Genomic DNA, 144,179 nt, shown 5'->3' with positions numbered 1-144,179 from the left:
AATTTGTTTTTGGTCAGACGCTTGAAATATGATCTGCATCCAACACAGGCTGAATAAAATAACACGTATTGTTCTAAGACATCAAATACGTCAATAAATACTCAACTCGTGAATTTCCCCAGATGTTAGGCGGATGCTAACAAGTGGCTGAAGAAGACGACGTCAAACTTAAATATTTGATGGATGGATAGAAAAGTGACTATAAGTGAAACAAATAAACACCTCAGTTTAAACATGTCCTGAAAGGTTGTAGAATGAAAGTGTATGACTTCTTTCGTAGGTTCTTTTAAAGCATGGCAGTAATGATATGTCTAATAGTCCTTGAGTTAGTACATAACGGAAGGCTGGTGCTGGGAGAAGTCGCTTTACATAAAGAAGTATGAATGAGCTAAAACCTGTTAGCTTTCGGTGTGTAAGCTGTGTCGGTGAGATGCGTGACGTCAGGTCTGCGGCTAACACAAGCTGAAGCGATTCTCTTTTGCTGTGATATTGTTGTAATTTATGTTCATAAAGACCCTTGAATGATTTGAACCTTGCTTCTCTAATGAAAATGACCCTTGCGTGTGCATGTATTCTCTGTGAGGAGAGACGTGAAGTGTGTCTGCGGCTGGCGTCTGACAATCAGAGGCGTAACGAGCGTCTGTGTGCAGGTACGCCATGAGGCTCAAGAACTTCGCCAGCCACTCAGCCACCGTCGCTGAGAAGAAGCTCGCCGTGTTGTGGTGAGATTCTCTTGTTATGCTTCTGGTTGATTGATTTCTTTATTTTCATGCCATGCACACAAATGGTCTAACTCTTATGGCTTTACAAAATGTATACAGTGTTAGCGGTCAAACAATTCATCACAAATGTAAAGGTATTGTTATTGTTCCTGACCGTCTCGATGCTTCCAAACATTCAAAATACTGATTCCTTTATTTAGCTTTAGTGTAAAAGGAATGAAATGTAAATGTGTAATACCTCGTACAGGAGCACATCATTTCTCTTACACTTATTTGTGTTAAGTTCAAAACCACAAATGTATTAATATGAATATGGACTGGTGCTATATCCAAATCGCAGTAAGCTTAATATTTGGTAAAGGCCAAATATGTACAAATATAAATACAAACAACGTTTTATAGTGCTTCAGGCCTCCAAGCAGTAATACACAGACTTTAATTGTTTGTCACACTATTATCATTTTAATATATATTTATATCAGTGATAATGTTAATATCGTATCTAAAACAATTCAAATATTGCAATCAGATCATATATATCTATGATCAAATAAACATAAGCAGCATTTAATACAGATCAGTAGTAGAAAGTAAATGAATAGACCAACTTATTAATTATACAAATGAAATAAGAATGTTATTGTGTTTGAGCTCAAACCTGTGTCTTATGAGGGATCTTAAAGCCTGCGTGCTCCTCCTGCGTGGATCCTAGAGACATTGATCTCTTTGTATATTCTCCACATCTATTACTGTCTATTTACACATCTATTAAGTGCTTCTTAATCCGTGCAGACTTGCGAGGGCGCGTTTGAAGTCCGGCTGCGTTGTGTGTGGACGACGTGAAGATAAAACAGAAGGGCTTTAAAGAGAGTTTGTACAGTGGCTTCATCTGCCTTCTCTAATGGTTTTGTTTCCATAGTAACCGCTGTCTGTCTCTGCTGTATCTGAGGATGTTCCATCTGAAGAAAGACCACGCTGTCAAGTACTCACGGTCGCTCATGGAGTACTTCAAGGTAAAACCCACACACACACACACACACACACACACACACACACACACACACACACACACACACACACACACACACACTCATTCTCTCCCTGTGTGGATAAAAAAGCCAATTACAATCCCTCAAATGCATTTCATATTCATTTCCATGGTGCCTGTGCATTAATTTTGCATGGCGTTATTAGAATCCGCTCTTTCTCTTTGATATTAATGTATTAATTAGCTCCATCAATCACCGCGGCGGATTGTTAGGGTTTAATGTGCTTGTTTTGATTAATTATGTTTAGTGGAATTAATTACTGAGGATGTCATTATCGCAGCGCCGCATTTGCATTGATGGGATTGGATTCCCAGGAAGGCCCTGACTGGGGGGTTTAGTGTGTGTGTGTGTGTGTGTGTGTGTGTGTGTGTGTGTGTGTGTGTGTGTGTGTGTGTGTGTGTGTGTGTGTGTGTGTGTGTGTGTGTGTGTGTGTGTGTGTGTGTGTGTGTGTGTGTGTGTGTGTGTGTGTGTGTGTGTGTGTGTGTGTGTGTGTGTGTGTGTGTGTGTGTGTGTGTGTGTGTGTGTGTGTGTTACAGTGGTGTATTACTTTTATCCACATGACACGTTCGTGTGGATTTGAAGTTCTCGTCACTGATTATGATTAGCATCACGTTTCGTGTTCAGACGTGACACACACTGAACGGGGGAATTGATGCCTCTGTGGGATTCTGCCCGTGTTATTTTAACGTTAATATTTTAGACTTTGAGTTGTTAGCTTTGGTCTGCAGTGATCTGTTTTATGACTGATTGAATACAGGATTAAAGGGTACTAATGGGAAAGATTGGCAATCGATTGTAATGACTATTGTTCAACTGATGTTCGGAAAATAAATGCTATTTAAAGAATGTTATAGTTGAATTGCGTCTCTCCTTTTCAACGTCAAATAAAGACACTTTCTTGCCCTAAACAAACATATTGAACAAAGTGAATTCAGTTGAGCTTTTGTTCTATAGTCACAGCTTTTCCTCAATGAATAATATTTACTGAAATCCTACATTTTTACTTGATTATGATTATTATTGTATTGTAGATGCAGTTTGTCTGAAACATTCTAGTAGTCATAACAACGTATAGCCGCTATTGAATGGGCTGAAACCATTCCAAATGGGGGGTAACATGTATCTATTGAGCTTCACAGGTGCTGTTTCTCTGAGACGGTCTAGTTGTTTTACCATTTCCAGTTGTTTAGCTCTTCAGGCTCTCGTTTGTCTTTTAGTTTGTCTTGTCCCTGTCCTGTGTACTCAGGCAGACGGTGTGATCTATACAAACATGCTTTTAAAAACGTGTCTTTCTGTGACCCAGAATTCAGCCAAGACTTCTCACCAAGCACCCTCTCCCTGGAGGACTAATGGCAAGTAAGTATACACACACACACACACACACACACACACACACACACACACACACACACACACACACTCACAGAGACACAGACACACACAGTCCCCCCCCCCCTCCCCACTTTCATTCACACAGATAATTGAGAATTTATAATTCACCAGAGCTCTGATGCTAAATATCATGGCGCCTCCTGACAGCCACTCGCTCAAACCAACCTCTGAGGAAGCAAACAGAGGGATTGATTTGTTGGAGTTGTAAGGAAGAGGAGGCTGGAGGGGCCGCTGAGCGCCGGGCGAGGAGGAGGGGGATAGATGGAGGAGGAGGAGAGGGGTGGAGGAGCAGTGGATGTGAAGCTAATGAGTTTAGACAGCTCTGACGCTGCACAACAGCAGGACTGAGCTCTGTGTGTGTGTGTGTGTGTGTGTGTGTGTGTGTGTGTGTGTGTGTGTGTGTGTGTGTGTGTGTGTGTGTGTGTGTGTGTGTGTGTGTGTGTGTGTGTGTGTGTGTGTGTGTGTGTGTGTGTGTGTGTGTGTGTGTGTGTGTGTGTGTGTGTGTGTGTGTGTGTGTGTGTGTGTGTGTGTCGTTGGGTCAGCGAGGGTCAAGGCCACCTCACAGACCCTCCATCAGGCCACAGGAGCCACACAGGCAGCTGAGGGAGCCTCTGCGCCGGCATGATGTCCTCAAGGAGGAGATAGAACACATCCTCTCACATGCAACACTTTCTATAGCCTTATTGGATACAACTATTACCAAATTCTTGTATTTGATATAGTTCCTCGCAAGGTCAAGACAAAAGACACTTTAAAAATGTGGCAGCTTTCCAACATACTTCATGTGCAGCAAATAGGGTTGTACAATTACTGCTTACCTATATGTGCATACAAAGAGATTAGTGACCACACGTACATCTAACCGCAGGGGGTGATTGGCAAAGGTTATTTTTACACTTAATAAAAAACAAAATGAACAGGCTAGGACCTTTTTATTCTATCGTTCAATGTGTGTTAGTTGAATGTTAAGATAATTGAACTCAGTGTGACCAGGCGCTGAGTATCTGTTCTACACTTTGGACTTTTAAAGCTAAAGACAACCAGAACTTTGTTTACAACATGTCTGTATTTTGTTTAACAGTAAGCTAACTAATGACGAGAAGTATTCTTATAATGGAAATTATTTGATTATAAACATAACAATCTCTATTTTAATGTGGGGGCTCAGGCAACATTTAACTTTGATAAATGTTGAGCTTTTGGAGAAATGTTGAACCCTGTCACTTTTTACCCAGTCATCACATCACGATAGAGATGCAGAAGAACAACAGAGATGGTTCCTTCCACAGATATTCCTCAAGTTGTTTTTTTGTTTGATATGAAAGACTCAAAGGGTAATATAGCTCAGGCAGTAGAGCCTGAGTACCCCCCTCTCACCACTGTCATTCCAGAGAGAGAGACGGACGGACAGACGCAAGTGTTAAGGGGTGATTTAGATCCGTTAAAGGTTCCATGTCATGGCCATTTCTCCCGGTCATGATTCCATGGCTGAGGTCGACTAGAATAGATTTACATTGTTCAATGTTCCAAACTCACATTGGTTTCTCAAACAGCATCAGCATAGTACGTGAATTCACTCCCTGTTCTAAACGGCTTGTTGGAGCTCCTGCCCCCCCCCGTGTGAGCCCACTGTGCTCTGATTGGTCAGCTCGCCCACTCTGTTCTGATGAGTCCACCACTGTTACGGCCCCTACACACGGCGGCGTGCGTTCCCGCTTGGCGGTGGGCGTGTCTTGAGCTTGGGGAGTCAACGCGAGCAGCCCGACCAACAACCAATCACATGAATGTCCCGCCCCGGACAAACAAAGCAAAGCATTCACGTTACATCCATGCTGGCTAAACATACTGTCTATGCTTGCTAGCTGTCCATTCAAACGAAGTGCACTGGATATAAACTCCCCAAACAGGCGAAACCCTACCAGTTTCTCCCACTGTCTCTGCCACCTCCCCCCATGCCTGGCTCCTCCGGTTTGTGTCCCTGTATGTTCCCTACCGCCACAATAATGTGCTCCTCCATTTGTTGACATATGGGAAATAACTGCGGTCTGGCTCTCCCAACATACACCCGGTTTGATTGGCTAGTCCGCTAGTGCTTGTACTGTCAGATTTACATACGAGGGATTTGATTGGATGACGCCTCCGTCGAGGCGGCAAAAGTAGAACATTGCTCTACTTTTGCAGCGAGCACCGTGAGAGAAGCTACGCTTTGCTCCCACAATGCAGTTCGGCGAATCGTGACGTCACCCCATTCAAAGTGAATGGGCAGAACCGTTGAAGCGGCAACGCACGCCGCCGTGTGTAGGGGCCGTTACAGCGGGACATCAATGTGTTACAATGGCGTTAGCAACCAGAACATGATGACAGGTAGATAAGACAAATAGATAAGCATGCTGCGTGGGGTCTGGGTGCCGTGTTGGCGGGACGTTGCGGGGCTCGCTGCTGCGGACAGTGTGAGCTGTATTACTGGTGTCGTTTCCTGGTTGCTGCGTGGGGTCTGCGAGACAGCGAGACATCGCAGAACTCAGCCTGAGCACACACACACACTCACAGCCAGGCTGTTCGCCACACAGTTCGCCACACACTCACAGCCTGAGAAAAGACAAGGCTGAGTGAGTGTGTCTCCGCGATCCCAACGTGTCTATTACCAACGTTCAGGGAGCTCTATGCAAGTCAATGGGACTAAAGGTCCCCCCCACTGCGTTTGATAGTGACGCCAAGGCATCCTGGCGTGAGGAGCTCCACGGAGTGGAAAAAGACAAATGTCCAACGAGGCGTTCTGGGGCAGCAGAGACAGGTCTTTTCTGTGTTAGAGTTAGGGTGCACTTTGAGGGTTAGTGACTGCAGACCGCTCACATGCAGAACAAGCTACACAACACACAAGGGGACGGGTGATAACCAGCATGACATGGGACCCTTGAGCTCATTGTCTTTGTTCAGTCTCAGCGCTCTCATAAACATTGTTTCAAGTCGCAGCCGTAGAACAGCTTATAAAGCCCACTGTACACGTACTGCCCAGCATGCAACAGTGGAGAAATGTAGTCACTCATATTTAACTAACAATGGCTACAAACATGAGTCTAAAGGAAGGCTAATGTTTCTCTCTGCCGGCTAGATGTTTAGGTGATAATGTGTCAGGGCAGAGAACCACTCTTTCCACTACTCCCCCACGGAAACCAATAAATGCAGCTTTAACACCACATTCTTATTAAAAGTGCTACTTCCTGCCATAAATATGGTTCTTCTTATCCCTTTGGCATCTTTCACTTTCCATATTCCTCTTCCCTGAGGAGGATTATTGTTACATCACCTTTTACTTTCTTACCCTTATCTACTCAAAAAAAAAAAAGGCTTGTTTTGTGCCTTAGACTGCAGTCATATCTTTAAAAATAGAATACTAATAAAGACCGTATTCACATCCCTGACGCCAGTGAGTCTGATATGTAACAACTGAGTGCACACTTTGCTCTCTGTATGTTATCAGGTATCTCAAAAGGCCCTCCAGCTCACAGGCGCTCCCTGTTCAATTCTCCTGGTGTAACTGGGATTAATGCCTCTCTGTATGTTCCAGGGTGAATGGGACTCCCTCTCCCCTCTCTCTCAGCCCCTCCCCAGCCAGCAGCGTAGGTGGAGGGTCTGGAGGGGCCCCGGGCTCCTCAGGAAGTGTGGCTATTCCCCAACGGATCCACCACATGGCTGCCAGTCACGTTAACATCACCAACAACATCCTGCGGAGCTACGAACACTGGGAGACAGCAGACCGGCTGGCCTCTGACAGCCAAGGTAGGACAAATGCTTCTTTTACAGTCACTGTACTTAACTGAGGTCTATTCTGCAGTGAAACTCACCCTACAGCCGGCATTAAAGCTTTTATACACTGGATATTTGACAGGGGATTCATATCACAGTAAATATGAAAAGGGGCATTTGGCTCTTTAAAAGTGTGTGTACAATCCGTCATGATAGACAGAACTGTTACTAATGAACACTGTCAAATAAATCATTCTGAAGGCAGGAAGATTGCTTATTTATGGAAGCGTTTTCCTTATATTTATAAGTAGTAGTCTTTGCTTTTGCACCTTTAAAGGGTCCTTGAATCCTTCCCTCCTCTTCAGAAGATGCTTGACCTTGATCCCTCTGGTGTGAGAAGTTATCCTGAATTATTTCCCTTGACCTGTTTACCCAAAGAAAATAAACACAGTTTCCAGATGAATGTGTAAGAGTGCAGGGTGAGCAGGTGGGCACGCTCTCAATAGCGGGGGGGTTTGGTTGAGCTGGGCTGTCGACACTGAGTGGGCTAAAGACTGTTCCAGTGCCAAAGAACCAGCTCTCCTCTCTACCTGCACCCACACACTCACCACTTATATTCAACGGGACCAGCTTGCATCATCGGCTCGAGGCGGCCTATTATTCCAAATCCCCAAACTTTAAATCTATAGTTTAATTCGGTCCTTCAGGAAAACCTAAATTAATAATGATTAACCAAGTGTTTGAACGTTTGTTGTAAGTTTAATGCATTGTTTGAGGTTTGTTTTATTGGTGGCCGAGGCAGCACGATAGATTGAAATGTTGTCAGCATGATAGTTAGCTTCACGTTGTAGAGGAGGATGATTGTGTGCTGTTGATTGGTCCAGTGATTGCAAAATGCTATTCTGCTTGACATGTTGTTAGCTAATGGACGCCCTGTTGTTCAGGGTGTTCATGTGGCACATCATTCCAAAACGCTAAAGTCTTCTTGGACTAAAAGCCAATTTATCCCAAGCCCATAACTACGAAAAGGGGTGAAAAGGAAAATAAGGAAATGACCCGTCATACTCTGCTTCTGATTGGCTGGTACTCAATTATTTTCATGGTTGAGTTTAGTCATGAGGAGATGACGGTAATAGTTTAAAATAGGCCAATCAGAGACAGAGTCAGGCTGGTCATGTGTTCATCATAGTAGGACAAACAGCAGCAGGGAACGTCTGATGACATCATTCTGCATTATAATGTGTTATTAATTCTGTTTTGGCATGTACTGTCGGACAAGTGGGCTGTAAAGTCCAACAGGTCATTTGTTGGACTATCGAGGATGATAGGCCGTCGGGACAATGGCAAAAAATCCATCAGCTAATTGTATCTAAGCGAACAACAACCCGATGATAACATCAACCAAACAACAACGAATCTCGGCTACCACTTTAGGCTAAGCTAAATGCATGCTATGCTAATAGCATATCAAGCTAACCATCATGCTGGCTGAGTCATTAAGTAAACCAAAACACTGTGTTAAGATAACTAGCATTTTAACAATATAAATGAGTTTAATGTTGCCTGAGCCACCACATCAAGCTAGAGATTACTAAATGTATTTAGGTTTTTCATTATAAAAATACTTTTACTTCTCATTTGTTGGCATTGTGTTGAACAAAATACAGACGTGTCATTAGCTTTGAATAAATGACTGACCTAACTTTAAGCTCAAATACCCTGACGACGAAAGAAACACCCAACTGTAGAGTTTCATTTCAGCCTCTCTCTCTCTCTCTCTCTCTCTCTCTCTCTCTCTCTCTTTCTCTCTCTCTCTCTCTCTCTCTCTCTCTCTCTCTCTCTCTCTCTCTCTCTCTCTCTCTCTCTCTCTCTCTCTCTCTCCTGTAGAGTTCTTCCAGGAGCTGGACTCTGCGATGGAGCCGCTGAGTCAGCAGAGCAGCATGACGGAGCTGGTCCGATACATCCGGCAGGGGCTCCACTGGCTCCGTTCAGAGGCCCACCTGCTGTAAGAACTGGACCCCAGCCAACATGTAAAAAAGAAAAGAAAAAAGAGCGAAACGGGCCTCTGGGCTAGAACTGGGATAACAAGTGAGATGAGAGTCATGACGATGCTTCAGTTCCCACGGGGATCCCTCAAATGACCCGGTACCACCCACAGTAATGTACCAGCATACACTGGGTGGATTAATTGGGCTGAAATTCACCTGCAATTAGAGACTGAACAGTAATTAAGTTTGGGAATTTGGACTGTGAATCACAGTGCACAAATTAGCACATTAAACATTTGGCTGATTCTGCTTTTTAGAGCAACTGCGTATCAGTGCAGGAAGCCTAACGCACTAAAGGGACAATACAGGCCCCTGACTAGAAATAAAAAGCACAGAGGCAAGGTAAAAAAATAAATGTTTTATAAAAGATGAGAATCTGGAGTCTGGAGAAGAGGAAGGAGCTGAACAGAGGCTCACCTGCTCCATCAGCGGCCCAGAAACGCCTCAGTTGTTGATACTAGAATTAAAAGCCTCGGGCTGATATCGATCCAAGTGGAGTACCGGTCCAATCCATCAGATAAGGAATGCACTGGAGAAGGAAAAGAGGCTCAGCTACATCTACTGGAGTTGAATTGATGGAGGCTGAAGTAGTTCTGTTTCAGTCAGAAGTTAGAATCTTCCGCTGAGAAATAAACTAAAAACACAGTATCTGGTCACAAAGATACATTTTTGAAGTTATACTACTTGAGATTTTCATCCAATCAAACTACATTTTTAGTGGTGTTTATGGCTGGAAACAATGAATGTATTTACTTTAATAAGATGCCTTTTATTATAAAGTATATCTTGCGGGGTTTTTTTGCGAATTCAAATGGCGTAAACATGCGTTGGGGAATCACAGGAAACTATTTGCGAAAGACCAAAGAAGGGCCACTTTTGACTGGCATTTCAAAGAGAAAGCATATTTGCATAATTACAGATATTTAGCTACAGTAATACATAAGCTAAATACAGAAACACTCTTGCTTTTTTTATTCTCATGTATTTCTGACAGAGCAAGTAAATATCCCTTAAGAAACGGCACTTAACTCAGTAAACACTAATTAGCTTAATGCTCATAATTTCTCGTATGGTTTAACATTGTGTTAAAAGTTGGAAACATAAGCACTTTTGCAAGTTACGACATCAGTTGTAAACGATGGATTGTTTCTGTGAACCGCCGTCAACAAAAATGTAGCGATCGCAAGGAAATTCCTTTCGTAAAGGATTATCAGTGTATGCTAAACTAAAGGAGATTATTAGGGAAGCTCCTTTCCTATCATCTAGACCAGCGGTTTTCAAAGTGTGAGGCGCGCCTCCCTGGGGGGGGCGCCAGAGAGCTTCAGGGGAGGCTCAGCGTGAGAAAAAAATTACGAGAAAAAGACGAGTAAAGTGTCACTTGCACACTATGGCTGTCTGTGGAGACCTCGCCAAAAAGGCTGTAAAAGTGCTCATTCCCTTCACCTCCACCCAGGGTCTGACTGGCCATCATGTTCTGGAGAATCACAGAACGCCCGGTCGTCAGCGGGCCGTTGACGGCCGGCTCGGCTCGCTGACGGCCGGCACCACCCTTTATTTTTTATGTTTTTAAACATAAAAGTTGCGCTGACAGGCGACAGAGGTCCGTTCAGCGGGTTTGTTTCAATAAGAGCTCTAAGATCTCAGATGAACCAAACAATCATGAATCTGACATTAAGCTACATATAGCTACACTGAGGATTGTTCAACAGCAGAATAGAATATACTCGTCCCACTATTGATGTTTTACTTCCATCAAATAAAAGCATCTGTCGGGTTCTTCTCTCACTGGTTATGGAAATGTGTAAAACCCAATCAGTTCTACTTCCCAGAGTGGCCCACCCACTAAGGTGTCAAACACTTACGGGGGGATTGAACTACAAGATTTCTAACCAAGACGCCGCCCACCTGTCACACTTTTCTGCTCTGATGACAAAACATGTTTTAATGGGACCTTGTAGTCCATTCCCAACTTATGTCGTGTTGTGTTGTTAGTGTGTAAATGTGTACAGCTGATTGTCTATTTAAACCATTATTATGACTGGTACTGATGTATGTGTAACATAATGTACAGACTCCTGAGAACAGTGTTCTTTTTATTTTTAGTGTCCTGTGGATGATTACATGTGAATGAATGAAGAAGGGAAACAAGAAGATAGAGTATCTATATATATGTGTGTGTGAGGGAGAATGTGTGTCTGTATGTGTCCATGCACAGGCTATGGCTGCATTTACAAAGCACCCAACATAACCAGATGTGTAACCCTTTGTTGCACATAAAAACAAAAAGAGAGCCTCGTTTGTTTGTGTTAGCAAGATACAAATCTGGATTATCATGGTTTCTGTAAATGCAGCACATGGAGCATGAGTTTTTAAGTTTTGGATCATTTGACCATCGCTGAATGTGTATGGAAGACAATGCAGATGTGAAAAGTAATTTTTCACTTTGTCAAAAAAAAGAAACTCAAGTGCCTCTATTTGTGTCCTGGTGGGAATTGCTCTATTTATTTAAGAACAAAGAATTAATCTAAATGATTTTCCATACCATATTGGTATAAATATGAGATTGTTTTTCGTAAAATAAAATGTTTCCACAAGCTTTTTACTGGCGTTTATGACGACACCAGGGTTTGGCTTTAAGAAAAATGTGTGATTTAACGTGTTACATTTGCATTCGTTGCTGGAGGTTTTTTTCTCAAAGATTTGAGCAAGTATATGGGTTTGTCTGAAATGCCTGAAAAATGTAAACCATCGCATGCAATAAACGATAGCTTCAGACCAAGAACTACTTGTGTCCATTTGGAAAAAGGAAAAAAAAAACAGTCAATGTATTTCTTGTGGCATAGTCACTTACAGTGTGAATGTTCTACATCACATGGAAACACAGAGCCGCTTTAAGATGCACAACGCTAAAGCTAACGGTATGCTGGAGGGAATAACAATCAAGAACATCGAGTCCCTTAACAGGAAAAGTTTGATATTTTTAGGAACTACGCTTCTTTCAAAAAGGTAGGGAGAAGATAGATACCACTCACATGTCTGCTTGCTAAATATGAAACCTAAAGCTAGCAGCTAACTAGCTTAGCATAAAGACTGGAACAAAGGGGACACGGCTAGCTTGGTTTTGTCCAATGATAACAAAATCTACTTATAATAGTAGCACTTCTAAGCTCGCTTATAACACCTCATATCTAGTTTGTTCTAGAACTGGATGATATATACAGATTTGGAATAATTAGAACGTTTATTTTTGTACGATTTGTCTACATTTTTAAAAGATCAAGTTATTGCAATGTGCCAAAAATACGGTTTTTATATGCATTGAATGTGTGAGTAATTCTGCATATAGAAACATTTGCTTTTTCTTTGTTCTTACTGAACACATAAATCGTCCCAAAACGTACAAATTATTTTAATTTTGGGGCATCTTTGTGGTTAGCTAGGCTAACTACCTGCTGATCCACATGTAGCTTCATATTTAGCAAACAGACATTCGAGTGGTTACTCTACTCTTAGCGCTAAAAGTGATGAAGCGTATTTCCCAAAACTCCCGAACCTTTTCCTTTAAAATTGACTCATGGTTCTTCATCTGAAAGCCTGAAACTCCGTTCCCTGTTGTTTAACTAAATGCCTTTTATAAAATGATTTGAGGTCATGAAGCCAAATCAGCAGTGTCCCAATAAGCCAATGAACTTCTACAACAGCCAACCAATAAATCCCACAAAGAGCCTGACCTCAGTCACTGATCCACAGTGTTGCTCAGTCCAATTCAATGATGTTCGATGTTGTTTTATTTTATGGTGAAACAGTGATGTTGCTATATGGTTCTTGTTCATCTCACACAATGGTCCTTATTTGAATAAAACGCAGCGGTACAATATACTTATACAATAATATGCTGTAAAATGTCAAAAACATTGCATTGATGACATCATGGGTTTCATCCCACTATGCTACATGTCAAATGATAATTGTGGACTTTATGCAATGTCAGTATGTCGCTATAATCTGAGACACTCAGCATGGCCTTTTATTCTGCTGACATCTTATTTAATATCTCATTAGCTCCTGTTACATTACCACAGTTGTCAAGTTGTTTATCAGAAGCAGCAGTGACAGAATCAACTTAGCTGTTGGTGTGATTACAATAGAGCGCTGAACAGAATGATTTATTTTTTGACAACAGATGGGTACAAGCTGATAAAACATTGATAATCGCTCCAGTAGTGATGAGTGTCTCTAATATGTGTTTGCATTTCAGAAAATCACAGATACACTCTGATTGCTTAGAAACTGCTCCATACAGTAACTGAACTCGCAGTATTTATAAGGAACACAGGAGGATAAGGATTGTTTTTCTTCTCAAACTCCTGTAATCTACCAGAGAGCTGCTTTTTTATTGTTTTATTTTTCCATTTGATACGTTATAGTCATGACGTATCAAATGTCATGACTATAACATTTGATATAAAAGGCCAAAAGGCTATCTTTTGGCCTTTTATATGGTTCTTTTTATAATGAAGTTGTTCTATGTTATGATCAGAAGTTGTGATGCAGTTCCATTGTTTTTAAATATTTAATGTCTCTAAAATATGGATTAAAATACTCAAGTATTTAAAATATAAATCTCTGTATTTATCCAAAAACAAATCATATGTTGGGGTCACAGGAGGAAGACAATAATACGACAATAGGCTAACATGCTAATCATGTTTAGGCCCTTTTGAGTTTAAGTTTGAGTTTAAGTTAAATCAACGTCAATGTCATGGAGAATTCTTAAATTAGAAAAAAAGTATTCTTATACACATTATTTCAGATAGTTGAGAAATAAAATCAATACCACTATCATGTCTATGTGTTATGTGCAGACCCAAAACCAGGAAGCGATTAGCTTAGCATAAAGACTGGAAACAGGGAAACCGCTATGTCGAAAGTTAAATAAATATGTGTAGCACCTCTAAAGCGAACTAATGTTTGTTTAATTAATTTACTAAATAAGACTACATTTGAGAAGTCAGACACTAACTCTCAGTAAATTACAGAACAGGCTAGCTGTGTCCTCTGCTTCCACTCTTTAGGCTAAGCTAAGCTAATCAGCTGCTAGCTCCAGCTCAGCTAGGTATCACCCATTGGTGTATAAATAAAACTACACGTAAGTAATTTTGCGTTTTGCATAGAATTTTTATGTCGCTGTAATATTAGACAGCGACATAAAAATCTATCAAACATCTAACCAAGTAGTTTTGAGTAGCTGTTGAATTCCCAACTTTACCACGTTTAAAACTGCAACTATGCGGCTGTATGAGGCAATTTGACATTAGATGACATGTAAAGCCTAAACTGCGTCGACATGGTGGGAAATGTCGTGGTGTTCTATTACCACGCCTTACAAAGGGGTTACGTAGCTTCATATTAAGCGTCCAGTCATGACCGTGGTATCAAACTTCTCTAATTATCAGAATATCCAAGTTGCAGCCATGTTTACTTCTGCTAAGGATTGCTTAGATGGTATTCAGAACGGCCCAGGCCCATGTCAGTGAACTCAACATCTCTTTGGAGTTTTATTCAGACTAATCTTCAAATGTGCAAAATGTAGCTGTTTCTAAACCAAGCACTTCCCCTCCCTCAGAGGTTGGGGCATGTATTTCTCCAAACAAATGGAAGCCTTAATCATAAACCTAAACTAATGTACTTTGCTTATTGAAAGTATACAACAGAATCAAAATTAATGTGGCATTTTTTTTATTTTAAAATGCCACATGGCAAGTGTTGGGCATCCCAATTTTTAAATGTGTGTGTTTAAAGTCAAACTACAACGTTGTTCATGTTTCTACAGAACAGCACCTGAGAACACATCCATCCAACATGAATCACATTGTATTTTAAATGTTTTGCACAACTTCAGCTGTTTTCTTTGGTTTAATCTGTGCTATCTTTTGGCCTTTTATATGGTTCTTTTTATAATGAAGTTGTTCTATGTTATGATCAGAAGTTGTGATGCAGTTCCATTGTTTTTAAATATTTAATGTCTCTAAAATATGGATTAAAATCTGTTTGAACCAGTAGTCCTGCTGCTCTCGTGGTATTATTGATGTCGTGTCAAGTTTTAGTTATTTTTCTTGAATCAGGTTCTCTTTTAAACACATATACAGAACAGGTTTTCTATTTGTGAATGTAGATATTTCCTAAATTCACCAAAAAGCTAGATGTAGAAATGCCTTATTTTCATATTTAAACATTTCAGGGAAAAAAGGATGTTACGCTTTCCAAAGTTTCCTGAGGATATCTTTTAGGTAAAATCTTTAACCGATTCATCTGCAGTTACTTGTAAGATGTATGGAATTATGAACATATCTTTAAAGTATGTTTCTCATTCTCTGAGCCAGAAATCTCCTATTTTGTTGCACTAACCTACAACAAACTCCGCCCTCTACTGGACTCTGGGTAGAGGGCTCCGCCTGTGCTTATATACCCAGGGTTACAATACGTAACCCCCGTTATATTTCACACAGGCTCCACCCACCACCCATCGAGTCCAGTCAGAGGGCTCCGCCTGTGCTTATATCACCAGGGTTACAATACGTAACCCCCGTTATATTTCACACAGGCTCCGCCCTCCACCCATAGAGTCCAGTCAGAGGGCTCCGCCTGTGCTTATATGACCAGGGTTACAATACGTAACCCCCGTTATATTTCACACAGGCTCCGCTCTCCACCCATAGAGTCCAGTCAGAGGGCTCCGCCTGTGCTTATATACCAGGGTTACAATACGTAATCCCCCATTTCATTGATTTATATCATAGCCTGTCCTCCTACAAAAAACGACCATATAGGTCGATTGTTCAGCAGCTAAATACGACCCAGAGACACGTTTTAAAGTGTAGCCCCTCTAGTGGTCGTGTAAGAAACAACATGCTCCTGTCGATTGCAAACGCTCCGGAGGGTCGTTTATTCACAAATAACCCTCTCTGGAAAATCCTAAATTGTGGAATAGTTTGGCCATTAAAATGCTTTTTTATTAGATTTCTAGCGAGAAGTGTATATTGTACTTTTATAATCCACGTCCAGTGGATGTGTAGGATCTACAGTTTGATAGATATACGAAGATGATTTGAGGTCTCGCTGGGAGAACGTGTACTGTATATGGGGCAACTTCCATGTAAAGTTAACGTGGGTGAAAACAGTATTTCCGGTCTCGAAGTTTTCATAATAAAACCGGAAGTATTCCCCACACTGTCAAATGATTACGCAGTGATATCTCCATTACTCATCCACTAAAAAACATCAGTTTATCCTTGTTAATTACACAATATTGATTGGTTTAAATTGTGTACAATGCTTTTGTGTTTTTAACCTTCGATTCGGAGAAACAAATTGTTTTTTCGGAGTTTAGACACTACAGAGTTTCCGAAGACACTACACTACCCAGAATCCCCAGCTATCGTTTGGGACTACAACATCCGCCTTGCTTTACAAACCCCGTGATTAGCCCTCAAGCTCTGTGATTGGATATTGGAGTGGCAGTGCGACAAGGTTACGCTGAGCGTCAAAGCTCTTTGAAATGGAATGGAACCACGCCAGACTATCCAAAACTGGACTTGGACGGGTCCAGCCCGGCCCTCCCCCCCAGAATTACACTTGCTGGCCATTGTGTGTTTCGCAAACATGTTCTATGGCACGTCTCTACTGGGAAATGTAGTTTTAAAAGACGTTTTCGTATTTCCCACAATTAGAAGTTGCCAGTATTAAACTGTATACATCCCTGGAGGTTTAGGGGACACGAAACACATTGGTGTTATCAAATTTAAAACATATAATTAATACATGGGTGAAAATTGCTTGTGTCCATAATGGGCAGCATTAATACCACATGACAGCTGGTCTTATGTCTGTGACCCCTCCTGTTGTTAATTGATAAGCCTGAAACATGCACTTGTCAAGGTTCAGATGCACATTTAGCAAATATGGCAGTAGCCATCGATCATCTTAAGATAAGATACTTTATTGATCCCAAGTTGGGAAATGTTTTTGTTACAGCAGCATGTACTACTTTGTTCTACTCCACTACAATTCAGAGGTTAACCTGGTATTTTTACTCTACTACATTTATTTTTGTTACTTTGCAGATTCTGATTAATGATGTGAAATATAAACAACCCTTAAATCAGACTTTAGTTACACCTGAGTAAAATTCAGCCTTATCAGTTTGTCTGTTTTGCACATCCTCCTGTTAATATCTTTGGACATCCTGCACTAAACTGTTTTATTGTAGAGATCACTACAGTATCTTCTAGATATTTTCCATTCTATATTTCTATCATTGACCCCTATTTTGTATGTAGGCTACTCTTAATATTTAAATGTTTTCATCAATAACTAAATAAATATAACTTATTCAACAACTACATTCAATAACGTGCTTTAACCACTAGGAGGTGCGGTTTAGACCAGTAGTCTAGTTAATAAAACATAATAATATCGTACATAATATGACTATTCACTTTATTGTGAGGTTAAAACAGAACGGTAAAGGAAAATACAGTTTCAGTCTCTCGATGTGAAGCTTATGCATTGTACCATGAACCTGTATAGACCTGTAACAGTCAACTGCATGAGGAGTTGGAAAGGTAGTTCAGAAAATCAGTAATATCTTTAAAAACTACAAAAAAGTCCCTTTCTATCAGCTGTGCACCGTTATGGTGTAAATACAGACTATCTACTAATTGGATCAAATATAAAAGTCAGCCGAATTAGTGTTGATACTGCAAGGAGACGTATTGTGTGAAAAGAAATGGAAGATGTTGTTTAATTGTTGATATATTTATGGTCCATGTCATGTATTCAGTTTTGGCGGCATCTCTTCCAGTTTGTCAAAAGGTCTTCTGATCAGGGCTCTATAAATACATATCTAGGGCAGATATGTAATATTTAATGCAGCCGAACCGTGTATTGCAATGCCGTTATGTGATGACTTTCAAAGAGAAAAGCAAGAACACTCGGAATAAAGTATTATTATTATTTTTTGTAATGTTTTCCGATTTCATATCACATAAACACCATATCCCGACGTGCATTGCGGCGTGATTTTAGCCTATCAAAACCTCTGAAAAAAGAAATGTGTCTCTCAGAATCGAAAGAGAAAAACCTATGGGAAAAACACAAAAGCATTGTACACAATTTAAACCAATTAATGTCGTATAATTAACTAGGATAAACTGATGTTTTTTTAGTGGATGAGTACTGCAGATATCACTGTTAAATCATTTGATCATTGGTTTTATTATGAAAACGGCGAGACCGGAAATACTGTTTTCAACCCGTAACTTTACATGGAAGCTTGCCGCATATACACGTTCTCCTGACGAAACCTCAAATCATCTTCGTAATATCTATCAAACTATAGATCCTACATATCGACTGGACGTGGATTCTAAAAGTACAATATATACTTCTCGCTAGAAATCTAATCCTAAAGCGTTTTAATGGCCAAACTATCCTACAATTTAGGATTTTACAGAGAGGGTTATTTGTGAATAAACAACCCTCTGTAACGTTTGCATTCAACGGGAGCACTCGAGGCCGACAATTTTCAAACGTAATTATAGGTCGTATTAAGCGCTTGAACAAACGACATATTTGGTCGTAATAAGGGCTTAAACAATCGACCATTTGGTCGTATGAGTTGGAGGACTTGTTGTTATATCAAATTGAATTCATAAAAACATGGCGAAAATAGATAATTTTGTAAGGCTGTTGACAGTATTTTCTAAATTATAGAGTAATACAAATAGATCTAGTTTCCAATGTCAACAAAAGGAAAAAAATGTTTAACCTTACGTTTCTGCTTTGGAAATGTAGTCAAATTACGACATATTTATTATGATAATGCCTTATTTACAATCAAAATCAAATTTGTAATGCAAAAACAATGTTTAAATATCGGCTATAAACTGGAAATGTCATTGTGATATAATTTATTAATTAAAAAAACTGATACCCTATTGTCTTGTCCCTGTTTATTTCCATTAAGATGCAATATTATATTAATGTGTATCTTATATATATTCACTCTCATAATAAGGTTTTTCAAGCAACTCATGTTTTCAAATTCACAAGAAGACAACACAAAACATTGCTTTTAGATGTATTTGTTAACGAGAGAAAGCAGAAATAATTATCCAGAGTTAACACGAACACCCTAACAGCACTCTTCCTATAACACAGAATTGTCTTAATGAATGAAATCTCTTCGATTTCGCACTCAACAAGATTCTTTCATAAACAAGCCTCTGAGTGGCCTTGATGTATTACATTCTAAGGGCCAGGCCAGTCCTCTTATTAGCACTAATGGACTCTTATTTCTACATCACAGCAACTATTAGCCCACTTCACCACGCATGATTAATTCATTGAATATAGCCACACATTAAAATTCAAGAGGGAAGAAGGAGAAGAAGGCCGAGTGTCTCTAGAGGAGGGGGGGGGGGGGTTAGTTGGCTGGATGGACTTCAGAGTGTGGCGGAGAAATTAGAGGAATAAAGACAAGGGGGGAGGGGGGGGGGGGGGTTGTGTTAAAGTCCAAATTAAAGTGGGAATTTTCTGGGTGACATAAATCCTGTCTAATGAAGTATTTCACTAAATGAGTGAGGAGGTGGAAAGCCTATTTGCACACCCTGAGACATTAGTGTGTGTGTGTGTGTGTGTGTGTGTGTGTGTGTGTGTGTGTGTGTGTGTGTGTGTGTGTGTGTGTGTGTGTGTGTGTGTGTGTGTGTGTGTGTGTGTGTGTGTGTGTGTGTGTGTGTGTGTGTGTGTGTGTGTGTGTGTGTGTGTGTGTGTTTCCCCTTGGTGTACAGCCAACACAGTGACTGCTTAGATTTATAGCTTTAATTGCTATAGGTAACCATGCAGTCAAATAAGCTCTCAGAGATATGGCTGGCGTCACACACACACACACACACACACACACACACACACACACACACACACACACACACACACACACACACACACACACACACATACAGTAGACCAAAAATAAATGCACACATACATATTGCAGCAATAAGTACCCATTAACCCTGATGGGAAATGTGACCTGCAGTAGAACACAAACTGTAGATGAAGATCCTTCAGCATCACTATTGAAGTTGCTGGAAGTGAGCAGTGATTTCTCGTCTCTACATTCATCTACAGCTCAGATAAAACTCTCTGGATGTATTCTATTTGATGGCATCTCTGTTGAGTTTGTCGATACCTACACATATCTGGGCTTTTGGTTGGACAGTAATCTGAACTTCAAACACCATATTGAAGTTCTAACAAAGAAATTGAAATTCACTCTTGGCTTCCTGTACAGACTTAAATGTTGTTTTTCAACTTCTTCCCGTAAAAGGTTGGACTCTGGCTTATTCCTGTCCCAGCTGGACTACGGTGATACCATCTATAGATTTGCCTGTCCCACTGTTTTGGCCAAACTTCACCCACTCTACCATGCTGTGCTGCGTTATATCAAATGCACTATAGGACTCATCATAATGCACACTGTATAGCCTAACTGGACAGTCCTCACTCACTACGCGTAGGATGCAGCATTGGTTTTTATTAATGTGTAAAGCCATTTTAGGTAAGCTTCCACTGTACATATGTGCCAGATTTGCTCCAGTTTGTGACTCTTACAACCTCAGATCCAGCGCCTGGATACGGGTCCAGGTTCCTGCTGTGCGGACTGAGGCTGGGAAAAGGAGTCTTTTTTATTATGGTCCTTGGTCTTGGAATGACCTTCAATCAAGCCTCAAACTGAGGGCACTTGTCTCAATAGCCTGTTTTAAATTGAAGCTGTCTGAGGTCCTTACCACCAGCTGCTCTTGCAGTAATAAGTAGTGCACCTTTCTTACTGTCCTAATGTGCTCAATGTAGTGACTGCTTTTCGTCTTTTGTTCACTTAGTTGTGTTCTCTGTATTGTATATGTCTGTGTTATGTGTTATGTGTAACGTTGCTGCCTTCTTGGCCAGGTCAGCATTGCAAATGAGATTCTATCTCAATGCTTTTATCTGGTTAAATAAAGGTTAAATAAAAATAAATATTTAAAGGTGTAAAAACATGAGCACTTGAACCTCACTGTTATTGACTCTATGAGGACCGGTGCTGGGATGTGTGAGCAGCAACACCATGACACACTTTTAAACATAGTAAGCAAATGATCCATTACCAAGTTCTATTTTATTATTTATATTATCCTATTTTATTATCTATATACGTTTATATGACATACTATAACAGAGTTATAAAGTATAAAGTAACGTTTTTTCTGTTATTTTCGACATACTATAATTATTTTTTTTTTTATTTGTTTGTGTATATTGTATATGTATATATTGTAATAGTATTAATACAAATATTATACAAAAATTGCAAAAGTTGAATGTTTTGAATTTTCTTTCCCCCAACTATACTTTAACCTTTATACTTTAAGTGTAGTTTACTATACTGTGTTGTTTTCCCTTATATTTTCAACATACTGAACAATTTATTTTCCTAATATTTTCGCCAAATACTTGAAACCTTTTTCTGACATAACATACTGTACAACTATCTATTCTACGACTTTTTATGAAATACTATATTATTATATAGTATGGCGTACTATGTTCTCGCATACTATACCATGACTTGTACTTTTTAACTGTTTAATACAAATATATGTCAAACATTTTTATGACTTTTTTTAAAGGGCTTTTTCTGGCATTCTTCACATTAACATATCTCATAGCATTGACATACTTTACAATTTTGTTACGACCCTGTTGATCTCATTCTCTCACAGTAGCCTGTAATTGTTTTAATTGATAGTAAATTCATTATATTAATTTAATGTAATTTCACACCATTTCTAACTCCACAGGTTGTTCTCACCAGTGACCACCAAAGAGCTGATTACAGCCATTTAGCTTCATGAACAGAAACCCAATCAGAAAATGTATTCCCTTGGTCTCACTGTGCAGAGTGGCAATTCTAATGGCTCATTCTTTGTCACGTTTTAAAAGTCCATCATCCATTAGCTAATCCTTTGAAGGGCAGTGCCAATCCCAGCGGTCACAGATAGAGACAAACAACCTTTCACATTTACAAGCAACTCGCAGGGTAAAGCCCAGAAGAAGCAGCCACGCTTACCCCCGCACAAATGATTTCTTCTAACAGGCCTTCCTCTTCAGCTCCGCCGTTCACAGCTCCGGAGGCGCTAACCAGGGAAGAGCTTGTCACCTCTAATTGAATAACTCCTGATTAAACTGGTTTCACATTGGCAGCCAACATATCACATCTTGTCTGACTTCTAATTGGCTGCTTCATCGATGCTCCAAGTGCTCTGGAGATACACCACAGATGTCTACATTATGAGACAGCAGAGACCGTGGAGCAGAGCAGGCATGTTTAGACTGATCACATATTGGCTTACTGAAGAGGACTAAATGACAAGAAATCAATGAAAGGTGATGTATCAACAGGTTTCTATTGTCCGGTGTCAAAAAAGAGTCAGACAAGTGTAGCTTGAGATAGTACATTGTTTAAAAGTGTCTGGATTATGTGTAGTGGCCAGGAGGTTGAGACTGCACTGGTTGTAAGAAGTCAAATTGTATAGAAGTTCTCACCTGATTTATTTCTGCAGTAAACATTTTCGGATTGAGTTCAAGGACTCGATTGCTCGTGTCAAGTCTACTTTAATACAGTGTGATGTTCAAGGTTATGCTTATTCTGTGTCTGTAGCTTTAAATGCTAATGCGCTGCTGCTGACCACGCCCCAAGTGATTGGTTTAAACAGCCTAATGGTGCTCCAGGAGAAGGTGATTTACTATGGTTGGTTATTGGCTAATGATTGCACAACCCAAAAAACATTGTGACCTCACAAAGTGGCCAAAGTCTGATCAGCTCATTTTCAGACAGGTTTTTATATAAATGGATCAGGATCAGGATCTCAGAATCTCCTAAAAATAAAGATATGAAGGGACACATATTAATGTATAAAAGACATGAAAAAGTAACGTGTGACCTTTAAGACTGTTTATCTTTATCCAAAATGATTAGCCCAATTCATGTTAATCACTGATGCACCTTTATAAGCAGTGCTAGTGTTAAATAGTGAATACGCGTGTTCTATGCCAGTGGCCAGGCCTGTAGACTGTGTATATAAAGGCCTCACTTCAGCTCTTTCCCAAATACAGTTATTTCTGGTCCCAAAAAAACAAAGATGGCAAAAGCGAAAATGCAAACTCAAGGCTTCAAAACGCTCTTCCACAAACCAGTGAGTGACGTCGACTTCTCTTATGCACGCAATGGTGCACAAACACACTCAGTGTGTTTCAGTTATTCGTCTGATTAGACCCATGCTATGCTGGGAATTATGATAGCTTACCAAACGCCATAAATAAGAATGGTAATTTGAACCACAGCATGCAGCAGTTTTCATTGTAAAATGTCTGCTAAACCCACTATAGTATTTCTATTTGCTCAGCAACAAACAGCATAGACACAGTGAAAGACCTGCTGGTGAACATATTGGAGCATAGCTAGATACCAAACTTAATTCCAGCTATGGCATATTATTATTTCCCTACAATGTCTCTTTTTATGATGTACAACTGGCCAGATAAAATACTGTAAGCTGCTTAGAAGCCTCAAAAAAATGAGACAGCCGAGTCTACAGAATTAATTTGGCCGATGGAGAGAATCTCTGGTGAATAACCGCGCCTCTGAGAAATACTCTGAAACCACTTCTTCAAGTCCTTGGGAGACAGAGTATTCTACAGTTTGTTTACTATTCCTGGATTCCCACACACACATGCTTGAGACGAACCCTAGTCATGATGCAGCTGAGCAAAGCGTTTTTTACACTCTTCCTCTCCCTAATGTAATTGTGTATGTCGGAAACGTTAACAGAAAGGCAGCGTGACCTGCCAGAATATGAGCCCATAGCTGTAATGCGATTACTAGTGTATGAAACATAATGATAGGCGATGAGAGTGAGACAAAGACAGAGTGGATTGGAGGGAAGGAGCAGGTAAGAGAGAGTGAGAAAAAGAGAGGGCAGCAGGGGAGGAGCAGAGGGAGAGGAAACAGCAGGTAAACAGTAATGTAATTGCCATTAGATCAATTTGAACGTGGTCAGAGATCACTGCTTGTGACAATAAATATTGATTTGATAAAACCACCGGGGCAGAAATATGGGTCAATATGAATTCAGGCAGAGTAGATAAAAGCTCTGACAGCTGCATCTGCAACTGAGGCTGAAAAAGCTTTAGCTATAGCAACTAGCTAGGGAACATGGTGGAGAATTGAACAGCTGAATACTGAGATATTTCCCTCAGGAGGTGCTGGAGAGCTAAAAGGAGAGTGGGTATTGTACTTAAGAATACTTGTATTTTGCATTAGTGTTTGCGTCATTTATGTATACGTATATAACTGGATACAGCTTCGGGGCAGGTCCCCTATTAAAGAGGTTCAGTTGTGCACAAAGCTAATGAAGTTTTTCTTTCGATATGACTCCCATGCGGCTCCGTCTCGGCTTATTAAAATATATGGAGGGAAACTTATTCTTACTATTGAAGTGCTTTTTCCCCCCCATTTTAGGACTTAAATGGTTTAAAAGCACTATGATTTACCTAAAACATTAGTCTACTAAGTCTATGAGGAAAAGTGTTTATGCTGTCACGTGACAGACAGAGCCACTCAGTCAAATTTGCTTAAAAATCCAGTGCTCTTCCTGGCGGTATTTGCCAAAACGTGGAATAGTAAATGAAACATCTCTCCATAGCACTGAACGCCGGTGGTGTTCTTGTGTTAAATAACTTCATGGGATACTTTCAAAGGCAATAGGCGCGTTCACACCGCAGTACTTTTCCCACTTTAGTTCCGATATAGTTCCGAAATGTTGCGTTCACACCAAGGGTGCAAACTCTGGGGAACAGCCGGGAAGCCAATACGGAAGTGCCACACACTGCAGTTTCCATAGACCCCCATGTTAAAATGCTCAACTTTACAGCAGAAAAAAACATGTTTCTACCCATGGATGCAATAAATATTATTATCGATATAGTTAGATTCCACCTTCATGATTATGAATTGTTTTCTAACACGACCCTTTTATTTATATTAGGTCTTAAAGTTTTTGCATAAATTAGGGCGTGGTCACGTTGATGGACACGTACATGCCTCACTGTCAGCTAACAGCAACTTGTCCACTCTGCTAGGCTACAACCATAGAGGCTACAACGTTAGTTAGTCATAGTACTGTACTTGACCCTTTAGCTTTAGCCGTGTTCGTGGTGATTGTGCCTTTTAGGGAATATTGTTACAAATACCAGACAATTAAAATGTCGTGCTGTGCGCTTGAATGTACAAACAGAACTTCCAAGAAGTCTAAAATGATAATATTATACATGTTAACCCCGTTCGCAGGTATTTGTGTGCTTGGTAGCTTAGCTTGTTACTTATTAGCCAGCTAAGGGCGTAACCCTTTATGCATACATATACATTTTAGTTTATGATTCAGCCTTGGGTAAGACTTTTATAGTCTATGGCTATGACGCCCATAATGCTAAACGGGAGCAAATGTTAATAGGGGACCCAATTATCCCAGTGGTGGCCGCCAGAGCTAACGGAGCCGCAGGGGGCTAGCTCCAGCCGGCGTCCCGGAGCTAGCCCACTGCGGCTCCGTTAGGTCCGGGCGGTGGAGTCCGTCTTTTCTCAACGTGTGAATGACAAGTATTAAGAATAACAAAATATAGCTAATTCTCTTGCAGATTGTCTCATTTGATTATGAATGTAACGTTTATATAGGGGAACTACACTGTTAGCAGTAACTTGGTATGCATGTATTTCATGTTGGCTTAGCTTCTTAGCCTGAGCTAGCTCTGTTTACTTCCAGTTCGGAGGCAGCAGGTCCCGCCTCGGCTCCGCCTCTTTGCCCTTATTTGGAGCAGGCGGGATTAGACTCTGACGTCGCAGTCGAGCCGTTAGTGGCCGACTCCGCCAACTAAGGGCTTCTCGGCAACTCTGCAGAATCCTATGGGTGACGTCACGGACCCTACGTCCATTTATATATACAGTCTATGGTTCACACCAAAAGGAACTAAAATTAGTTCATGAGAACCTTTTTACCCCCTTTCGTCAATATGGTCTAGCTGCGGCCGCGGCCAGTACACGGCGGTACACGACACGCCCACCTGACACGACACTACGGTGGCTGAGAGGCACCACCGTTAAAAGCGAATTGACGAGATTTACATCATACAGCCCATGTAGTATAAACATTGATTTTAATTTCTTACAGTAGGAGAGGTTTTGGGGTTTAGGTTTAGGAGGGAGGAAGGAAGATTAGGATTAGGTAAAAAGGTAGGGAGTGGTTAGGGTTATGATGGGGGGGAAGGGAAGGGTTAGATTGAAGGGAGGGAAGAGAACTGCTACCCGGGAACGTTCATACTGGGTAGTTTATTTAGTTTAAAAAAATGTATCCAACGAGTTAGAGACCACAAAGGAAGTGTAGTACCGCCGTTTGGCCACAAGACTCCGGCGCACTCCTGGGGGCTTGGTTCAACCTCCACTGTCCGCGGCCGCAGCTAGACCCTTCTCAGCCACCGTAGTGTCGTGTCAGGTGGGCGTGTCGTGTACCGCCGTGTACTGGCCGCGGCTGCAGCTAGACCCTTCTCCCTTTCGTGGGAGAAAAAGGTTCCTATGTCTGGCTGGGCGGAATGCAAACCACGCCCCGTAAAACTCCCAAAAAGTTTTGTGAAGCCGCCATTTTATTATCCTCGCATTAGCATTAGCCCAGCGCAGAAACGCAGAGAGACTAATTTATGGCAACACAAAATAAAACATGGGAGCGGTGGAGATGAGGAGGTGCGGCGTTCTGGCGATTTACTCGGAAGGCTTCAGTAGAAGCTGCCGTCAGATTTTCCGAAACGGGATTTGATTGGCTGGCGCGAACATTCTGACGGTGGAGACGAACCGCTATGCTACCCACAATTCAATTCGGCGAAAAAGCGAGGCAACGTGACGTCACCCCATTCAAAGTGAATGGGCAGATTGAAGCTGTCGACGCTGTAGTGTGGACGGGCCGTTAGTTCATAAGAACTAAAGGGTTCTCATGAATTCAATTCTCATGAACCTTTGTGGGAAAAGTACTGCGGAGTGAATGCGCCTAATATGTCTTTGTTGCGTTCACAGCTCGTTTAAAAAAAAGCAACTACATTAAACTTTGGCCAGTCTACAGCTATGTTATTTTTAATACAGTGATCCAATCAACATTACAAAAAAAATCATAACGAAATGCATCCCTTGTGGAAAAACAAATGTGTGTGAAGGAGGAGAGCCAAATGAAATGAAAGAGTATACATTATTACGAGAGGAGAAATTGGCAGGGGAGAGATGTGAAGCGTTTCCCTGGTCTCGATATTTTTGACTTTTCATTTTCAGACTTCACTTCAAGCCGAGTCCCACACATGTTCTGCTTGATTGCCCAGAAATTGAAAACGGTAAAAAAAAATCAAAAGGCATGAGACTGAATTTATACTATATTTCAAAATGCAATTACAAGGCTTTTAACCGTTTGTGTTGCCCAGACAGATTGACTGTGGAACCAAATGCAAATTAGAAAAAAAAATAAAAAATCAGTTTGGTCCAAATTTCTCCAGAGCCAGAGAGCAAAGCGTTCTCTGCTCCATCTCTGAGAGAATTAACAGAGGGAGGTGGAGAGAAAACACTGAATGGACTGGAGGGGTCCCTCAGGAGCTCCCTCCCTTTACACGCCTGCTGTGGGAGAGCACAAATGCATCGCAACAGGTGTGTGTGGAAAGGCTGCTTGGTTTCTGCAGGACAAACACAGGGATACTGTACATACATGTACACACTGGAGGATCATAGGTCAGCAAATAAAGAGGCAAAACTTTGCTGTAAAAAATATTTTTTATTTAACAAACTAATCAAATCAGGCATAAATATATTGACAGTGTGGCCTTGCCGAGCTTTAAATTATTTCTGCAGCATTTACTTTCTATTTTCCCTTCAGAATGCTGGAGCTCAGGCTCGGAGCTGCTCTGATGCAACCAAACCGAGCTCATTTTTCCATTGTTAGTATTTATCTGTATGTACAGGGCAGAACTGTTATAACCATTGTTACAGGCACAGGAGGAACAGCAACACAAAAATAACTATGTACAGTATGTAACAATTGCAATGAAGTCAACAGGGGGAGAAATACAGAACCAGCCAGAGAGATTCCATGTGAAAAAAAAGGTGCCTGACATATGTTAGAAGCACACTGATGACTCCTCTGCATCCCATTACCATGTAGCCGGTGCAGCCTACAATAAAAATTGACAGATCGAATCCCCTCAATTCATTGTTGGACCTGAAATTCAAACTGAAATTGCTTCCTACTGAAATTGCCACAGTGCAAAACTGCTCATGCGTTGGACCGGCAGTAAAACGTAGCTCCAGTCCGTTTCATTTGCATTGAATTATTACGGGTGGCTTTTACTCACTTCATTTTGGCTCCACAAATTGATCTGAACTGACTGTTTACAAGGAGGGAGGCAAATAGCTGCAAGTGCAAATAGAAATTTCATATAGTTTAACACCACGGTACAAGAACCAGCGAGTCCTTTTTAGCTGTTGCACTTCAAAGGGAGGAGATGACACCCAAGGAAGATGAGATCAATAGAGAGGAGAGAAACTGGTGTCGCTGCTAATCAAAAAGGGGATAATTCTTTAGGTTTCCTCAATATTACTTTAGATGAAAAACAGCTTGTAAATTAGATGTAATCATATCATAGCCAATCCGATGTGTCCGTCAATTCATGCTTCGGTTAAGTTGTTAGGGGGAAAAAAAGATTCCCTGGTTTAGACATACGTTTTAGGTATATTAAAGGAATAGTTAAAGATTTTTGGAAATCTAATATTTGATTTACATTAGAAAAATCTAGACTACTCTCATTTCTGTGTGCTTAACATTAGCCAGATGCTATTAGCTTAGCATATACTGTAGACTGGAAGCTAAACCCCAACAGCAAGCAACATTTTACTCAACAAAAACGGTATAGTTGCTTTTAGTCCCATTATTTCTAAAACATGTCATTTTTACATTGCTTGCTACATATAATGCGTCAATAAATTAGCTTAACGGACTAGCCGTTTCACCCTGATTCCAGTCTTTATGCTAAGCTAAATCCCTGCTACAGTAGCTAGCTTTATATTTAGCATACAGACAGAGCTTTTCATCCAAATCTTTAATGAAAAGCAAATATGCTCATCTTCAACAAAAAAAAAAAGTGTATTTGCCGTAGATAATCAGACATCTATCTAATAGCTGCTTGAGTCAAGCACAACTATAATGACACTTCCTTCTCACAATTGACTCATTGAGATAATACAGACGTCAGTGGCAGGTGTGAAGAGGCCCAGGAATAAAGACACAGGAAGTTGTGTTTAGCAGCAGGAAAAGGAAGTGTCTGTGAACATATGGATGTAGAAACACACGAGTTCTTAGCAAGGAACATCAGCCTGAAGAATTCAACCTGAGAGATGAATACTGCTACCAAATAACATGAAACCAAGTCTGCCTTAATTAAAGATGAATATATAACTCATTCTCCCTTTCGAGATGTTTTTCATCCATCCATCTTCCCTTTGTGCTCGTCTCCATTCACCCATTTGTTGTTTTATTCTCGGCATCACGCCTTCCTCTTCCTCCCTGCTGAGAAGTAGAGGAGCTGCAGCTTCATCCTCATCTGCAGACTCACGGTCTAGACACGAGTCAGAACACAAGGAAGTAAATGACTGAACAAATGTGTAAATAGTTCCAGTCAGTTTCAAAAGGAGTAGAAACTTACAGGAGGCAGTCTGGTCATCTTCGTCATCATCACACCGTGGTCACCGTCGCTGTAGATGTTGTTATCCTGACCGGGGTCGCTCGCCAACATGTACAGCTCTCCAGCGTGGACGTCTGAGACATTCACCTGGGTGGAGAGACGGGGGGGGGGGGGGGGGGGGTAAGACAAATATAATCCGTTAGGCTTTGTGTCCACATAGCTTGTTGTGCTGCAACCATTTCATTAACTCTGTTGCTTATGTATTTATATGTTTCTTCATATATCCTTTAAAATGCTCCCATTAACTGGTACTATCTAATTGAAGTAATTGTTGGTGCTTATTAATGTCTTGGTGTCATGTTGAAATCTTGAATGTAATCCCACTCAACCTGTAAAAAAATGTATTAGAAGTTATTAAAAAAGACTATTACGGCTCAGTCACAGAAAAATGATCTGCGTATGGAGATAAAAGTATAACCACTCACCGACAGCAAAAGTAGCGTTGGCCCGGCCAATCTGCTCCAACAAATCTGCCTTTTTAATCTGTGTTCTGATAGTTTCCATCAAAACAGGCTTTTGTCATCAAGTGTTTTTGGAAGAGTTGAACATTTTAAACCTGTAGCGCACAAAGCAGACGCACACACATTGTGGTGTGCTGAGGGTTTAAAATGTTCAACTCTTTTTCACAAGGAGGCTGCATTTGATAGCACCCTGTTCTCATTGGGAAACATTTGAAAACAATTCTGGCTCTGAACTACAGTCCTTCCGGTGGTGGGAAACGTCTCCAGTTTATTGTGCCTGACAAGACGGATAGATCCGTTACCCAAACACAACTCCCCAGCCTGAACCTGAAACGTTGACAGAGGAGGAGCGAGCCATTGGTGAGAGGCGAGCCTCATGCTGGGCAGGACACCCACCTGGAACGTGTTGGGGTTGAAGCCCAGCCACAGAGTGTATCTGTAGTCCCAGTTGCGCAGAGAGTAGCCCATGATCCTTATGTCTTTGAGGTCAGGGAGGTCAGAGTTCTCCTAAAAGAACAACAAGGGAACATAAAAGCATTTAAAAATGCAACAGAACATTTGGCGAGGGCTGGACAGGCTTTTTTGAAGCTTCATTCAAATCGTTGACATTCAAATCTCACATGTCTTTTTTGTTTACACCCAGTATTCCTGCAGAGTAACAGAAGATTAGGCCACACTAATAATATTAGCATTAAACCATTTGTAGATTCAGATTTCTGTGGTGGCTGCAAAGGATTTATTTTCATGTATTGTCTATACAAATGTCCTTTTTTTTTTTTACATACAGGCAAACATTTAATTAAAATACAGCTTATTGTATGCCTTAAATCTAAAAGAGAGTTTTTTTACATTAAGAAAAAAATATTTAGAAATAAAAACCATGTTCCCAAAAGTAATTAAAATAATGAATTGAAATTAAAGATTCATACGAAAAACCAACCTAACCAAAAGAAAGAAATTCACACCTTTGGGAAAAAAATATTCTTTTTCATTCCATATTTGTTGATGTTGAGCCTCTCACAGATAATACTATTAAAGGTCCCATGTCATGGCCATTTCTGCTGATCATAATTCCATTGTTGAGGTCTACTAGAATAGATTTATATTGTTCAATGTTCCAAACTCACATTGGTTTCTCATACAGCATCTCTGTAAAGTATGTGTATTCACTCTGTCCTAAACAGCTTGTTGGAGCTGCTGCCCCCCCCCCCCCCCCTCCCTGTGAGCCCAGTGTGCTCTGATTGGTCGGGACGTTGCGAGGCTCACTGCTCAGTGAGCTGGCTTACTGGTGTGGTTTCCGGGTCGGCGAGACAGCGCGAAATTCATCCTGAGCACACACACAAACACTCAGAGCCGAAGTAAAAACAATAAGTGTGGCTTAATATTGAGTAACAAAAAGGTTTATTATAACGCTGTGAGAATGGGTCTGTGGAGCATCTCCGCGATCCCAACTCGTCTATTACCAACGTTCAGGGAGCTCTATGCAAGTCAATGGGACTCCCTGTTAGATGAACATTTACGCTAAAGGTTCCCACCCCTCCTGGTGTGTGAGGAGCTCCGGATTGGTCCATCATGACGTCATGCGGTTCCCGGAAGAAACAAATGGAAAAAGAAAAATCTCCAACGAGGCATTCTGGGGCAGCATAGACAGGTATTTTCTGTGTTAGAGTTTTATTCGCTACATGGGGACGGGTAATAACCGGAAAAGCATGACATGGGACCTTTAAATATAGAATTTAGTTTGAGGATATTTAAAAAACATTTTTTTAGGACATTTGAAGTTTCATTAAAAAAAACCTCAATAAAAAAGACTTTGGTTACGGCCCTTCTTTCTGCAGTGCTCATTTATAGCTTTTGCCAACTCATCCTGCGCCCCGTGGCTGAGCTGCTGTGCGGCTGCCAGGCGGCTCCGTACAGAGTTGAACCTGCAGCAGGTGCAGCTCTCTCCTCTGGATCCGTTCATCCAGAGAACCTGCTGGCGGCTCCGTACGAGCGACAGCACAATGCAGCGGGTCAGAGAGCCAAGCCACGCTCGTTCAACACAGCTCTCATGACCTTCACTCATTTTAAATGCATCTACAAAATCCTTTCATTAAAAAGGTACCGTGTGACATTAATTGACAGAACGCACCTGCTTTCTGAACGATGGAAAACAATAATGATTAACCTTTATACGGCTCGTGAAGGCTATTTAATTTGCTTTTCTAAACACTCCGGTGTGGTACCTGCGGGGTGTCGGCGGGTCGGGGGTACTGGCTGAACGACACCGCCTCCGCGTTCTCTCTTCTCTCTGGGCGTTGGAAGGTGTGGGCCCGGTTGGCTCCTTCTGTACACAACTCCTCCTGAAGGCAAGAAAAACAGACCCGAGAGGAGAGGGAATGAAAGACAGAGGCCGTTAGATCACTTTCACATCAGGCGTGTTTTACCTCTCTACATTCAATCTGTTTGGTAGTGTTAATACAAGGCCATTGAACCATCTGTAGAAAGGTACCTGAAGGTCTGTTAGTGAAATGTGAACAGGAAATGACTGATTCAAATAGACAACAACAAAGGTTGACAACAGAAAAACGAGCTCTGCCAAGGTTACAAAGAATAAATTACAAAGAGCTTTATTTTGTAAACATTTTTTATGAATATTTAAAAAAGGTGAACTTTCCCCTTAAAATTACTCTCATACAACTTGTCAAATCATCCAATGCTCACTACTTCCCAAACACATGCATTCTCACCAAGTCTTTCCATTCAAAACACTGCACTAAATCATGTCTGGGAAAGGACTTGAGACTTTTCTCCAGGTTGGATTCTTTGTTTAGGGTTGAGGCATCCAAGATATCGTCAAGAGGGAAACTCAGTCCCCTCTGTTATTATACACAGTACAACACTCACACGCACAGGGCCTATACACCTAGCATGCAGGTGTATACAGAAGACAGAAACTCCCCCTAGAGGGAATTTGGGGATTTTAAAACTAAATAAACACATTCCTTCCTTTCCATCGCTCCATACCTGGAAGGAAACATCAGGACAGCCTTTCGGAGCTCTGAGGCCGGCCAGGTAGGAGACGGTCGGGAAAACATCCACCAGCTCCACCATGTTCTTAATCACTTTGTCATCTGGAAGAGAGGTCAGCCAATTAGTGAACGTCTTAAAAAGCACTGAGGGCAAATGAAAGTAAAGATATGGTCAAAGATTCCCCAGGCGCCCTGCTCTTAAGTTTCATCATCATTGCATTTGCACTTGAAGCAGAAACTGACCGGGGGAAATATCAAAGTGGATCCCTGTCGAAACACTTTAGAGAGAGCTCCAAGTGTATCAAAGACTTCATTTAAGTCGGCATATCAATACGTTTTTTAAAGGAACTAAGACCAAAAATATAAAGAAATATCAGTCTTACTGTTAAAGCTGTGCTGTGATTGGTTGAATGCATCAATATAAGGAAAGGTAGACTCTCCACGCCAGTTACGTTGTGAGGTGACCCCAGGAACGTAGAACATAAGGGGGACTCGAGTCGCCACGTCAAAATTTGAATATTTGGCCCATTCACCGTGTTCTCCCAACGACCAACCTGCAACAAAAGACAACAAGAGAGATCATGAAAGGTGTTACAAAGACGGCTAATCTACAACAGAAAATCACATTGTTAGATTCCCAGTCATCTAATATTTGAAAATGATGGCATTTCATTGAGTTTCACTGCGTATAAATCAAGCGGTCATGGAAAAGATTCCCTCCGGCACCCTCCACTGAAGGAGACATTAAAAGAAATTAAGTTTCCAAGTCACAAAGTCTGAAAAAAAGAAGAGGTAAGGCAATAAAGAGCTGGGTTTTTAGAGTACAGCCAAAGGAAGTAAAACACAATGTGCCGTTACAACACTGCCATCTGGTGGTGGCACAGTCAACTGCCACACATCTGCAATATTTACTTAGATTAGATTTAATTTATTGATCCCAAATTGGATTGTTGTTTTTTCGCACCAGCATGTCTTCAAGGCATTGCACGTTAATTTAAAATACAATAAAATAGGAATTAAAAAAAGTAAATATTTATGTAGGAGCCAATATGCTTATTTAGCCTAACTTTTTTATTTCCATTATCATTATTTGTACATCGTTTGTATTTTATGACACAGAGGGTGAGCTGGCTTGTTTATTGTTAGTGTATTTTCTTTGTTAAAATCGTAAAACTTTAACTTCAGGACAGACTTTTATTTTGGAAGGCATCACAGCGAGAGCCAAGATTAGCCTCTTAGCTATTTACATTTTCAGGAGTATAGTCGCTAATATGGATCCCAGTATAAAGATTATCTATAAACCACAGAATATAACTTCCTACTAAATTCATATGTATACAAATTGGAAACTATATACAAAGTTTTTTGAAATACACATTTAAATACAATGAGGTTGTGTTAATAAATACATTATGTACAAACTGTTTAAGGTATTAAAAAAAGGGGAAAACAGAATGAAATCTGGTTAATAAAGGAAACTATAGAATCTATAAGTTCTCTGCTAGCCAACTGTAAAACAATCTTCCTAAAAACTGTGCAATGATAACTGCCATTAGAACTTTTTATTTTACAGAAAAGAACAAAAAAACATGTCAGTATTTGGGCCAGAAATCGAATTGAAAAGGTTCTCACCGTGATCCGAGGTGAACACCACCACTGTGCTGTTGGACAAACGCAGCTCATCGAGGGCGCTGAGCAGCCGCCCGACCTGAGCGTCCATGTACGACACGGCGGCGTAATAGTGCTGCCGGATACGCAGCTGGAACACAGGTCATTTTGGACTTTTAATATCAAGATCATTGAATAACATCCACATTTGGAGAACAATGATTCCACACAGATCTGCTTTACTGACTTGGATACAAACCAGACGACATTATACGGACAGATTATGCATCGATAGGTCATTTACAGAGGGTTCACTAGATTTCATTTCTTTACCCCGGAAAAATGGCTCAAAGAGTTCAAACCTGGAAATCTTTAGGGATGGGTCCATAGGGGAAGCTAATGTTGAGCTGCTGGACATCGTCCCTCCTCCTCACATCTGTCCAGGGGTTGTAGGCAACAGGTGGGAGGAGTTTAGGGACATCGGGGTCAGGGGCCAAAGTGATTTCCTCAATGGGATACAGACTCAGGTACTCCTGTAATACATAAGCAACAGAGACGGCTGGATGTACAGAATGATAGCCCTCTTGTGTAAGAGATATCCATCATTTGGGTTTTTTAATTGCTAAAACTTTTATTGCCGCTTTGCAGTAAATGGAGATATTATTGACATTATTTTAGTTCAGTAGAGTAGTCGGGTATGCTTCTTTGCAACGGGCCATTTGATATGTATTGGAGACAGGTGGAAGAGTGTTTGGGCATCAGTAAGACATTTGTTATTTTAAACATTACTATAAACTAATTATCGTCTGGAAATGGGACTTTATCCTGCGTAACCTTCGCTTGTCTGCGCCTCGGACCTCGCCTAGTTTGATTTTAGATCATTTTTGGATTTGTTTAAGGAAAAATATCCGCTACACGTGGTTTTTGCTTCCATGGAATTTTCCAAGCTAAATAACAATGCAAAAAAAACGAAACTGCGTCCCATGTTTGGAAAATATGGATGTTCCAAGATGTTTTCATCTTCACTGACTTTCATCTTGGTAGCAGCTTTTGCATTAGTTTGCACTCTGACTGAGATTGCTGTGCGTTTCCAGACAATACGGAGTGAATCACGAGGCACATAGATCACGCTGACGGAAAGCTGGCTCGACCTTTTCCTCTTTCCATCTCTCAACTTACACTTTGTGAGAAACCTCTTCGACACGCTGCCATTCGTCTCCGTTCAGTCCGTCTCCGCCCTCATTCAACTTCCACTTCATCACGCTCTGCTCTTCCTTCACGCCAACTTGCATCTCGATCAGTCCTCTTTGAATTCACTTCACATACAGCGCCTGTCTCTAGTGTTCTTTTCCAGAGGTTCCATCTCTCATGCTGCAGCACCTCTTTTCACCCTCTGTCTGAAACCAGGTTGTGATTGGTCAACCGCTTAAAGATGTCCCGCCCCCTTGCCTATCACATAGAATGTGTTGGAGTGCTAACCAATAGAAGCGCAATGTTACATAGTGATTTTACTATGTTACGGAAGTAAAGAGTCTAATGGAGCCGTTTCCATTTGGGGGGGGTGCATTTGGGAGTTTAGCCTTAGCAGAACATTTACATGCACGAAAACCTGTGTACCACTCGAGGAAAGGGAAAACCTTTTATTGTGTGTTCCTTTTAAACCCAGGCTAGCAGTGTGTTTATGGAACTTATATACTGCTCTCGCCTCCATGTACGCACCATCATTCATTCTCAGACTTTGCCATCTTGTCCTCAGACGCCGGGCTTGTGAGAGTCATGGGCCCTTTCTCATTTCATCAAATCCCCCTCCTCGACTCCTCGACCCTCCGGTAGTGACCCGGAAATGAATTTTAGCGCGCCATGTTGAAGGACATCTCATTTCTCTAAATGCACGTCGAGGACCGAGCGTCGAGGAGGCTCTCTGGAGGAGCTCTAACCGAGGATACACTGATGGGTCCTCCACGGCTCCTTCGTGGATGCACTTCCGGGAACAGAGATGTTTCAAAGAGTCGTGACGCACGGCCGGACTCATCTCAGCCAATGACAGCTCTGCATGCATCCCCTGGATATTATTTTAGAAACTGCTTTCATCGTGTCGCGATGTTTCCAGAGAGAACAGCTGTGAGGTCCGTGCAGAAAGCAGAGCAGTGTGTAAAATATACATCACTCAGTAGAACAGGCCGACTCTCTTTATTTGCTTTAATTTAGTAGATATCTACAAACAAAGAGTCCATATTTTTCTAAGACCATTTAGTGCTTCACAATAAAATACACAACGGCTGTAGCCTGATTATGTGTAGGTGCGTGTGTGGTACAGTGTGTAGGTGTGTGTTGTACAGTGTGTGGACAGACAGGTCTCAGTTGGTTTGGTGTCCTCTGCTTACTTGTAATACTTGTAAATAAAACGTTTGGCGCGTAATTTATTTTCCTCATTGTAGCGACCAGAGAGAGGGGGGGGATATATCCAGTCTCTGATAGTGTTACGTTATTATGAGTGCTCTGTTTGATTCTGAAATTGTATATATTTATATACATATATGTGTGTGTGTCCCCGCATCTGTAGCCTGTTATTGTCTCATTATACCGCACTGTGAATGAATCAAAGTAAATATAGAAGTCATCATGAACACATCTGTCCGTCAGACAGAGGGCTGCTGCCTCCTGTCATCATTGATGGACGTCTCTTTAAAATGACCGCTCAGAGGAGAGGAGTTCTCATTTCTCTAACCGCCTGCTGCTTCCCCTCCTCTCTCCTCGGTTCCCCTCCTCGGCTCCTCCGCTCGCATCTCCTGTGGGCGGGACTAAGTATCGAGGATAGGAGTCGAGGAGGGGAGTTAGAGAAATGAGAAAGGGCCATGGTTCTCCAACATATGAGCGTTTGTCCACAACAACCCTGTGAAGCAACCCTGCGTCTCGCAGCAGGAAAATGACCTTCACTCTTCCACTCAACAAGTACCGATTGTGGCTTAGTGGTTAGTGGACTCCACCCCTCAGTCCAGGGAATCTCCGTATTCATAGAGCAGGGTTACAGAGATTCCACCAGAAGAATAGTTGCATGCAGAACTATTCTTGTCGTGTTCAAAGTGCCAACAGAAATCGCCGTATGTTGTCTGTGTACCTGTGTATTTGCAAACTATGTATATGTTAACAGGTTATTGTCTGTGTTCATCTTCTGTTGAACTGCAAAACGGAGTCCAAAACAACTCTCCTTAGGGGAACAATACATTTCATTGTTTTGTCAACAGAAGTGTCTCCTTCCTATTACCTACTAGAATCCAGAACGAGGAACCACCAAACACCCACTGCGAGGGAAGCGAGGCCTCCGTTCCATCATGGGCTGTTATTGCAAATGATCACATGCTGTAGCCGTACATATCTACAGCATGTGATCATCCGACAGGAGAATGATCCTCCATGCACTGCACACCAATGAGCCGTGTAATGAACACGCACACAATGAAGCCACTATGATTCAAATGTGCGTTTCAGATTGGGATGACAAAGCAGCATTTTCCACGCCGATTCAAATCACAACATTTGCGATGAAACTATTATTTAGAGGAGAGAACCTCCATATTAACACACAAACACACAACACACTACAAGAAAGAGAAAACAGCAAACACAACAGGGCCTCTTTAGCCATTATTGATGTTCCATCTCCATCAGTGAACAGAGGGTCTTACAGACGTTAATATTAAGTCCTGTACCTGTGGTATCCTAAAGGGGATGTGTGGTTTGTGAAAGCCCACAGCCAAGAAGAAAGGATTGTCATCGCTGGCCCGACTCTTCAGAAGCCGCACGGCCTCGTCCGTGCTCTCCATGTCGGGCAGGGTTCCCCCGGGCTGCTGCGTCACGTTCACTGCACACAGTAGGTTGGCGTGGAGTTTCCCATCCTCTCCTTTACACATCTGTACGCAAGGTTTACAAGTCAATTACAAAGTGCTGTTTGTGAACAGTTCCTGCCAAGAGGTATTTTCAAGCTTCAGTTTCTGCTGTCTGGTAAACTAATCCCACATTTATAATAATAAACACTTAATTGATAGTGCTTTTTAAAAAAAAAAGAGAAGGCAATCAAATACAATTGACATAACACAATAAATATAAACAATAAAAGAAGAACGGATCTTGAACCTTTGGTGGTTCTAGAAATATTTAATATAACATTTTATTTTCTATTTAATTTATTGTACTATGATTATTTTTGTAATCATGCATAGTATTTTTTTAATTAACCCTTCTTTTTATATATATATATATACTGTACATATACACTGTACATATACATACTGTACACATATATATACTGTACATATATACTGTACATATATACTGTACATATACATACTGTACATATACAGTACATATATACACTGTACATATATACACTGTACATATATACACTGTACATATATACATATACTGTACACATATATACTGTACACATATATACTGTACACATATACACTGTACATATATACATATACTGTACACATATACATATATATACTGTACATATATATATATACTGTACATATACATATATACTGTACATATACATATATACATACTGTACATATATACATATACTGTACATATATACATACTGTACATATATACATACTGTACATATATACATATACTGTACATATATACATACTGTACATATATACATACTGTACATATATACATACTGTACATATATACATACTGTACATATATACATATACTGTACATATATACATACTGTACATATATACATATACTGTACATATATACATATACTGTACATATATATATACTGTACATATATATATACTGTACATATACATACATATATACTGTACATATATATATATACATATATATGTACATATATATACATACATATATACTGTACATATATATATATACATATATATATACTGTACATACATATATATATACTGTACATATATATATTGTACATATATATACTGTACATATATATATATATATACTGTACATATACACATATATATATACTGTACATATACACATACACATATACACATATACATATACATATACACACACACTTAAGGGGTGTAACAGTACGTGTATTCAAATCAACCTGCTTGGTCAAGTTAATTTGTCTTTTCTGTACCCTGTTCCCCAAACAGCCGTTAGTAGCTAGTATTTCCTGGGTTGGGAGATGAAGGTTTCTCAGTTTCTGACCCCCACCCCTTTAGAATAATTTTTCGGTAACAAAGGATGGTGCATATATCACTGATATTATGTTAAGCTCCATTATAATTGTAATGAGTGCTAATTCAGACACATAACTGACTTAATTGCATGTGTGTCAATTTAACTTTTTATCCAGTTTTCCTTTTCACAAACCTTTTTTTTCTCATATGTGAATGAAGCTGGATGGTAGGCAGGGATGGACCAGCTGTAGGGGTAGTCATCCGAGTGGTTAGAAGCAATACCTAAAGAATAAAAAAACAACGCAAACAATTTAACTACTGTATACGGAAGAGGATTAGGGCCACATGAATATTTTTTTTGGGAGGATTTAAAAAAAAAAAAAAAAAAATTTGTTCTGGGAAAAAAGTCAGAATTCTGACTTTAATCTCAGAATTCTGACTTTAATCTCAGAATTCTGACTTTTTTCTCAGAACAAAAAAAAAAAAATTCCTTGGGAGAAAGTCAGAAATACCGGTAACTGCCAGAATTCCGACTTCTGAATTCTGACTTGTGTTCTGGTGTGTTCACAAACTACAACAAACTTGCATATTGACTACATTACATATTCTCCAGTTGCAGAACACAAACCTGACTTGACAGAAATGTAATTTGTTCATGTAATTCAAGACCTTTTAATACTGCTAAGATGTTTAAGGATTCAAACAAGAACAGTTGCATGCTTCATTGTTCTTATATGGAAACAGACAGTTGTAAAATACAATGTACTGTTTGCTCCCTCTTACTTTTTGTGTAAATTGTAAATTGATATGCCACTTACCCAGGTGAATAACTTGTGTAAAAGCATGAATGTGGAGCTAACCCCTTATCTGACCATTGACTGGAATATAAAGTTGCAAAGCAAGTGCCTTGTTCAAAGCATACTTGTTTATTTAGAACATATTTTATACTAGTGTAAAAAGTAATTAAGACATAATCTTAAAATAATGCTTAAAATGTTTTATGATCAAATGTTTACTCAGGTGTCACATTGCCTTGATTCCAAATGTCTTGTTAAAGTTTCAAGTGGTGGACTGGGTGGTTCTTCTAAACAAGTAGATACACATACACTTTCCCTATACACACACACAACTCTCAGATGTGCATATAAACAGACTGAACTAGTCTTCTACCAGTTATCTTAGTTATGAGAAGTTATGATTACAATTGTTTGCTTTTTACTAAGATTGCAAGTATTGCTTTGATACTGAAAGACATTCTGAAGGTAAGTTGTATTATGTCTCAACATCTGTTTTGCAGGCATTGTTGTGTGCAACAAAACCTATCTTTTATTTTTGGATACTTTAATAATTGTTATTGCACTGGCACATTACAGGCAGATATTTGTTCCGTTTCTATATTTCACATCTTGTGGATCAACCAATAATTAAAAAAAAAAAGCAAAGCAAAAGGGCTGTAATTTTCCAGTCATCCTTGTGCGGAATTGCCTACTGCAATGTGTAAATCTCTCACTGAAGCTGGTTCTACAGTTACCGGTATTTCTGACTTTTTTCTCCCAAAGAATTTTTTTTGTTCTGAGAAAAAAGTCAGAATTCTGAGATTAAAGTCAGAATTCTGACTTTTTTCCCAGAACAAAAAAAAATTAAAATCCTCCCAAAAAAAAAAAAAGTCATGTGGCCCTAATCCTCTTCCGTAACTGTACAAGTGAAATGACTTTAAGATGTTTCATTTCAAAAATAAAGTCCAGGTAGCAAACCAAATACCTGAGGGGATGAATATACATGTATTGTGCAACAAGAGCTGTGTATAACCTAATTTAATTGAAAATGGTGACAAATTTAATTTAAGTTGTTTAAAAAATAGAAAAATATTGTTGCCACAAAAGAAAAACTAAAGGTGGCACAACACCATTTGAAATGGAAAACAATCAGCTCTAACGAAGATTGGGACTATGTAATAAATAATACATTTGCTTGGCATGTAAGGGATACAATTATTTATTGGAAAAAGAGAAACTCCCTCTGGAGGGATTTAGCCTTTACAGACCATTGAGCAAAAACCTTTATAAGACACACTACAGGAAAGGGAAAACCCAAAGAGAAGAAGAGATAATTAGACATGTGCTTCTTATGGCAGTTTTGGTGGTCAACAGTCTCAATTCCTATAAAGTTATTATAGTTCTATCCAAATATTGTATATGAATAATCTTACCTGGATGAAATACCTTGCCCACAGACAAGGTTAAGTAACCTTTAGATTTAAAGTACTGTGGCATGGTGGTGTAGTTTCCAGAATGGACTCTCCAGTACGATTTGAAGTCATAGAGCCTGGTGGTGTCCGGTCTACGACTCGTCAATATGGACGTTCGACTGGGTGCACACACTGATTGCTAAAAGAGGAAGATACTGCTTTTAAATAAGATCCCCATGGGGTTATACATGTTGTACATTAAACATACCAACACCAACTGACCTGTGCATATGCATTGAGAAAAACCTGGCTTTTGGATGCCAGTTGATCAATGTTTGGTGATTTTACGAGAGAGTCCCCGTAGCAGCCTAATGATGTCCTCAAATCATCTGCAATTATGAAAAGGACATTTCTCCTCTCTGAAAAGCAAAAAACACCACAATTAATTATTGTTTTTCACTGGTTTAACGTTTTAAAATAACCGTATGGAATCAGGCATTTTTTTAAACGTAATAGAAGGTAGGAGTAAAATCATGTCAAAATGAATACTAGGTGACTTTTAAGCATGTTAAAATTACCCTGGTCAAAACTAAATGTGACGAATTTAAATAGCACAAAAATAAGTTAAAGGTCCCATGTCATGGCCATTTCCACTGATCATAATTCCGTTGTTGTGGTCTACTAGAATAGATTTATACGGTGCAATTTTCCAAACTCAGATTGGTTTCGCATACAGCATCTCTGTAAAGTATGTGTATTCACTCTCTTCCCCCCCCCCCCCCCCTCTGTAAGCACAGTGTGCTCTGATTGGTCGGGACGTTGTGAATCGCGCTAAGCTCCGTGGAGGTGTGATTTCCTTGTTTAGCGATACACAGCCAAACTCACCCTGAGCACACACAAAGTCACAGCCGAAGTAAAAACAATAAGTGTGGCTTGATATTGAGTAAGAAAAGGTTGATAAACGCTGTGAGAATGGGTCTGCAGAGAGAATTTCGCTGCGATCCCAACTGTCTGTTATCAGCCTGCAGCCAGGGAGGAGAAATCAGCAGAGCTGCATGCACTGAGTGTGAGGAAGTCCGTGGATTGGTCAATTTGGACCAATCAGCGGGGGCTTAACGTAACGGCTCCGCGGACGTAACGTAACGGCTCCACGGATTGGTCCATTTCGTTCCGGGGACGACATGACATCATGATGTACCCGGAAGAATCAAATGGACAGTGACGTATCTCCAACGAGGCGTTTTGGGGAGGTATTTCCTGTTTTAGAGTTGTACTCCCTACATGGTGTACTTTGAGGGTTTTGACTCTGCAGACCGTTTACATGCATAAAAACCTTCATAACACACAAGGGGACGGGCAATAACCGGAAAAGCATGACATGTCACCTTTAAAACAGACCAGTGGCGGCGCTAGGGGGTGGCTACTTGGGCTCAAGCCCCGGATGTTTTCTGAAAAGCCCCGGATGTTTCACTTTAAAAAAAAAAAATTCAAATACTTTTTTTTTTTTTTTTTTTTAAACGTCTCGGGAGTAATGTGCAGTACCGGAGTCCACCAGAGAGGCAGCCACTGTGGGACATTAGCCTGCGTACTGCGTAGCCTGCCCTGAAGAAGAAGTGATCCTTCCTAGTGCCTGACGAGTTTTAAGCTAATAGCCTATACAGTTATGGATATTAGAAAGTTATTGTCATCGAAACAGGCGCCACAAGCTGCAGCAGCAGCAGTATCAGCAGCAGACAACAATGTCATCACCAGCAGTGAAGAAATGGATGATGTTTCAGGTTTGTTAATCTAATGGTGATATCTGCACTCTGGCTGACTGAGTAAGAAGTGAAAAAGAGTGATGTAACGTTAATGTTATAGCATAAACATGGATTAACCACACAAAGTATACCCTTATATGTTAGTATGTATACAGAACATGACTACACATTATCCTAAAATGTAAAGTTAACCCTTCATACCTCAGTCTACTTTTAAGACACTAAAATAACGTATTCCATTTTGTTTTCGCGCGTGGAATTATACCGGCTCTCGTTTCAGTACACATGACAACAGAACTGACAGGCAACCCTCTGAATCTGATTGGCTGTGACTGCATCCACTCAGAATGTCCGATTCAGAAACGTGACTCTTACACTCTTTACATCACAAACAAAGATGGTGGATGAGAATAGATCTATAAAACGATAAGCAATGCGCCAGAATCAAGGTGAGACTATCCGCATCCTTTAAAACTCTACGCACATTCGTTTCACCTTAAAGGAATGGTCCACTCATTAGATAATTAATCAAGACTTCAGTATTTAGTGAAACGTTATGTTTAAACCATACCCTGAAGAAATCAGCGATATTCCCCGGTAAATAATGATTTTATAGCTCTTTTTTATCAAGACCTGTATATTCCGTCTGGCCGCCGCCATGTTTGCCATTTTCACTAGTCACGTGATGGTCATGACATCATCCATGCGTTCACTTTGTCAACACACGGAAATATGGTGGAGTATTTCAGTTCGGACTCGTCAGCAGAGGAACAAGTTTTGACCAATGTGAAGAGATTGGATGGGGGAATTCATCCATACATATCAGTATGACAATACGACACCCACTGTCCTTAGACCCTCACATCGTACAAGGAAAAACTTCCGAAGAAAACCCACAGTTTAAAGGGAACATGGGAGAAACCTCAGGGAGAGCAACAGAGGAGGGATCCCTCTCCCAGGACGGACAGACGTGCAATAGATGCCGTGTGTAAATTGAAAAGATAATACATTTGCAACATAGGTAGTCCAAATGTTTGGAAATGCATGTGTGTATAATGGGAAGATGATATAAGATACTATATGTATGCATGTAGTACCACCCTTGCTAGCGATTCCCTCTCTAGTTTAGCATACTCAGCTTCGTTGTCCCTGGCCATAGAATCATGATTTTATGGGGCCGGAAAAACTGGGGGGAAATACACACTAGCCGGTACTACGCTATATGGAAAGGCCACCAAAAACTGTCCTGGCCTGGACGTTAAAACGGGGCTAGCCGCTGCAATGGAAATGCGCTATAACATACCTTATTCTTACTCCGAGCACTACTTCTGCTCCTCCGTCGCTTCACACTTGCAGAGGGCGATTTCTCTACTGGCCGAACTGGTGTCCTGGTCGGTGATTACACCAGAAAGACCGATGGTACTGCATCTCCATTGAGTAATGGTTGTTCTTGTTCCATGTTATGTTTGATCATACTCTCAGAGTAGTCGTCCGGAAATGTGAAATGTTCGCTGCATACATGAGCCTGTAAATCTCTCGGTTCGGGCCGGCCACATTTCGCTAGCCACTGCCTCCGAATGTACTTCTTATGCTTACCTTTTGGCAACAGATGGAACCGAGCATTCCGTGGATTGTTCCTATCCGAATTATGGCAATATTTCGCGATACAGTGAGGCATATTTGAATAGAGAAACTACAGTAAATAACATGGAGATCAACGTGTCTTCGAAAACCAAACGCATGGATTACGTCACGTCCGGGAAATGGCGGCGCCCACAGTGTTGATGTTATTTCGGTATATAATCAGTTTAAAATCACTGATAATGTCATCGGATTAAAAAAAAAAAAAGAGAGACTGGCAGAGACTGGTCTGTTTTATCGGATGATAATTTTTAAAAAATGAGTGTCATGAGCATACCATTCCTTTAATAAGTAATTGACTATTTGAGTGAGTTAAGGCATTAGTTTGCTTCATTAAAGGGTGTTAATGAGTGTTCTCCAGTGCCTTTTGTCCGCTTTTAGGGTTAATGTTGCTCTCAAAGTGCACCAGATTGATGCTTTCAACTTCAATATTTAAAAAAAAAATCTTTCCAGGGGAACATGCCCCCGGACCCCCCGAGAGGAGGCGACGACCCCCCTAAAGGATGTTCGGTCCACCCCCCAGCACTGTACCCCTGCACCCCCCCCAACCCAACAACTCCTGGGCTAAGCCCCGGATCTCCTACAATCCTAAATCCGCCTCTGAAACAGACACTTTCCTTCCAACTAAATTAATGATTAAATTACTTAAATTAAAATAAGCCTACAGTAGCTACAGACACTAAACAAACCGATTAACCACTCAATAACCGTGAACTAGTGAGCTAGAGATTAGACAAATTGACCGTTTCCTAAACACACACAACTTTCATGAATCTGCCTACAAAGAAAATAAATCAGACAACCTGTTTAATGCAATTTGTCTAGCTTTCAAAATGTTCTTGGTACAAATGAAACGTTACCTCGTCTTGCCCAAACAGCAACTGTCAGTGTGTGAAAAACCAGCAGTAAAATCCATGTTCGGAAACCCTTGTACATTTCGGTTCAGTGGAGAGGTTTCAGTGTCTGGTATCCAAACAAATGAGCGTGTCCGTGTTTTCTTTAAATAACTTCCTTATTACCTCGTTAAATGTTTTAATTGGTCCACTCAGCAGTTGCACCGCCCCAAGGCGCTAATCATATTAGTCAAATTATCTGTCAATCATTTCAATACCACACCGGTGTTGTGTTTCTTTTTTCAACCTGACACTGATGTAGCCTAAAGATGGAAGATAACTTGAGGTCTCACTCTGCACCAAATTAACTTTTGCAATTTCAACAACCTTCTATCTATTTATCTATATATCTATCTCCTGTATCTTTTCATCCATTCATCCATCTATCCATGTATCTATCTTATTTAAACATACGAATAAAAGCTTTATTGGCATCACAGATCAGAAAGCTTTATTAAAGTTAAAAGGTGATATTAAGCAATAAAATAAAGATACAATCAAATGTGAACATATCAAAGACAATATAATAACTACAAATAGCTTATTTTCAAGACATTCATTTATATTTAATTTGAATCACAAAGTAAATGTATTTTTATTGAGGCTGATCTCACACCATAGTTTTGGGGCGGTTGTTGAGTGAGTGGTCTTCTTTACATAGACGATCTTTGGCCACAAAGCAGCAACACAGAAACATGGCAGACAGCGCGGCTAAACACGAAACTGATGAATTATATCAGAAAGCCAAGAGGGCGAAATCTGACAACGAGAATGGCGGAGGAGAAGTTGGAAAGGAAATTGAATGTGGAAATATTCTGTCTCAGTTCAAAACGACTAAAGTCTTGAGTGATTCAGCCCGGGAGAAAAACATCTTCATCCACGGAAAGGTGACGTGATGTTTGTTGTTAACTGTCAGACGGCATTACACTAATTGTAGCTATGCTTATGCAGTCTAAAGAAGTATCGGTACCGTCAAAGGAAAATGTTTTTATTGTTGTATTCATTCAAATTGGTTTGAGGAGTTTGTGCAGGAAGTAGGGAACATTGACTTCCGGTTTGATATTTCAAAATACGAGTCTGTGTGAAAGTGCTCTATTGTTAAGATGGACACGGTTTGATATTTCAAAATACGAGTCTGTGTGAAAGTGCTTTATTGTTAAGATGGACTTGAAGAAGAAGTTCTTGAAATGACTGACAACGCTGTACATTTAATTGTTATACCTTTTGGGCTGTATTTAAACACAACACAGGGCTAAAAATATCAATATTTTATTTTTGTGATGTGAGACAATACATCTTTTTAGATTTAGGATATCCTGATAATCATGCTGTATTTTACTGGTTTTGATTGAAGGGTGCATTTTCTGAATTTACCAGACTTTTCAACTTCTTGCCTTTGGTTTTGCCCAGCCTTAAAAATTGAACATGTCCTCACCAGCTTGCTGATCAGGATGCGGTGATAATCTTGGAGAAGACCCCCATCAGAGAAGACACCCTGGCTGAGCTCTTCACCGGTTCAACGTTGAAGCTGGAAATGAAGAACGACATCTACAGCACGTATCGCTTACAAGCTCCCCCTCAACTCAATGGTATTATCTAAAAATAATAAACAGACTTAAGGTATTGTATATTCAGCAGCTACTTTGGCAAGCTAGAGCCATTTTTTTGACATAATGGATGGGTTTGTTTTGCAGAGATAAAGACTACAGTCGTGTGTCCAGCCACAGAGAAGCATATAAAGAAATACCAGCGTCAGGAGAGCTTCCTGGTGGAGGAGACGGGAGCGGACTATCAGTCCATCACGTTGCCTTACATTCAGAAGCAGAGTTTCAGTGTGCAGGTCAGTGTCCTGAAATCTCCCCCTGTAGTGCACTAATAACCTGCTTTAAGTGGCGTAATATCGCACACTTAACTGTAAAATACATTTGAATTCCTTTATTTCCCCAGTGGGTATACAACATCTTGGAGAAGAAGGCCGAGGCTGACAGGATCGTTTTTGAAGATCCAGACCCAACAGTCGGATTTCTACTCCTCCCAGATTTCAAATGGGACCAGAAACAGGTGAGACACCATACATATTGACCACAGTAGAGCCCAGGAAGAGACGGGTAAGACATGGTGGTACCTGGAATATAAATACACTTTATGAAATCCCATGAGCTCCAAACCTGAGGTCATTAAAAGTCAAGTAAAGTTGTGTTAGAAAAGTATTTCATCTGATTACAACAATACTTTAAGAGACTCAGGACCTGTGCAGTTTCCCAACATCTGTCTTCTTCTTCTTCCAGATTGATGATTTATATCTGATCGCCATAACACTTCAGAGAGGCATCCGGAGTCTCAGAGACCTGACGCAGGAGCACCTCCCTCTGCTGCAGAACATCTTCCAGAAGGGCAAGGTGGGCTTACAAAGTCACCTCGGGGGGTCTTATTGGAAAAAAAGAGTAGAAAAAATGCCCTCTTTTTTTCTGCCGCGGTGTACTCGTGTAACCTTGAATATTATAACCATTAACTTCAACTAATGCAACCGTTTGTTGCTATTTTGGTTTTTTCGCTCTCTCCCCCTTTAATATCTGTCTCCCTATAATAAAAAGGCCAAACTTAAAACTAAAAATATTTTACAAAAATAATAATATTATTATTATAATTTAAAGTAACTTTTGTGCTTTCAATCAATTCTTAGTAGGTTGAATAAATGGCCATGTAGACTACTCGCCACATCGTGGCAATAGCTTCAATAAGGCTTAATAAAACTAACTCCTGTTTCAAAATCAAAGGATACTTTTGTTGTATTTTATATTGAACATATTTATACATTTTTATTTAAAACACCTTTAAATATAATTTATAATGTCACTTATTTTTTACTTATCATTGTGTGAACCCTTACCTTTCCTATCCTGTCTATCACTGTTCCTGCCATGACACCAGCATTTCCTCTACGGGGATAAAGATTGATTTGATCTTATCCCTCATTTTATGAACCAGTCCCTCTCAAAATCAGCTTCCATCAATCAGCCAAAGAAACACATGATTTGCCCTCAGACAAGACTTGACCGATCTCAGTTCTGTGTAGAGTCGTAGTTGGAGATATTCTTAGTAATAACAGACAGATTTTTATAATGTCAACCAAACAATAACAACACTTGTCTCCTTGTGGTCTAGGAAGCCATCCTGCAGCGCTACCAGCTTCCAGCCAGTAAACTGCGAGTATACCTGCACTACCAGCCGTCCTACTACCACCTCCACGTCCACTTCACCAAGCTGGGCTACGAGGCTCCGGGCTGCGGTGTGGAGCGGGCCCACCTCCTCGCAGACGTCATCCAAAACCTGCAGTCCGACCCCGAGTACTACAAGACCCGGACCCTGTACTTCCCCCTGAGGGTGGACGACGGACTGCTCAGCAAATACAAGGAGGCAGGGAGGCTGTGATTCTTTAAAGATGACCATCCTTTCCTTACCTGTGTGAATACCCGTGCTTTTATAAATCAATCCAACTTAGTTTATACAGCACTTTTTATACACAAAAGGTAGAACAATATTCTTCGGAAAACCAAATTAAACCCAACAAAAAAGAATACCAGCCCTTCCTCCCAATCCATGGGCACTGTGTGATTATTACAGAAGTCAATCAACACAGGACTGAATGAAACAAGAATACATTCATAGAAAGTTAATTGGAGTTCTTTCCACTGATTTCTAGTTGCAAACATTTTATGAATATTTGTATACACATTTTGTTGAATTTGTAAATGTTTGAGCAAATCTTCAGCAAGGTGTTTTTTTATTTCCCTTTTTCTTCCTGCTTTCATTATGAGAAAGAGTGGATGCGACATTTGTCAAACCATTGGAGACATGATTTTTTCTGCCAAGCTCCGTTCATGTTTTTTAAATGTTAACTGAATTAAAGATTATTTTTTTTGTATTTCCCTTGTTTATAATTTAACTTTGGATTTTGGGAGACAAAACCGAAATGACTAGTTTTCTAAAATAGACAGCCCTTTATTACATCATATCTCATAGGTGTGAAGTTAAATTGTACATGACTTGAGGTGAGGCTTGTTTTGAGGCAATTCAAAGTGTAAAGTTTTATGTCAAGCTTTATTACTGAATCATGTTGAGCTGCAGTAACTCAGCCACAACCCTAGATGGCAGCATTAATCACAAAGGAGCCCAACTTGTTCACTGTGAAATTATTTGACTGTAAATAACTTTGATAGCTAGTAATAAACTAGGCTTTCTGTACCTCTCTATCTTCTTTACAAAAAGAGAGCAAATGTTATTTCAATGCTGTTATTTTTGTAAGTCATGTAAACACAAGGGCCTTTTTTTACTAAGCTATATTTAACCTTAGACAGTTTACATACTTTTGGAGCATAAGTACCATGTTTAGATGGATTGATATCCTCGATGCCAGAGGTTCACAGCTGCATGCTCCTCCAGAAAAGTTGACAGAGTACAGTGTAAGAAACGAATGATGTGAGAGAGTCACAGCTGTTTTCACCATAATGAATAGTCTAAGCACATCTATCTGTAGAGACAACATATTGTTTGGATCTGATAACATGATTCAATTGTTTGTTAAAGGGACATGTCTTGCAGCAGAGATCATTTTCTTATCTGATTTCTTTTACTTGGCCGGTGCTGGCTTTGTGCTTATGGTGCATTTAGGTGTTCCTCGTAAAAATGTAAACTAGGCCTAATTAACAGTACCCAAACTCATAGGCTCAGGAAATACAATTGTAGACCAGTGCTTATTGATAGCTACAGTATATACTGATCTGTCAAACCCAAGGAAACGCCAAATGTTTAAGGTTAAAACATGAAACATGTATTTTATTTATATAAAGGTTATATAAATACTCTTTTAAGTTAGGTTTACAGGTAACCCTGGAATGGTTTGACTTTTCGTGTTTGAAAATATCCCAAATTAAATGCCTCAGAAACAAAACAAACCTCACAGTTCAATCTACCATTTACAATTCCTCATTTCAGTGTCACTGCTAAACCATCAGTTTTTGTAATATCAGATTCCATACAATTTCAAACCAGCATTGTATCTATTACCCTAAAGTTGCAAACCTTATTGTAAATAATATGAATAATAACACAAACTTATGTCCAACTTGAGCTAATTCTAGCTAAAAAAAAAGCCCACAAAAAGGGCTGGATTTGTTGTTCAGCCATTGACCACGTTTAATGTGAATTCTTCAGATCGTGCTCTTCCAAATTGTGATTCACAAGCCTACATTTTCAAGTGTGAAAAATAATGTTTTTTAATCACTATTATTGTGTTGCAATGAGTCATGGTTTCCCTTTCTTTTTTTCATCTTAAATAAAATGAATTATCAGGAATAAACTCTTGAGATGTGGGTCCTGAAAAAAGCAAAACCATATGAAAATAAATAAATATCAAAAACGTTTACAAACAAAAGAAGAACATGCTCCACTCAGAGAAAAGTAATAGGAAACATTGCATTTTTGGAACTAGGGTAAAAATGATGGGTCCAGTTTTTTCATATGCAAGTAGGGATTGGGAGATTCCGTGCCGCCTGTGAACGCAGCTCCGCTGAGCATTGGACGCAGGCAGGACGGAGACAGATAATCCAATCATTAGTCGACTAACAGCTCAGGGTCCATGTCTTGGCTTCAGTCTCTGAGGGATGAGTTCACTCTTGAGACCGTTTGAGATAGAGCAGACACGGTAAGTGTTTACGTTCTCACGGAAACTTCAGCTTTGTTGTGCTCGGAGTAGAGTTATAATGCAGCGGGAATTATGAGGATTGACTGATGATCGATACGTGTGGTCGATAACAGTGTCCCACAAAGCTGTGCCTTTGTTTGTGCATCGGTTTGAGTTGTTAAGAGAGGAAAAGACTGTTTTCTGGATGGACCATGGTTTACTGGCAACACTGGGGCGATGTAGGTGGGCGGTTTCTGGCTGCAATTATAGTTCTTGAAGTCCATAGTAAATTATTACATAGTTTTATTTGGGACATCTCTCTTGGATATCCTAACTGAAATGTGATGTTGCTTTGCTGTAGACTTTATTTCTTTAATTTCCCCAAAAATGTTGGCAAAACAGTATATTTGGCTTCAGGCAATCAGATAAAACGTTGCCAGCAAAATAATGAAGCCTTCAGGCAAACTTTACTTTATTACATCATTGAATCTCAAGATAAAATTTCTTCTACAACTTAATATGATTTATCTCGTGAGAATTTGGGTCATTAAAATGATTTAAAGGTTAAAATCTATCCCAAATGTATGCTTGAGGTCTGTCAATAGGACCCTGGTTATAATCGACATCAGTTGTTAAAGGTAATCATGAAGAGTAACTGTTTGCATATGCATTCACCTTAAAAGTATAAAAGGTCAACTTTATTGCAATTTTTTCACGAATTTATTTGGTCTTTTTAATGTCATACTTTGGTATTTCTCACTATGGTCAACATACTGTACTGCTGTGAGATTACACACACACACACACGCACACACACTCCTCACCCTCTGCGCTCAGTGTTTGGTAGTAGCAGGTCAAGGACGGTCCAGATTAAACTGTTATCTTTCACTTTGTGGGAAACCACTGTAATCCTGAACATAGACAGTGCCTGATTCAGAAATAGAGTCCTGGTGTCGTTCAGTGTGAGAGGATAAAAGGCTCTATTGATCTGGGATCTGCTGATCTGATCCTCAGGAGGATATACCCAACATAGACATCTGATTGTGTCCTTGTGACAATAAAGCAAACACACAAAGCATAGATAAACCCTGACCATCGGTGATATTAGACTTGTCATCTGCAGGAAATGGAGTAAGCATTATCACACTTGGCGTGGATACATGGGTTTAGGGCATCAGGGTAATCTGTGTGTGTGTGTGTGTGTGTGTGTGTGTGTGTGTGTGTGTGTGTGTGTGTGTGTGTGTGTGTGTGTGTGTGTGTGTGTGTGTGTGTGTGTGTGTGTGTGTGTGTGTGTGTGTGTGTGTGTGTGTGTGTGTGTGTGTGTGTGTGTGTGTGTGTGTGTGTGTGTGTGTGTGTGTGTGTGTGTGTGTGTGTGTGTGTGTGTGTGTGTGTGTGTGTGTGTGTGTGTGTGTGTGTGTGTGTGTGTGTGTGTGTGTGTGTGTGTGTGTGTGTGTGTGTGTGTGTGTGTGTGTGTGTGTGTGTGTGTGTGTGTGTGTGTGTGTGTGTGTGTGTGTGTGGTCAAATGTCAAAGCCCTGATTTGAGAGCTGATCAGGTCATCGGTCACGGAACAAACCCTCAGAGGTTTTACATAGACGTTGTTTACGGACGAAATCCTTTCATAATAACTCACTGATACGTAATTAGACATCTTGCTGTTGCTGTGACCTGGTCAGTGTAATACTGACTGTGGTTTAATTCTTGCATTCTGTGCAGCCTGAGGGAATTTTGATTTTATTATTATTTCCTGCATTATTAATGGAAACTACTTTTAATCTACTCACTAAAAGAGCACTTGAAAAGAATAAACATAGACCAAGAACATGCCGTAAGCTAAACATTTCCAAAATGTTTCTTTTCTTGGCCCATGTTTTACATTTCCGTCAAGTTTAAGGAAACTGGATCAGTCATTCTTTTCCCGTAATCCTGATGACAATCAAACCTGCCGAAAGCGATGTGTGCTTGTCAGGGCTAGTAGCCTACTGGTAAGCCTGAGAATAAAAAAGTATTTTGTTTGTTTTGTGTCTGGAGGGCGTCTACGTATCAGGCATGCAGTGTTCAATTTGTGATATTGGGCTATATTAATCAAATCAAATAAATAAACTTTGATCGATTGGTTTAATTATATTATTGTATTGGTTGTACTGGTTCTGGTGTTTTTGGAGTTTGATCCAGACCAGGAACTAAACGGCAGGACATCACTGCCCTATTGCACAATTATATATCTTTTTAAACCGTCCTGTAAAACAATAAAACAACTTAATTTGCTTCGCCAATGTTTATTAAGCATATGACTAGCACACCTGAATAAACAAACGTGCAGTGTTCTGGCTATAACACAAATATTTAAATATCATTATATTTTAAATAATAACTAAATAACTACAATTTCTTTTTCTATTTTCATTTAAAAAACTGTTAGTGGAGTGTGTGTTTTTTTCAAACCGTGTAGTGTTGTCTCAAACTGCATGGCTGCTGTGCCCTCACAACATGCTAGCTAGCCAGCTAGCAACTTTATCACTGGGGTATAGCAAAACCTTACAGACTGCTCAATTAACCTAAGAAAATGGACAGTGGCTTCTGTCGATAGTAGTATAGTGGTACGTTAATTATATAGTGGGAAAAAACACATTTTATTTGTATATTTCTGCGTTCATTTGTAGCAACTGCAAACGCGGCAGTTCCTGTAGCTTACGTTGCGTAGCCAAGATGGCGATAGTTGAGTGTGAGAAGTGTCCAACACAACTTTTTGAACGTTATGAGTGCCCCTTTCGGATACTCGTAGTGCATTTTGCCACACACTGCATTGGGACGCACTAATATTGCACATGTAAGTAAAGACGTATGTGAATTGAGACGGCAATAATAAGTAGCCTTTTACTGTTCATAGACATCACTGGAGCAATGAGGTGCACTGTGTTGACAGTCCATAAAGTCTTCAGTTTCAGGTCATTAGGCCATTGTCATTTAGTTACAAACTGCTCGTGTGCCTCCTGTTGCTTCAACACACACACACAATAGTTGTGTGTGAGCATGTGAAGTTAAAGACGGCCGCTTTGTTTTTATCACCCCATAAACCTCAGCTGGGACCTGAGATTGGAAGGAAGAAGAAGAAAAAAACATTCCAGATTGTAGGAGGAGTGTGTTCTGAGTAAGATCTCATACACACACACACACACCACCCAGTGCGGCAGGCTTAGAGCAGGAGTATGATTACAGGGCTATTTACATTACAACATAGAGCGAGAGAGAGAGGGGGAGAGATTGGCAAAGAGAGAGGGAGAGAGAAAGAAGATGGTTTCCAGATGTGAGGTGGAATTCAGAGAGCTACAGAGCGACTCCCTTCCTCTTCTGTGGGGAGAGAGATCTGGATCAGCATGTGTACGTTGTTATGGAGAGAATAGGAGAGAGAGAAACCACAAAAAGAGGCGAGGGGAGAGGCAGGGGTGAGAGAGCGGGGACTGGAGTCAGCAGAGGGGGAAATAAGTGATGGAGATGTGGAAGGGGATGGAAAGAATAAAGGAGAAGAATGAGGAGAGGGAAGAAAAGCAGGGCCTCTTTGGTCAACCACAAGAAATGTGACGGGGGAGTTCAGCGAGTCGAGGCTGTTTTATTGTCGGTGAGCAAAAGACACGGCCAAAATGAAACCCTTTGCAGAACTTTTTTCCAAAATACCAATCTTTCTAATCTTTTTTCTGGTGTCTATATATCCAGAACTTCCTTTAGAGGCCACGAGGGACAGACATATGTACTGTTTGAAAATGCATAGCCACTCATTCATGAAAATGAGCTTCTGTTGCATAGAATAGTTTCCTACGACATCTAAAACCTGCTCATGTCCTCATCGCTGTATGTTGGCAAATGGTTACTTTGCTCTCTAATAAAGATTCCACTTTAAAGTGTTGTTGGCAAATCAAATTAGTTCAATTTCAAGTTATGTTCTCCTCTTTTTTGTTTTGTTATCTGACGCAACTTATTAGCTGGTCACGGGGTGTTGTTTCCATAAGCCAATCTGTGTGTGCATGTTGACGTTTCACATGAGGAAAGCTGCATAGAAATAGGAATTCCCTCAATTGCACAAAAGCTTTACGTTCACAATGTGCTTAATTGATTATCGAATGACCTCTTCAAAATGATGTTCGAACAAAGCGAACGTTTGACTCATGTTACTAATCAGCTGGTTGCACTTATAGGGCCATCGCGCAAGTTCGTCTTGGCATATGACATAGCCCATTTCTGCAGTAATTGAAGAAGAATTAAAACATGCCCAATTGAAACAAACTCCTGAGGAATCTCTACCTTGCTTGTGTAGATTGGTTAGATGTCCTATTGAACTTGTGATGTTTTTTGTTTTCTTCTTCTCCGTTTTCTAGCCATCACAGCAACGGTAGCACTCGATACCACCGAATTCTTTGAAAAACTTGCATAGAAACGTTTATTTGCTTCCAACCAGTTGGGGAAAAACGCCACATACACATTTATTTTTGCTTGACAATAAATGTAAACTCAAACAACTTATTGTCGCCATTAAAACATTTAAGGGTTGTAAAAAACAAGTCAGTCTTTGTGTTAAAATGGCCTAACCCTAAAGACCAGCAATACATGTGTGTGAAACTGACCCCAGGACCTGAAATTGAAACAGCTATATGGAATTCAGCCATTGTTCATTTTATTATTTATACCTGTACTTTACCTACATCCTTCCTACGGTCTTTAATGACTAATGAATTCACCGTACATCAAGTAACCAGAGGAAACATCCTTCACTCCACTGATGAAGGCAAGACAGCCAAAGCCATGTCCTATATGGCAATGCTTATGAAACTATCAAAAAGGTGTGACCCATGATTCCTATTCCCTTCTAAAGGACTTGGGTTCTTTCTTGGCCCATGCTTCACCCAAGATCCAGCCAGCAGTTTTTCTGTAATGTTGACAGACACACGAGAACCGAAAACATGACATCCAGGCAGACTTAATAAATCCACTGCCTTCCAGTTGGTCTCTCTTTCTCTCTCCCTCGGTGGGTCCAGACTCAGGCCCGTTTCAGGAAATACCACTTTTTTTCCCTTGGATGGAAACTGACCGACATTCCTCTTGGCTCTATAAACAGAACGCTGTATGATTGATACATGCATATACACACACACACATAAACACACACTCGTGCCCATTTAAATATTACATGAAGAATTTCGCCATGTTCTTGGATCCGTTAGGACTTGTCGCCATTGGGAAACTCATACAGCACACATACAACGAGACATTGGATAGCTGTGTTTTGAAAAAAACCTCCTGTTGGTGATTTTTGAGAGGTAAAAGGAGTGAGGTACCAGGTGTTCATACTGGAAGGTCATAAATCTCCCTCCACAGGGTAGTATTTAGATTCCTTTGTAAAAGACTTCGAGACAAGTTAATTTTCCCACTTAAAAGGGAAAGTAACATTCGTGGAATGCGTGTGCTGTGATAATACCTGGACAGAGGCAAATCCATCTTGTGTGATTATCGCTAGATTTGACCATGTGTGATCTTAAAGGAGACGCTCGTGATGACAGACCTATAGATAATTGTTACCCACCTGCAGTTTCTCGTGTAGCGTTTTAGCATCTTTCAGCGCGTTGTTTTGGTTTTTATATTTCAGTTCAATCTCCTTACTCTCTTTGGTATCGTTTTTTGGTCACAGCAGACGGCTCCAAAATAATTCTGATGAACCCATTGGACACTTCCTGCCAAATGACAGAACAAAACTTAGCTTGAGGCGTGGAGAGAAAAACGAAGCTTAAACTCCAAATGAACTGTTGCTATTTTCCTGCCTTCCAATGGGTCGGTTACTGCTGACATGTTCACCATAACAAATGTACGAGTTGATGATATGACAAATGTTGTGTTGGCAGCCTGTTGCAATGCCCAAGCAGTGGCCAAGCAGTCTATTAATGCGTCCTGGAAATGGTGTTCTGCACAGGTAATGACTCTTAATTGGCATGAAAGCATTGTTGTCTGGTGCTAAACGTATTGCATCATTAGATCTTCAAATATCCAATGATGCATGCATGTGCTTCTGGTCTGAAAGCCATCTAATTTTTCGAATCAAGACTAATCTAAAAATTGTCAGCTGACGATATCTTCCATTGGTCCAAATGGTATTCAACTTGCATTCAGGGATAAAGCTACTGACTGCTTTTAATGGCCTCTATGTAAAAGAAAATTCTGTTTTACACCCTGAATCCATTTTGAGTGAAATGCTGAAGGGAAACATCCAATCGGAAAACTCAATGTTCCCCATGAACGCCAGCATTTGCTGTATTACTCAATTCAACTCTGCCTTCTCCTCCATCTGGCAGCTAAACACCAACTAACCCTGTATATAGTGACCAGACCGGCTGTGTTTAACTCTCCTTAGAATAAACAAAGGCAGAGTTGAATGTAATGGTGGGAAGACTGATTAACACATACATTAAAATGGTGGCAATCCTCTGTAAACACTACTTTAAGCACACTCTGAATGAGTCCTTCCTGGTGGTTTTGTGTGTGTGTGTGTGTGTGTGTGTGTGTGTGTGTGTGTGTGTGTGTGTGTGTGTGTGTGTGTGTGTGTGTGTGTGTGTGTGTGTGTGTGTGTGTGTGTGTGTGTGTGTGTGTGTGTGTGTGTGTGTGTGTGTGTGTGTGTGTGTGTGTGTGTGTGTGTGTGTGTGTGTGTGTGTGTGTGTGTGTGTGTGTGGTGTGTGTGTGTGTGTGTGTGTGTGTGTGTGTGTGTGTGTGTGTGTGTGTGTGTGTGTGTGTGTGTGTGTGTGTGTGTGTGTGTGAATAAAGGCATCTCTCAGTGTGTGCCAACACTGATCTAGGAGACAGTGTGTTTGTGCAAATGGAGCTGCTGAGCTCTGGAACTGATACAGACCGACTCTGTCTTTGTTTACAGCGACAGACACACACGCTCACACACCAGTGACTTAGACAGCTTAGATACAATTTCAACATGTTTGGAATGAATGAATCACACGGATAACATTCAGTCTGGGCATGTTTGAGTTGAGAAATCCTTCCACTATCACCGCTCCTCTCCTCTGCGACTGATTTAGATGATTAATGTGATTTTGTTTTTGCGATGCTTCGACACATTTCGCTCCAATTCTCATGCAGTCGCCTCAATATTAGAATAAAACCCATTTTTTGTAGAATAGGATTTTATTCAGGGCTGCTATTCGGTGCAAAGCATTTTCTAAGAAGTACATCTTTCACTTGAAAGCTCCCTAATCCTCGGACTATTGAATGGGTAAACATGAACCGTCATGGATTACATTTAAAATACCTTGGTTTTTTTCTGTAATGATCCTACATTGATTATTTAAGTTAGCTGGCCAGTTAAAATGGACTCTTCTCTAGATTGTGTGTGTCCGAGAGATTTTTGCAGCAGGGAATCTCAGGATCTATCCTTATGTCACTGCAGCCCCACACACACACACACACACACACACACGCTAAGCTCTTGTAGCTGTAGTGGCCGTAGGTGGATAAGCTCCCTACATATAGTGTAGTGATTAACTGCGACAGGCTGTTGCATGACCACTAGGCCCTACTTCTTTTGGTTGTTTTTTACTATGTTTGTAACGAATTTAGGATTTAAGTAATTGAACCTCCGAATGGGATGTTACCATGGATGTTACCATAGAAACACGGAATCTACGCTAGCCACACAATGTTGATATTTCTAACATGAAAGGGTTAAATCCAATGTTTTTACTGTTGAGTCCACATTTAGTCCATTTGTTTTGGGGAAGAGCACACCTCTTCCGATCATTTCGCTTCCAGTTTAAACATATTGAATATCTGGATCATCACTCATCATATTAACAACCTGAGAATAGGACACATTCACTCGCACTCCCTCTGGAACGTTATTTTGCTGCCAAGCTGCGTCAGAGAAACATTCGGCTCCAGGCAAAAACCTCCTGAACAATGAACAGTCAAGAAATCTTAACCGATTGAAGACCACTTAAATAACAAACTACTACTTCACCACACCATCAAACTTACAATAGTGGTACAAACTACATATTGTTCATTTTATAAGTCATCTCAAACAAGCATGGCAAAAACTGATATCGGAGAGATACTTTTGATCTAATTTTTTGTTCAGTGTTCATTTTTGGTCATGGTAGTGGCCCATATTGTTCATACTTGGCGGTTGCATTCATAAACAACAGCCTATATTATAATGGTCCAGTTACAAACATCTGTCAACTGACAAATAGATGCTGTGATCGCTAAGTGCTGGATATTGATTCATTTTGAAATTTCCTATCCATTATATGAAAGTAGAACAACACTGTGTACTGTACAAGGAAAGTCTATACTGAGTGCATCCATATACTTACTGGATAATAAATCCAATAAATATATATGTTATCTTATATGGCCTGGTTTAAATGGTCAGAATCTGTTCTGTCATTAAGTTCAAGGTCCTGGCACATACTTTACTGTGCTATACGTAGATACTGAGTTTTGCTTAGGATGTCCAGTGAATGAGATGCAATGGTTTCTAAATATATGTCAGTTATACCATTTTGGTTTATTAGTTAAATGACATATTGCAAGTTAAATCTGCTTAATGTATTTGTATTGTCCCTTGGCACATTCTGTAAATACAACATTCACATGATTCAGAGAGGGATGTCTTGAAAGTGTCCTGCAGACACAGAGCAACATCCATTTGCAGTTTTGTTTGTATCCACTTGACAATTGAAAGTCCAATATTCACTCTACTTAGCTCTGTTTTTTCTCCCCACCAACTCTTTAGCAGCTACATGTTCCTCTGTTTACCAGTTAATTTCGCTAACTTACTCTGTCTGCTGTGTGTTGCTGCAGGTGTGTTTATTACAGTTCTTGCATGAAACCCGGCTTTAACTTGAACATATGTTATGGAGGCTTTAACGTTAATGTCGAGGGACATACAGTAAAACCACAACAATGTGCTGAAAAATTCAAAGCACATTATGCTAGCTGTCTATCAAGACAGTGGCTATAAGCTCACACAAGCTAACTAGCTTCCTATAAGACCTATTATTTTAGGGAAAATGGGGCAATAAATATTAACAATTAAGAATTGTCAGAACAGTACAGCTTTGTTCAGCTAAGTCAGGGGTGTCAAACTCAATTTCATCGCGGGCCACATTAGCATTATGGTTGCACTCAAAGGGCCGGTTGTAACGTTTAAGACTATATAAATATATATTATATAAAATAATGTATTATATTACATTATTGCCTCTGAATTGGATTATTATCGGATAGGATAATAACTTAGTAATGAACTACGTCTGAAAGCAGTTAAGTCCAGGGCAATTCATTGCAAGTCTCTTCAGTGCACATGGCACAAAACGAGATGCATTGTGGGACATGTAGTTTATGGGCAACGTGCTTCTGTAAATCGGCATGTAACCGTATAATAAACGTAATATATTCTTTGCAAGCTCTTGCGGGCCACATAAAAAGAACTCGCGGGCCGGATTTGGCCCCCGGGCCTTGAGTTTGACACCCCTGAGCTAAGTGATAATTAGTTAGTGCTGCCCAGCGTCACTGGCATACTGCATAGCATCAACACAGATGGTCGTTTGAACCCTGCTACAACATAAAGAATAAATTACAATCTGTAAAACCAACAACAGCTATAATTCATTATACATGGAGACTTAAATCACTTTTAGGTCATGAAAAACATTTATCTATAGCTAGCTAGCTTACTAGCTATCTACGCTAGTTTACACAATCTAGCATACAGCGCCAGTAGTTGAAGTCTTAAGTGTTGACAGTGGCACCAGGTTAACACAGTATGCCAGTCTTGGTGAGGCCACTCTAGCACTTACCAAAGGCTGTGTTCCTTCAGTTTTCACATCAAAGTTAAGATTGTACAATAGATGCACCTCTTTGAACCTGATTACTACATACTAAAGGATATATAAATTAATATCACTGAACAGTAGAGAGACAAAGAAAGAGGTGAAAGTAATGGGGGGCAGTCTCTTGTTCACACTTGCCTCCTTCCTCACTCCACCCTCTCTATCCTCTTCCCTCCTTCAGCCCTCCCCCTGCTGCATTACCAGCCGTGGTGACGGGAGGAGAGGAGTGAGGCATGCAGCAGCTACTCACTCACTCATTTAGTCGATTGTGTTCCCTATAGCTTACTGCCGTATTGTACCACTCCAGGGAGTTGTACCATAGTTCTATGAGTCGCAATAGGAAAATAAGTTTTCTTTTTTTTAAGACATTCCTGGGTCCTTTTAATAAGGAAGATTCAAACTATCTTTGTTATTCTTTGCTTCTTGTGTTTTGTTGTGATCCTGTTATAATCATACTGTGGCTGCAGTTGAGTACTGGATTTGTTGGGATTGGCTTGCTGTTTTGCTGTTGCTGTCAAAGTTGAGAGAAATCTCCTTCCAACACAATTTGACTGTAGTAGAGCTGAAAAGGGGGAGGAACCTCAGAAGATGTTCTGACTTGAAGAGCAATCTCCTGTGGTCTCTTCTCTGTTGGAAAGAGAAAGAAGTCTTGGATACTCAGGAAGAAAAAAGGAGTTTGGATTGGGACAACAGAACAAGGTGTTGGATTTGAGGGTTGTCTATTCTTGGACAAACCAAGAAAAACACATTTATTTTTCCAAAGAGGCACAGAGAAGTGTTGGGAAAGAATCTATAACAGTTAAACAACATGGCTGGGAAGTACGATTGCTTCAAGAGAACAAAGTAAGTGTCTTTTTGTCATAATGTAGTACTGTTAAATGATTATGATGACATTATTTTGTGATAGCAAATTCTGTTGAACCAACTGACAACAACTTAGCCTACTCAAATGTCTTCATGTTCTAAAAGATGAGTCATAAAATATGCCTTGGAAGATTGCAAAATCTTGATTTGACATCTCGTCTGACATTAATATGACTAATCTCATCTCATCATGTACAATATCTTTAAATCTCTGTGTGACGGGATGTGATTTGTATCTGGCTCTTTTAATGGGATTTGTAAGTAGTCATCTTGTACTGATGTGCCAAACATGTTGACAACAACACAAGTATTATTGCTGATAGAAACTACAAATCATTTACTCAAGTGTGCTCATTTTAATGAATATATTGGGGGATGTCCAAGACCTGACACTGTCTTTTGTTGAAGCCATCTAGTGGAACTCTTGTTCCCTATTGTGTATTGAGACAATTGATGGCTTGTAATTGGTGATGACAGTCAGCTGTATGACTCAGAGCTGATTGGCCGAGCGAAGAGACACTGGAAGTGAATGACTAATCAGAAAATCCCAAAACCAAACGTGCTGTTGCTAGGAGATGAACATTTCTGTTAATGCTCTCTGATGTGGTATCAGTCATATTGTTACTCAACTGATGTGCATATACAATACTTTTCTCCTCATTTCAATTTGAGCAGTGCATGTTTCTTTTGTAGCTTGTGGGAGTCCGAAGTGATTTGAATGCTTTGACGGGCTATATATAGGACTGGGCTTGGCAGTGTGAGAGGACCACATAGGGTTAGGATAATGAGTGCCTTTAGCTTTTTGAATATAGCAAAGTACCTTTTCTTGTACCAGATCTGTGGTGTTGGGCGCACTGATACCCCCTTCCACTTTCTTTGTCTTGGGCTTTTCAGTCTCATGGCATGACAACAATGCAAGCTTTTATGGCCCTCTCAGCAGAGTTGACTTAGACAAACATTTTGTTTGTGTGTGTGACTTCGAGAGAAAGTAAATTAAGAGTGGTAATGAGCTGCAAGACTGCTACACACAGATTAAACTAAAGAACTCCTTGAACTGAAACTAGGATTTTGTGAATTGAGTCACGTCTTACTACAAATCCTCAGTATGCAGAAAAACCCAGACACACTCAAGACTGAAGAGACCTATAAACTAACTTAACATTTGACACAGTAATCCCTCCCTAGCTTTTATATGTAACCACATCAAGTATTCTATGCATGCAGTTAATATGGGGAGGGCAGCACCCGAAAAAGGAGTGCTTATCAGTGCAAACAGACCTCAACAGACAGAGGCCGCCCTACCAAGACTTTTAGAAACAACTACAGTTTTCAGCCAAAATCGCAGTTACAATCAGCTACGTTTAATATGAAGAAACCGTTGTTTAGAGATGTATTAAGAGTTTTGAGTGGTACATCTGCCTTATTATAATAATAATAATAATAATAATAAATTGTATTTCTATAGCGCTTTTCTTGAACCCAAAGATGCTTTACATTTTGAGGGAGGGGAGACAAACAAGGACAGGCAAAAAACTAAACTAAACAAAAAACAAAACTTTAAACTGCTTGAAGGATTCCTGTCGAGATGTAGAACATAGATTTAGCCCCTGAGTCTACTGATCGTGGCCGATTCTTAGCCCTATTGTCGCCAAAGTAAAATGTGACCTACTTTTTCAAAAGCCACGTATAATCTTTTTTTTTTTTGTTGCAGAAATCTGGCAGATTTAGGGATTTTCAGAGCCGTCTTGTTTGATTTGGACCTTTGGACCCAATATTTCCTTGGTTCAAAAGTCATTATGTAACCATGGTAGGTTGAGTTTGTTTAGCAGGAATGGTGATGCAGCTGTAAATGAATGTAGACTGTGCAGAGTGACTGATGAGAGTGTTTATCCAGGTTCTGTCTTGAGTCCATTTAAGGCTTGTTGCTAAGCACAGCCCCATTTCAAACGGGACGAGATGGAGAAGTGAAATAAGAAGAAGAGCTGTAAGACAAGAGAAAAACCAAACTGAAAATACAGTTTGATACATGTTAACAGGCCTTCAAAAGCATGTTGGAGCTATAGGACAATAATGGCCATTTTCAAAATCCAAAGTAGAATGATGTAGAATTCATTGGATGAATTTCTGTTTGGGTTTCTTTCCCATCGTCGTGCATGTCACTGATAACTTAGCCTAAAAACTTGTTTATTGGCAGATTGATGGGAACTTTATTACAGATAAGATAAATACATTGCACATTTTTTATTATATTTGCTAGAATATGTATTAACACATCTTTTATGTTTATATCCAAATGGTTATAACACACTTTGGAGGTCTTGGGTACTAAGTGAGTACTGTTACTTTCTTAAATATCTTTTGCATTTTAAGGCATGGGAAAGTCAAAGTAACAGTGATATTCTTTAGTGCTAAGATGTCAAATTGAAGGGATACTTTCCTTTGTAGTCACCGTCTCCTGCTGACTATGCAGCTGTTGAATGGTTGAACAGCTCAAGAGGAAATACCCCGGTTTTGAAGGCCATGTTCCCAGTGAGGTATGTGCGGTTCGACTCGAGTAAAAAATGTAAAAAGAATGAAGAGACAAAGAGGGGAGGAGGGAACAAATAAATATTGGTGTGCAGCTCTGTTATCTGGCCACATTCCTTATATCTCATATCCTTTTATGGCCCTGGTCAAATTGAGCTTCTTCAGTCCTAAGGAATGAAGATGTAAAACAATAACAAAAGCTTTCTTAACATCTGGGGAGACTAGTAATGGGAGAATAAAAGATGTTTATCCTGTGTGGATGCTTTCCTTTTTACGCGCTGTTCCCACTTAATGTTTTATTGGATAACTTGCCGAGAGACATGTGACAAGATGGCAGAATGTGACAGCCAGACTGGACCTTGTATAGCGTTCAATAATCCAGCCCAGAATGAACCAGATCTAGGAACAGCTACTTCCCTTTATTTTACGTGTAAATTGATGACAGAGTCTGAAGTCTGGTTTGATCATCTGGAAAATAATTGCTATCTTGAGCTAAATTCTAATTGATGACGCACTATCATGTTTGTATGCTGGATATGTCGCCAAAGTAAGCAGGGGTCATAATAATAATAAATAACAAACAAACAACATTTGATTATGAGTCCGATGTTTTGGATAAACTAATCCACATAAGGCTTCAGTCCTGCACTACTGTGTATCTGTATTCATTAAAGCTGTAGAAAGCCTTGGTCCATCTCTGATTTGATTGGATGATTGTGCTTCATTTAAAGAAAAGTGCATAGGTACAAACTTGAGAACTTGGTACACGTTGATATGCATGCTGTTTATGTTTATACATAAAACATGTCTTTCATTAATGGTTGATCTCAGTCAGCCGAGTTTATCGTTTTAGCTGACCAGCAAATATTTCCCACTTCCTCGCAACCTCACTTGATCCCTTACCTGCATATCTCCCTTTCTATATTTGGAAATGAAAGACTTGCAGCTTTTTATGGACACACTAACATGATATCAATGCGACCAGTTTATCTGCACTGCCTTGAGTCGACCTCTCATCTTCTCTCACTCAGATCAAATCAAGATTTGGGCTTATTTTGTGTGTCTCAGAAAGATATTGTTTTAGTTGTCTGGTCAAGCCCTTTAAAAATAGGTATTTAACTGGTCCCAAATGGATTCTGCACAGAGATATGTTGAAGATGATCCCTGCTAAGGAAATATCAGGCTGAATATTGGAGCCAGAAATGTAATAGTCCAGATGAGTCCTCCCCACACACCAACACCCCAAAGAACCCTCATCACCTCAAACATCCCGATGTATTCTGCAAAGCATTTCAAACCAATGGTGATGGCGTGTCGAATGAGCAGTCTTACATCAAGGGGTGGATTGTACGGTAGTAAACAGAATTCCACGCATTAACAGCGTTCGCTCTAACGGCTCTCACATGACTGAGGTTTAGCTCTCTTAAGTGTTGACAGCCACACAGCAAGGGGTTTGTTCCGCTACAGCCTTATGAGAAATCATTACTGCGATCACTTCAGCCAAGGAGGATATCTTTTCGCTTGGGTTTGTTTGTTGGTTTGTCTGCAAGATTACATAAAAAATACTGTTAGTAAACTTTTGCAAGTGTGAAAACTGGACTAAGGAAGTACTCATTTCATTTTGGAGGGTTTTCAAATGATGTGGCACACTCGTTTTTTTGACTAATTGGAACAGCTTTCATTTGGAATCTTCTTCTTGGATAATCATGTTAGCGAAGGCAAAAATAATTCAAGATTTCTCATTTTGGTCACAGTTATACCAACTGAAGATCTTCAGGAATTGAGATGTTGAATGTGAGTTCAAAGCTGCTGTACTTTTCTAAGCTCTGCTGCTGTTTGATTGTAAATCTCTTGCTATGTGGTCTCTAATGGCTGTACTAATGTAATAAGGTCCATATAAGCCATTACCAGTGACTGTACAGAAGGATTAGGACTGCAGTGGAGTGGATTTGTGTTGTAAAAGCTGTAAATCCAATATAGGAGCTACAAGGCTGTAGATGTTACTAGATTACATGATCCTATAATTTAAACAGGAATTTGCATGTGCCTGGATACAGAGAAACCTTTTCAGAATCATGGAAAGGTTTATCATCTGTATTATTAGCTTAATTTTTGACTATACCATTGGGGAATTTTCAGTCGTCAAAGTCAGACATCATGTTAGACATCAGCATGTCGGTGCTGATGAGAGCCAATTAGTCAGCACCGTAAACCTTCTACGACGTGCTAATCCATTGTTATGTAATAAGGGGGATACACACACTAGTGTTGCACGGTGTACCGATACTTGAAAGGTACCGCGATACCCTACCGTTAACGGTACGATTCCTCCGTTTCATTAGTATCGGTACTTTAAGAATGACGGGGGAAAGTACTCCGGTGAGAAAGCGCCGTTTTAATAAGAGCCGTGTGTGTTCAGCGCTGTGTGTTCAGCGCTCTGCGTGTTCAGCGCTCTGCTTCCACTCCCTGCACTGCAGCCGTGCCTGCAGTCCCTCCCCTCTCAAGCACGCTCTAAGTCCCTCCCCTCTCTCTTGTGCACTCGGCCACGCGCTAGCTGCCAGAGCATGTGAGTAAACGAGAAGCATGGCTGCAAGTGGGAGTGCAACTGCCGCTGCGCCTCGGCTTGTTGACAAAAAAGACGCCAGAAGCGAAATTTCGATGTATTTGAGCTATATCTCTGACAGTGAGGGCAAGCCTACGGACACCACGAGGCCTGTCTGTGAGACATGTTTTAGATCCCTGCAAACCAAGGGAGCCAACACATCAGACTTGGCTAAGCACCTCGCCGACCGGCATCCAGAGCTGTTTAGAGAATTTAAAGACAGACAGGTTAGCGAATGTGATAGATAACATAATTACATCATGCTCAAGCCCACGCCCTCAAATCTAAGTCAAACAAGTGTAATTTATTTTGTGACAAACGAACGTTTTCGTAGTTTGAAGAGGCAATTAATGGCAATGATAACTGTCTAATATGGCTAACTTACCAATGTGGCTAACATCTGCAATATACATTTTGTCAATAATTATTTATATTACTGTACAATTACATGTTATAAAAATATATATATTTTATAAAACAAAAAAGTTGTTTGAGATGATGCTTAATTTTATTTAATATGAATTATTGTCATTTATTTTGTTTATTGTTCTCATTGTTTAAACGTTTGTGTTATGGTTCTGGTGTGAAATAAAGCACAATAATTACTTTTAAGACTGTTTCCCTTTTTTTAAGAAAAGTATCGAAAAAGAATCGGAATCGCAATTCTTGACTTGGTATCGGTATCGAAACCAAAATGTTGGTATCATGACAACACACACACACACACACACACACACACACACACACACACACGGTCATGCCCATACACATACTGAGCAGCTTCTAAATACAGTTAATGATGTGCCTGAGTGTTTATTCTGCGTGCATTGCAAGGCTGCAGAAACGTTAACAAACAGCTGCCAGAAAAGTCATGGAAGAATGCAAAAGGAAAACAATTCATGCTGTAAAAGTGCCTTGAAAGAAAGCATAGTTGAAATGGCTCCACAAATAAATAATGAAGATTAGGAAGGAGCTCAGATAAACAAAATGATGTAACCTGCTCTTGTGTATGAGACTGTAAGAAAGGAGGGAGCTCCAGATTGTTTCATGTTTTTTCCAGGACTGTGAAATATAGACTAGTTTCCATGTTATGAGAGAAAGACTCTCCAACATGTTAAACTATAAAAATATGTTTTACTGCTTGATTCAGTTTGTGCCTTGTATTTGGTTAACACAGCTATCAAATGTTTAATATCAACTACAAGACTAGCCTTTTTTCAGACAGTTGAATATGTAAAAATGCTTTTTATGTCTTTTAAAGTGATGGGTTTTTGTCAGAGTGTAGAAACTGTTGATCAGGTCAACCCCCTTTTGCCCGTGTGAGACAAATAGTTTCTATAGATCATTTTTCTTTTATTATTTCTTTGTGAGTGAGAAAGTGAATTCAGAAAGTGCGTCTTTACCATCTTTGGTAGCATCTTTATACAGGAAGGCCTCTGTGTTTACTGTAAGTCTTTTTTCTCTTTCGTCTGTCTCGTCTTCCTAATATTCATCTGTTTATCTAACGGTTTCTTCTTCCCTCTCATGCTGCTCTTTCCCACAACCCCTCTCTCTGACCCCTTTGCTCCTATCTTTTTTGTGTTGTCCCAGTCTTCTCTGTTTTTCAATGTCTTTTTCTTTATTTGTGTCCCTTACTCGTCCTCGCATCCCTTTCCCGCTGTTGTTGCTTCTTTCTTTTCTTTCAAATCTGTTTTTCTGACTTTTTTTAACCTTTTCTCTTTCCTTCCCCGTCATCTCTCCATTCTTCTCTCAGATGAAAAGGAGGATGTCACCATGGGGAGTCGGCTTTGGAAGTGGGCGCAGGTCAGTCATTTTGACCCCTGACCCTCTGACCCTCTGACCTTGAACTTAATACTTACACAGGAAATTGTCTTTCCGCTTGACTTAAGGACTTTTCATTTTGGGAATCAGCCCTCTTGCTGAGAATTAGATGAGAAGATTGATCACACAATCATATCTGTGTGTTAAGTATGGAGGGAGAGGCGGGAGTCAATTTGCTTGTTGTAGCCTAGCTTAGCTAGCGTCAAGTTGTTTAAGTAGGCTACATACATTTCCATGTGAAACAAAAATGTGCTGTTTTTACACATCTATTTACTGTATGAATGGTTGTCACTAAGAGGACACCATGTTTTAATTAAAGAGCTTTCTAGGTGTATTCAGACTTTTTAACTTTGAAGGGAGCCAGGCTAGCTGTTTCACCTAGCTTGCAGTCTTATGCTTGCGTAAGCTAACTGCCTCTTAGCTTCTGCTCCTTACTCGACGCACAGACAGAGGAAGGGTATTCATTTTATCTTAATCCCATCATATCATGTATTTTGTTTTTGCTATGTTTGGAAAATGTAATTTTCTTAAATGTTTTATGTGAGGGTGCGGATGGAAATTAGCTCAAAGCTAAATCTGGCACTGTTACGCTTGACACATTTTAATGTCTTAAGTGTTCATTACTGTGCATTGTCCCTGCCAAATAAACGATTAAGTGAAAAATGAAATGAAAAACAATAATATTATTTTTAAACAGCTAAACTATTCCTTATAAAGGCAGGTGTACCAGCATTTTTTATTATCACCAAAAAACCTCTCAACAAACGTTTTAACTATGTTAAATCTTGTGTACGTTCCCACTCAGTACATTTTAAAATGTCAATTATTGAGTCTTTGCCTTTGGTGGTTTGTTCCCTACTGAAAGAACATGTGTCAAGTTTTCATTCTCCCTAGGCACTTTTCCTGAGTTCATATCATAGACAACATAGTGTGTGTGTGTGTGTGTGTGTGTGTGTGTGTGTGTGTGTGTGTGTGTGTGTGTGTGTGTGTGTGTGTGTGTGTGTGTGTGTGTGTGTGTGTGTGTGTGTGTGTGTGTGTGTGTGTGTGTGTGTGTGTGTGTGTGTGTGTGTGTGTGTGTGTGTGTGTGTGTGTGTGTGTGTGTGTGTGTGTGTGTGTGTGTGTGTGTGTGTGTGTGTGTGTGTGTGTGTGTGTGTGTGTGTGTGTGTGTGTGTGTCAGTCATCAGACAGGAAATGGATTTGTCCAGCACTCATAACAGCAGCACCAACATCAGTGTGTCTGTTTATGACCATGTGATACAATAATACAAATATGGAAATACTGTTAATACCACGGTTTATTTAGGAGGTGATTTCACAGTTATAGTTTAATTCAGTTGTTTTTCTCTGACGTACATGATGATTCTCATGACCAGTATTAGGATGATGATCATAGCCAATGGTTGCATAACGGTAATACTGAAGAAAGCTGTAGCACGTCAACAAACTCTGGAATGTTCCATCCGTTTCTATAATAAAAACTAACTGTAAACATAGTGACAAGAAGCTCTCCAGACACTTCATTAATGGAGACAAAGAGCCTCTACACTAACAACAAACTGGGAACACATGGCTGTCTTGTAAGCTTTCTTAAAGTTACATCATGTTTCAGTACGTTTTAGGATGTGTTCAGACCAAAACCCAAACCTGAATTGTGCCCTGTTTTAGCGGTGCAATTATGGCCGGTGGTGTTTTTTTAGGATATTGAACATCTCTCTAATATTCGTAAACATCAGTACCCTTTTCTTAAAAAATTAAGACGGACTTACTTTCATGCCACCTTTATAAACACATGTTTTTCCTGAACTTACTGTGGATGCCTTGACTTTGCTCGCTTTTCTGGAAGCCCTTTTTTTTCTTTTGTTGCAGTAGGCCTACTCTGGTTGAGTCATAACAGTTCCCATTGCTGAAAGACGACAACAATAACTTTTATTATTTATTTTCTAAATCTCTGTAATGCCAGAAAAATGTTATCCCTGATATGCATCACACACATCAAGTTCAAACACAAATTTGTTTCTGTTTGGTTTGGTGCAAACTATTCAATTTCTCTATGCTTTTGTATTCATAGTACTTTAAGAGCATTGGTTTACTGTTGGCTAACAATAAGAGACAGCAGATGGTTCAGCATTTAGGAGCTGCACTATCACACGGCCTTTCAACTTCCTGTCTACAAGGATTATTAATAGTCCTGTGGAGTAAAATCATGCAATAGATTAAAAACTCAAACATACTGTTTTGTTTATTGTGATTACTTATTAAAAGAGCAGTATCCAATAGAAACCTCTTTTGATGTCTTGTAAAGGTTCGCGGCAGTGTTATTACCTCCGTTCTGTTGCACAATTCGAGCAATAACAAGACATCAGTTTGAAATGTGATTTCCATGTGTTTGAGTTTGTGTTACTGGTTGCTGGGCACCTGCTGGTGTTAAGACAGAAGTAGATGGCAGAGCAGAACATTGTAAACATAGCTGACATGCCTCTGCTGAGGCTGTTTGGATTGAAGTGAAGGATTGGACTGGAGATTTAAATCAGACTGAAGTGAAACATGACATCTCGAGTTTAAGGACCAAGCTGAACTTTGTCCCAACAAGAACACTTCACATGTTCATCTTTGAGGAAGATACTTTATAAGGAAGCTGCTTGTCATAGACAATGATACATTTTATCTCCCATTGTAAAGCGTCCTTGGGTTTCTTGAAAGGCGCTATGCAAATCTAAATTATTATTATTATTATTATTATTAAATGTACTCTCACTGTGCAGTACTGTGTTATTGCAGATGTTGCCACCCGCTCATGGTAAGAAACTTTTACAGGCAGTCACGACACTCCCAATCCGGACCTTAACCAGATTAATATACAGCGAGTCTGATCACAGTACTGCCACACAAATATGAAACCAGACAGGTGTAATAGATGGGGAAAAACAGTTTTTAGTTCATGCTTTTTGGTTTCCTAAAATACTAAACAAGCCCTCGCATCCTCCCTCACCTTTTCTAGGAATGTATCAGTGTACTGCTGTATTGTGCTCACAGTATAAATCTTTATTGAGGAAAAGTGATGCTCATCAGTCTCTCTCCCTGTCTCGCAGCAGTGACAGCGCTGCCATGGCGTCAGGACCTCCGGAGGGGATGGCCAATCAGGAGCCTGCTGAGGTCGCGGAGGAGTGCTCAGGTAAAGTTTTGATTAAATGTTCAGTTAAAAGTTTTCATGTGATTTCAGTGGAAAAAGGAACAAAAGACTAAAGATTATTCATAATGTAAAATTGGTCGAGATCAATGACTTTAATAATGGAAAAACTATGTTTGAATCTGCATTTTTTTTTTTAAGTGTTCAACTTTATACTGTATTTTTGGATGGGACCTACTAATTGGTGAACACCAGTGATTTAAAAAAAAACAGATCTTTGACTCTGCATGTGATATGAGGACACAATTGTTTCTCAGGACCTGCTACCCAAAGCTAAATAAGGGATAAATAGCCAATTAGTACATGCTTACTCAGTTAATAAATTAATAATTGTACACAACATTTAGTTTTTAACAGGATTTTATATATTTAAAAATGACAGTTTTTCTTCCACTTAGTCCCAATAGTCTGTTCCACTGCCAAGGAACATCTGAACTGCGATCACAGCGACGGAACTTAAAATCGAGGTTTTCTATAACTGTCCAAATCTGTTCACAGTTCATTTTCCATTAACCAGTCTTTCAACAACACCAGAGCCCATACCGTGATCTTATTGGTGTGTATTCCTGTCCGTCTTCTTCTGCTGTTCCCTTTAGTGTTTACTTCTTGTCTGTTTGCTTGTGCTAAAGTCCCTGTCCTCCAGCTCTCTCTGTCTTTGAACCTCTTTCCTTCTCTTGTTCTCTTTTCTTTCCTTTACTGGGGACAGTTTAACCATCATGAATCTAAAGTGTTGTGCTCTCCTCAAATCTAAACATTTAAATGTGAGCAGAGCGCCCTTAGCAGCGATCTGCTAGCGAAAAGAGCAGACCTCTCATTGTCCAGATCGACCAATCAGAATCAAACATTCAACTAAGCTGTGTAATAAGACAAAAATAACAAACTATATTATTGGGAGAATGGGTGGGTACTAGTACTGTATGACATCTACGTCATATCAGCGTTATGTGGACTGTGTACACACAGACACCGCAGAGAAGATCAGGCTAGCTTTAGATCTCATGGCTGCCGTTGGCAGGAAATGAAGGAACACAGAAAGCTATCATCATCTCACACACACACACATACACACACACAAACCCAGATGCACACTGTCGATACAGATGGAGAGCATGCTGCTGATATAATTGAACCAGTGAGAAGTGCATTCAGAGGTCAGAAAAATGTGTGTGTGTGGGTGAAAACACAGCAGGAATTTTTAGCTGAAGTACGCCTGGGATTATCGAACAGGCCAACTAAGTGGAAACAGTCTCTCTGCCCGAGCTTAATTCTGACTTTTCAGTGGAAATCTATTATTGCAGGAAACAGACCATTAGCACTTAGTGTGGCGAGTGATTTCTATTTGACTGGCATGATGGAGCTGCCAGCAGGCGTGACTCCACAGATCACTGAGTCTGCCACTCATGTCCGTCTCAATGTGTCCGAGTCAACCCAGTGATGGTGCCGGGCCAGCAGAGAGCTGCCGTTTCAGAGGGTCAGACTCTGTTCATAGGAATTATACAATGTTAGGCCTGCTGTCCTCATTATATTGTAAATAAGCAAAAATGCCAGAAACTAATTATCAAGAATTCACATGGATTATCTAGTAAAGTCCTACTGAACTTTTCATTAATTTTGGTGAATAAAACCTTCCCTGGTGGTGTTTCCATTTAGTTACAAAAAGTGAAAAAAAAATTGCATTTATATTAATGTTTTTGACCCAGCTATTTTAACACTTTTGATATACTGATTTGAGCTTTCTTTGCCAATTCAGATATTAAAAATCTAACCTGCCAAGGTGGAGATATTTTAGGTTCCCTCTTTTTCTCTCTCGCATTGTTTCCCTCAAAGGTCACCATCTTCTCAGTTTGTTATCTCAGGTCAGTACTCCCCTGATGATCTTGTTTTTATTATGAGAGTGTAGCCATGTTTTTAACTGAGAGAATGTACAGCATTTTGGTGAATATCAGCATCTTAGCCCTACAATGGCCATAGAGCTGCACTGACCTTTCATTGAAGTGGTGGCCTTTTTAAACTCTCGGAGAGCAGACCTTGAACTTAAGAGTGCATTGTGCCCAAAATAGTGATTGAAAAGGCTCCGTTGGATCGCGTTTCCTCCTGTTTTTTTCATCTTGGCAGCGCAGAAAGGCTTCAGAAAAGTTTGTTGGAAGCTCTGCAATAACACAAAGCAGTTTACTTTAAAGTCTGGACAAAAGAGAGGAGAATTTGCCAACATGCTTTACAGAAAGTGGATGAAAATGGCATTATCTTGTGTCAGGTGCTTTATGTAGACAATTTGAAGTGTTGCATAATGTGTGTGACTTGCTTAGTTGCATTTACCTATGATACAGAATGAATAAAGAAATTAGCTCAATCATTTTGACAAGTGTTCTTTAAGAAATGACCCAGACATGTTAAGCAGCACAAGGTTGAGATTCCAAACATTTTTCAGTGTGATTTAGTTCCAACCAGAAGGTGTATTTTTAGAGAAAGGAAGGAATGCTCAAGGATTCCCTGCAGGCAGAAAGACATAAATTACACAGCAAGTATGAAAAGAATCTGTCTTTTTTATGTATCGTCTGAAGCGTTTTGTTGACCTGGGTTAAAAAAATAGTTGGTTCACATTTTTATTTTATTATTTTTCAACAGCTCCATTTTTGTTCAATGCTCCTTTCCATTTAGTTTCCTTCTGTGTTGTGTCTCAACACGATCCAGACCGTGGGGATTATTTATTCCATTATTATTTCTCCATTGGAGTTGCTCCACATTAGATAACATTGAAACAATGACGATGGGTCTGTGGTGCTATGAAGCTGTAGATGCAGACCATCTTTAAAAGTGTTGCACTTCTATCTATACTAATGTAGGACTCACAATGGACATTAGAAAATACATTTCTTATTTTTCATCCCTTTTCCCTTGTAAAAACTGCTGACAATACCCACGATGCAATCTCTATAAACAGATAATGAGTTTCTCTTTGTAGTACATTTGCAGACCTTTTGTAGTCCAAGCAGTAATGACCAATCACATTGAGGTGGCATGGCTGCATGCAGTTAAAAAGTCAGTGTGGAGAGCAAATGCAATCTCCAAACCCATCTGGTCCAATGGTCCAACAACAATGACACTCTTAGTGATAACGGACACTATCTTTCAGAAAACTTCTAGTCCACATGCTAATAAAAAGCTAGATCCTGTTCATTCATTCCTGTTTGTGTAAAACATGCAACACTCTGAAGGTTGTTCGACGACAAACACTGTATAGTGGTTTGGTAAACAGTCGAAAAACTGCATTCTGCATTTTTGCAAAAAAACTGTTTATTTCTGCTTTAAAGTTGGGTCTTTTACTTTTTCTTGGGGCCAGCCTCAAGTGTCCAATGAACTATAGTTTTTTGCACTTCAGCAGCCCTGTTGAATGTGGGATGGAGAATTGACCAGGGGGCATTTCAAGTGTTGGATGACCTTGCTGACTGGAAGCAGTGTAAACTCTGTAGCTGTTTAAGGAGTTATATAGAGTTGTTGAGTTGTTCCACTGCGGTGCTACTTGAGCTAGACTCACTAGGGGGGAGGGTTTACAAGCTCAGGAGAGTGTGCGTGTTTGTATCTATCTTTATATATGCCAGTCTTGGTGTGTAGTTTCTCCAGGGATGCATACCTGGGAATTTACAGCCACGCGGAGCTCACTGCTGAAACTAGAGTTCATATGAGGGCAGTGTGTAAAGAAGCCGTGTGTGTAATTGTCTCGTTAACAGATAACTGCACAGTTAATTGTAAAGTTAGAGTGCGTCAGGAGAAAGTATCCGTAACGGGGTTGAATTAGATTATTTCATTTCCTCTCTTTTCTCATGTGTCTTCACAGGAAAGAAGAAGTCCAAATTCCAGACGTTTAAAAAATTATTTGCAAGGAAGAAGAGAAAGGAGCCGCCAGCAGCAGGAGCAGATGCTGGGCTCAAAGCCAGCGAATCAACTGACAATGTCGGCAAAACCTCCGAAAATAACACCCTCACTCGATCAGAGAAGGGATCTGGGTAAGATCAGACACAGATAGACAAAAACACACACCAACTGTGACGGCAACACTTTTATTGGCACAGTTATACACTCTAAAAGAAAATACACCGGCTCTACTTAAATAAATTGAGGTAACAATTTGCGTTGATCTTTTTAAGTATTTCCAATTGAATCGATTATTAAATTAATCCGAGTACCCATTTATAATCTGATTAACTCAATTAGTTCAGTACTACAAACATAATTGCTTTCACCTTTATAAACTAAATTAAGTTGAACCAACTTAATTTTAATCGTAAAGATGGAGTGATATTAACTTGCATTTTGTTTAATTTAAGAATTTATTTATTTAAGTCCATACTACTCAAAAATGTCCATGCTGTTACCTTAATTTGTTTGAGTATTAGAAACTCATTTATTTGAGTCAAAAATAATTCAAAATAATATACACATTTAAAGGTGGGGTAGAAGTTTGAGAAACCGGCTCGAGATACACTTTTTGTTATATTCCATGGAATGCTCTTAACATCCCGATAGCAATGAATATCTTCAGTGCTTTGACAAAAAATCCAATCTGTGGAAGCCGTAATACTGTAAAAAGCACGACCAATCATTTTTGCCGCCCCGGCTAAAATAACTGGATGGCCTACCTGCCTGTCAGCCTTCCATCTGTGCACAAACTTATCTCCTGCCCTCATTGGTCATGTGCGCGTTCGTGTGTGTTGGAGGAGGGGCTCTGGAAGGAAGTGGCAGATTTCCTACGGCTGTGTATTTTCAAATTCTAGCGCACTCGAGCTGGTTTCTCCAAAATTACCTACCCCACCTTTAAGTTCCACTTTTTAACAGTTTATTTTAAGATGTTGTTTACACAATGAAATTGTTATAACAAATGTTCTCAAACATGAAATAAAAGTAAATAGGCCTACAACAAATTAAAATTAAAATACTTCTATGTGTTTCTTAATGGTTTTAAGATCCTTTAAAAAACAGAACAGCTCACTAAATGCATTTTGGGTGAACTAGAAAGCATTTTTCTTTATGCAGCAACTTCAATATCCTTCACATGGGAATTCATATAAAGATTTACTCTGGAAGGCAAGTGAGAAATAATATTCTGGTGAACCATTTTCTTGGTCAAATGGTAAATGGACTTCATTTATATAGTGCTTTTCCAGTTTTTCACGACCCCTCAAAGAGCTTTACATTTACAAGGCAACGTTCACCCATTTATACAGAGGCTGCCATACAAGGGGCCACCTGCTTCTCATACCATGCCATCGGGAGCAATTTGGTGTTAAATATCTTGTCCAGGGATGCATCAGCATTACACAACCTTGCCATTGTTAGACTACCACACTACCTCACAGCCACAGAGGCATGTTTTCTCTCCTGTGTTTTGACTTAAGTACAGGGATAATCTTCCCTGAATTGCTTTTTTCATTTGTGAAACAGGTGGTGAAAAGTTTCAACAAAGTCTTTTTTTCTTGTTTATTTTTCCATCTGTGAAAATAAATAATTAAATAATTATGAAAGATTATGCCAGCAAACAACTTTTTCAACCTGTTCTGACAAACACAGAAGAGAAAATTATTTCACCTCTTTTCCTCCTCCGTCTGAATTGGTCAACCGCTTCGATATGTCCTGAACAATGTATTGCCAGCCAATAGACGTGCAAGTGTTATGTAGTGATGTCATTATGTTATGGGGGAAAAAAAACGAGTCCAATGGAGGTGTTTCTGGGATGGGGAAAGTGTTTGGGAGAGAAACTCCCTCTGGAGGGTACGTTGGGATTTTAGCCTTTGCAGACCATTTACATGCACAAAAAGCTATACAACACACTACATGAAAGGGAGAACCCCAAAAAGTAAAATAGGGCCTCTTTAGGTTATTTTGATTACTCTGATTACTTCCATTGCAGTCGTTTTACTGTGCTACACATTTTAAACCTTCACGGTTGTGTTTTTCTCATAAATCAATTTGTTTCAGGCTAGAAAAGCCATTCAAAAGACATTTAGTTGAACCAAAGCCAATTCAATAGTTTTTGATGGGTTGGCCGACCTTCACAATGAAATATGAATCCAGTTGTGGCAATATCATCTTCTTTATTATTAATATTCCCTAAACGTTACTCTTTTTTATCCAGCCACCACTATTTGTCAACCACAAGCATTTCAAGAGGTTCACCAAAAAAAGCAAAGCTGCTGTTAGTCGACACCATTTCATTCGCCTGCAGTAATATGTTTATATTACATTTGTTTGATTTCCTCAGCCTATTTAGATACATATCTCCTCTTGTGTAGAAAAGACAGAGATACTTAAAAAAGGAAGACGTTGTTTAACATCCAATTCCTGTTCATCCTAAGCTTAGGCTTGTGGCTTCCTGTTTTTGTTTCAAATAGTGGAGTTTGTCTTCCTGTGGACAGTGCTGATTTCCTTTTGTTTTCCCAAGCTGTGGCACTTCCTGCCTCGTCTACTCTTGACTTTTCCTCATAGTCACAAGATATATCTGCACCAATTTGACTGAAGCCATTCTGTGTTAATTGTCAAAGTGCATTAATTGGAATGGCCAAATGTTGTTGGACAGCAAACAAGAACAGAAAGGAGATTATCAATTAATTTTGAATGATTTTCTTTTGTGAAAAACTGGCAACCCCTAACCATTAAGGGTCAATTATTTGTTTTAAACCTCTGACCCATCGGGCCTACCAACATGCAGTTCTCTTCCTTCTGTTTGTTATGTTTCAGAATCTGTGAAACATCACTTTCTGCTTTGTTTATATCTTCCTGTTCCCCAAAGGTCAAAGATCAGCCTGGGCGGAAAGGCCTTGTCCCATGACTCTGTCTTTGTTTCGGACTCATCGGAGACCAACAATGCTCTGGGGGCATCTCAGGAGAGCATCCACGGGAAGGTGAAATCACTACAGGTAAATACTTATAAATAACCTAAGTGGTCCTTTAAGTTTGAGATACTTATCAGAGTGGCCACGTTTGAGCTCCTGTCACAACAAGTTGTAGTCTCTTCTTGGAGAAGAATAATGACCCTGACCTCCAAGTGCATGTTAAGACAAGCAAGGAATTGAAAGAGAAAGAATTGGACTGCAGGTTAATGACGCATAATAGGCAAATAAAGACTCACGACCTGTGTTTTTGGGAGTTCTGTGACCCTTTGCTGATCTGATACAAGCTGATCTGCTGTCAATGTATCCAGAGAAGCAGTGCTGATGTGTGTCACAAAGGGTGGTGTTTGTCACAGCAAAGTAAAGGAGTGGATAATGAAAATAAAAGCAGACAGTCGCTCAAATGTCTGTCACAACAACGGGCTAAAACGGGAAGACTCGAGAGCCAGACAGATGGACTGACTTCAAGTTAAACTGCTCCACTAAGCCAACTTTAGAGGAGTGAGAATTAAACAGCATCTTAAGGGGATTTGCTCAAAAGGAAAACTTTCTCCTGTGGCTATAACACTGCTCTAGAAAAGGGATTAGTTTGCAGACAACACAGCAACCACACAGGTGATCATTCATAATAATTAAAAAAATGGTACAAGTATGTAGATTAGATAGAAGTAAACCCTTGAGGTTAAAGCAAACACATTGATTTCTATAAACTGACTTTAGTGTTTCCGCCTCTCTCTGATCTGCCTGTTAAATTATTAAAAGAACAAAAATATATTCAAACTATTTAGGGATCACCATGTTAGGAGGTTATGGCATACAATAAGGCAAATTGCAACACTGTGAGGTGTGTATTATATGGGGGTCACTAACTTAGGATACCACAAACAATATCATATATTGAGGTCATTAGCCCAGTTTTATACCTGTAACAAATGTTTGACTTGCCACCAAACATATTTATTAATATGTATTTATATTGTTGTTTTATTGACATTAATTTAACTGTTACATTATATTTTCCTCATTGAATGTGTTACAGTCACATAATGGTGACCTCAAGTAAGCTAACTGAATTTGACATTATCATGGCTTTGCTATCATGTTCTGTAGCAGTTGAGATATTCACCCAAAAAACGAATTTGAGATAAACGGAACAAAACACAGTTAAAAAAGAAAGACTGGCTAACAGGAAATACTACCAACAAATGCTAACGTTATCTTGTTTGTTCGTTTTTTAGTTGGTCAGAAATACTAGTTACTCTTTATTTTGTCTGGATTCAAGTCATATTTGATGAAGATGTAAAACATGTAATGTTATATAATCAGTTTACACTCCAAAATTAGCAATAGGCCTACACTGAATTTCAATTATTAGCCAGTTTAGCTTCCAAACACAGCTGCTAATGGTTAGCTAAGACGTTGCTATGTCCTTGTTTTAGCTGGAGCTTATATCTGTTTCTCAGTGTGTTACTGTAACAAAATATAATACTACACTGTAAAATGTTTGGCTGTAAAATTACAGTAAATTACTGGCTACTAGTTGCATGGATTTCACAGTAATTTACTGTCAATATTTCACAGTAATTGAATGTAAATATTTCACAGTAATTTACTGTATATATTTTACAGTTAATTAGAATAAAAGTACAACTAAATACTGTGACTTTACAGTTGCCATGCCCATGGAATTACTGTGATATAGCAATACAGAGCTGTGGTATTATGGTACCTTGCTGTACATAAATTACAGTAATTACCTGTATGTTCACACTATTACTGTAAAAGTAATGCAACACAGTAGCCAGTAATTTACTGTAAATATACAAATCTAAATAATACGATAATATATTGTACATTTGACTGGGATTGTACTATAACTACACAATTCAATCGGCTCAATCAACAAAGAAAAACAAAGAAAATGCCCATTTAAACTTTGTATTACTCCATTGAAGTGCAAAGTACATTTCACAGTGTCTTGGAAATGTTGTTACGGCCCCAACCTCTACTCTGCGGTAGTGGCTCATGCTGAGACCCGCAACATGAAAGAATATACGCAGTAACCGGTACTTGGTAACGAGCATTTATTGATAATCAGCCGTTTGCTCACACAAGCTAAACGGGAAACAAAAAGAGGTCTGGAGGAGTGGCCAAAAGGAACAAACAGAAGGAGGGAACCCGAGGCAGCCACACCACGGGCCGTAGGACCCAGAGCTCCCCCGCCTAACCAGAAATCAAATATAAACCCTGTGGGAAACAAAATAAAGTCGCGAAAACTGGACTACCAAGTCCTCCAGGCTAAACATAAACACACCTGCAAAAATATGGCCTACAGCTCAGAATGGCAAAGAGGTATTCTAAGGAGAGTGTCTCCCAGCGTTAGGATAGGCGAGACATCCTTCTCCTCCAGCTTCTCTTTATATAGACACGGCTGAGTGGAATTTGGAACACCTGGGCAGAGGCGGAGCCAGGGAGACAGAAAACAAGGAGGGGAGCACTTAACACATGTCTACACAGACATCCACTCAAAGTCAACACTTTTTCTGAAGAATGTGCTGACATGGGGGTTTAAATTGCCATGCCTCTTTTTGGCTTTCGAGCCCGTCTCAGGATTAATGCCCAGGAAGCACCTGAAAACACTAAGCCAAGACAACAATTTCAATTTTACATAGATGTATATGTTGCATCGTTTATTTTAAGGCACATGCAGCGGTGCCCCTTTCAATAAAACCTGCACCAAAGACAGAAAGTAGTATTTAAAGCGAAGCAAGAGCGATAAAAGCAAGAAAATCACTTAATGTGTTGTGTTATCACAGAGGATGGTCTGAATACAGTATTTTACTGTGAAATAATACGGTAACATGTTGTGAAATCCTGGTAATCATTGATCCTGTACATTCACAGTAATTAACTGTGCCTGTATTGATTTCACTGTGACATTCTAAATTACAGTGTTATATTGTGAACATTACAGGTAAAGACTGTAAAGTGGTAAAACAGTAATTTATTGTAAAATATTACAGCTAAATATTGTGAAATCATGGTAATATTTTACAGTGTATCATTACAAAATGCAGGGGTCGGTGTCTTTCAGTCAAGGTCTTGGTGTGTGTGCCAGTGTCCAGTCGGCTAAAGAAAAGCTGCATTGTCCAGTGTTTGCTTTGCACAGGAGTCCTTGAGTGACTGTGACAGGGCAACACGTAAAAGGGAGATAAAAAGTCTGATAGTTTGAGTTTCTGTGATACCTTCCACACACACACACACACACACACACACACACACACACACACACACACACACACACACACACACACACACACACGGAAAAGCCTAAAATAAACACTTTATATCTTGAGTGCCAGCTGACACAAGTCATTCTCTGTTAATCATACTCTACATTAGTGGGGATTTTCGGGCTGCAAAGAAGGGAAACTTTGAAAACACAAAAATGTTTAGTCAAACACACCTTTGCTACTTTCTAGCTGTAGTTAAACAGGCTGTCAGATTTGGCTCTTCTCCATCGCCAAATGCACACATACTGACACACACACACACACACAAATACCTGGGAAATAACATTCACTTCCTGCTGTAATATCTACAAGTCTTTTCATTCTTAATCAGGTGTTTTGATCATCAGTAGATGACACACATGTACAAACACAAATATCATGTTTTTTTCTGCAGCTCCAGCTGAAGCAGGCCATCAGACTGGGCTCTCCTCCGTCCATCATGTGTGTGAAGAGAGCGGACGATGCTGGAACCATGTCTGAGGACGACGGCCTGCCCTGTAGTCCCCCTGAATACAACGCGCTTCACACAGTCATGGTAACACATTATTGAGTGATGTCCCACCCTGCAGTATACCTGAATGCTATTTTCAGACGGCGCTGCTAACAGTGATTTTGTCTCTTCATGTCAGAATAAGGCTCAGAGGAACAGCCGCATGAGTCTGGAGGGAGTAGACAGTGGCGATGACCAGGTAAACAAACACACCACCAATTCAGTTTGCACTCCTATAAAATGGTCTCTCGTCATAGCCAACTAACCCAGACTTTAAAGGACAAAGTTTAAACATGAGTTAATTAGACTTTACACACCTTCCTCTGGAGACACAAAAGGCTTTTTACAACTTAATTGGACAAATAAAGTAGAAAATGTCTGCCCATTTTAAGTTATGTTGAATTCAAAATAGATGTTGATATTATTTTTATCATATCTTTATTAATGCTAGGTAGCTTAGTAACATGTACACTGACTGTTGCTAGCACTGTAGGTAGCATACACAAAGGTATATTTCTGAAACGGGAATCATGATTCTGTGCAATACAATGTGTTGACCTGATGTAGTGACAATGATGTTATCGTCGCTCACAAAGGTACAGTGGAAACAATCAAATATGGAGATATCATGGTTAGTTGTTTTATTAAACAGCTACCGGCGTAGTGCTAATGTATTGTTGTAAGCTAGCAGCGGAGGTAACCATAAAAACATAAAACTTAACTTGCTGTTTTCAATGCAAGGCTCTGTGCCCAACCTCACGGTGAGCAAAGAGCAAATCGTGTTTTATGTAAATCGTCTTTAGGAATAATGCTGTGCTGTAAACAATAAATATCCTGTGTTTGTACAGAAAACTCAAATAACTCTCTGCTAGCTTCTTTATGCCATCTTTAATGCTTAATTAATAATTATTGGAGGGTTTTTTCACATGGGGACAGATAAACTCCCAAAGACAAACAAAATGACTGCCATGAGAAATGTAATATGTTTCACACGTGTTGAATTTACTGACGATGTAACTTTCTACATTGCAACTGTACATCACTGCTTTCCGTCATCCTTCAAGATGATCCACTTCTAAACACCAATATGTTGTGCTACAACGCAGTCTCACGGCATTTCGTGTTATAGTCACAACATTTAATCTATTGATTCATGTTCACCAACACGATTTTCCCCTTTTTTTCGTGTCAGACAGAACGATTTTAAAAGCAGATCCCTACAAAGCATATTCATTACTCGTTATTCTCTAATTGTTCATTAAAAACTGTATATAGTGGCTATTTTGCACATCCCTTTCAAGATTTTCGAAGGTTTATTGACATATCATATACACAACTACGGTGTAGTTATCCAATGAATGGAAAACTTGGGTTGCAGGTTCCTCAACAGTGCATTACAAGACATCTATCAATATGTGTGTACCTCCACCATTAAACTGTCATATTCTGCACATTTCTTATACTATCTACATACATAAGATTATAATTCATATGTATAATATCAGTTAAAATAAGTGCTTCAACATAGTTAACATTGCAGGAAAGCAATATATTAGATGTTAAGTACTTTGTCAGGCTTAATATGTATCTGTTGATACCCCCAAAGCTTTTTTGTTATTTAAAAGAAGACCTTAATCTAAAGTATTCTTTAATGTTTAAATAAAGGTTAATTAGTTTTTCTGTTTTGCACATCCTCCTATTAATATCTTTGTACATCCGGCACTAAACTGTTTTATTGTAGAGATCACTTACAATATCTTCTTGATTTTTTATATTCTATATTTCTATCATTGACTTTCTACTTTCCCCCCCCCCACTTTCCTCCCACTCTTAATACTTTTTTCATCAAATATAACAAATTAAAAAAATAATTCAATAAGGTGCTTTAACCACTAGGCAGTGCACACAATGTACACACAACATACAATGCCATAATAACTTTTTATTATTAGTGTAGGACACTTATGTATGTATAACATCTGAAGATGTGTAGTTTTATTCATGTTTTCACTTAATTTTACAGGATATTGCTATATTATTTCACATATTTTACTTCTGCACATTAATATCTGATTTGTAAAACATCACAGACAGAAAGTTATATCCGTCATTTAATGGTAAGCTATTGAAATTGTGAATCCATAGATGTGTCTCCCATCACCCAAAACCCCTGACTATACTCTCAACTCAGTATTTACATTCTTATATTCAAAGAAAATCAGTAATATCTTTAAAAACTACAAGTCCTTTCTATCAGCTGTGCACCGTTATGGTGTAAATATAACCTATCTACCAATTGGATGAAATATAAAAGTCAGCCGAATTACTATTGATACTGCAAGGAGACGTATTGTGTGAAGAGAAATTGAAGATGTTGTTTAATTGTTGATATATTTATGATCCACATCAAGTATTCAGTTTCGGCGGCAGTTGTTCCTGTTTCTCCAGAAGTCTTCTAATCAGGGCTCTATAAATAAAGAACTACGGCAGATGTGTAATATTTAATGCAGCCGAACCGCGTATTGCAATGCCGTTATGTGATGACTTTCAAAGAGAAAAGCAAGCACACTCGGAAGAAAGTATTATTTCCTTCTTTTTTTTTTATGTTTTTCGGATTTCATTTCGCATAAACACCATATCCCAACGTGCATTGCGGCTAAACAATCCAATCACCGAGCTTCAACCATAGCTGAGGATCTTGGGTAATCAGTTCAGTGGGTGTGTATCTGTTTCCGGTTATCTTATTTTGAAATTCAGTTCCTGACGGACGGCCAAAAAGCCAGAGATTATAGAACTAAACAAATAAATAAAAACAAGGATAATTGTGTGTTATTGGTGAGTAAATAACAGTGTGTTATTTAGAAAAGAATAACAAATTAGAAGGAAAAAATTTTTAAAAAAATACAGATTTCAGTATCCTGAGGCTCTGAGCCCCATTTCTTTTCCTCATTGACGGCAAAACAAGTCCGACATTATACGATTTAAAATGAAAAACAATAATCGTGGCTTGATATTGAGTAAGAACATGTTTTTATGAACCACACAGCTTCCGGTCGTCCAAGACCCGAGCGGACAAAAAGATGTGCTGCTGGCACGAAACATACTTTTACAACATACAACATTGCTTTTAAAATCGTTCTGTGTGACACGAAAAAAAAAAAAGGGGGAAATGGTGTTAGTGAACACGAATCAATAGATTAAATGTCGTGACTATAACACGAAATGCCGTGAGACTGGGTTGGGTGCTATCATAGAAACAAATGACAGTGAGTGAATATAACCCCTTCCCCATTCAAGTCATCTCATGTGAATTCGATAGTAAAAACATCTTATGATCCAATCTAATCACTGAAACATGACTAAATAAAAGGCGTGCAAATTGACCTCTTGCTCTTTTTCCTTTTCCTAGTTTTATTGCCCTTTCTTTCTTTGTTACGTCTCTTCTTTCTCCCTCCTCTAATTGCTGTTTGTTGACCTACAGTACGAGTGTTTGTGCTTTAGCCCATGTGACCTGAAATGTGCCTCAAGCCAACTAAGACCACTGTCGGTTAAAAATAATTCCTTCTGCTAAGTACTTTTCTGATGGAGAGTACCAATTTGCGATATGGAAAATGTCCTAAAATAACTTGAGTATCCTTTTAGCCTCACTGGCTATAATGTGGGCAAAAAGCACAGTCAGCAAAGTATGACAAATGAGCATTTAATGATAGTGCCGTTATAGCAATTTCAGACGGGTCTTTGGCTAGTGATTTACCCGCTAAAAGGACCACAAATGACCCGCTACAAAGACATGCGCACAAAACCTGGAAATATCCCTTTTAAAGTGCATTCCTAACAAAGGAATGTGGTCAAAGAGGACTGCAGTGACTTATGAATTGCAGTCACAGTGGCACTTTCTTTTTGAGATGTTCCACTCACTGAGAACTCACAGACTTCACAGAGACACAGATTTAGATTTTCACCTGAAAATGAACTTTAATGTCATTGCAGGGCAACCGTATGGTTGTAGCTAGGCAACGAAAAAATTCAAGTCAGATTGGGTAGTTGGGTCTGGGTCAGTCTGTTTTCATATATACTGTCGATAACAGATGGAAGCTCATTGAGTGGCTTTGAGATTTTAATAAAGGACTTTGTTTTTACTCTGGGTGTTAAAGCTGATCAGTATTTTTCAACACGCCCTTATACCTTTCACAGACTTATTAACAAATATGTTTTTTCGTCATTGAATCCCAAAACTACGGTGGCCAACAGATGCAAAAATGTCACAACGGCCCAAAACACTTCCATTAGGAGAAATGACTAAAATGTCTGAATCGATCGAAATATAAAAACACAAATGTGCCAAAACACATGCAAATGAAGAAACATCATTATCCAATAGACAACACATGTTCACCAACAATATTCACCAACTTCACGAAGACGTCTTCATGGAAACAGCAGGAAGCCCAAAACACAACTGTATCTGGGACACTAAAAAGTGATGCACACATCTGGGACAGAGTGCTTGTTGACGTTTGCGGATTTTAAAGTTGGCCAACAATCACTGTAAACATGTCTTATTATTATTTTATCTTAACAATCCGATCGCATTATTCCTTCCAATATTATTGCAGATTGGCTGTAAGCTAGCTAGCTAACGTAGTTAACCTGGTCATTTCATATTGACAAAGACTTACAATTAAGAAACAGGCTAACGCTGCTAACAGTGACAGTTGGCCACAGAGGTGTGCATCACTTTTTAGTCTCTTTGTGTTTTGAGCTTCTTGCAGCGCTTTTTATTTGCAGTGTTTCGTTTATGCAGCGCTTTTAGTAAATGCTGCGTTGGTGAATGTTTTCTAAATGCCGGGCATGTATTGTCAAGTTGGTGAAGATGTTTCTTCATTTGCATGTATTTTGACACATTTGTGTTTTTATCATTTGCATTGTTTCTAAAGCTGCAGCGCATTTCTCCTAATTCAAGTGTTTGGGCCGATGTAGCGCGTGTGCATCGTCCATCGGCCACCATATGAAACAATGACTGGCAGATTTTGTGTTCTCACTCAGTTTTAAAAAAGAGTGTTGTGAATTGAATCAGAAAGTACTTGGTTAGGTTTAGGGTATGATCATTGTTTGTTATATAACGTAAGTTATTTTATATAAGTTAAGTGCTAAAATAAATAAAACTAAATAACTAAATGTTGACTTGGACACAAAGAGGGTGAAAGTCCCTGTGTTGGTTCGCTTTACGTACGTAATGTAGGTGTTTTATGTTCGTTAAGTAAGTATGTTCATTACAAAGGTAAGTGAGAAGCAATAGATTTATATATGGGCCATATGTTTGACCCATCCAGCTGCTCCAATCTCCTACGCCAACTGTGTTGCTCTTACTACAACTTCACCTGACTTGCTTCTATGCTGCCAGCATAATTACTATGGTCCTAGAGGTTGCCTCCTAACAATTAAAGTAAATGTGGGTCGTAATAAGCCGATGCAGATGTTGCTTAGATGTTCAGATTTAGCTTCTAAGGAGCCAGATATTTCCTAAAGTACAGTGACCAAAACAGAACTACAACGAGAGTCTCAGATTTCTCAAGTTCCCACAAACTAATGCTAATGTTGCTACTGTATGTTCTTGCTGGATGTGTAAACAGAAAACTGTAAATGGAGTTACTGAAATAAGCAGTCCTTCAAACACATTAGTTAAACTTGACTTTACTAAAACTCAAATGGATCTTTAATGTTATACTTTGGCTTTGTGTGATAGGAAGTTTAGAGGACACTTTAGACGCAGCTTTGGTAGGACAGTACATTCAAAACAAAAACTGTGTGTGTGTGTGTGTGTGTGTGTGTGTGTGTGTGTGTGTGTGTGTGTGTGTGTGTGTGTGTGTGTGTGTGTGTGTGTGTGTGTGTGTGTGTGTGTGTGTGTGTGTGTGTGTGTGTGTGTGTGTGTGTGTGTGTGTGTGTGTGTGTGTGTGGTGTGTGTGTGTGTGTGTGTGTGTGTGTGTGTGTGTGTGTGTGTGTGTGTGTGTGTGTGTGTGTGTGTGTGTGTGTGTGTCTTCAGAGTGCATTCCAATGGTTTCTCTGGCAGTCAGCGTGTCTGCTTGTAGTTATAGAGTTTCTGCTTTAACCCGCCTCTCTCAGACACACACACACACACACACACACATACATAAAGCTCGATAAACAGAAATCTAGATGTTGACAAATTAAAAACGGGATTATGCGTTTTAATCAAAATCAGGCAATAATGTGAGTTTTAAATGTTGAGTTCTTCCAAATCATAATCATGTCATATGACCTCTAGTGGTATCTACCATGCTAATAGCTTTAGTTTAATTTGCTGTGGTTTATGGAGATATTCATCTCTGAAACTTCTGCCAAGAAACCCAATACAATGGATTAAGAAGTACATTGTATTTGGCTATGTGGAAATAACTCAATATATCTTCATGTAGAGTTCTTTTTTGGCGGCTCTTAGTTATTTATTTATCTATGAATCCGGTTAAAATAGTATGAGAAAATAAAGACCTTTTTTGAACATTAAAGCATGGAAACATATCCCAGTAGAGGAAAAAATACAAATATGAACAAGACAATTAGCAAAATATGGCCGCTTTATAACCTGGATTCTTCTTTTTTACAATGAAAATAATAATAAAAAGGTAATTTCATTCAAAAGTTGTGACTAGGAGAGTCATGATTACCGTTGGCAGTTGTACAAAAAAGGTATAATACATCACATGAAGTGTCGAGACGTCAAACTGAATCATTTGGACTTTTTTTGTGGATAATGGAGGAGAAAAGGGAAACGTCTCTAAGATGCATTGTTGAAGCAAGGGAAAATGTAAGAGGGATACTTCTCCAGTGATGACAGAGTAAGTGTTGGTGCTGCGGAGAAGTACAGCTAATATTTATTCAGCTGGACCCCCCTCCCCCCACTGGTTTCCTTATCTCATCGTTTAAGGGAAACTCCACCTTTTACCACAATCGACTCTACCTGTGAGTGTTTCCCTGTTACTCAGTAATCAGTGACCCTCTGTGTCCTCTCTCCAGCAGTCCTGGTCGGGCTCCAGCAGAGCAGTGAGTCCTCTGGTGGTCCCGGGGGACTTCAGCCAGCCGGCCAGCCCCTTCGGCTGTCTGGATAACTCTGCTGCCAAACACAAGCTGGGCCTGAGACACAAAGCCTGCAACAGGAGGAATCACGTCTCTGTAAGACATCAATACAAACACACAAACATCACCAAACACACTCTCGCAACCCAATACTGTCAATTATCAAAGCGGTTTGTTTAAACTTTGGTCCTATCATAACATTTTACTGACCAATTTTAAAGGTCACCTATTATGCAAAATCCACCTTGTCATGTCTGTTATACATCAACATGTGTCCCCTCTGTGTCAAGACATTCTGAAAGTTTCATGGAAAAAAGATTCTCTCACTTTTTGTCCTGATCCATTTCTATAGAAACCTGTCTGAAAATCAGCTGATCAGATTTTGGCCACTGTATGATGTCATAATGGTTTTTTGGCTTCTGTAACCATTAGCCAATCACCAACCAAGGTAACCCCCCCCCCCCACCTATCACCTGAATCTCCTCCTATGCCCCTTTCACACCAGCGCCTTTTCAGCTCCGGCTCGGAGCTAGAGCCTGAAAAGCGCCGGGTTTTCCAGTTCACATCGGAGCTGCGCCGGCTCTTAGCTCCAGAATCCGCTTCATTTCCAGCTCCAAAAAATTGTCGGTCCAGAGGCAAGAGCTTTGGAGCTAAGAGGTGGCGTCGCTTACGTCTCTCTTACGTCGAGGCGTGCAGGAAACTAAACCCACCTCCCATGGGTCGACTGTTATGCCTGCCTACAAGCAGTAGTGCCTATAAACACACTTTATAAAGTCAGGCAACACTAACCAGGCTTCGTGTGATTCTGTTTATTTGTGCCTTACTTTGACCATCCGCTCACTGTTATCGATCATTGTGGAGAGAGGCAGACGTGTTGTTTTGTATTATTGCAGCTATCGGATGCAAGTAGTCAGTTTAGCTTCGGTTGCTATGCTAACATCACCCGTTTTATACCAGAGAAACTTTCATAACAGCGTTGTGATACCAAACAGTGTCAATTCAGACTGACACACATTCACTTAGGCTAAGGGGAACTGAGGATATGCATCAGCTGCTTGTGTGAGTCGGACAGTGAATACTTTAGAGCGGCCGCTGCAGTGGGAGCTAACCGGGAGCTAACGGGAGAGTAAACTCCCGTGGAAGAGCAGCACTGCAGCGGTCGGTAAATGCTGCAGAAACACATTAATAAACAATGAACCACGGCACTCTGGAGAAAAGTATAAGGTTGGAGAAGTCGTTATTCAATTTATTCTGGCTTCGTGTGATTAAAAGCAACACGATCATCGACCCGACGCAGTTGTTGTTGTGACTTGTGAGCGGCCGTTGGGGGGCAAATCAGCGATGTAAACGGTGACGTCATGACGCAGCAAGGGCAGCTCTGGGGCGCCAGTGGGCGGTGTGCACAGAGCGGGAGCTGAAAAGGGAAACCGGAGCTGAACCAGAAAAGCTCCCGCTCGGAGCTAGAAACTGAAAAGCGCTGGTGTGAAAGCCGCACTAGAGCACCATTGTGTTCCTTTTAACCAAAGATCTCTCAGAGGGGCGTGGAGAGTGGCTCCTTATTTTCATCTGAAGTAACAGACAGAGAAACAGGGCTGAAACAGAGGGGATTATGGGTAATGCTGCAATGATCTGTTTGGTGTTTGGAGCCAAACTCTTCAGAGACATGCTTTGTATATATCTAATATATTAATGAAAAACAGTATATTAGGGGACCTTTAACTAATATATTGACTAATGATGTCGTTTTTTTCATTGGCTAACATCGGGATTTCTTTTTTAACTTATATGATCATTTTTGTATCAATGTCTCCGTCTTCATTGAGAAGACTAGGATTTAGTCAGCATGTTTTGCATGTCAGGGTTCTTAATCCCCAAGGCAAGGGGTGTTTGGATAAATACCTGGATGAAGCTCAAGAGATGTGTACTTTATGTTCTACAATATAGAATAATTCCATAAATACCCACAACTTGGAGCTTCAACTTGTCTTAAAAAAAGCAGTTGCTAACAAATAGCTTAATTAGCTTAATTAGCTATTTGTTAAAAAAACAGTGAAACTCATCTACTCAGGGACCCTGAAATAGTTATTTTAAATCCTAACGTTAGCTTTAAACTTATATAAAAGGTACAGCATCAGAGTAAGTAGGAAAGCATCATAAATGTTTTTCACAATAACTTTCATATAGTGGAGAAATCACATTAGCTTTGGGTTGGATTACTTAAACACGTCATTCCTGCCGTAGTCTATTGGACTTCTCCAGAGAAAGTTGAAGCATTGACTGACGGATCCTGTTCATCCAATCACAACATGATAGGTATACATGATGTGGCAATGATCATGTTACCTGATTGTGCCAGCGATAGAGCCAGTGCCTTAAGCACTTTAGCAGATTTCGCGACTGAAATGTGCCTCTTTTAGTTTAGGACAATCATACCAGTTCATGGTCGTAACTGATAAAGAGTATTTCTTTGTAAATGTTTTGTGTCAATGTAGAGGCTGGAGTTGAAGTCAGAGGGAGACTCTGTGTTGGACGGGACACTGAACGCCTCCATAGCAGCAGAGGAGCAAGATCAAGAGAATCCAGCAGAAGGTCAGAACACTTCCTGCTCCGCTCGATTCTACTCCATCTTTTTTTTATCAAAATGGTTGACTCTGCACGTATGGAAGATTCTCACTGCCAGTGTTTCAAATTCAATGATATCATCAAATTAAAATGACTTGTGTTTAAAAAAAAAAAAAATCTTAAAATGTGCATGCAGTTTGCAAACTAAACCTCCAAATCAGATTGCAATCCATTTTAATTTTGTCAAACATCTGCCGCACAAATAGGATAATGTGACTTTATTTAAGAAAATTATTTCACTGTAACATTGGCATCTATAGACTTCCATATGCATATACATATACCCTAACCCTGACCTCTGAGACCTTTGCCTCTGTCTGTGATCCAGGTGTAAGAGCTGATGAGCTGAAACCGGAGGAGGAGGAGGAGGAGGAGGAGGAGGAGGAGGAGGAGGAGGAGGAGGAGGAGGAGGAGGAGGAGGAGGAGGAGGAGGAGGAGCATTCCAGACTGAGCGATGAGGAGGAGGACGAGTGTGAAGCAGAACAGGAAGTTTCTCACGGCCCGGACACTTCCTCTCTTACGGAGCTGAGACTCCCAGAGGAGGAATCCCCGGACACCAGGCCCCTGCCCTCCTCCGGGCCCGGCTCCAGAGCCTCCTCTCCGGACAGTCCCGGGTGATTACACATCATTTCCCCCATGTTCTCTCCACTTCCTGTCTGTCTCTGTTTCCTCATTCTAACAATCTGACTCCTTGATATCTGCTTACAGAGCCACGCCGGAGCCCCCTGCCGGTCCCAAAGAGTATCTGCTCGACCCTCTGAGCATCACCTTTGGAGCGGAGGAGGTTGACTTGAGCGGAGAAGAAGATGGAATCCAGGAGAACAGGGAGGAGGAGGAAAGCTCCTTCTTACAGGAAGTGCTGAGCTCCCTGAAAACTCCCCTTGCGTCTTGCTCACTGATGACTGAAGGCGTCGACCTGGAAATAAAGGAGGAGGTGAAGGAAAGAGAAGTCGTGGAGATGGAAGGAGAGGAGGTGGAGGAAGAGGAAGAGGAAGAGGTGGTGGAGCCTGTTGGTTATCAGGCTGCCCCTGTTGACTCCATCCTGTCACATCAGTCTTCACAGGAAGAGGTTTCCACTTTATGCACTGCTTCTTGTCAAGATGTTGAACAAGAGGAGAGCATGGAAGTTAAGGAAGAAGCAGCCTTAGAGGAAGAGGAGCTAGTGGTGGAAGAAGTCAGTCAATACTGCGTATGTATTTCTTACTCATTTCTCAAAATGGTGATTGTTTTGTATCGAACACAATGGGCCTCACGCAGGAACCTTGATCATATGCTTGGTCTACGATGTTTTATCTCTTGAGTCAATGACTTGACATCACGTAAATGAACATATTTTGTCAGGTCGCAGGTGTTTTTCTAAAGAGCATTTTAGGTGTTTTGTTGTTGTAATACTTGTTTCGGCCACTAGTGCAACACTACACCATGGCCCTTTCTCATTTCTCGAACTCCCCTCCTCGACTCCCCTCCTCGACTCCTATCCTCGATACTTAGTCCCGCCCACAGGAGATGCGAGCGGAGGAGCCGAGGAGGGGAACCGAGGAGAGAGGAGGGGAAGCAGCAGGCGGTTAGAGAAATGAGAACTCCTCTCCTCTGAGCGGTCATTTTAAAGAGACGTCCATTAATGATGACAGGAGGCAGCAGCCCTCTGTCTGATGGACAGATGTGTTCATGACGACTTATATATTTACTTTGATTCATTCACAGTGCGGTATAATGAGACAATAATGGCTACAGATGCGGACACACACACACACATATATATATGTATATATTTATATAAATATATACAATTTCAGAATCAAGCAGAGCACTCTCATAATAACGTAACACTATCAGAGACTGGATATATCCCCCCCCCCTCTCTGGTCGCTACAATGTGGAAAATAAATTACGGGACAAAAGTTTTATTTACAAGTATTAAAAGTAAGCAGAGGACACCAAACCAACTGAGACCTGTCTGTCTGCTGCATCGACCACACACTGTACCACACACACCTACACCACACACACGCATATACAGCTCCTAAAACAGGCTACAGCCGTGGTGTATTTTATTGTGAAGCACTAAATGGTTTTAGAAAAATATCGACTCTTTGTTTGTAGATATCTACTAAACTAAAGCAAAAAGAGTAGGCCTGTTCTACTGAGTGATATATATTATACACACTGCTCTGCTTTCTGCACGGACCTCACAGCTGTTATCACTGTAAACATTGCGTCGCGATGAAAGCAGTTAATAAAATAATATCCAGGGGATGCATGCAGAGCTGTCATTGGCTGAGATAAGTCCGGCCGTGCGTCACGAGTCTTTGAAACATCTCTGTTGCCGGAAATGCATCCACGAAGCAGCCGTGGAGGACTGTGGAGGACCCATCAGTGTATCCTCGGTTATAGCTCCTCCAGAGAGCCTCCTCGACGCTCGATCCTCGGTCCTCGAAGTGCATTTAGAGAAATGAGATGTCCTTCAACATGGCGCGCTGAAATTCATTTCCGGGTCACTACCGGAGGACCGAGGAGTCGAGGAGGGGGATTTGATGAAATGAGAAAGGGCCCATGAAGGTTTCTCATTTCTCTAATTCCCCTCCTCGGCTCCTATCCTCGAGACTTAGTCCCGCCCACAGGAGATGCGAGTGGATGACTGAGGAGGGGGAGAGAGGAGGGGAAGCAGGCGGTTAGAGAAATGAGAACTCCTCTCCTCTGAGCCGTCATTTTAAAGAGACGTCCATTAATGATGACAGGAGGCACAGCAGCCCTCTGTCTGACGGGCAGGACTGTGTTCATGATGATGATGATTAATTCATTGACATTGCGGTATAATGAGACAATAACAGGCTACAGATGCGGACACACACACATATATATATATATATATATATACAATTTCAGATTCAAACAAGTATGAGAGCACTCTCATAATAACGTAACACTATCAGAGACTGGATATATCCCCCCCCCCTCTCTGGTCGCTACAATGAGGAAAATAAATTACGGGCCAAAAGTTTTATTTACAAGTATTAAAAGTAAGCAGAGGACACCAAACCAACTGAGACCTGTCTGTCTGCCGCATCTACACACTGTACAACACACACCTACACACTGTACCACACACACACACACACGCTGTACAACACGCACCTACAGCTCCTACAGCATATAATATCAGGCTACAGCCGTTGTGTATTTTATTATGTGAAGCACTAAATGGTTTTAGAAAAATGTTGTCTCTTTGTTTGTAGATATCTACTAAACTACAGCAAATTAAGAGAGTAATGTAGGCCTGTTATACTGAGTGATATATATTATACACACTGCTCTGCTTTCTGCACGGACCTCACAGCTGTTCTCTCTGAAAACATCGCGTCGCGATGCAAGCAGTTAAAATATCTAAAATAATATCCAGGGGGTGCATGCAGAGCTGTCATTGGCTGAGATAAGTCCGGCCGTGTGTCACGACTCTTTGAAACATCACTGTTGCCGGAAATGCATCCACGGAGGAGCCGTGGAGGACCCATCAGTGTATCCTCGGTTAGAGCTCCTCCAGAGAGCCTCCTCGACGCTCGGTCCTCGAAGTGCGTTTAGATAAATGAGATGTCCTTCAACATGGCGCGCTGAAATCCATTTCCGGGTCACTACCGGAGGACCGAGGAGGGGGATTTGATGAAATGAGAAAGGGCCCATTTTCTAAACTTTTAGCATTCATGATTCATGAGTTTACATTTTTCTATGTGCTCTGAACACAAGGTCCTTAACAGGTGTTGGCAAGTTATTTCATTTTCCTGGCATGGTTTTCTTTGCCTAGAAATGTATCTGAATGATATCAATATACCCTGTAATAATAAGAGAGTGCATAGAGAAATTAAAACGCACCTGGAAAAAAACATCTGAGGTTTTATTCCTATTTGAAGATGTTGCATATCGGCCTCTTGTGGTCAGAAACAGTATTACAACAACAAACACTAAATATGTGCTCATCAACCGAAATTCACCTGCCAATACATTTTCTTTCCAATTTTTTTTACAAAAATGTAACTTGGGAAAAGAGTAATTTAAAGAAGGATCCCAGCAAAACCTTTTTTCACAACTGCTCAGAGGAGAAAAAGCTATGAAACCAAATGTTATGTTTTATTGGTATGATTTCTATATTTGTTGATGTCGGTATCATATTAAAACTCCAAAATCATAAACCATTTCGGCCATTTTGGGTGGGAGCAAAATATATTTGTAAACACATATTTGTAACATTGACATACTGCAATATCGCCCTGTAAAGTTGTTAAGGAGAGTATGCTAACTACAGATCTACACAACCAGCAGACATGAAGCAACATTAGCATTCATTCAAGTCGTGTTTCTGTTCACCCAAAATTCACCATCCTTTAATCTCTGTTTTTGGTCTCCACCAGAAATATCTGGCTCTTTGGCAACGAAATGCTCCACCTCTCCTTAGCTAACTGTATCCTCTGTGGTTACAGAAACAAATCTCTACTTTCCTTATATTCCTCTGTGCTTTATTTTCCAGCGAGAAGAGGAAGAGGACGCAGAAGAAGACGAACCCGAGGAACAAAATGATACAGGAAACACCGTAAACAAGGCAGAGGAAGAGGGAAGAGGAGAAGAAGCGAGTGAGGGAGAGGAGGAGGCCATTGAGCTGAAGAAAGAACCAGAGGTGGAAGAGGAGAAGGAAGAAGAAGAGGAGAGAGTAGAGGAAGCAGAGGAAGCAATAGAGGAAGAGAGAGACGACGCAGAAGAGATGACGGAGGCGTTTCCTGATGCAGCTCATGATGACATACAGCTGCAGGAGGGAGATGAGGGTGTAGTTGTTGTGGTTGGAGATGATGGTGAAGCGATGGATGATCAGGTGCATGACAGTCATGTAGCTTCTGATCAAAGCATAGAAGAGGAGAGGGAAGATGGAGAAGAGAGGATGGAGGAAGTCATAGACATCAACATGGAAAAATCGGAGCAAGAGGAAGATGGTGAAGCAGATCAAAGTGAGCTAAACCTGCAGGAAGAAGGTGGAGAAACACCACATTCAGACATGAAGCAAGTGGAAAAAGAACACACAGAAGAAGTTTCTGTCAAGCCTTCTTCTTTGTCTCTCCCTGAATCACACCACGAGCCTCCGTCACCTGAGAGTGGAAGCATCTCTCCCAGCAAGACCGCCACCATCCACATTAATCTACTCTCTCCGAGCTCAGAGAAGGCCCCATCTTTCTTCCCAAAGTCCCCACCTGACACACAGCCCAAAGAAAGTGAGACTCCTCAAGAAGCTGAGGAGCAGAACGCAGAAACATCTGATAATGTGGAAACAGTAGAAGAAGAGAAACAGTCAGCTCTCGAGGAGGAAGCTACACTTCCTGTCTCTGTGGAGGAAGAGGTCAACCAGGTGTCCAGCCCCACCCGCTTCACCATCACCCCCGCCTCGCAGAGGTCGCTGTCTGTCGGGGACGCAGAGGAGAGTTCCACACCTCCTTCCTCCCAAGCCAAATCTTCATCGTCCTCTGACGCAAGGCCCCAAGAGGTGGAGGTCAGTAAAGGGAAAGCAGAGCCAGCGAGTCCAGCGAAGGTTGAAGTGGTGTTGAGCCCGGGAAGAGCGAGGAACGCAGGGACCCCCACCACCACGTCGTCATCAACCAATCATCCGCAGACCCCAGCTGCTGCAAGCCCAGAAGGTGAGGACGTCAAATGTGTCCAAAAGAACATCATGGACGTTTTTTTTTTTTGGGTTCTTGATTGGTCTCTGAAATCGAAGTTGCTGTTGTTTTTGATTTTATTCTTCTCTTTTTCTTTTTTTTATAATAGTTATGATTATATTATTACGCACTACTTGTCTTATTCTTGGTCTTTTTTCAATACAATTTAATTTGCTGATGTATATTTTTTACGATTTCTTTATTTTCTTAAATAATATTTTTTTATATTCTTTACACAACCAAACAAAGAATCAAACAGCAGATATATTGCTTAAAAACAATCAATATGTATACATACATTAAATAACATACATTTGTTGCAAAAACATGCATATGAATTGCATCAGTGTCTGTGTAATATTCTGTACTGGCTCTCTCTGAAACGACCAAATATGTTTTCTTTTCATATTTGAAGGCAGGACTTAGTATCAGGTTGAATTTACATGTTCTTCTTGAGTTCCAAAGTAACTATTTTCCTTCCACGTTTTATATGAAAGAGTATGTCTGCTGCATGTCAAATGAGGTGAACTCGTCCTTTGGAGTTAAAACGAATCTAAACCACAGACCAACTTTTCCACTCTCCCTCCTACAGAGAGCTCCATGGTAATGGAGGGAAACCCCGACAATCCGTTTGGAGTTCGGCTGAGGAAGACGTCGGCTCTGCCTCGCTTCAGCTCCGAGGAGGAAAACACAGAGGTGCGTCTCCGGACTTTGTTCTTACTATTATACGTTTTGCTTCCAAAATATCCCGAAGCAACACACGTCATTCTTGAAAAGCATTGAAGATGGTCAGTTCTGAGGGTTTCTGCAGGGACATATGGGGGCCCATTTTCGCCAGTAAAGGAAAACAAACAAAAAACCCTGAAAAGTCATTATATTTAAAAACTTCCTTAAAAAAATTACTTATAATAATATATCTCAGAATATTGACTCAGGTTCTTAACCCGGCTTTCTTTTCACGAAACTGTGTCTCAGGGCTTCTTAACATTTAACAACCTGTTAATGTGTCATTAACGGGAAGAATCTCAGCTAACTGACGATATGAACAATTCAAATACGTCTTACCTTTGCTGTTTTTCTGATCAAAAGTTGTGTTCAATGGCATTCAAATGATAAAAACGCTGCTGAAGGTTAATCCAATGTCTCTGTGTCACTTTGAAATGATTACTGATAATCCATCATTCCAATTTTATCGAAAACTGAGATTTCATATACTGTGTGAGAGCTACAACCCAGCTTCCGGTTTTGTGCATGTATCACTCATTCACCAATGGTAATGTTTAGATGTATTTTAGGAACTTCCCCTCGATTCTATTGGCTCTAAGGGTTAAAAAGAGATGTCAATCATCAAAATTGACCAAGGGGGGCCAGAGATTTGGCAAATCCACCCAAATGACCCCAGAAGTGTTTTGTTTTTTTAAATCTCTCTAAAAAGGTCAAATGTCACTTGTTTTGCATCAATCTTGATACAGGGTACTTATTATATGTTATAGTTTTGATTCCTAAAGCTTTTAGTCTACTATCCCATCATTCAAGGGTGGTTTTCACTATAAGTAATGTTTTTATTTTGGACGGACACTATAATTTACATTTTTTCATCTGAATTTACTTTCAAATAAAAAACATCTATATTGATTCTGACACTTCTACATCCAACTCACATGTTTATCATTACTTTGAGGGAAAAGATTATTAATGTACCCCTTTTAGAAGTGAAGATATAGTCATTTGTTCTGGGAATGTCATTTTCTAGCCTGAGACCTGGAAAACAGGCTCAGGGCTTAACAGGCTAATATGATGACTTAAAATAAAAGTTTATCATTAGTTTAGATACTTAGTCTATTTTACCAATTTTTGGAAAATTGGCTTCCATAGAGATCTGAAGTTGTTTTAACTTACGTAATCCAGGAAACTTAAAGTTATCAAAATGCATCATCAAAGGTGTTTTAGTGTATTAAGGCAGCTATAAGTCATGTTTAACAATAGATCAAATAACAAATTGTATATGAAAGGTGGTGCTCATAGAGAACTGTCACTGTACACTGCAGTTTCCCTCTGTACTAAGAAGCGCTTTTGCGTCTTTAAGCTAATTGTTTTGGTTTAGGGCATAAACTTATAGGTTTTCTTGGAAAAGCAAAACAAAAGCAGAGTAAAAGTAAATTTGAGACTTATTTTCACAAATGTTGCCCCCTATGTCCTGGATGTGCAAATAATAACTGATTACTTGCGTGTTTCTGCTGACCCCAAGTGGACAAAAAATGTATTGAATGCAGGTGTAAAATACGTTTTGTATTGAATCGTTGTATTTATGTTTTATCTTATTCAGCCTTCCATGGAGCCTTCAGCTCAGCCAACCAGCTGTAGTGTTGACTCTCCGCAGCCAATCAGTGTTAAGCCCTCCATAAGTCAGCCTATCAGCAACAAGCCCGCCCTCCCTAAGAAACCAGACATACAAGGAGACAGTGGAGTGAAAAACAAGCGCATGACAGGTTTGTACACACACAAACACACTTTTTATTTTCCATAAACTATGTGGCAATGTTTACAGCATCCCAAAGACTTGAGCTGTGGTGTAACAGTGTCTCTGCTGTGTATTGATTCAGATCCAGCTGCAGCTCGGGGTGTTTCTGCTGGCTCTGAGTCTCCCAGCTGGATTTCGCTGGCCAAAGAGAAACACAAGATCTACAAAGAAAACTCCCTCGATGACGTCTCTGTCAGGAAGGTAATATGTGTGGTTGGATTTGTCTTTTATGTGGACACATTTCCCCATTCAAGTGACAGGGAAAGAAGTTCAGTTCAGTTCATCTTTATTGTTCTTGTTAGTAGGAATTTGATTTGCAACAGAACACGAAAAACAACAACAGAAACCACATAACAACACAACAATGATTTATTGTTTACCTTTATCGGTTCAGTCAAAAGCTATTTTTACCGCTTTAGCTCGTCCACTATGGTTAAGTACCTCATACAATAATATTACAATATCTAAATATCTCTTTAACACCAGGGGGGTGTACTACGAAGCAGGATGTTCGCTTAGCCGGCTAACTTCAGGGAAAACTCTGGGTTTCCGGTCCTACGAAGCTGGTTCTCTTTTTAGCGGGCTAGATCTCCATGGTAACTTATGCTGTGCGGCTAACCTGGTCGGGACCAGGTTAGGTTGCAGGCTAAGAGCTCAACTCAGTGAAAGCACTGCCTGCTGACCAATCAGACCTCAGTGTGCGGAGTTTAAAGCGATCAAGTCATATTACAGGAGAAAGGAAATACAGAAAAGCTGCCGTTGCAGGAAAGACGGCCGGCAAAAATCACCGACTGTGTGAACGTGAACATTAATAGAATATCACCTCCATCTTCAGAGCAATCTGACTATTATAACATTAGCGTTAAGAAAGCTTACTTAAATATCGGCCACAACATAAGTAACCGGATCAGAGTACATTAAGTACAGTCCGCGGCATATCACTTCATAATGTATCACATATCTCCTTATCTGAGTCAGCTGAGCCGTATCTGGCCGTGCAACACTCACAGCGTCACAGACTGGATGCAGAAGTATTATTTTAAGCAACACATAAGTTGACGAAACACTCGAGACAAATGTAATTGAAGTCAGATCGTGTTTTAGACGGGCAGTGATATCATAAACCTGTTAATGTACGCATTCAAACACTTTTACTGTTCCCAGCTGTATTCACCTTGCAGGTGCAGCTATGTGGCTTTGATCCTGGATCAAGTGTTTAAGTCATGGATGTTTAAAGTTTAACTTCTTCATATGTCTAATATTAAAGTTCACTTTTCATTCAGGAAGTATGACGCTGCGCTGTCAGTGCGCTTCTCCATGTTTGTGATTGGTCGAATGCTCCAGATACCACCCCTTTCATGTGAACGCGCACCTAACTAGATAGGACACGGCTGGCTTGAGCGATCCACTTGATAACCAGCGTCGTAGGACCGTTTAGCGAGAGCGTGTATGTTTTGGATTAGGCCAACCGGCTAACTCAAACATATCCAGGTTAGGTTGAACCAGCTTCGTAGTACAGGCCCCAGGGCTGTGACTGGTTTATCCAATATGCTGACATGGGGTTTAGGTTTTGGTTCAGTCTAAAATGACATGGTTCAGATGCAGGTGCTGTTGGACATTTACCGCCACATAATTTATAACTGAGTGTGCTGCTCTCTGTCATCAGGAGGAACCGGAGAGGAAGAGTTCCCTGCCAATGAATGTCAGCTCAGCGGCAAGTAACAAAACAGGTCAGAACACACACACACACAGACACGCAGACACACACACACACACACACACACACACACACACACACACACACACAACAGCAGTTTACTCTGCAGCTGATACAGTATGTGTTTTTGTTTTGAATGTACTGTCCTACCAAAGCTGCGTCTAAAGTGTCCTCTAAACTTCCTATCACACAAAGCCAAAGTATAACATTAAAGATCCATTTGAGTTTTAGTAAAGTCAAGTTTAACTAATGTGTTTGAAGGACTGCTTATTTCAGTAACTCCATTTACAGTTTTCTGTTTACACATCCAGCAAGAACATACAGTAGCAACATTAGCATTAGTTTGTGGGAACTTTGTTTCATTCTCCTCTGAAACTAGTATGATTGAAATATAATCATGTATTTCGTATTTGCCTAGAATTGTATAAGTCCAGAGTTTATTATAAAAAGTAATACCCTTATATTTAATTGTATATATAAAAACGTTTTCTTTTATTTAAATGTTTTCATTGAGCCAAAGAAGATATACATATAATAATATATTGTTGCGTCAATTCTCATTTAAATTTCTATGAAAGAACTATAAATGATGCTCATGTATATTCACAGATAGAAACTATATACAAATAAAAGGATATAAAGGATTTATTTTAACATTCAATATATTTAGGTATAAAAAGTAAATATCAGATGTTTCCAAACCAAATAAGCAAAATATCTATTTATTTATTTCCGTTTATATTTTAATTTTATGTATACCCAAAAATACAGGAGTCAAACGTGTCAATATATTTCTAAATGCTGTTAAAACTGAAATAAACAAATTATAAAGAAATCATTTAAAAACTATACTTATGACATACAAATAAAAGAAACAAAACAAATATGTTTATATACATTATTTTTTACTTTTTAAATGCATCTTTAATATTAAGATTGGCTTTTTGTTTGAATATTGTTTGTTCTCCTTCCAGTGAGTGCGTTGGAGATCGGTAAGCCTGCAGCGTCAGCAGAGAAGGGGTCCAGGAGGACTCTCTCTCCTCCCACTCCGGTCCCCCCTCAGCCTCCTAAAGCCCAGTCCCTCCCCTGCCCCGTCCCTCCAAAGCCCCAGCTCCCCCCTGCCACCGCCAAACCTGCCCCCCAACTTCACTCCCCCCAAAGATCTCTGTCCCCCTCTACTCCCACTCCTGTTCCCCAAAAAGCTCCCTCTTGCACATCCCCCTCAAAACCTTCCCCCACATCCAAGTCACTTACTTCCCCTCCTTTTTCAACAAAAATCCCAGAAAAGTCCAAACCTCCGGGGCTCCCCGGCCAGACCCCTGCCTCCCAGCGGGGCCAGCCCCCCCCTACCCTGCCCCAGGATGAGCCACCCTGGATGGCGCTGGCCAAGAAGAAGGCCAAAGCCTGGAGCGAGATGCCCCAGAGCGTCCAGTGATGGAAAGAGATATGGCTCCATCAAAGAGTCTGGATGGACATTTGCACACAGTTGTTGTTTTCTTACTTTCTGGTTTCTGATTGGTTCAAACCCTCCAATCAGTGCTGAAGAGAGGCTCAGTGTAACTCCTTCTTCCTTAATGTTGTACATTCATGTTTCTAAAGGACAGACCAATGCGTCTTACTTGACGTGGATAAATGTTTTTCCAAACAGTCTAAGTATGTTAAAATGTGCCTAAATGAAAGGAATGACTGCAGCAGATATGTACAAATATGAACTTTTATCCAAAATAACTCATAATTTCACTCAATATCACTTAATAGTTCAGGGATGACAACATTATTTTATAAAGAGGATACTTTTTCCACAGAGAGTGATGATAAAGAGACAAAGGTCTTCATGTTAGTCTTAGTGTGTGAGTGTGTGTGCGCGCGTGTGTGTGTGTGTGTGTGTGTTTAATTTAAGGCAGTGATATATTCTCACATTGAGGAATGTGGAAAATATTGTGACCAGAGCGTAAAATGGGATAACATGCAAGCTAAGCTGGGGAAGAATGTGTACAGGTCAGGAGTTTTGGTCAAATTTGCTGAGTCATGATTCCTCAATCTGCATCTGGTTATCCACTGACACTCAGCTGCTGTCTGTTGTGTTGCATGTGCGGAGTGTGTCGACATGACGCAGGTGGTTTATTGTAAATTGTATTTTAAATGTTCTCTTTTGATATTTGGAATACGTAACTCACACAGTGCCTGTCGGCGTCATACAGAAATCTACAAAAAAGTAATCGGATCAGGAATCAAGAAAAATTATCATATTGTTTTTCACGTTTTTAATACTTTTCATGTTGGCAGCGTGTTGCGAGTGCTTATGAAACATTTTCCAATAATAAATCAAAAACTTGTAAATGAACAGAAATTACACTGCGCATTAATGATAACTAAAGGAGAGCAAATCTAAATATCTCACAGTGACTATATATGTTTATTGCATTTTGTTTTATTTCATATTGCCTTTGGAGAATTTGTCTTGTACATAAAATGTGCAGTAAAGAACAAATGAAATCAGTGTTTCTGCTTGTCATGTTTCTGTGGAGTTTTAAAGGAAATGTGTTTTTCTAACGGCAACACAGTCCAGCCGTCTGAGTTGAAATGTAATAGTTACAAACCACTGTGTCGAACACTCAAGAGAAAGCATGCATGTATTTTATGTCTCTAATTAAAGCATTTTTATTTTTTAACCCACATGTCTGGACTTCATTTTCTCTATGCCATTAGAATGTTTATAGTGGTATATCAGGTTTTGAATCTGGCCACCTAGAAGGATAACACCGTCGTCAATATAAGGATAGTTAATAATCGCAATAAAAATGTTACACTTGGTGGATTTTTCACCTATTATGATTTTTTGGGTTTGCCCTTTCCAAGGTTTTTGTGCAATTAAATGGTCTGCAAAGGAAAAAAAAGTTTCTCTCCCGCACACTCCCCCCACCTGCCTGAAACGCATCCAGACGTAACATAATGACATCACGATGTTGGGCTCTGGTTTCAGACAGAGGGTGAAAAGAGGTGCTGCAGTATGAGAGTGAAAAACACTTCCACTTTCAATCCTAAAACAGCATATTAAAGGGGCTTTAAAGAAATACACTGTCAATTTAGTTTTACAATTGACCAAGGAAAGTTCAAAGGTCAACATTAAAGCAGTACAGTCTGAGATATCCTGGTTATTAGACCCCCATGTGGTTCAAGCTCCAAAACACTGCAACGTCTGTTTCAAACTCCACGCCTCACTTTGTAAGGCACATTTGACTTTAATCGACTAATAGCTTAAGTAAACTCACCCTCATGTGAACACATCTGTGTAATGCCCCTTTAAGTAACTAATACTTGACAATAAGTCAAGTCATAACAATTAGTGGACATTAAATGTTTGCAGTGAAACTTCTTTGTCATGAGCACTAACTTTAAACAAATGACGTGGAATATTTTTGAACACATTTACATTACCGTGTGTGTGTGTGTGTGTGTGTGTGTGTGTGTGTGTGTGTGTGTGTGTGTGTGTGTGTGTGTGTGTGTGTGTGTGTGTGTGTGTGTGTGTGTGTGTGTGTGTGTGTGTGTGTGTAGAATAAGCTGAAATCAGTGAGAGGGCTGCTTAAACTCCCCAGATGTCTTTTCTGGGTGAGTTAGGTAACACCGCTGCTGCTCTACTGCTAATACTCTCACACACACAAAAACACACACACATTTCTGAAGTGGACTGGCCAAGATGTCTGATGTGTGTGTCCCTGCCAAGTATCCATAGCAATGACTGCTGGGTGCTGATATGGTGCTGACCTTCTCAGTTACAGGTTACATAACCGACCGACTTGGCAGCATTCACAGAGGAAGAGAATAAGGGAGGTTTGGATGGGGGGGGGATTTCATGTGGATTTAGGCCACTACGATTGGTAAGACATTTTACAAACTTTCCATGTAGGACTTGCATAAATAAAAAAGCTACTTATCCGGCTGTGGAAAAATCTTCTTAAAGTTGAAAGTAATTACAGTTCTCGTAATTCTGTGGTGAATCAATTTAACGCTAAACTACTTCCATGTCTGATAGTATGTGTGTCAGACATTACATATAACTTTTCTGCCTGGAGGCGTGACAAATATAAAACTTAAGCAACCAGAAAATAGGATTAATTCTCACAGAGTGCAACCTCCTGTGTCACTTTACATCATTTGGTACAGTTCAGATTTGGTATCATCTTGAAATAAGTTGTCTAGGAACGGGACACGATTCTGCTATCGGAAGAGTTCTGCTTTTTGTTTGCAGTAGCCCACATCTAGTCTGATACGACCAATCAAGTTCAAGCAGGTTTTGGTTGCATGGAGAGAAAAAAAAGGCGTGGAATACAACAGAGGCGAATCCTATAATACCATTGGCTATCGTCTAATAACTGTTTGCAGATTTTTAACTGGACGCTTGTGAAGTACTCTATTAGTGTCACGATCTTAGTTTTATGTTTTATGCTGACGTTCCCGGCTGACTGACCTAAATTTGCATTGCTTACATAAACAGTCTTCCTGTCTGTCCGGCTTTTCCTCTCTCTGTATCTGTCATTCAGCTGCACATTTTAACTGTGTGTATTTTCTATGTGTGCAGATCAAGCACATTGGAGAGGTACGTATGTGTTAAAAACAAGCTGTCACATTCCCTGCTTTTGATCCAAAAATCAAAAGCTTGTAGGCTACCTCTCTATCGTGTCACGTGTGGTTATCTCCACCTCTATATCCACATGTAAGATTTCTGTCACACACTCTCTCAAGTTTATTTTTCTTTCTTTGGGTGTCACTTTTATTCTCTTCAGATGTCTTTCTTGGTTTTCTTGCTTATTCTGCCTTATTCCTCCCACCACACCACACTCACAAACCAACTTCTTCCTCTGTCTAACCTTAATATTGTTTAAACGCAACGGCACTCTTACATTTTGATGTGAGTTGTTATCTAACCGCCATATGACAGGACTTATGAATGCTACTCTCCTAACATTGGCAGAAAATACAAGACACTGTTGCATTTATCTAATAATCTAAGCTCTCTAAACCTGAAATGTTTAACCTTACCCAGGCCCGGACTGGCCATCGGGAGGACCGAGAGGTTTCCCGATGTCCTGTCCTGGCCTGCTGGCCTGGCGATTTTCTTTTCTTTCTTTTTTTATTGTGAACGCAATTGCGCAAATGTGGGTCTGCCTCACACAGGGTGGCCTGCCGACAGGGCCGTCCCTCCCTACAGGCTGATCACGCAGACTGCGTGGGGCCTCACCTCGCGGAGGGGGCCTCATCTTGCGGAGGGAGCCTCAACGGAGCCTGAACGGAGCCGCAAATGCGGCGCACCTATGCGCTTATGCGGCGCATAGTGTGGCGCGCACGGTTGCGAGGCTCTACTAGCACGAGGGTTTTAGATAACTTAGTCCAAGTTATCTCAGTGGGTCTCAAACTGTTGTTTGGTCACCATTTTTAACTTAAAACTTGTTGAGAGCTAAAACTAGTCTTTGCTATATACAGGGGCGGACTGGGACTACAAATCAGCCCGGGACTCTCGACCGGCCCACTTCGGTACCGCCGGCCCACCGCGGTACCGCAAGTAAATTGTCGACCGGGTGGGGGGGTAGACAATTTACTAGCGGTAGATATTAAGGGTAAATAATGTCTACCAGGCAGGAGCATTCGTCCAAAAAAAAAAAATCGACTAATAATAAAGAAAATTAAATTGCATTTGTTGCAATAGTAATGTATGCACTAACTACATTACTACTTGTACTACAACATTTTAAACATCAGTTCTTCCTCATTTTCCTCAATTGTTCATATTTGGTTTATTAAAATAATGATATTGTGGTCATTGTTAAAAAATGTCTGCTATTATTATGAGTATTATTATTTGTATAATGCACTTTCTGCCTTCCTGTCATCAGGAGTTAGACATGTAATGGCTATAGATTAGATTAGATCCTTCATTATCCTAAACTGCTGGGACAGTTTGCCAATACCTTTATATTGTCTACTCTTCACTTACTTGTCAGCATAGGTCGGCATTGATGTACAGAGCCGACAGAAGACCTTGTTTATACTGGCATCATATTGAGAGGTGCAGCCAGTGACGCGTCCTAAAACCAGGAAGTAAGCTGCTGGTTCCCTTGACAAGGGTTTTGGAAAATAGCTGGAAATAAGGTCTGTGGAAAACAAACCTGTTTGATAAATGCACGTTTTGTTCAGCCGGATAATCTCTACTCCAATCTCCACCCTACTTTTATAATTTTCGAATCATAAATCTAATCTATAGATTATAAAAGGGTTTTAGGACGCGTCACTGCAGCCAACTCCATCGATCAAGCTGGCTGAAACTTTCTCTCCCTCTTCTTCTCATGCTCCCTGTCACTCTCCTTTAACTCCTCCGGTGACTTTCTTTTATTTGAAGATTGTTTTTTTGCCCGGTTACCGCTGGTATTAAAAACATTTGGCGAATGGTTAGGTGGCAAGATAGTCTGTAGTGAAGGAGCGCACTCACGGGAGCCTGCTCGCGCTGCGCTCCGCAGCAAACAGCTGTTTGTTTTTCACCCAACAACAACGACAACCGACTCACGGAACGCTATGTTGTAGCGTTGATAAACGAAACAATTTAAGTAAATTGCTAGTCAAAATACCAATACCACAGGACCATTTTTTTAAAGCAATATTTTTAGTGGCCCGAGCGGGCAAGTGGAAAGTACGTTATGCTGGCCCGGGGTGTCGAAATAGTGCTTCCGGGCCAGCGGGCCATTTAATGTCGAGCCCTGCCGGTTACCGGTGTTCCGGTTTAACTGGTTCCCCGATCAACTGGTTGACAGATGTGGAGGCGTGGCCTTCGACTGAAATACACATTTCGATCGCTTCTTCTGTCGTTTACATAAATCTTTTGGTATATTTGGCTGGATAGGAACACTTTGATGCACATTCAGTACCAGTGTGTGAGGTTGTGGTTACGATGGCGATATCCGGACGCGAACAGCGGGGACTACAAAAAGAAAAACGAGTTGACATGGGCATGTCTGTTCAAAACATTGCGAGCTCCAATAAATCATTTAAACCAGCTATTGTTGGCAGACTTATTACTGAATATCGTTCCTAATGTGATACCAAGTCCATCTGAGACCTGTGTACACCTTCAGACAGCCTCCCAGTGAAGCACACGTTGTTTACTCACAGTTTGAAAGCAGTGTGGAAACAATATTAGGAATCCTCTATTCAAACTACATAATATTCAGTGTCCATCGACATGAAAATAACAAAAAAGTTCATGCTGGACTCAAACCCGAGTCCCAACAGTGAAAGTCACTCCAGCCCGGATATCGCCATCGTAACCACAACCTCACACACTGGTACTGAATGTGCATCAAAGTGTTCCTATCCAGCCAAATATACCAAAAGATTTATGTAAACGACAGAAGAAGCGATCGAAATGTGTATTTCAGTCGAAGGCCACGCCTCCACATCTGTCAACCAGTTGATCGGGGAACCAGTTAAACCGGAACACCGGCCGGCCCACATCGTCCGACCGGCCCACTTCAGTACCGGCCCATCGGGATTCGTCCCGAACGTCCCGATGGCCAGTCCGCCCCTGGCTATATACTATAACTATAAATGAACCAAAAATAAATAAATAAACAACTTTCAAATTTTTTTATAGATCTGTTTCATCAGGGTGTTTCCATATATCTAGTCTCTAAACATACACAAAAACACAAGAATTGACAAATTTCAGTTTTTGTGGATGGAAATGTTGCATTTTAACATGGGGATTTTAGAAAAGGTATTTTTGAATCAGTGATGGGATGGGGCAAATCCTTTTTGGCTCTCGTTATACTTTCAAAACAGAGTGAACAATATTCACAGCAATAAGACAGAATAAAGGAGCATAGTCTCCTTTCGCATGACGTGGAAGTGCTCTAGGAGGATGCTAAAGGGTAGTTTCATCTCAATGTCAATGTTTAATTTCTGGAAGGTCATAATATCAATATCAGCCTTTGCGGACCACTAGGGGGCCGCGGCCCACAGGTTGGGAACCGCTGGTATATCAATTTTAATCTTGGAGGTGTGAGTGGGATGCTAGCCCAATATAAGGTCGGTGTCAGCGTGAATTATGTTGGAAGTGCTACAAAATGTAAAAATGATACCATGAAAGTCGGCTTAAACCCGTCCTGAAGTTTAGGATTCAAACAATGCCAGTGTATTCACGTCCCAACTAGCTTATAACTGTTGTGACTCGACAGATATGTTAGGTTTAGTTATGTTTTTATTTTGAAAGTAATCTTTCCTGTCATTTCAGATCCCACAGTTCCTGTCTTTGTGTGTTTCCCGCCAGTGAGATTGCTTGGCCCTGCCCTGATTGTTTTCACCTGTGCCCATCCCCCTCACCTATATATAGCCCTGGTGTTTCTCTGTTCCTTTGTCAGTTCGTTATGTTTCATGTCATGAGCACCCAGGCCTTTTGACTCCTGATACCTACCTTGGGATTTAAACCTTTTGTCAAGTGAGTTTTTGTGTTGCTGTACAACTTTGTTTTGGCTTTTTATCTACTTTCTATTTTTTGTGAAAGTACGATTTAATTTGTGATTAAAGAACATTCTATTTTTGGACATCTGTCTCCGAATCCTGCTTTTGGGTCCTGCGTCCTGTATCTCGGTTCATAACAGTACGAACTGACCAAAATATGGACCCAGCGGATTCAGAGACAGTGAAGATAGCTCTGCGAGCTCAAGGAACAAGACTACACCAGCATGAGGAGCAGCTGGGCGCAATCAACCTGGGGGTGAGGGAACTGACCGGCCGTCAGGAAAACTTTCAAGCCTCAGTCAATACTCAGGTGAATCACCTTGCCGAACAGCTGCACCGTGTCCTCGCTCACCTGGAAGCTGGTTCATCCCCTCAGCACCCTGCTGTTGCTCACACACCTATTGTTCCAGCTGACCATGTGCCATTCCATGCTCCACCGCCTCGTCTGGCATCTCCAGAGCGATTCTCCGGAGATTCCGGTGACTGCCGCCCTTTCATTGTTCATTGTGATCTCCATTATAAATATAACCCTGCTGCATTCCCCACTGATCACTCCAAAGTGGCCTTCATGGTGAGCCACTTAACGGGGAGAGCAGCGGCCTGGGCTACGTCCGAATGGGCGAGAGATTCATCTACCTGTAATTCGCTGGATGTATTTACAGACACTCTCACCAAGGTGTTTAATCGCACGGCTCCTGGAAGGGAGGCAGCCAGAGCACTGATGCAGATTAAGCAGAGTCAGCGCAGAGTATCGGACTATGCCATTGAGTTCAGGACCCTTGCAGCAGATAGTGGCTGGAATTCTGCAGCACTGCTCGACGCCTTTTTGTCTGGTCTTTCGGATTCCATTAAAGACCAGTTAATACCTTTGGACCTCCCAGAAGACTTGGATTCTGTCATTGCACTGGCAGTTCGAATAGACAATAGACTGGCCGAAAGACAAAAAGAAAGGTTCAAGAGTGTGGCACGTCTGCCTCGACACCAAGGGGACACACCAAGCCATTGTCCCGCCTGGAGACCTCCTACCGATACTCCTCCTGAGAGAAGAGTGCTCCCTAGTGTTTCAGAGGAGCCCATGCAGTTGGGTCGGGCTAAGTTGACTCCGGAAGAACGTCTTCGGCGCATTCAGGACGGCAGGTGTTTTTACTGTGGGGAGCAGGGGCACCTCCTGGCTTCATGTACAGCAAAAGATCGGGCTCATCAGGGACGAGGAGGACCCTGGTGAGCCGACTGTCATCTGGATTCCCTCCTCGTACCTTGACACAGGTACAAGTAAAAATAGACAGACATGTTTTAACTCAGGGGGTTCTCATAGACTCTGGTGCGGATGAAAGTTTAATGGATTGGGGGTTGGCCAAGAAGTGGAACTGTGGGGTAATTCCTTTGACGCAACCGTTAAAGGCCTCTGCTCTGGATGGTCGGTTATTGTTTACCGTTACCCACTGTACTATGCCCATTGAAGTAACCGTAAATGCAACACATACTGAACACATGACTTTCCATTTATTTGACTCTGCTCAGCATCCACTTATTCTTGGTTACCCATGGTTAGTCAAGCACAACCCACACATAGACTGGAGATCTGGGAGAGTTAAGGGATGGGGAGAGGACTGCAAGCATTTCTGTTTGAGAGACAATAAGACTGATGACAACACTCCCCATGCAAGAAGGATTGCATGTACAGAAATGACTGAGGCTATCCAAGTACAGGAGCAAGATTTCCCTGACAAGTCCAAGGTGCCCAGTTGCTATTGGGACCTAAAGGAGGTTTTTAGTAAAGCCCGAGCCACTGCCCTGCCACCACATAGGCCTAATGACTGTGCAATAAACTTGGTACCTGGCTCCCCAATTCCAAAGGGTCGCCTCTACTCTCTTTCCGGACCCGAAAGGGAGGCCATGAACAATTATATTGAGACCTCCTTGCAGGCCGGACTCATTCGCCCTTCCTCGTCACCGGCGGGAGCGGGCTTCTTTTTCGTAGACAAAAAAGATGGATCACTCCGGCCCTGTATAGACTACAGCCCTCTGAACGCAATCACCATCAAAAACAGGTACCCTCTCCTACTCATCTCCTCCGCCTTTGAACTTTTGCAAGACGCCAACATTTTCACCAAACTGGATTTAAGGAATGCTTATCATTTGGTGAGAATCAGGGAGGGGGACGAATGGAAGACTGGATTTAACACACCTAGTGGACACTATGAGTACCTAGTGATGCCTTTTGGCTTGACAAACGCACCGGCAGTATTTCAGGCCCTCATAAATGAGGTGTTGGGGGACTTCCTGAATAAGTTTGTGTTTGTATATCTTGATGACATTTTGATTTTTTCTCCTGACAACATAACCCACCAGCAGCATGTCCGTCAAGTCCTCGACCGCCTGCTACAGAACCAACTTTATGTTAAAGCAGAGAAGTGCGAGTTCCATGTCCAAACCACATCGTTCCTGGGTTTCATCATTGCCCCCGGTCAACTAAAGATGGACCCTGCCAAGGTCAGTGCCGTGGCCGAGTGGCCAGTTCCTGTCAACAGGAAAAAACTACAGCAGTTTCTGGGGTTTGCAAATTTGTATAGACGTTTCATCAGAAATTTCAGTTCTATTGCTTCCCCGCTACATGTACTTACCTCTCCTCATGTCCCGTTTGAATGGAACTCCAAAGCTGCTAATGCTTTTCAAGCTCTAAAGGAGATGTTCACCTCTGCTCCCATCCTCACCATCCCAGATCCACTTCGACAGTTCGTGGTAGAGGTGGATGCCTCTAACCTCGGTGTGGGGGCAGTTCTCTCTCAGCGGGCTGCAAAGGATAATAAGCTCCATCCCTGTGCTTTTCTCTCCCGTAAGTTGTCCTCAGCGGAAAGGAACTACGACGTGGGAAATCGTGAACTACTGGCAGTGAAACAAGCCTTGGAGGAGTGGAGACATTGGCTAGAGGGGGCCGCTCAGCCGTTCCTGGTATGGACAGACCATAAGAACCTCGAATACATGAAAAAGGCTAAGAGACTGAATTCACGCCAGGCTAGATGGACACTTTTTTTCAGTCGTTTTGATTTTACCTTGTCATTTAGACCTGGCTCCCAGAACACCAAGCCAGATGCCTTGTCCCGTCTGTTTGACCCTGAGCCTGCTGCCAAGGAACCAGAACCCATCCTACCACTGAACCGTGTGGTAGGAGCGGTAACTTGGCAGATAGAAAAAGAGGTGCAGCAAGCAAATGTTGAGAGTCCAGCACCTAGTGAGTGTCCGCCTAATAGGTTGTTTGTTACAGTGCCCTTACGCTCCAAGATCACTGGGCTCACACGTCCTTGCTCACTTGTCATCCTGGGATTAGAGGAACCATGTTCGCACTTAAGCAGCGTTTCTGGTGGCCGTCCATGGCTAAAGATGTTGGTGAATATGTGAATGCCTGTCCTGTTTGTGCGTGCAGCAAAACCTCTTCCATGCCTCGGGCTGGGTTGCTGCAGCCGTTGCCCATTCCCCAACGGCCCTGGTCTGACATATCCATGGACTTTGTTACTGGACTCCCGGTGTCTCAAGGTAAGACCACTGTACTAACAGTGGTAGATCGTTTTTCGAAAATGACTCATTTTATTCCATTGACCAAGCTACCCTCGGCCAAGGAAACGGCGGAAATTATGATGGTCAATGTGTTCCGGATACATGGATTTCCCAGGGATATTGTGTCAGACCGGGGCCCACAGTTTGTTTCCAAGTTCTGGAAGGAGTTCTGCAGTCTCATTGGAGCCACCGCTAGCCTCTCCTCTGGGTATCACCCCCAGTCCAACGGACAAACGGAGAGATTAAATCAAGTGTTGGAGACATGTCTGAGGTGCTTGGTGGCTCAGAATCCCTCATCATGGAGCAAGCATCTAACCTGGGTGGAATACGCCCACAATTCTCTTCCTACCTCTGCCACTGGTATGACTCCCTTCCAGTGCGTCTTTGGCTACCAACCACCCGTGTTTGCTGAGACTGAAAAGGAGGTCTTGGTCCCGTCTGCACATGCCCTGGTCAGACGTTGCCATCGCATCTGGGCGGCTGCCCGTCGAACCCTTCTAAGAAGTTCTTCTTCAATGAAAAGGGGGGCTGACCGACACCGCCGGCCAGCTCCAGTGTACCAGCCTGGGCAGAAGGTGTGGTTGTCCACGAAAGATCTACCCCTCCATGTCGCTTCAAGAAAATTAGCCCCCAGGTTTGTTGGTCCCTTTCCAATAACGAAGATCGTGAACCCTGTGTCTGTGCGCCTGCGACTCCCCAGATCCCTGCGGGTCCACCCTACATTCCACGTTGGGAAGATCAAGCCTGTCAAGGAAAGCAGTTTGGTGCCCGCAACTAAACCTCCGCCACCCCCCAGAATGGTTGATGGTGGCCTTGTTTATACAGTAAAGAAACTGCTGTCCCCGGAGAAGGGGACGTGGCAGGCAGTTCCTCGTTGACTGGAAAGGCTATGGAGCAGAGAATAGGATGTGGATCCCGTCTCGCTACGTTGTGGATCAGGAGTTGATCAGGGATTTCGACAGGCAACATCCTAATCTGCCTGGGCCGTCAGGAGACGTCCCTAGAGCGGGGGGTAATGTTGTGACTCGACAGATATGTTAGGTTTAGTTATGTTTTTATTTTGAAAGTAATCTTTCCTGTCATTTCAGATCCCACAGTTCCTGTCTTTGTGTGTTTCCCGCCAGTGAGATTGCTTGGCCCTGCCCTGATTGTTTTCACCTGTGCCCATCCCCCTCACCTATATATAGCCCTGGTGTTTCTCTGTTCCTTTGTCAGTTCGTTATGTTTCATGTCGTGAGCACCCAGGCCTTTTGACTCCTGATACCTACCTTGGGATTTAGACCTTTTGTCAAGTGAGTTTTTGTGTTGCTGTACAACTTTGTTTTGGCTTTTTATCTACTTTCTATTTTTTGTGAAAGTACGATTTAATTTGTGATTAAAGAACATTCTATTTTTGGACATCTGTCTCCGAATCCTGCTTTTGGGTCCTGCGTCCTGTATCTCGGTTCATAACAATAACCCGTTGTGTTCCATTTTGAGCACCTCCTGCTCTTACATTGATTCCAAAAGAAGGCCATATCAGTATAATGGAATAAATATATGGAAGCTTATCATCGACAAAAATATTCACCCCTTTCTTTATATTTAAAAAGCACTTAAAATAGTAACAATCGGCTGTTATTAATTTGAGTTAACCAGGATTGCTAACGTTAATAATGTAGTAAGACTCAATGGCTGATTATCGTGTTGATTTAAAAAAAAAAAAAAAAAAAATGCAACAAGTTGTCGTTTAAGGGAGGTAATGAATTGAGCTAAACCAACAGGCTGCTTATGGCAGATCATTAGTTAATTAGTAATTGAACTAGTTTATCTCAAAATAATGTCAATCTGTGCTTTAATTCAACTGTCTGGATATGTTATATTTTAGGTAACCAGAGTACAAAACAGAATAGCTTTAAATGGTGTAATGTTAATAATAATGCTAATCACAAATGTGTCCGCCTTAATCCAGGTTTTCAAATACTTTTTTTATTTTAGGATGTTTTTTAGGGAACAGGTTGTCCCAGAAAACTTGAGCATACATAAGTTGCCATTGCTGTTTATATACAGTATCTGAGGTTACGTACTGTAACCCAGCTTCTATGAGTATAGGCACAGCCCTCTAAGGCTATCGCTATTGGGTAATCCCACTGCACGTGTGCAGCACTGACAGATTTAATCCACGCCCACCTGGGCCCCACCTCCAGCCTCACTTCCGTATAAATAGGAAGATGGCCCGTCCAACTGCTCCCACACAAACAGCTTTTCTTCAGCTATTCGCGGAGCCAGTGGGGCCCGAACCTTAGAGGGCTGCGCCTATACTCATAGAAGCTGGGTTACAGTACGTAACCTCAGTTCTATTTCGTATGAGGCTTCGCCCTCTAAGGCTATTGGGTTAAGGGCGAAGCAGGATGTAGTCCACGCCCCACTGGTCCGTCCGTAACCAGAAGCACAAAAACCCATCTACTCAATTAATAACCCATGCGAAAAAGAAGGAGCATCACAGTCCCAGGAAATATAGCATTATTCCAAATGAATATTCTCTTTAAGGGAATGAAGGTGAATACCCGTCGTTTAAAAAAAGTAGAGATAAACAAATCCCACTTGTTAAACCTATAAAAGAGGGGCAAAAGGGGCAGCTCTCTGAATGCCGATAGGCAGGAGAGAGGGCACGCCGTTTAGTCCCTGACATTCCTCAATCTGACAGAACAGCAGTACTGAATGTGTAAGAGGAATGGGAGACATCCCTCAAATAAAAACGAATAAAAGAACAGGGGGAAGACCAAGATGCAGCATTGCAAATGTCTCCCACTGTCATTCCTCCATGCAACGCCATAGAGGTTGAAATTCCTCTGGTGCTGTGCGCTTTGATGTTTTCTGGGGGATCCACCCCAGAGTAGACATACGCCTGTGACACAGCCTCACACAACCAGTGTGACAGCCGCTGTGCAGATAGAGGCTGCCCTATTGAGTGCTCTCTGTAATGCACAAACAGACGCTGAGACTTGCGCAACGTGGCTGTGCGTGCAATATAACATGACAGCGCACGTACGGGACAGAGGAGATGAGATGTGGCTTCCTCCTCTGATGTGTGAGGAGGAGGGAAGAAACCATCCGAAGTGATCCCTCTCGATTTAAAAGAGCTTGTGATCACCTTTGGCATAAAAGCCGGGTTAGGGCGCAAAACAGCTGAACTGCCATCTCCTTGGATCCGGAGACATGACGGAGCCACAGAGAGAGCAGACACATCACTCACCCTTTAGCTGATGTGAGAGCCAAGAGCAGAGCTACTTTGGCTGACAAGAACTTCAGTGGGACCTGATCTAAAGGTTCAAATGGAGCTTTACTCAGTGCGCGTAACACTAAGCCAAAAACCCATTGAGGCGCTAAAGCGCGTGACCCATATCTGAGTCTCTGTGCTCCCCGTAGAAAACGTTTTGTCAGAGGGTGACTAAACACCGTGCTGACACCAAACCTACGTGGCAAGATGGAATGGCAGCAGCATATGTTTTTACCGTGCTATACGCCAATTCCTGTCCAGCAACAGCTGGAGGAACGACAGCACGAGGCAGGGGGTCCAGGCTTCTCCCTGCACACCACACGGAATGCTGTCCATTTGGCTGTGTAGGATGTGTGTTCAGCAGCTGCGCTGATCGAACACCTCCCTGGCGATTTATATAGGTCGCCACTGCTTTGTTGTCTGTTTGAATCAACATATGTTGATTGTACAGCAACGGGACGAAGTGCTGGAGCACTTTCCATACGGAGAGTAACTCCAGCACGTTTATATGGAGAGACATGTGACCCGGCCACTGTCCCCCCACTGCCTGCCGTGGAGATTTTTCCAGTAGGTCAAATCCAAACCACGGAAGGAGGAATGTACACCATGCGTCTCTCCTCTGACGCACGGGGTCGATGCACAGGCGAATAAACCACCTGGAGTCTCCTCACTATGAAGGAGACCCAGGGGAATCACCACTTGACCAGCTGACATCATGTCTAACAGCTGCATCACGGAGAGGGCTGTCACCGCCCCGCGGGGTGTGACGAGCCGGAGGAGAGCTGTCACTTTCTCCCCTCTCCGCTGTGAGAGTCGCGCTCTCATGCGGGCTGAGTTCAATTCCACTCCCAGTTAAAAAGATAACCTGGGAGGGACGAGGACAGCTCTTCTTCCAGTTGATAATTAAACCCAGGTTTGACAGATGAGATACGAACTGTATCGTCTGTAAACTGCTTCCTCCCTCCCTGGAGCGAGCCAGCCACAGCCGGTCGTCCAGGTAAAATAACACTCTCATCCCCATTCTGAGTAGCTGCTCCAACCGTCTCCACCCTCTTTGAAAAAGTGCGTGGAGCCAGGAATGAGAAACACAGGAAATTCTGTGTTTCGGGATGATGGTTACGTGGAGGAATGCATCCTTCAGGACTATGGATGTGCACCTCCCTGGTGAACACACTCCAGCACCTGTTTGATCGTCAGCATGGGAAAAGGCCATTCCCTTGTTGGACACTGACAGATCGAGGATGGGTCTCATTCCCCCCGCCCCGTCTCCTTCGGGACCAGGAAATACCGGGAGTAAGAAACCCTGATTTTCTTCCCCATGAGGAACCCTGGAAAAAAGCTTCCTTTTCAACCAGAGTTCCTGCCGCTCTGCACGGAGCGCGAGACACTGTTCCCGGGATGACAGGACTTCCTGTATCCCTTAGAACTGCGGGGGGGAGAGGCGAACTGCAGAGACTACTCTCTGCCCATCCGCCTGCTCATCCATCTGTCCATCAGACACACGCGCCGCCACCCTGAGTACCATCCAGTACTCTGATAGCGCCGGGTGTACATTCTCTGGATGTGCTGTGGTTGGTGGCAAACCACGCCAGAGACCTCCACACGCTGCATTTCACACAGGCTCTCAATATGTCGCCGTTTAGGAGAAGACTCGTAAACTGCGCGTTCACGCTCCACATTACATTACATTACATTGCATTTAGCTGACGCTTTTATCCAAAGCGACTTACAATAAGTACATTCGACCAGGAAGACACAACCTTGAAGAAAACAGAATCATATAAGAACATCAGGTTTCAAAGAGCCAATCGTTTCAAGTGCTACTCAACTGGCTTTAGATAAGCCAGTCCTTTATTAGTATATAAGTGCTCTGTTAGCAGTTCTTTGTTAGTAATTCTATCGCTCAAAGTGGAGTCGAAAGAGATGAGTTTTCAGTCTGCGCCGGAAGGTGTGTAAGCTTTCTGCGGTCCTGATTTCAATGGGGAGCTCATTCCACCATTTTGGAGCCAGGATAGCAAACCCACGTGTTTTTGCTGATGGGAACTTGGATCCCCCTCGCAGCGAGGGTGCAGCGAGCCGTTTGGCTGATGCAGAGCGTAGAGCACGTGCTGGGGTGTACGGTTTAACCATGTCCTGGATGTAGGAAGGGCCAGATCCATTCGCAGCATGGTACGCAAGTACCAGTGTCTTGAAGTGGATTCTAGCAGTTACCGGAAGCCAGTGGAGGGAGCGGAGGAGCGGCGTGGTGTGGGAACATTTAGGAAGGTTGAAGACCAGGCGAGCCGCTGCATTCTGGATGAGCTGCAGAGGTCGGATGGCACATGCAGGTAGACCAGCCAGGAGGGAGTTGCAGTAGTCTAGGCGTGAGGTGACGAGAGCCTGGACCAGAACCTGCGTCGATTTCTGGGTCAGCTGGGGGCGTATCTTCCTGATGTTGAAAAGCGTGTATCTGCAGCAGCGGGTTGTAGCAGCGATGTTTGCAGTAAACGACAGGTTGTTATCTAGGATCACACCCAGATTCCTTGCAGTCTGAGTAAATCACTAAGGGATGAGCGGAGGTGTGTGCAGTGCTGTCCACCCGAGGTGTAAAAATGGCCCTCCGTGGGCTTATTACGACCGTGGGTAGGAGGTACGTCTGAGACAGAGGAAAAATCCGTGCTGCCTAAACCCAAAAAGTTTAAAGGTAGACGGATTGAATAGTAAGCCCTGCTGTTTTATTAACCGATAAGTTAAAAAACCCAACCGGCTTAGGCAGCGAGCCATGCTGCCAAGTAACCAATAGGCTATTGGCAGCCGGCTTAACCGGGGAGCCTTGCTGCATATTATATTCCATCTGTCCATTGAACACACGCGCCGCCACTCAGCGCGTCAACCTGCTCTGGATGTGCTGTGGTTGTCATGGTGACGAGCCACGCCAGAGCCCTCCAGACGCTGCACCTCACACAGGCTCTCATTATGTCCACTGTAACACATTTTCCTGTCAAACAACAGTAAAGCGCCGGCAGTCTCTTCACAGACGCCTGCACTTCACTGCCATACCACAGTACTCATACTGTGAAATGATTTTACAGCCTCTCATTAACAGTAAAATACCGGCAGCAGAGACGCCAGCAATACACTGAAATTATACAGTATTCATACTGTTGAACAATTTCAGCTTATTACTGTACACAATTTAATAATTCACAGAAACATTCTGGTTATAGGGGGCTGCCAGTAGATTAGTGCCGAAAATCAGCTGAAAAATAACAGTAATTGCTTAGACTGTTAAACCGGACACCGAGGTGCGTTCACGCTCAACACCCCTAAGGGGTGAGCGGAGCTGTGTGCAGTGCTGTCCTCACTGTAATAATGGCACTCGTGTGCTCATTACCGTGTGTAGGAGGTAGGTTTGGGACAGAGGAGAAAAACTGAGCTGCCTAAAAACCAATAGGTTTTAAAGACAGCCTATTTATGCAGCGAGCCATGCTGCCTGTAACCGACAGGTTAGGGGCAGCCGGCTTACCCGGTGGGCCTGGCTGCTTATTATTATTCATCTGTCCATTGAACACACACGTCGCCATTCTGAGTAATATTCTGAGAGCGCGCGACATGCTCTGGATGTGCTGTGGTTGTCATGGTGACGAGCCACGTCAGAGCCCTCGCCGCCGTTGCCCGTGAAGCAACCCAAGAGGGGGCCGGACCGAAAAGCTGCGAGGGGCCCTCCACACGCTGCATCTCACACCGGCTCTCATCCTGTCTCTGTTTAGGAGAAGGCTCGTAAACTGGACATTGAGGCGCGTTCACGCTCAAACCCGCTGAGGGAATGAGCGGAGGTGTGTGCAGTGCTATTCACACAGTGCGTAATAACAGCCCTGGGCTCATTACGGTGTGTAGTAGGCACATCTGGGACAGAGGAAAAAAACCGTGCTGCCTGCTAACCGACAGGTTAGGAGCATCAGGTTTAAACGTCAAGCCTTGCTGTCTAATAACCGCCCGGTTAAATACAGCTGGCTTGCGCCACGAGCCCTGCTGCCTGACAGGTTACAGCCGGCTCTTGCACCTCCACACGCTGTATTGCACAGCGGCTCTCATCATGTCGCCGTTTAGGAGAAGGCTCGTAAACCGGACATTGAGGCGCGTTCACGCTCAAACCCGCTTGAGGAATGAAAGGTGTGTGGAGGCATATCTGTGACATAGGAAACAAGTCCGTGCCGTCTAATCAACCGCCAGGTTTTAAAGACAGCCGGTTTGTGCCGCGAGCCCTGTTGCCTAATAACCGACAGGCTATGAGGCAACCGCTTATGTCATCCGGAGGAGAGCTCTCCTGAACCGGGGGAACGGGGAGATCTCCTTAGGCGGCTGCCTTTCCGATGATCTCCGGGAGTTCCTGGAGAATACCGCCTATACGGCAGAGCCTAGATGGCGGATAGTGTCAGCCCGGCAGCCGAACCCACAGGCTCGGCCGCCGGGCTGACACCGGGCCCCGCCCGGCAGCCGAACCCACAGGCTCGGCCGCCGGGCTGACACCGGGCCCCGCCCGGCAGCCGAACCCACAGGCTCGGCCGCCGGGCTGACACCGGGCCCCGCCCGGCAGCCGAACCCACAGGCTCGGCCGCCGGGCTGACACCGGGCCCCGCCCGGCAGCCGAACCCACAGGCTCGGCTGCCGGGCTGACGCCGGGCTGACACCGGGGCCCGCCCTGTCTCCCCCGTCCGGAGGAGAGGGAGGATGTGGCCGGGGAAACCACATAGTGATCCGTGAAGGGAGGGGAAGGAGTCGCCTGACTGCTGCCCGCCACTCGGATCCAATAATCAAGGGCTTGGCCAATCATCCCTGGCCGCAGCCGCGAGAGCGTTCGCTCTCTGCTGTCTGTGGGCCAGAGGAAGACGGACACAATGAGTGCGCGACACCTGGGGATTGAGAGCCGCGTTTGCTTGCTCCAATCCCCGGCAGGACTCACCTCGTCTGTGTAAAGCCGCTTCCTCCCTGGAGCGAGCCAGCCACAGCCGGTCGTAATTCATATGTCGGCTAACCCCGAGCCCCGCCCTCTCTCCCCTGTCCGGAGGAGAGGGAGAATGGGGGGAATGTTTGCTTTCTAGTAAACAGCTCTGAAAAGAGCTTGTGCCTGTACAGTGCTTCTGCAACGGAGTGCTGAAGAAAAATGGGATCAGTTGGACGGGCCATCTTCCTATTTATACGGAAGTGAGGCTGGAGGTGGGGCCCAGGTGGGCGTGGATTAAATCTGTCAGTGCTGCACACGTGCAGTGGGATTACCCAATAGCGATAGCCTTAGAGGGCGAAGCCTCATACGAAATAGAAGGATATATTTAATGAAATGGAAGAAATCCAATTTATCCAAAATAGTTCATAGAGGTATCATATCCAAACTCAAACTTAATCTTGTGTCACACTTTGACTTTTGTTATTGGAATTGAAAAATCCCAGACAAAACATTAAGAGGCGTTCTGTTAATTATGATTACATTTATTGTTTTTGGCTGTTTTTATTTTCTTCAGATTTTCACACATTGTAACAAATAAGAAACGAGGATAGCATGATTTTATTTTTATTTCCCTTCTCATCTTTCAGGAAGTATATTTGTCTCTGAATATCTGTCCGATATGTTTTTACCCTTTTCCCATTCTGGCCAAGTTTGAGCATCATGGATTCTTTACTATTTATGAATTAAACTCTCTCTTAAAGGTCACCTATAATGCAATATTTAGGCAATAGCATAGGTCTCAGATATATACAAATGTATAAAAAACATGTCTATGAAGTGTTTTGCTCAAAATACCAACAGATCACCCATTCTAGCCATGCCTCATATCCCTCTATTTCACTTCCTGTTACTAAAGTGCTGATTCGGGACATAAAGCTTAAAAAAAAAAAAAAAAAGAGGGGGCGGAGCTTATGCCTGCTCATGCGGACCCGGCAGATATTGTCTAAAATAAATGCTGCGGTGATGAAACACCAAAACCACATCAAGGATTATTACTGAAACAGTATGGAGCTCAAAGGCTTTCTCTCTTGCCGGTTTACCACAAGGTGAGTTCCTTTTTATTTCCTGCTTCTTCACACATGTGCTCTCTGCAGTACAGGTTAGCTCTGAGTGTTAGCTATGCTTGCTAATGTAAACAAAGGCCATATTACGTCAGGCATTGATTCTGATAGCAACTTTCTGATAGGGCCGTGGGTCCACCACGTGAATGCCATCGCCATCCCATCCATGGTGCCATCTGACATGACGTAAATAAGTCATATTGGATGGCAAATCTTGATCAGCTTGTTGAACCCCCGTTTTTTTTAGATTTGCGCACGGAGGAAAAGAGAGAGGGTTTTATTTTCTGACGCTGCGTGAGTTCCCTGACGCACCGGGGACACATATTTATGTATAAAATACATAAAAAAGTGCATTTTGCATGATAGGTCCCCTTTAAGACAATCATCTTCAAATATTAACTCTTGGGTCATGAATCATGATACAATAAACTATAATTCGGCATTGAGTTTTGATTGTGTCATATTGCAACATTTGACAATGAAATACAAAATATCCATGGCTAAAATATTAAAATATTGTGTATACACTTAATCCGTTGATCCATTTATTAGCATTACATGGCCATTGTAATAGAACATTATAAATGTGGATGAATTGACTGATAATCTCTGTGCGCTTACACAACAATTTACAAAATTATAAAACAAAAAAAAACCTATTGATAGAAACATCAAACACATGTATACAAAATCAAAGATTTGAAGGCAAGGCTCATCAATCTCTTGCATTCTTCCAGAGATTAGCTTTAGCCATGTAGAAACAGTCATGTCACAGACAGCAGCAAGGCCTCAATATGTTTTCATACCACATCCTTTTCACAAATGTTATTGTATTCCCATACTGTGGAAGTCATGCTTTTAATGCATACATGCCCATAACAATGGGAAATAAACCTTCAAATGGTATGTAGTACTTAATACAAAAAGGTTCCACACTTCTTTCTCATTGTGGACAGAAGGCACTGGCCTTTAATCATAGCACACATCAAAGTAATCAAATCAGAGCTCTTTTGCAGTATAGTTGGCCTGCTACATGATGCTCACCACACAAAAGTATACACTTCATTATGTGGTAATCCAAATGTTGAGGCATTTCTTTCCCTTACTTAAAATGGAAGTGAAAAATAAGTCAGAATAAATACATTTAGGACATAATGGAATCAAAAATCAAGGTGTTGCTCTCTGCAATACTGTGTCTCTGCTATAAAGAAGGAATTCAAATAAGTCAACATTTGAAATGTCTCAGATTGTGGGGGTATTGTGTCACCAGCAGTGTTGGGACTACCGCATTACAAAGTTACTAGTTACCTATTCCCATTAAGTAACGCCGCTATAGTTACTGTGATTTAAATGGGTGCGTTACTGCGTTACATTATGTGATGGAACTGAACCGAATCTCCCTGCGGATGTAATTTACAGGCGAATACAGCGATGTCCTCTCACAGTACCATGGAAAAGTGAAAGTAACCAGAGAGGAGTGATGACTGGTTAACGCGGGGTAACATTTCAGGGTAAGCCAATCAGAGACAGAGTTGGGCGGGTCTTGCCTTATGGGGAAAATACACACACACACACACACGGCAACGCTCACCACACACACACACACACACACACACACCACACACACACACACACACACACACACACACACACACACACACACACACACACCACACACACACACACACACACACACACACACACACACACACACACACACACGGGCGCCGCCAGGGATTTTGGGCCCAAAAAATAATCACATTGGTTACTTAAACATTTTTTTCTTAATGTTCTAAAATAGTTTGGGCCCCTGTCAGTCACGGGCCCTTAGAATCGTCCTAACTTTTCACCCCCTTATGGCGCCCCTACACACACACACACACACACACACACACACACACACACACACACACACACACACACACACACACACACACACACACACACACACACACACACACACCACACACACACACACACACACACACACACACACAATGGCAGATGCAAGTATCAGCGAGAGCAGCAGCGCATTTGCAACTTGGAAATATAACCACTATTTTCAATTTGTGGGGATAAAGGATGCAAAAAAGATTACGGTAAAATGTAAACTGTGTGCAGGACAGAAAGCATTGTCCATATCGAAAAACAGCAATGCCAATCTCCTGAAGCACCTAAGTAATGTACACGGGGCTATAAAACTATAGTCGCCAAAGACCCCACCGTCTCAACCACCGGCAGTGACCCAGATGGAGCAGCACCATCTAAACAGCCAAAAAACGATCTTTTTAAATCGTACTTTTGTGTTTTATTGTTCCACTATTTCATAATGATAATTGCTACAATGATGGGGAGTTGTCTTTTCTCTTACGGTGCCACAGAACAACACAACAACTTGTATTTGTATTGTTATTATTTTTAAAGTAAAGTAACTTGTTACTAGTTACTTTTATAATTTAGTAACTGATAAAGTAACTTTTGGAGAGCAGTAACTAGTTACTTTTTAAAAGTAACTTGCCCAACAGTGATCTAAAAAGGTGAGGCCTGGAAGAGAGTCCTCCCCCAACTACAGCTTACTGGTTGTGCTTTAATGGCAGCCATGTTGTATGATTGTATAATAGTGTTTTTTAAAAGTAATTACACCCCACAGATACCTGGGTATTATCGATGACTTATGGGGTGAAATGTTTATATATTTGTTTCAAAGCCTTTGGAAAATAAGCAGCTCAACATCCCTTTCTCTCAAATGTAAACAATGTCACTACATGCATAAATAACGCCAAATAAATAATGATGACAAATAAGACACAAATTGATAAATAAAACACAATACGCTTTCACACCGCAGTACTTTTCCCACAAAGGTTCATCAGAACTTAGTTTCTTTTGTGTTGCCATAAGTTAGTCTCTCTGCGTTTCTGCGCTGGGCTAATGCTAATAATGATAATGCGAGGATAATAAAATGGCGGCTTCACAAAACTTTTTGGGGAGTTTTACAGGGCGTGGTTTGCAATCTGCCCAGCCAATCAGACATAGGAACCTTTTTCTCCCACAAAAGTACCTGCTCTCTAGCAGGGACAGAAAAGGGGGTACACAAGTTCTGATGGACTCATTTTAGTTCCGGCTCTTTTTGGTGTGAACTATATCGGAAGTAAAGTGGGAAAAGTACTGCGTTGTGAACGCGCCTAATGCCTCAAAGCACGCCTTTGTCAAAATGTTACTCAGCTGCATTAGATGGAGTTAGGCAGGGATCAGAATGACGGAGGGAAGACAGAATGGCAGCCCAAAAAAAGATTTAAAGTTATAGTAAAAAGGGAAAGAAAAGTAAACACATCGGTTTAACTGCAGATGTATACAATTAGAAATGGGCCTACCGATGAATTATGTCTGAATTAGCATTATGATGCAACAGAAGTGAGTTTATTTACACAAAAAGGCAAATTCATGCTTGGTGTCTTGCAGAATTTGAATGTACATTCGCCCCTTGCATGAATGTGTAAGTCTTTTCTCAGGAGTTTGCTTTGAAGACAGGAGGAATCATAATCTGAAAAGTTTGTTGTTTTCAACAATATTTACACAAGAGGAAGAGCATAAGACTTACAAAATGGAGGAAGGCCAAAAAGGCAACATTGGAGAAACATATGAGCACCACAGTTTGTTGTCTGTCGGACAAAAACGTATCACTATATTATGTGCGCATTGTAACAGCGACAAGAAATGTAACAATGGAGATTGAAGATTGTTTTTGAATCAGTCGTTTTGGATGTTCCCCGTCCTGTCTGAACATAGCTGTCACGAGTGGAAGATATCGATGTATAACAATCAACCATCTTTGACGTGAAGATGAGTCCATGGCGCTACATCAAGGAAGGTGCAAAAGTTTTATGTGCATCCAAAAAGAGGAAGAACAGCAGGTCCACTGCAGGACGGTGGGGAGGGGGTTTTGTTTGCAGGGGTGGGGGGTTACTGCATTATCCAGGCATGGTGAACGCTGAGTGTGGAACATGTCACCGGAGCCTGCTGTGGGCCATGAACAGAAGCACCTTGCGGATGCCACTGAGGCGATCCTTCAGAGAGGTGAGGGCCAGGAAGGGCAGCTGGGCTCGGCCCTCCAACGGAAGAACTGCTAGCAGCCACCAGCACCACAGGGGGCCGTTAGGGCTGTCCTGAAGGAGGAGGAGGAGGAGGAGGAGGAGGAGGAGGAGGAGGAGGAGGAGCGACAAAGAAAGGAGAAATATTAGGAGGTGTTTTTCAATTTGGGTCTCATGAGAATAATGGTTGCTTTAACAGGGCCCTATGACTTTATAGATGAAATACAAGTTTCATCCCAGAACAAACGTACGTTAAAAGGCCATTGAGGATATTGCCTTCAGGGATTGTGGTGTTTTGATGAATGTCTGTTTCCGTGTTTGGACACACATATGTGTCCTTGTTGATGTGCAAATAGAGCTAGGAAAATAAAAACATTCTGACTTGATCTGTCAATTGAGCTGTTGAAGGTTTTATCTCATATCAATTATCGTATTGTATATTATCGAATCATATATCATCGGATCGTATAGTAACATTATCAGATTTGATAGTATAGTATCATACTATTAATGGATTTAATAGTATAAGTCTAAAACATGGTTTCACTGGTTCATGTTCATAGAAAGACACGTTTGAAAGAAGTATGAATATTTTCGTTGTGCCTTTGTCAATTGTGTTTGTGTTTACCTGAAGTTGAGAGTCTTTCAGAGGCATGGGTCCAAAGTGAGCCTCAATGCGTTCCCTCTGCTCCTTCTTCAGGGAGTTGACCCACACCAGGGCCTGGTCGTACACCGAGTCGTGCAGAGACTGCAGCTCACGCTCCGCCACGCCCTCCACCTACACACACACCATTTGAGTTAGATGAACCTATTCTGGTAATTATCTATCAAGCTTTACTTCTCAATCCTCTCCCTTTCCCCTTCATACCTTTACATCCTCCAGGTACTCTATGTCAGCTGTGTTGTATCCGTCCCTCTCGCGGTGCTGGATGACTTTGAACCTCCGCATGCCGATGGTGTCCACAACTGAGCGGCCGTCGGAGAAGAACTGCACATCCCGAATCTCCAACAAGCACCCGTAGTCTGCAAACCTGGAGGCAGATGGAGAAATGTCATCATCAGTATGGATACACACCTTTATACATGTGTGTTAGAGACCTAATAACAATTACACAGAGGTAGCTTCCAACACTGACCCTTTGAGGTCGTTTCCCAGACACATGCCAAAGCAGTTGGTTCCCGCCTCGATGCAGCGGCGGATCATCAGCCTGTAGCAGGGCTCGAAGATATGGAGAGGGCACGGCACGGTGGGGAAGGCCATGGTGCACACAAATATAGGCACGTTCTTGTTCAGACTGTGGAGAGACAAGAAGAAAGGACCAAAGGTTTAACGGGGTGCACAGCCGGTACAAGAACATGTATATATACAGACAGAGGGTGAAAAGAGGTGCTGCAGCACAGGCAGTATGAGAAAAGAGCTTTTTGAACATTAAAGCGTGTAGACATGTCCCAGTGGAGGCACTACTAATATGAACCTGAAAATGAGCGTGATATGTCCTCAATCTAGGAACAACTGCTCAAACTTTGTCGCATCATTCCTCAAAACTAATCTTAAGACGACATGTAAAAAGCAAAAAAAACTAAATACTGGCTAAATATGAGAAGAGAATCATTGGCTTCAGTAAGGGGACACTGGAGGCCTGAGGTGACCCACGCTGAGAGATCAGTGTGTCGCATTGTGGGTCAGTGGGTCAAACAACAGGACATGGTATTCACAGAGCTATGTCAGTCCACTGGGAACCATCATCTGTGATAACAGTCAAATAAAACCTGAGGATAAGACACCGGAGAGCAGGAGAGGACACACACGTACTTGGAGAGCTCTGCCATCTCGTCCTGGTGGGTTTTCTGTCTCTCTTTGAGCTCTGAGGGGAAATACCTCAAGATGAGCTTCTCAATTAGCACCGTCTTACAGTACTGCCTCTGGACCAGGAACTGGGGAGAGACACAGACAGAAAGGCTCTTAGAACGTGTTTATCGTTGCAGAAACATTTTGCAACAATATTCATGTCGAGGCTTGCTTTCCATTTAGCCTCGTGACATCATCCGTTTGTGTTTGAGGCCCAGAAAATGACATATTGAGCGGTTAGGTAACAGCCATGACATAACTGATCCAAGTGAAACACAGTTTGGGCGCCAGAGTCCTTTTGAACATATGGCATTTCCACTATCAGTTACATTCATGTCATTGCAAAGTGTTTTAGTTCCATAGCAATCTCTGGCACCATGCTACCTCGTATCACATAACCCCAATGAGTTCTACAGTGAAGTCAATGGTTTACATTTGGGAAAATAGATACTCTGAGTTAGGGCTGTGCGATTATGGCAAAAATCATAATCACGATTATTTGGGTCAATAATTGATATCACGATTATTTTGACGATTATTCATTGACCATTTATTGAACTTTAAAACAAATAATATTTTACCAATAAACAAGATCAACAAATATGTTGGAGCGCACTTCCAAAACCATACTAAACATATATTATTAATATGATAAATAAAATAAATTAGACCAAAATAAATTACATCAAATATGTTGCAGTGCACTGTCACAACCTACTGAAAACTCCTTAACATATAGCCAACATTTTGGTAAAACATATTCAACATATTCCACTCAGTTAAACGTTGAAGGCTGGCCAACCGTCATGGTCCAGAAGTAACAGGAAATAAATGTTGAACTACAATTTAAGACCAAATAAAAATGTTTAGGCCACCATGGCAAATGCTGGTAGGGCTGCTCATGTCATCTCTTAAAGAGTTTTTGCAAGAAACAACAGCCTGTTTACATGGTCTGGTTTCAGAGATGAGCGCAGGCAGGTGACAAGCCACCTGTACTGAAGACCCTCAGCCACGCCCCGACACATGGGGTGACGCCGGCCAATCACAAAGCTTTGATGCGTTCAAGTGCATTATTCTGGCACAGGAAGATTATGTTACAGGACATTAACGATAAAACAGAATATTGTTGTTCTATTTTTAGACACATCTCGCGATCGACTGGTTGGGCACCCCTGGGCTCGGCCATAGGTCTGTTGTGGTAGCAAAGTAGTCAGCTGAAGCCACATCTCTCTCAACTTCCCCACGGCATTTGTCATATAGTGCAGGCAGCGCAGACCTGCTGAAATAATACCGAGACGGCATCGCGTAACGCTTGTCCAACGTGTTGACAAGTTGCTTGAAGCCCTGGTTGCTAACAGTGCTAACTGGGCACATATCTTTAGCCATGTGAAATGTATCTGCAGGTCTCCCTTGAAAAAGAGATCATTGATCAATTTTACCTGGATAAATAAAGGTTTGGAATTTTTTTTTATATTGGAATGGCAAAGTACTTGCAAATAGTGGAAATAGTTGTACCCTTCTTTTTAACGAGTTGCTGCTCGCGCTGAACACTCACAACACATGTCACTCCCACATGGCCGAGTGGGCTTTTAGGGAGGGGCGAAAGCGCACCCAGCAAAATAATCGTATTTTGTCAATTATGCTGTTTTCATAATCATCGCAAGCCATAATCGTAATCGCGATTAAAATACGATTAAAATACGATTAAAATACGATTAATTGCACAGCCCTACTCTGAGTTATGATGTTTTAGTGCTAATATACTGGATCAAGTTTAAATAACATTGTTCGAAGGGGAATATTACCTCTGAGAGCTCCTCTTTACAGAGCGGACACTTTGGGTTGTGGTCCATACATCGCTCCAGACAGCGAAGACAGAACGTGTGACCGCACGACGTCGTCACCGGCTCGTAGAAAAGTCTGGGTGGAAAACACACAGAAAATAGTCAAAACCATAGAGACAAGAGTATTACTTCATGTATTCTTGAATGGAGCGACTGTCATGAAACCCAATGTCCCATGTGATTAATCAAGTACTCAGATGTGCTGCCTGGTGGGTGTCTACAAGGATTTACAAGCTGTACATCTCACCTCATACAAAGAGAACACTCCAGATCTGTCGGGTCCAAGACATCTGCAGAACTCACGAGATTCTTAACTTCTGCTGGCTCTAAATGGAGACATGATCACATACAAGATAAGACACCCTTGCTGCTGCTTGAGAGAGTGCATTCGTGCGTGTGCACAAACTAAGAAGCTCACCAGATTTTGCTCTCTTGTGATCTTCTCTTCCCTCCTGTCCTCCCTTCTCCTCTGTGCTGCTCCATTTCTTTTAAGGTGGAAACTGTGGTCCGGACTCCTGACTTCAGGCTTCATCTGACCCTTGCCGTCACCAACGTCTGATCTCTCAGGTGCCAGAGACATGAGGCTGGGACTGAACATCTAGGAGACAGATGGAAGGAGAAGACAATGAATCCTCACGTCCCCTAAGTGTTTTTGTTTATATAACTGCTGCCAGCTGGAGGTGGAGCAGCTCTTACCTGGGAGGGCGCGGTGATGCTGTTCTTGATGTGAGCTCTAAAAGAAAGTATGTTGGTGTAGTCGGAGATGTGTTCAGGGACCTGATCTGTAACCGGAGCCAGGAGATCACTGAGGAGCTGAGAGAAGACAATAAACAGTGATGTGATTATTCTGCTGACATTTAAAACAATATTATAATATATACTCTTTGCTGAGGCAGTATGTCATGTTCTCCTTTCAAAAATACTACACAAAACAAAGACAAATGTTTGACACTGAATATGACTGTGGGGTCCTTCAAATTAACATACATTAACAAAAAGGTGTACATTTTTCTTTTAAATAAAACCATTTTTTTACATTATTCTCATCAGTGAAAAATAAATATAATCTATAATAAATCTAATAGGAAATGTTTGGCATACATGACATGATGAATGAAAGATGGAATACATGTTTTGAATTGATATGCATCTGTGGGTGTGCTCTATGATGCTGTGCTCACCTTGTGAGCCTCGGTCTTGGCCAGTCTGCAGTCGGGCTCGATGGACAGACACAGCAGGGTCTCCCTCAGAGCCTCCTCCGTCCTGCCCAGAGACACCAGAGCCTGCGCCTTACGGATATGACCCTGCAGGAGGGAGGAACACACATCACTTATCCAATCACACGCAAGAGCGGTTTGCATTTCACTAACATAAACCCGTTTAATAATGCGGATCAATCTGTGGGCCGTACCTTGGACCAGTGAGGCCTGAGTCTGCAGGTCGTCTCTGCGTCTCTCAGAGCCTTTTCATGGCGTCTCAGACTGGAGTGGATCTGGGAGCGGTTACTGAACAGTATGTGGTCCATGGGTGCTGTGGAGAAGAGAAGCGACAGTTAGTAACCATAGGTAGATTGTTACAAGAGAATAGAGTGGTGCAGGAATTAGTTGGCATTTTAGGACTACCGGCCTTCCGGTGGGGCAAACACCCTGGCCCAAAAGAGTCACCACAATGAACGCATGTCGCCTAGCTGTGGCATGCCATGCGGCTGCACAAGACTAAACCAGTCCGGAGAAACATCCTATGCAATAGGGTGGAGCAGGAATGAATCTAAACCTGGAAATAAGTTTGCATTTGACCTCTTCCCTCGTCTTAAAGTCAACGTTTTTAAATGTTGAGTTTTTGGTTAGGTTCCTGGGAAAAAAGCTTTGTTAAAACAAGCTTAAGAGATTTTTTAAATGTTTCTACGACAGAATATGTCGGTAATTCCCCACTGGGCAATGTCTGAAGCTGCCATGTGTCATAAGAAAAGAGGTTGCTAACAAGTGACTAAACGGCATCACGCCGAACATGAGTCCGCCTTTAACTTAGGCGAAAAACCCATTGGCCTTTAGTGGCCAATGGGTTTAACTTCCAGGCCGCCCTAAAATAATCCGTCACCACTGCAACTGTATGTTCTGAAATATATGTGTCATCATTATTAAAGAGTCCATGCAGGTCTTTACAGTACATTTTGATGCTCCATTTACAGTTTAGAACTAAGAGATACAGTATATTTCCACATTTAAAGTTTGGGCATTTTTGCTTTTTATACTATTAAATAGTTGATATAATATTAATATAGTGTAAATCTGTATTCTGTCAATGAACTAGTCAATTATTTTTGGTTTAAGAACTCTTTCTATCAGCTTAAAACCATGACATACAAAGTCAGTTTAGTGACCCCAATACTGAGGCAACTGTTTCACAACACACTGCGGAATAAAGAAAAGAAAGAAAGCATGGCCTCATCTACCACGTCCTTATGTTCTAATGGTTTTTCAGTTGAATTATACTTACAATTCAGGGTAATCAACTGTTAAAAACATACTGTTCCATTTTTTTTTTTTTAATCAATGGATGTTTTAAAAGTAAATGGATAATCGTTTTTAATAATCGTGATATCAATTATTGACCCAAATAATCGAGATTATGATTTGTGCCATAATCGAGCAGCCCTACTACAAAGCTGAAGTCGCTGGTGATATAAGAATGTTTGAATTGATCAGTTTCCACGTTATAAAACAGGTTATGAAACCTTACAAAACCATGCAGCAATATCAAGGTCACCCACATGTTAGGTTTCATAACTAGAAAGACGTATGCAAATGCGCAGCATGTGGGAATCAGAGGATGCATTTTACACCATGAAAGAAAAACAGAAATGTGTGATGGGAGAAGATTATTTTACACCGTTAAAATTGTTTATTTTCCCTTGTAAAAAATTGGTTAGAAGAACAATTATTAATCCAGATCCAACTTTAAAATGAACTCTAAATATAAATGTAACATAAAATAAGAAATTCACCAGTTATAAATTGAATCGCATCATTTTAGGATGATAAATTAATTCCCCCCCCACAAAGGGATTATTTTATTGCCACACACACACACACACACACACACACACACACACACACACACACACACACACACACACACACACACACACACACACACACACATCGACATCTTTATATTTCATTTCCTATATAAGTATTATGAAAGAATAATATAGGCAATGATTCTGCAAGTACTAGCAAGTTGATTCGGGTTGCAAATGAATCTGCACCTTCTTTAGTGAAGCAAGTGTTCCTTTGCCTTTAGTTATAACCACAAATGAGTCGGAGTGACGCAGTTAATGGAGCAGCCATTAAGATTCAAAGGACAATTCTGCAAGTCATTGCAGTTTGAAGCCAGTTATATCACTCTGTGTGACTCATTATTTATCAAATCAGCTTTCCCAAACACACAGGATCACTTTTAATAGCATGTTGGTGCTAATTAAGATTCTGGACACATACCAGAACAATCTGATTCTATGCCTTTGGGAGCTGCAGATGAACTACGCAGCATTGTTGGTGTCTGAGCATCTCCGCTGCAGCATCAGCTGGAAGTTAAATTGCCCTTAGGTCGGATTCAAACCCAGGTCACCTGCAGTGGGGAATGAGCCCCAATGCATGGGCCACCATCTCTACCAGACAAGCCTTTAGAAGGGACATTTCACCTTTTCCAGTTTCATAAAGGAACTGTGTATCTCTAACCAACTACACCTGTCAAAGAGTGAGTATGCAAATCTCTAGGTAGATGCATGCTTTGCTTTCTTCTGCGCGGAGATATGGTTGGATGAAAGGAAATAGTTCCTACATTAAATTGTTCACAAGGTATGTGGGTTATCTTTAGTAAGTATCATTTAGGTTGATAAACACTTAAACAGCAAAACCGGATATAGAAAAAAATATATTTTTGATGTTTAAAATTACACAATCAACATGAACAGTGACTGCTCTATTCCAGAGTATTGATCCTAAAATATACACGGAACAAAAATATAACGTAACACTTTTGTTTTTGCTCCCATTTTTCATGAGATGAACTCAAAGATCTAAAACATTTTCTATATACACAAAATAACCATTTATCTCAAATATTGTTCACAAATCTGTAATAGTGAGCACTTCTCCTTTGCCGAGATAATCCATCCCACCTCACAGGTGTGGCATATCAAGATGCTGATTAGACAGCATGATTATTGCACAGGTGTGCCTTAGGCTGGCCACAATAAAAGGCCACTCTGAAACGTGCAGTTTTGCTTTATTGGGGGGGTCTGAAAACCAGTCAGTATCTGGTGTGACCACCATTTGCCTCACGCAGTGCAACACATCTCCTTCGTATAGAGTTGATCAGGTTGTTGATTGTGGCCTGTTAGGGTTAAACCCTAACCCTAACATGTCAGTGGGTGACATGTTAGGGTTAAACCTATATTACATCTGTGTCTATTAAAGGGTATTTCCGTACTCATAATCCCGTCTGTAGGTCACAGTTCACCTGTGTCATTACCACCTCTGCCAATATGAAACCCCGTAGGGCTGTGTTCCTAGTGTTGTGACCTGCAATATTAGCCTTGACCACATCTCCCTGAGTCATTGTTTGATGTTACACAATGAGGGAGCTGAAGGGGGCGGGTTACGTGCTTACGCAATGTTTGGTCCACTAGCCCAGCCGACATAACGGTGTTATCCAACACATGGCTCTGTGGCAGAGGCAGCTACTCAAACACTGTGTAACACACTTATGAAACAGTTATTTTATAACAGAGATGTTATGTCTCAATGGTGTGTCAACTGACATTCTACATGTAGCAAAACAACGTGTAATACTGAAGAGTACAAGTAAAAACATGAAGTTAGAGGCAAAGATATTTTTGCATAGTGACATACGCAGTAGCAAAATGTAGGCTACTCTGAGGGAAACAGTTAAAAACAGGTTAAAGTAGCTTATTTAGCAAAGACACATACGCAGCAGAAAATATTCTGTTAATTAACGTCACTTTGTAACACTTTCTTCAAAAATACAAGTCAATGGTTGTCCTACCTATCATTATGGCTTGGTTGTATTTCTCCAGTGCTGCCTCCAGCCTCCTCTCGGCGTACAGCGCGTTGCCCTCCCGCCGCAGCCGGCCGGCCTGGTGCGGGGTCGGGAACCACTTGGCCAGCAGGTTGCTAAGCACCACGTTGACCCGGTAACTCTGGACCTCCTCTTCTTCGGTGCTGGCCCGGCACTCTCTGCAGACCCCCGGCCGCTCCTTCTCCTTCCTCTCCCTCTCCAGACACTTCTTGCAGAAGCAGTGTCCGCACGGCAGAGTCACCGGTTCGAACAGAAAGCTCAGACATATCCGGCAGGAGAACTGTTCGAAACCTGTAGCACCGACTCCCGGGCATCCCGCCTCCGCCCCTGCCTCACCTGCCCTGCTCGGGGTCCTGTGCCCCCCGGCTTGCCTTCTGATATTACTCGCCAGGTAGTCTATGAGGTTGCTCAGGTGAACCGGTCCCAGTCTGTCTGTCTCCGAGGTTTGTCGGTACATATCGAGAGCTTCGGAGAATTTGGCCCCGAAAGCGAGCGCGTCAGCCCGCTTCACCATCAGCTCCTGCCGCCGGCTCCCTGAATCTCTCAGTTGGCACTCGTAGATATCTGCAGCTAGGTCGAAGTTTTTCGACTGGAAAGCCTCCGCTGCAAGCTGAAGCATACTCTCACTATCTGTCCTCATGACCAACAGTTTCAGAAGTCCTTAACCAATGTCTGATTACTCGTCTGCTGCTGGAAGTACTGGTGACTACAGTGCTGGCTCATGATGTAGTCCTGGAAGGTCCATATTATTCTCAATGGAACGTCGCAGGAGAGAAAAAACGGTTACGTAAAATATGTGTCATGTGACGCCGACCAGCTGTTCTGATTGGACGTTTTGGAAACCGATTACAAAACAATCTGCAATTAACAGTTTCAGTGTCGGCGGCCTTTCTGACCTGTATGCGGGAATGTATTGAACAGTTGGCGGGTCAGTGTGGGAGTCCGAGGTGAGGGGGTTTCTATTCAATAATTAAGTGTATTGGTCTCACATTTCAGGAAGTTATTCAGTGTAATTCATGTTTAATAATAATATATTATTTGTTTCACAAGTTGTGTCTGCTGTGCAATGGATTGGAATGACCCTTATCTGCACAGGGGATACAGGCCTATATGTAAAAAAGTAAAATTAAATGGGGTGTGGTGGAGTCAGTTAGTGGACATATGTTCTCCACCTGTCTTTCTGGTAATCATAATCTTTTATTCGTCCTAGAGCGGGGAAATTAACATCATTACAGCAAAGGAGAGAGTTCTGATAAAAGGCAAACAACATGAGTATAGCAGCCAGTAATAACTATATTAAATTGTAAAATATATATATACAGTATATATATATATATATATATATATATTTCACAACATTGTTGGTACAGTCTTAGTTAGTGAGGTACCAGGCAATAATAGAAGTAACCAACTTTACAAAATGCACCACCGTGTTGGTGTGTGTGTGGTTTTCTACCAGGGACTGAGGTGGTTAATTTAACTGATTAGGAACAAAATGTTCATGGGATTTTGTCTTTGAGAGGCATTCTCTCTGTTTGTTGCTGGAGTTATGCCTGTTATGTCACCGGCTTCACCCGTCATACAGCAGGAACATCAGTTATGTGACAAAGAAATTAAAAGGTGTGACAAAAATGCTTGACATAAGTATTTCATGAAAACCTCGAAATAAAATCATTACTTGCATTTTTCATAGATCAAGTAGTCAAGTTGTGCTTTTGGACCAATCCGCTGCACTCACCAACATTTGTTTAGGGTTGCTGGTATTCCTGTTAAGCTATTACACTCTGTACTGTGACAGGATCATTTTATCAGAAGAACATGTCCCTTCTTGTCACTGCCCCTCACATCAGTTCCTTGGGTGTCAGACGACATAAGGCGATTATCAAACAGTGACACAACCTATGTTTGATAACTGTGAGGCAACAGTCACTTCCCAGAACTTTAGCCAGTCATTGTTGCATAAAAGTGTTGACAAATGACAAAAGGTCAGTGCATGTGTCTTCCTCTGCCTTTCAAAACAAAGAAGAGATAAATCTCACTTTATTGTGGCAGCAGCAACAGAGACAACTGGATGTATTTATCTTGTATTGGCTTTACTTTAGTTGATCATAACATGTTTGATATATAATTAAACTGCACATGCTTCAGTTCAAAATAAGTCAGAACCTTTCTATGGATTTGAGATGTTAGGCCTGACCTTTTTGCCTGAGGGAATGCTAGAAGTGTCATTATGCAGAAGCAGCTGTTGATCACTTGAGTCTTTTACCGGCCCTTTAAGTGTAGTGAGGAGTCATCAATCAATAACGGTATAAAACAATCAATAACAAAGCTTGATTCAAAAGTATATAACCACAAGAACAAGAGGTCCTTGAGAATACAGCCATACATTTGCACAAAAACTATAAGCTTAGTAGTTTGCAAGATTTGCTGCAGACAGATACTCCCTTATGAGTATAATACGTTTATAAGGGTTTTTTAGTGACTGCATAGAAGTGGCCTAGTGCTTGTAGCATTATTAAGTCTATTAAGTCAGAGTTCTTAGTCCACACTGCATTTGGATACAGTGGCTGCTGATAGAAGTGGGTTAATCTCAGAGTTTAATGACTCTGGTTACAGGATTGTCCTCCAAATTGTTCCGATAATAGCCGACGTTGTATTTTAAGCCAAGCCTGAAGTATGCAGCCTCAAAATACAACCTGCATGTGTGAGGGGATTACAGGCCAGTCAGTCTATCAGTGTCATGTCCTTAGTGTAGTGCGGTGCAGGAGATGTGAACTCTGTGAACTCAATCCTGCACAGACACAAACCGCTGACTGATAATATTCACAGCAGCAGACGAACTGACACACATGCAAAAACAGACGGACTGAGCTAGGCACTGCAAAACAAAGCAGCAGAACAGTATTTTGTTTTAAGCATTTTATCTGAATTTTATGCAATTTACAGGAAAGATTAGCCTGTCAGTTTAATTTAGGAATGCAATAGCGACATTATTAAACAAAAATATACACTTTTAACAAAATCTCTAAATAAATGCATTTACTTTTTATTATAAACACTAAAGATTACTGACAGCTTGTTAGGCAGGGAATGTTTTATTTTTAAGGGAAATCATGGTTGCACATAACATATTTAAGAACACATCTGATTTATTTGGATGAAAAAACACTTATATGAATTTTTATTTATTTCAGCATTAAGAAAAATGAAGATGGCAACCTCCTCCACGCCAAACTGCACAACCTGTAAGTTGATGGTCCTGGCTTACTTTACATGACTTCAGATGGTTGACATTACACACAAACATACTATACATATACATGTGTGCACAATTGTAGATAAACAGCACACAGTATATAAATATATATATATAAACTGTGTGCTGTTAATCTGTTTTTTGAGGTTTTGCTCTCTTGTTACTTTTAACCATACAGGTGTGATTTCATAGTTATTTTGCATGTTATTGTCAAAGGAACAAAATGAGAAACCCTTTATAATTGATTTGATATTCCTCATGATCTGAAGCATTTGTTGCTCTCATTTATTTTCCTCCCATAGTGACTGTATGGATAATCGGAGACAGCTATGTCCGGCATGGAGCCCAGAGAGCTACAGAGACCATCGGCAGCAACCTTGGCCTCGACCTGAGGGTGTGCTGGTTCGGTTGGGGTGGACTGCGCTGGAGAGGTGTCCTCCCTTTCTTTTCCTACTCCCTGCGAGGAAGAGCAGTCCCGGATGTCCTCCTCATCCACTGTGGCGGCAATGACTTGGGGGATGTGCCCAGTGTTCAGTTGCTGAACCAGATGAAGGAGGACCTGCACCAGCTTCACCATCGGCACCCTGGCATGAAGATCATGCTCTCCCAGATGAACCAGAGGCGCCGGTGGAGGGCTGGTGCAAATCCTGTCAAAATGGACAAGGCCCGGAAGTTTGTTAACAGTGTTATGGCTACTTTTGTTCATAGCCTAAATGGTGCCATTGTTGACCACTCCAACATTAGACATGACAGTCCTGGGCTGTTTTTGCGAGATGGAGTTAATTTCACCCCTAGGGGAAATGATATTTTTTGTAAAGTCACTAGCCAATTGCCTGAAAGACCACCTCCAAAGACTGTGAACTGCTAAAATGTCAGTATCACTGTTTTTGGATTTGGCCTTTAGAGTATGTATTCTAAGGCCCTTGCTAAGCCCAGACTGTCATGGCTAATGTTGAGTTAGATATTACATCTGTAGCCATAACACTGTTAACATGGCTGCTCTTCCTCTTCCCCACATCCCACCCCCCCCTCTTACCCCCAATGGACTCTGCAGCTCTCCAGGCCCATGCTGGGCATGGCTGTCTGTCAAACCTTTTATTTTGTATTTGTTATGATGTTTTTTGTTATTTTATTTGTTAAAATAATTATGTATTTATGTAAATATTGAAAATAAATTACATTCATATTTTCACTTCTTTTGTCTACTGCTTACTGAAAATGTTAGCTATCACATCCAAATGGGACTATCAAATGCAAGGATAAGCTTACCATACAATACAGAAAACATTACACATTAAGGCTCAAATCTTTTCCCAAGCCGGAGCAGTCTGAAAAGAGTCCCAAGTTTAAAAACACAAAATCTTGACAATGAATACTACACTGTCATTTGTCAGTGACAATGCAAACAACAGGAAGGTCTCCCCTAGTCCCATGTATGTTGGCATCAATGTCATAAGCATACCATAGAATGTAATTATGAAGTGCAACACCCACAATCCCTACAGGGTCGTACCGTCACAGAAGATAATACCTTTTAGAGAGTTTCTAAATTGTTCAGTATGCAGATAAATATTTGTTTTACAATAGAACATTTTTTCTCTATAAATGTTCCCACATGTTGTGAGCATCTACTTTAAATCTTTTGTCAACAAATAAAAAACATCTTCATTTCCTTTAGGACAACATTTTGTTCATAACACCACTACATTAACAATAAGCATAGGAAAATGATAACTGTCAACATTTAAGATTGTGCTTTTACTCTTTATTTAAATCAGATCTATTTACATTGAAAATGTGATAAATACACAAGCCACATTGAAAGTTACATCTTGCATTTTATGAAAAGTAAAGGTTTCGAATCATTGTATGACTTAAAGGCATAGTGGAAATCTGCGAATTTTGGGTTTAACTTATGTATTTTTATTAAAAATAAGCATAATAAACCATTTTTTTTTATTTCATGCGCCTAGTTTCATTTTATTTTCAATTTTACTGCTCCCGACCACGCCCTCTCAATGAAACGAAATACTTCGGGAATCTTCGGGTGATGACGAAAACAAAGGAAGACGGGCACAAACATTGGACGAGGCACGAGTATTTTATTATGTTTTCTGGCTGATTTAATGCATCATTAGCCTGTACCATTGTGTACAACGCCATTTATTGCCTGTCGATTAGGCGACCGGAGGCCTCGTCATCCGATAATCCGGTACACAGTGTCGAATGTGTACACTACAGTCATCATATAGACATGATAGACTAACAGTACTGTGAGTACAGCCTACACTTGACAGGCAGCCTGGCTAGCCTAGGATTAGGACCCTACTACGTCAAAAGACCGATTGGCTCTAGCTGTATATCATGCTAGTATACAATTCATTTAAATGTATTCATGTAATTAATGCCCATAAGGCTGTTACATATACAATAATAAATGTGACAAGATAATTTATGTGAACCTGACCCTGGTATGTTATGAAATGTACCCTACATGCAGTCATCCTCGCGCATAGCCATAGGCCTACAGTGCATGCATGCCAACTTTTGCAATATATAATATAGCGCCTAGCGTGAGCTATGCTTAGGGACCTACCAGTCAAGATTATTTGTGCGTAGGGGTGCATCATCTGGCGCCTGGTCCTGGTCATCCTCGCCATTGCCCATGCCGTGAACTAACTCCATCACCTCGGGCTCGAACAAATAAGGACGTAATGGTCCATCGTCTGGCTCAATATTCTCACCATCGTCGCTTACTGAACCGGATTCAGATTCAGTTCCTAAAACTACATTTTCGCAGGAAAGCCGAGAGGATGTTTCTGACTCGCTATCATCACTGGATACCTCGTACAATCCTTCTTCTTTGTCTGGTATATTTGCCCTTCCACGTTCATTCTGCATAGACGCCGTGGTTTGTTGTTTCGTCTTCCTGAGTTTTCCTCACTTCCGGTTTGGCTGACTCGATCATTTCGTTTCTAAAAAAGTTCGGGGAAGCTGCAATAAAGTGCTTCTAACATGCGTAAGGCAATTATTATATTTTTTTAATCAGGTGTGATTGTTTTGGTACGTAATTATGTTTGTATATAAGTTAAAACGAAACTATTTGGGGTTCAATTTCCACTATCCCTTTAAGTACACTACAAAATAAATTAAAGATGTGC

The 144,179-nt window shown here is 41.2% G+C and overlaps 5 protein-coding genes and 1 long non-coding RNA gene across 10 annotated transcripts; 4 read left to right on the top strand and 2 right to left on the bottom strand.

Moving 5' to 3' along the window:
* Positions 1-653: 653 nt before the first annotated feature.
* Positions 654-15,020, top strand: LOC117454404 (AF4/FMR2 family member 2-like). The gene is made up of 5 exons (XM_034093629.2): positions 654-722; positions 1,642-1,735; positions 3,075-3,127; positions 6,732-6,943; positions 8,798-15,020. The coding sequence occupies exons 1-5, from the start codon at positions 658-660 to the stop codon at positions 8,917-8,919; spliced, it is 546 nt and encodes a 181-aa protein (XP_033949520.1). The 5' UTR covers positions 654-657; the 3' UTR covers positions 8,920-15,020.
* A 12,871-nt stretch (positions 15,021-27,891) lies between these two features.
* ids (iduronate 2-sulfatase) lies at positions 27,892-46,717 on the bottom strand. Its single transcript, XM_034093554.2, has 13 exons — positions 46,593-46,717; positions 42,614-42,750; positions 42,353-42,530; positions 40,337-40,425; positions 38,665-38,865; positions 35,317-35,487; positions 34,979-35,105; positions 33,730-33,900; positions 33,342-33,448; positions 32,561-32,677; positions 30,732-30,842; positions 29,836-29,961; positions 27,892-29,748 (listed from the first exon to the last, which is right to left on the bottom strand). The coding sequence occupies exons 1-13, from the start codon at positions 46,666-46,668 to the stop codon at positions 29,677-29,679; spliced, it is 1,683 nt and encodes a 560-aa protein (XP_033949445.1). The 5' UTR covers positions 46,669-46,717; the 3' UTR covers positions 27,892-29,676.
* A 542-nt stretch (positions 46,718-47,259) lies between these two features.
* dcps (decapping enzyme, scavenger) lies at positions 47,260-50,550 on the top strand. The gene is made up of 6 exons (XM_034093146.2): positions 47,260-47,512; positions 48,064-48,214; positions 48,320-48,465; positions 48,573-48,686; positions 48,914-49,024; positions 49,791-50,550. Exons 1-6 carry the CDS (start codon positions 47,321-47,323, stop codon positions 50,055-50,057), a joined length of 981 nt encoding a protein of 326 aa, XP_033949037.1. The 5' UTR covers positions 47,260-47,320; the 3' UTR covers positions 50,058-50,550.
* Positions 50,551-52,228: 1,678 nt separating this feature from the next.
* LOC117453702 (capping protein-inhibiting regulator of actin dynamics) lies at positions 52,229-106,180 on the top strand. Of its 5 annotated transcripts, none has more exons than XM_034092618.2 (17): positions 52,276-52,329; positions 69,939-69,988; positions 73,096-73,178; positions 77,029-77,197; positions 79,978-80,104; positions 83,765-83,905; positions 84,000-84,059; positions 90,896-91,051; positions 93,448-93,544; positions 93,906-94,191; positions 94,286-94,766; positions 98,097-99,249; positions 99,863-99,966; positions 101,597-101,759; positions 101,874-101,992; positions 103,458-103,521; positions 104,483-106,180. In XM_034092618.2, exons 2-17 carry the CDS (start codon positions 69,939-69,941, stop codon positions 104,941-104,943), a joined length of 3,714 nt encoding a protein of 1,237 aa, XP_033948509.1. In that variant the 5' UTR covers positions 52,276-52,329; the 3' UTR covers positions 104,944-106,180. The 5 variants fall into 5 exon arrangements, with proteins under 5 accessions (XP_033948511.1, XP_033948509.1, XP_033948510.1 ...); XM_034092619.2 differs by lacking the exon at positions 52,276-52,329 and adding an exon at positions 62,409-63,036 and having other exon boundaries at positions 90,899-91,051; XM_034092617.2 differs by lacking the exon at positions 52,276-52,329 and adding an exon at positions 62,409-63,036.
* A 22,093-nt stretch (positions 106,181-128,273) lies between these two features.
* LOC117454410 (LON peptidase N-terminal domain and RING finger protein 3-like) lies at positions 128,274-138,505 on the bottom strand. Its single transcript, XM_034093636.2, is given in 13 exon segments — positions 128,274-129,041; positions 129,595-129,744; positions 129,835-129,997; positions 130,103-130,261; positions 130,780-130,901; positions 132,621-132,735; positions 132,907-132,985; positions 133,078-133,140; positions 133,143-133,257; positions 133,356-133,472; positions 133,841-133,963; positions 134,071-134,189; positions 137,730-138,505. Coding segments are annotated over 13 exon segments (2,157 nt in total). The 5' UTR covers positions 138,403-138,505; the 3' UTR covers positions 128,274-128,882.
* Positions 138,506-138,626: 121 nt separating this feature from the next.
* Positions 138,627-142,101, top strand: LOC139434704 (uncharacterized). Its single transcript, XR_011644025.1, has 3 exons — positions 138,627-138,709; positions 140,957-141,007; positions 141,321-142,101. It is a non-coding gene; the product is annotated as an uncharacterized lncRNA (long non-coding RNA).
* Positions 142,102-144,179: the final 2,078 nt, after the last annotated feature.

The sequence above is a fragment of the Pseudochaenichthys georgianus genome, chromosome 10, assembly GCF_902827115.2.
Source record: "Pseudochaenichthys georgianus chromosome 10, fPseGeo1.2, whole genome shotgun sequence".
NCBI classification, from domain to species: Eukaryota; Metazoa; Chordata; class Actinopteri; order Perciformes; family Channichthyidae; genus Pseudochaenichthys; species Pseudochaenichthys georgianus.
This window is presented reverse-complemented; position numbering and strand designations above follow the sequence as displayed.

Bases quoted from the DNA above. Each gene is read 5' to 3' on its own strand.
- LOC117454404 (XM_034093629.2), top strand. From the start codon at position 658: ATGAGGCTCAAGAACTTCGCCAGCCACTCAGCCACCGTCGCTGAGAAG. The intron at 1,736-3,074 runs GTAAAACCCACA...TCTGTGACCCAG, and splicing joins CGCTCATGGAGTACTTCAAG to AATTCAGCCAAGACTTCTCA. The intron at 6,944-8,797 runs GTAGGACAAATG...TCTCTCCTGTAG, and splicing joins GCTGGCCTCTGACAGCCAAG to AGTTCTTCCAGGAGCTGGAC.
- ids (XM_034093554.2), bottom strand. From the start codon at position 46,668: ATGTACAAGGGTTTCCGAACATGGATTTTACTGCTGGTTTTTCACACA. The intron at 35,488-38,664 runs GTACAGGACTTA...TATGTATTACAG, and splicing joins TCCCCTTTAGGATACCACAG to GAGTACCTGAGTCTGTATCC. The intron at 29,962-30,731 runs GTGGGTGTCCTG...CTCTCCACCCAG, and splicing joins TCAACCCCAACACGTTCCAG to GTGAATGTCTCAGACGTCCA.
- dcps (XM_034093146.2), top strand. From the start codon at position 47,321: ATGGCAGACAGCGCGGCTAAACACGAAACTGATGAATTATATCAGAAA. The intron at 47,513-48,063 runs GTGACGTGATGT...TGTCCTCACCAG, and splicing joins ACATCTTCATCCACGGAAAG to CTTGCTGATCAGGATGCGGT. The intron at 48,466-48,572 runs GTCAGTGTCCTG...TTATTTCCCCAG, and splicing joins AGCAGAGTTTCAGTGTGCAG to TGGGTATACAACATCTTGGA.
- LOC117453702 (XM_034092618.2), top strand. From the start codon at position 69,939: ATGAAAAGGAGGATGTCACCATGGGGAGTCGGCTTTGGAAGTGGGCGC. The intron at 77,198-79,977 runs GTAAGATCAGAC...TGTTCCCCAAAG, and splicing joins CGATCAGAGAAGGGATCTGG to GTCAAAGATCAGCCTGGGCG. The intron at 94,192-94,285 runs GTGATTACACAT...ATCTGCTTACAG, and splicing joins TCCTCTCCGGACAGTCCCGG to AGCCACGCCGGAGCCCCCTG.